The sequence below is a fragment of the Drosophila mojavensis genome, unplaced genomic scaffold (assembly GCF_018153725.1).
Source record: "Drosophila mojavensis isolate 15081-1352.22 unplaced genomic scaffold, ASM1815372v1 contig_74, whole genome shotgun sequence".
In the NCBI taxonomy this organism is placed as follows: domain Eukaryota; kingdom Metazoa; phylum Arthropoda; class Insecta; order Diptera; family Drosophilidae; genus Drosophila; species Drosophila mojavensis.
Genome location: NW_025318899.1, coordinates 26,697,420 through 26,817,261, shown reverse-complemented (window position 1 = coordinate 26,817,261; position 119,842 = coordinate 26,697,420). Strand labels below are relative to the sequence as shown.

General features: G+C 38.3%; 1 protein-coding gene and 3 long non-coding RNA genes across 12 annotated transcripts; 1 reads left to right on the top strand and 3 right to left on the bottom strand.

Annotated features, from left to right (window-relative positions):
- The first annotated feature begins 22,274 nt into the window (after positions 1 to 22,274).
- Positions 22,275 to 115,545, top strand: LOC6583660 (serine/threonine-protein kinase BRSK1). Of its 6 annotated transcripts, none has more exons than XM_044009403.1 (18): positions 22,275 to 22,397; positions 38,486 to 38,616; positions 38,683 to 38,777; positions 52,971 to 53,197; positions 53,265 to 53,415; positions 77,546 to 77,761; positions 88,293 to 88,492; positions 88,547 to 88,771; positions 88,829 to 89,301; positions 90,124 to 90,291; positions 90,351 to 90,517; positions 91,589 to 91,693; positions 91,749 to 91,824; positions 96,928 to 96,975; positions 101,493 to 101,665; positions 101,732 to 101,862; positions 101,917 to 101,984; positions 115,233 to 115,545. In XM_044009403.1, the coding sequence occupies exons 2-18, from the start codon at positions 38,529 to 38,531 to the stop codon at positions 115,508 to 115,510; spliced, it is 2,889 nt and encodes a 962-aa protein (XP_043865338.1). In that variant the 5' UTR covers positions 22,275 to 22,397; positions 38,486 to 38,528; the 3' UTR covers positions 115,511 to 115,545. The 6 variants fall into 6 exon arrangements, with proteins under 6 accessions (XP_043865338.1, XP_043865336.1, XP_043865339.1 ...); XM_044009401.1 differs by having other exon boundaries at positions 38,397 to 38,616; XM_044009405.1 differs by lacking the exon at positions 115,233 to 115,545 and adding an exon at positions 103,937 to 104,009 and having other exon boundaries at positions 22,281 to 22,397; positions 38,397 to 38,616.
- LOC122757435 lies at positions 54,944 to 59,822 on the bottom strand. Of its 3 annotated transcripts, none has more exons than XR_006357463.1 (3): positions 59,602 to 59,822; positions 59,339 to 59,536; positions 54,944 to 55,031 (listed from the first exon to the last, which is right to left on the bottom strand). It is a non-coding gene; the product is annotated as an uncharacterized LOC122757435 (long non-coding RNA). The 3 variants fall into 3 exon arrangements; XR_006357462.1 differs by lacking the exon at positions 54,944 to 55,031 and adding an exon at positions 59,183 to 59,222; XR_006357461.1 differs by lacking the exon at positions 54,944 to 55,031 and having other exon boundaries at positions 59,285 to 59,536.
- Positions 60,887 to 61,210, bottom strand: LOC122757436. Its single transcript, XR_006357464.1, has 2 exons — positions 61,096 to 61,210; positions 60,887 to 60,946 (listed from the first exon to the last, which is right to left on the bottom strand). It is a non-coding gene; the product is annotated as an uncharacterized LOC122757436 (long non-coding RNA).
- LOC26527705 lies at positions 104,041 to 112,607 on the bottom strand. Of its 2 annotated transcripts, XR_004364278.2 has the most exons (3): positions 112,105 to 112,432; positions 110,010 to 110,071; positions 104,041 to 104,650 (listed from the first exon to the last, which is right to left on the bottom strand). It is a non-coding gene; the product is annotated as an uncharacterized LOC26527705 (long non-coding RNA). The 2 variants fall into 2 exon arrangements; XR_006357465.1 differs by lacking the exon at positions 110,010 to 110,071 and having other exon boundaries at positions 112,105 to 112,607.
- Positions 115,546 to 119,842: the final 4,297 nt, after the last annotated feature.

The window sequence follows — 119,842 nt, the reverse complement described above, 5'->3', positions numbered from 1 at the left end:
GCCATTAGGACATTGAAATCATCTTTCTCTCCTGGTGCTGATAATATTCCTAGTTGTGTGATTAAAGAGTGCAGTGTTTCTCTTCAGTCACAATTACTAAAATTGTTTAACTTGTCCTTGGATACTTCTGTGTTCCCTTCAATTTGGAAAGAATCTTTCATCATTCCCTTATATAAAAAAAGGTGGAAGATCTGATATTTCCAATTATAGAGGCATCGCGAAATTATCTGCTATTCTGAAGTTATTTGAGAAAATCATAACATCGGCCTTGCAGCATTTTTGCAAATCGATTATTCAACCATCTCAACATGGTTTTGTTCAAAATCGATCAACGTCCTCTAACTTACTTGAGTTCACTTCGCTTGTTAATGACAGCTTTTCCAAAAAAAATGCAAACCGATGTTATTTATACGGACTTCAGTAAAGCATTTGATTCAGTACATCATCACATTCTAATTCTTAAGCTTGAACGGTTAGGATTTTCACCCAGTCTTGTCTCTTGGATTTCATCCTATTTAACGGGTAGAACCCAAAGAGTCTTGCTGAGAACAGCTATGTCTAAACGTATCTTTGTTTCGTCTGGTGTACCTCAGGGTAGAGATTTGGGTCCATTGCTTTTTTCCCTTTTTATAAATGACCTTCCTAGTTGTATCTCGTATTCCACTATATTTATGTATGCTGATGATGTACAACTTTGCCTTCCATACTCCAGTGCAATGGACATCTTCACCTTCAAGATGACCTAAATGCATTTCAACTTTGGTGTGTGGCAAACCAGCTATACTTAAATTGCTCAAAGTGTATGACAATGACCTTCAGTCGTACCGTTCCTCTAATTGTTGATTATAAAATTAGCAATATTTCCTTACGACGCATCTTTACAGTCAAAGATCTTGGTGTGTTCTTTGACTGTAAACTTAACTTTAATCTTCATATTTCTACCATCATTAATGAAGCCAAAAGTGTGCTTGGCTTTATTAAACGTTGGTCTAAGGAATTTAAAGATCCTTTTATTACCAAGCGCTTATTTACTTCGCTTGTGCGTCCTATCCTAGAGTATTGCTCTGTCGTATGGTCTCCGCAACATAAACTGTATCAGGATCGTATCGAATCGGTCCAAAAACAGTTTCTTCTCTTTGCCTTAAGAGACCTTAGATGGGACAGTAATTTACGATTACCGTCTTATCATAGTAGGCTCCAGCTAATTGATCTTCCATCGCTAACCAATCGCAGAACAATTTTAGGAATTGTTTTTCTGCATAAATTGATTAGTGGTGATATTGATTCGTCCTCTTTGTTGGGTCGTCTAAATTTTTCGGTTCCGTCCCGAGCAACTAGACACTATCGTCCGCTTCATTTACCTGTGTGCACTAGGGATTATTCTTTGCATAGTGCGTTTCATGTTCTTTGTGTTAATTTTAATAAATATTATCACGTTTTTTCCTTAGAGCTCTGTCCTCCTAAAATAAAAAGTTTACTATCAGCTTATCTTAGGGAAATCACTCACAATGCCCAGGCATAAGCATTGGCATACGTTTTTGCTGCTAATGTTGTGTTAGTGATTTCTCAATTCTATTCTTATGCTCTATTTTTGGCTCTTCCCTTACTCTTTTCTTTTTATTAACTTTTCTTGCAACTTCTTTTATTACCGTCCTTTTTCTTTTTCTATACTTTATCTCTTCTTATTTTATTCTTTTTTTTTCTTTTTTTCATTATTGTTTTTTTTTAACTCCTTTTATTATTTATTTATTTTTTTTTTTTATTATTATTATTATTATTTTTATTTTTTTATTTTAAGAAATATTTTAATTATGTTAGATATAGTTAATAACCTACATTTTAATATTTTATTTTTTTAAGTTTTCTAACTAACACTTTCTTTTCATAGCTTCAATAGTATCACTGACCATATTTGGCTGTGAGACGTGGGCATAGCCGGCCGGACTGGCAAATAAAATACCCCCATCGGGTTGGTGTTACTATTGAAATTATATCCTGTACTTTGTATAGGCTTTTTTAAATTAAAATTGACTCTCGTTTTTGTCAATAGCTTTAACAAAGAAATAAATAAGAAATAAATAAGAAGTCAATCGACGTTAAAAAATAATAAATTGTTTGACCAATTAACAAACACACGTGCAGCAGCTACAAAAGTTTTCGTATACGTGTGCACACATTCATTCAAACTTCTTCTAGCGCATTCTTAAAATCACATCAGCAGTTAGTTTGGTTTAGTTCTGCTAGATGGCGCTGCAGCAGTGAATCTATTTCAGTTTTGCCAACACAGTTTCGAAAAGTGAGGTGGCGTAGTGAATAGCGGCGTGACGCTCGATCGAGAAGTCTAGGGATATAATGATATTATCCTCAAGGTAGTCTAATCCTCAAGCCCTTCGATAGTTCCGGAGTCCAAGATAATAATTAGGGCCATCGGTCCACCTTCAAGTTATTCATAGCATTCCATTCCATTTAGTATTCCTTTATTGTTATGACAATTCATACAACGTTGCAAGCGCATTTATTTCATTTCCTCTGGAATCTCGGAAATCCCTATTACCATGAATGTTCGGAAGACTTTAGGATGGTTATGCCACGTGAAAAATGCTGTGGAGAAGCTAAAAAGGTATCTGGATTATTTTTATTACGATATAGCTGTGTAGAAATATGCTTTAATGACCATTTTTTCTAGATATCTGGATTATTATACCCTGAACCCATTTTCAATGGGAAATCAGGGTATAATGGTTTTGTTGAAATACATGTAACAGGCAGAAGAGGAGGCATGGCAGACCCCACAATGTATATTAGTTAACACACGCACACATACTCAACTGTTGGCAGCACATGTTTTGACTGTTTTGCTTGCTGTAGAAAATTTCACATGCGCGCGAACAATAATTCTATAACGGTTCTGATTCTGCCGTATTGGAGTGGCTGTTCCAAAAGGGAGAAAAGCAGTCTTACATGGCGTAGAAGTTAACCGAGGTTACGAGCGAGGCTCGGTCACTAGGCTCGGTCGTTAAATTTTCGGCTGAGTTGACCTTTGCGATTGTTCCTAACGAATGCTCACACCAGCTAACAAAAAGATTGTGATAATAAAGATTAATAAGTGAATAAAGTGTCTTTGCATAATAACCCGTCTTATTATAATTGGCGCCCAACGGTAACATTTGTGATCTGTGCAACTCCTCGGTGAAAGCCAGGAATCATAGTGAATAAAACAATAAAGAACAACAACAACGAGAACATAAAAACCACAGCAGCACTAGCTAGCTGAGCAAAAGTCAAGAAGTGTAAAACAAAAAAACAAGTAAGAAGACTCTAGTCGAGACTGCTCGACTAGGAGATACCCTGAACCCTCTAATTTGATATTCTAATCCCTCTGCACTGCATTTCGGCACACATACATACAAACGAACGTATTAGAACGCGATCTGCTAACTGCGCAGTAAGCAGCGACTGCGCTTGGGCTGCGCTGCAGTGTGGGCAACATTTTAAGAATTTATTCGTTGAATAATTTAATTTCTAGACGTACAATCTTAATGAAACTTTCAGGGCGTAATCATATGGTTAAAATGTGTGCACATTCCAAAGCACAAGTCTCTAGTACCTGAAATACGCTTTTTACAAAGGTGATGGTGAGGGGGTGGATATAAGTGGATATACAAAAAAAAATCGAAATTATGTAAAATACATATAAGTCTACATTTAGAATTTGCTAGCTGCAAAGGTGTGGGAGATATAATTTAATAACTAACTTTCGATAAGGTTTTTGATCGATAATAAAATATCGGGAGTAGTTATCGATATAAAAAGAAAAACTTGATATGCGCGTGATATACACGGACCTAGGGAAAAAATGTTCAAGTCTCTAGCTCTTATATCTTCTGAGATCGACGCGTTCATACATACGGACGGACGGACGGACGGAGAGACAGACGGACAGGGCCAAATCAACTCAGTTCGTCTCCCTGATCAAGAATATATATACTTTGTGGGGTCTGCCACGCCTCCTTCTGCCTGTTACATACTTTTAACAAAACCATTATACCCCGATTTCCCATTTTCAATGGGTTCAGGGTATAAAAACCCCAGCGGACCGCTGAGCGAGTAAAAAATAAACAAGTAAGAAGACTCTAGTCGAGGCTGCTCGACTAGGAGATACCCTGAACCCTCTAATCTGATATTCTAATCACTGTGCACTTCTTTTCAGCACACATACATACACACGCATTAGAACGTACTCTGCTAACTGCGCAGTAAGTAAGCAGCGACTGCGTTTGGGCTGCGCTTTAGTGTGGGCAACAATATAAGAATTTATTTGTTGAATAATTTAATTTCTAGACGTACAATCTTAATGAAACTTTCAAAGCGTATTTATGGTGAAAATGTATGTACATTCCAAAGCACAAGTCTCTAGTACTTGAAATACGCCTTTTACAAAGGTGATGGTGAGAGGGTGGATATAGGGGTGGGGTATAAATTTGAACAAAAACCGAAATTGTATAAATTGTATACAAGCATACATTAAAAATTTAAAGACTCTAGCAATAAAGGTGTAGAAGATATAATTTTATAACTGGTTTTCGATAAGGTTTTTATCGATAAAAATATCAGGATGAGTTATCGATATTTAATGATAAACTCGATATCCGCGCTGTAAATACGGACATTTCAAAAAAAATTTGATGTCTCTAGCTCTCGTATCTTCTGAAATCGACGCGTTAATACATACGGACAGACAGACGGACAGGGTCAACTCAGCTCGTCGCCCTGATCAGGAATATATATACTTTATGGGGTCTGCCACGTCTCCTTCTGCCTGTTACATACATTTCAACAAAACCATTATACCCTGATTTCCCATTGAAAATTGGTTCAGGGTATAAAAATGACTGATGAGCAAATAGCGCAACTCGAGGCTCAAATGCAAAGTGCACTCGAGCAGCAAACGGCTACTTTGGAAAATAAAATGAAATCCCTTATACAACAATTCAACAGATTTGTAGGACCGACCGTTCAGGTCGAGGTTTACGAAGAGATACAAATTATCGCGGGTAATAAATGCGACGAGCCCTTAGATATCATTAAGTCAATTCCAGAGTTTGACGGCAAACAAGAAAATTATGTTTCTTGGCGACAAGCAGCCTGCGCAGCCTATAAGGTTTTTGAACCTTACGATGGCAGCTCTAGGCACTATCAAGCTGTTGCAATAATTCGCAACAAAGTCAGAGGACCAGTAGACGCTGTGCTTGCCTCGTTCAATACTGTACTAAACTTCAAGGCTATTATTGCCAGGTTAGACTTCACATTCTGGGACAAAACGCCTGTGCATGTGATTCAGCAACAGTTAAGTACGCTTAGGCAAGGCGATCTATCGTTGCTCAAATACTACGATGAGATCGAAAAAAAGTTGACACTATTAACAAACAAAACGATTATGGCACATGACCCTGCTGCAGCGGCTATCCTGAATAGCAAATTCAGGAATGACGCCCTACACACCTTCATTTCGGGACTCAGAAAATCATTGAGGTGGGCCGTTTTTCCAGCACAACCCAAAGACCTTCCTTTGGTCCTAGCTTTAGCTCAAGAAGCTGAATCGAGTAATGAGAGAGGCATTTTTGCAGCTAACTTCGCAAAATACTTGGAAGAAAAGCCTCAAATGTCAAATAGCCAAAAGACCCAGAACTGGCGGCAAGGTGGTCAGCAAGAGAATGATGGTTCATATCAAAAGAAGAACCCTCATTTTCAGACAAACACAAATTCAAATCAACTGAGGCCAAGTAGTTCTAAGCAGCGCTTCAACTCTCAAAAAGCACAGAACCGCGGACGGAACCAATGGAAGTTGATTCTTCCTCGCGTTTTAAGCAACCCACTCAAAACGTTAATCATTTGCCCCAACAAAACAATACTGACGACTATGAGTCCTATTCATAACAAGAGGCAGAGGCAGTGGAGGACGACTTATCAGGAGCAGGAAGCTGCAATTTTTTAGGGGAAACTGCCTGCTCCCGTACATAGAGCGTACGATAGCAGGACGCACTATTAGGCTCTTAATCGACACAGGAGCGTCCAAAAATTATATTAAACCCCTTCCTGAACATGCACATTGGGTGCCAGTCAACAACCCATTCCAGGTTAGGTCAATCCATGGACACACGAAAATCCAGAATAAGTGTCTCATTCACCTTTTCAAAGTCAAATCATTTTTCTTCATGCTCGAATCACTAAAAGATTTCGATGGCATCATTGACCTTGATCTGTTAAAGCAGGTAAACGCCCAAATCGACCTAACAAATAATAAAATAATATATGATCAAGGTATCGAAGAGATCAAATTCACTAACTGTCAACAAGTAAATCATTTTGAAATCCACGATGCGGACGTCCCTGCCGCGATCAGACCTAACTTTAATCGTATGATTGACAGGATGATTAACGCCTTCGCCGACGTTAATGAATCCTTACCAAACAATATTAACACAGTTGCCACTATCCCAACGGACGGCGAACCGGTGTATTCTAAACTATACCCATACCCAATGGGTGTGTCTGAATTTGTCAACGCAGAGGTTAAACAACTTCTGGCGAATGGCATAATTAGACCATCCAAGTCACCCTACAACAATCCAATATGGGTAGTCGACGAAAAAGGTGTCGACGCGGCAGGTCATAAAAATGATTTTAGGACACTAAATCAAAAGACAACCGACGACAAATACCCTATCCCAACTATTTCCAACATATTATCGAATATGGGTGATGCTCAGTATTTCACAACACTAGACCTCAAATCGGGCTTCCACCAGATAGAATTAGCGGAAAGGGACAGAGAAAAGACTGCATTCTCTGTAAACAATGAAAAATACGAGTTCTGTAGACCACATCAAACACATTGAATGGGTCTTGAAAAACCTTAGGGATGCTGGCATGAGAGTTTCTCAAGAGAAATCCAAGTTCTTCAAAAAGAGCGTGGAATACCTGGGATTCACAGTATGCAGAGGCGGGATCCAAACATCGGCAAAGTAAGAGCCATAAAAGACTTTCAACCGCCAAAAACTTTATTCAATCTTCGATCATTTTTAGGATTAGCAAGCTATTATAGATGCTTCATAGCTGGATTCGCCAACATTGCAAGACCCCTAACGGAAATCTTAAAAAGCGAAAATGGCAAGATAAGCGCTAACCAGGCGAGGAGGGTAAAAATTGAATTAAATCAAACACAGTTAGACGCCTTTAATAAGTTAAAAGAGCTGTTAGCTTCGGAGGATATGCTGTTAGCATATCCCGACTTTAAAAAACCATTCGCCTTGACAACAGACGCGTCAGGCCAAGGGCTCGGTGCTGTGCTATCTCAGGGTGGACGCCCTATAACCATGATCTCGCGCACATTGTGGGACAACGAGATTAACTTCGCCACAAATGAGAGAGAGCTCTTAGCCATTGTGTGGGCACTGAAAAACCTCAGAAATTACTTGTACGGTGTTAAAAACCTCAACATCTACACAGACCACAAGCCGCTAACATGCGCGGTTTCAGATAAAAATCCGAATGCCAAGATAAAGCGCTGGAAGGCTTTTATTGATAAGCACAATGCAAACATCATTTATAAGCCAGGCGAGGAAAACGCTCTGTCTCGCCAGAATATCAACGCTCTGGAAGATTCGGCAGAATCCGATGCCGCTACAATCCACGGCGAAGAGTCTCTGACTTACACAATTGAGACAACAGATAAACCAGTAAACTGCTTCCGTAACCAGATTATACTGGAAGAAAGCACTGTTCCACAACAAAAGACATATATTTTCTTTAAAACAAAGACCCGACATGTCATACAGTTTTCCGATCGCAACACACTTACACAGACTCTACGAGAGGTTGTAAACCCCGAAGTGACCAATGCAATGCATTGTGAACTTCTTATCCTAGCCTTCATTCATAATCTAGTGAAGGAATTCCCCTCAACAACTTTTCGACACTGTAAAAACCACGTGATAGACATTACAGAACAAAGGGAAATAGCTATAGCGGAGCACAATCGCGCTCATCGCGCAGCTCAGGAGAATGCCCAGCAAATACTTAGGGACTACTTTTTCCCAAAAATGGGCCGTTTAACAACCGAAATAGCAGCAAATTGTCGAATATGCGCTATGAACAAACATGACCGACATCCGATCAGGCAAGAATTAGGGAAAACTCCGAAACCTTCATATGCTGGAGAAATGCTACATATAGACATTTACTCCACAGACGGGCAATACTTTTTAACCTGCATTGACAAATTCTCTAAATTCGCTGTCGTTCAACCGATACGATCACGCACAATTGTGGACGTAAAAGCTCCACTCTTCAAATTCTTAATTTTTTCCCAAAAACAACGACTATCTATTGTGACAACGAGAGATCGCTAAACTCAGAGACCATCCGGACAATGTTAGCAAACAACTTTGACTTTTCAATCGCAAACGATACATAAGTCCCTGCTTGAAAAACGTAAACCACATTGAAGATACCATTGGCAGCATTCTCCTTGCGACAATCAAGTACAATAGGTCGATCCATTCGGTGACAAAAAAGAAACCGATAGAAATTATTCATAATATCCCTGTGAACGCTGCGGTGCAGATAAGAAACAATATCACGTTAGCACCAGAAAAGTCTCTAGAGCGACATAACAAGAACAGGGCTCAAAAAACGTACGAGATAGGTGAGAAAGTATGGGTAAAGTCCAATAAGAGACTAGGAAATAAACTTTCACCTTTATTCACCGAAGCAGTGGTTGAAGCAGACCTTGGAACAACGGTCCTTATAAAAGGGAGGGTGGTCCATAAGGACAGCTTTAAGTAGACCATTATTATAACTTCTTACTTTTTGTATCTTTTACCTTAGGATAACGATTCCCTGCACCTCTACGGTAAGCACCATCTTCTGCAACCAAATGCAGAAAACAACGTGTGCTCAGCAACTGGTCTCAGGTGGCACTGCACAATGCGCTACACGCATCTAAAATCCTTTACCTTAGTCGATGAAGGCGTAAAATTTATCAACAGCGCCACAATTCATGTAGTGGACAGCACCGGAACTAGCCAACAGGTCACGGGGACCTACTTGGTCACCTTTGATGACCACAGTTTCGACGTCAGGAATAGTCAACATCACACTATTCCGAGAACACCGGAGCCTCTTTTGGTTGCATCATGATTCGCTCATTTTTGGTACAACGTTTGATGAAGATTGCACCGAAGGTAAATTTACTGAAATAGGCATCGATCTGTTACGATTTTTGGGTTTAAATTCATGAACAACTACATGAGGTGGCCAGAAATTAGGGTCACAAAGGGTTTTAAAGTATTCTACAGGCACATTGATTTTGAACGAAGCAATTTCACGCGGTGTCGCAAAACTAAACTTCGATATAAAAACATTAGCCGGAATCTTATTTGAGATAAAAGCCGATACTGCCTCAATGGTAGTGTCAGATGAAAGCCTAGATAAGAAAACTTGCTTTCTAGGAGAGACAACAGATAAGGTAATGCTAGGAGAGGCTGACTTATTGTCACTCTTTGTTTGAGCAACAATAGAAGTAGCATCCAAATTTGGGACAGGGGCTTGAGATTCAATAGAAGCCTCAATAGGAGAAACAGATATGGGACAAGGTGAAGGAGGATCTAGAGAATTGGGAGCCGATGACAAAACAGAAGCGCAAGGTGAGGGAGGAGCAAGCGAATTAGGTGACGGTACTATTACAGAAGGAGTTACCGACAACAAAGGAGTCTCCAATTGAGAGAGAGGAGTTTCAAAGCCATACTGATTTAATATTTCTTCAGCAGCAGCCATGTCACTGGTCAACTGCATAGAAATCTTCTTCAGTTTTAAAAATTGGGCCCTCACAGCACTATACATTTTAGAAAAGTTTATCTGCTTTTCCAAGCGAATCAGACAAGACCAGCGTATGCCTCCACAACCAGCTTTAGTAGTAGACATAATCTTGTCATATTCACGCCCAGTAAGACCTGCACACTTAGTATGCATCATGTTATCACACAGCCAGCAACTTATAAATTGCGCTTGTGCAGAATCAACTGTTTGCCTGAAAGTGCAAGCTTTTTTGCAGCAACTCATATTGGCAATTGGGATAGATCACAAAATTACTGAAATGTAAACAGAAATGTAAAAACCAAGAGAGGTATAAATGTGTTGAGAGCGAGTCCAACAACAAACAGCCGTTACAGAGCAGATCAAAAGTCCACAGCGAGAGAGTATACTTGCACAGCACAAAAATCAAAAATTAAGAGAGGCAAATACAACAACCGTAGATAGTGAGAGCAACTTATGCACACACTCACACAAACTTAGAAAGAGTGAACTGGGGAGAGCGCCAACAAATAGAAACACTAAAGCAAAAATGCAAATAATGAAACTAATGAACCGACACTGCACACAAAGCTTCACAAATTAAAAAAGCAAATTATTAAAAACACAGTGAACAACGGATCAAACCTTGCACAGGAAATTATAGATATTTGCTATATACAACCGAACCGCAATTATGTGAAATTTAATAAGAATAATTAACTAAGAAAACAAGAATAATTGAAGAGCACAATAGTAAACACGTCTGTTAAGTCTCACTGAGAACTCTCTTTTATGATGTAAATGATGTAGTGTGCAGTCTTCAAATAAGGACACGTGGTGGTGATTTTAAAAACTATTTTATTCGGCACGCGCAAAATGGCGATGTTGGATATTCAAGTAGTTGCACAAGGAATCAGTGTAAACAAGTAAGAAAGCTCTAGTCGAGACTGCTCGACTACGAGATCCCCTGAACCCTTGGAGCAATAGATATTTCAATAATTTTTCGCGTCTTTCAGCTTACACAAGAAACACGCACACACACACACACGCACGCACGCACACACAAACATACATACACACACACATACACACACGCATACACACACACACACATACACACACACACATATACACACACAACAGCACGCATAAACACGCATGGGCTGCAGTGTGCGCTTACTATGAGAACTTAATTGTTTAATAACTTTTTTTTATGGACGTACGATCTTCATGAAACTTTCAGATTATGATTATAACATGAATATGCATGTAATTGCCAATGCACAAGTCTCTAGTATTTGAAATACGCTTTTTACAAAAGTGATGGTGAGGGGGTGAATTTAGAGGTGGGGGGTAAATTTTAACAAAAACCGAAATTGTATAAATTGCATATAGGCATACATTAAAAATTTGGAGACTCTAGCAATAAAGGTGTAGAAGATATAATTTTATAACTGGTTTTCGATAAGGTTTTTTATCGATAAAAAAGATCGGGATGAGTTATCGATTTTTAATGATAAACTTGATATGCGCGCTGTAATTACGAACATTTTAAAAAAAATTTGAAGTCTCTAGCTCTTATATCTTCTGAAATCGACGCGTTCATACATACGGACAGACGGACAGACGGACGGACGGACAGACGGACAGACAGACGGACAGGGCCAAATCAACTCAGCTCGTCGCCCTGATCAGGAATATATATACTTTGTGGGGTCTGCCACGCCTCCTTCTGCCTGTTACATACATTTCAACAAAACCATTATACCCTGATTTCCCATTGAAAATGGAAGCTTCAAATTTGGATAGTTGAGTTACTGGTAGCCTCCTCAATCGATTCCCCAAAAATAATTTTTACGCCTCTTTAGGGGCGTGGCATATCGAAAAATACCCTGTAATTTTCACATTTTTTGAGGGTAAGCATTCAAAATTTGCATTGTATTTTTTTTTTTTTAAAATTTAACAAAAAAGGGGTTTTTTACGCCCAGATTGGGCGTGGCAAATCGAAAAACCTGTATTTTCTACAGTATTAGAGCGAAACTTCATCTATTCACAACATTCATATTTCATTTTTTTGGCTTTTATGCAAAGCTATCTTTAATCAAGAAATAATTCACCACAATCAAATGTAATTGGAAAGATCTCACCTCGGAACAGCTTTTTTTCCACACATATTTCATTTTTTTTTTTTACACCATTATTTATTATTAACTCCACACAATTCAGATGTTGATTCTCCATTAGTGCCCGTACTTCCGATGTCGGATATCTCTGCAGATTAGATAATTTTGTGCAGCGTGTTCCTGCACTGTTGCCCTTCTTCCTCTGGCTAATTAACTGTCTGATTTTCACTACCACCACTAACCAGAGAACACATAGACTAGACAACTAGTGGAAAGCTTTTTGCAGACAGCTTTGGACTCGCTCGGCTCCTTTCTTTTAGGTTCGAGCTACGAAAAAATACGAACGCACAATCATTTCGCTTCATGCGCTCGACCGAGATGGTCAAATGTTGAATAAAAGATGCCTTTATGCTCAATTTTTGTTCTTGTGAATTATAGATTCTATGTTTCGAGGGTATTTTTAAATAACTGAAATTTCAGAAAACGAGAGATATATGTCGATAAACCTAAAGAATAAGAGGCGGTATAACAGAATGCGATTCGACAAATATAAGTAAAAAATTTAAGGTTGGCGATTATGCACTGCTCAAGAATGAGGAAAGACACCAAACTATATTAGATTCCAAATTTAAAGGTCCGTTCTTAGTGACAAGTTCTCGATAGAGACCGTTATGTTTTGAAGTCTTTAGTCAACAAGCGAATTTATAAGTATTCGCACGAGTTGTTAAGACGTGTGCCGGCAAAGGGAATTCCCATTGAGTTGGAAATGTGCAGAGACGGCGTTGAAAGAGACGTCAGTGACATGTTAGCGGAGCCTAACATATGAGATATCAGACACTATACCGGGAAATCTTGCTGATATGTGATTGAACTACTAAAGCTATTAGGGACACGAGTTAATGTGTTATCCTATTGAGTCGCTGGTAGGCACGTATAGTAAGATTTTGTGTGGGTTCTTGTCCTGATGATCGAAGTAAACCTCACATAACTAATGGAAATCCTTTTGCTACCGGACACATCACGAAAATAATTGTTCTATCTTAGAAACACTGTCAATTGAATGACCTACTTGAGAAAATTGAAATTAACTGGATTTTTATTCAAAGTAATATTGAGGCTTCTATTGAATCTCAGGCCCCTGTCCCAAATTTGGATGCTACTTCTATTGTCTATTGTCAGCCTCTCCTAGCATTACCTTATCTGTTGTCTCTCCTAGAAAGCAAGTTTTCTTATCTAGGCTTTCATCTGACACTACCATTGAGGCAGTATCGGCTTTTATTTTAAATAAGATTCCGGCTAATGTTTTTATATCGAAGTTTAGTTTTGCGACACCGCGTGAAATTGCTGCGTTCAAAATCAATGTGCCTGTAGAATACTTTAAAACCCTTTGTGACCCTAATTTCTGGCCACCTCATGTAGTTGTTCATGAATTTAAACCCAAAAATCGTAACAGATCAATGCCTATTTCAGTAAATTTACCTTCGGTGCAATCTTCATCAAACGTTGTACCAAAAAACTAAATTACTTACAAACCTCTTCTCAGCTGTCCCTGATTTATCAAAATGTACGTGGCTTAAACTCAAAACTTAAAAGTCTTTTCTTGCATAGTTTCAGTGTACAATATGATATTATCGCTTTCACTGAAACATGGCTAAGTAATAATATTCATAATAGTGAAATTCATTCAAGTAATTTCACTATTTATAGACTCGACCGTTCGTCGCACAGAGGTGGTGGGGTGTTAATTGCGGTTAAGTCCATTATACACTCTGAATTGTTTACCTTTTCGTCCCTTCATGATGTGGAGATTATAGCGGTTAAATTAACTCTCCCATCGTGCTCATTGTACATCACATGTTCTTATATCCCTCCCTCTTCTGATGTACAAGTTTATGCTCACCACATAAATTGTATTAAACAAGTTAATGAACATGTAAATGATAGAGATTGTCTTCTTGTGTTGGGTGATTTTAATATTCCGAACACTTCTTGGTCTTCAACTTGTAATGCAAATTACTGTATTCCGACAATTGATCACTATCTTTTTGATGAATTGTTTAACCTGTCTATGTTTCAGATGAACTCTATTTCAAACCATCTTAATCGTACTCTTGATCTAGTGTTTGTTAATCATGATTCGCTCATTAATGTCGCGAGATCAACTCCTTTCTCCTTACCTGAGGATATATATCACCCCCCTTTAGAGGTCTTATTAACTATCTATAATCCTCCCTCTACTACTCCAATGCCTTCTAAACTTAGTCGCTGTTATCGTAAATGCAATTTCGTTTTGCTTAACGAACTAATTAATTCAACAGACTGGTCTATTTTATATGAGTCGGTTGATATTAATTTAGCAGCATCGTTTTTTTATTCTACCTTAAACTCTATTCTGGATGTTTGTGTCCCTCTCCGCCGTATTTCGGCAGTTTCAAATAAGCCACCTTGGTTCACAAAAACTCTTTCGAACTTGAGAAACATTAAAACTAAATGTTTTAAAAATTACAAAAAGTCTGGTTCAAGTATTGACTGGTCCAAATATTCCATTGCCAAGTCAAACTTCAATCTTTTAAATTCTAGCTGTTATGAGAATTATCTTACACGTTGCAAACGTCAGTTTACTCGAGATCCCAAACAATTTTTCTCATTTGTAAACTCGAAGCGTAAATCCTCTGGTTTGCCGTCCTCATTTGTCCTTGGAGGTGAAAAAAACATGCAATGATCAGGATTCCTCTGATCTATTTGCTGATTTTTTTCAATCCACTTATTCTTCTGCTGATCTCTACAGCAACTCATATCCATATTCTCTTCCTGAATATGGATCTATAAATACTACCAAAGTTACTGCATCCTCTCTGGCTGCAGCCATTAGGACATTGAAATCATCTTTCTCTCCTGGTGCTGATAATATTCCTAGTTGTGTGATTAAAGAGTGCAGTGTTTCTCTTCAGTCACAATTACTAAAATTGTTTAACTTGTCCTTGGATACTTCTGTGTTCCCTTCAATTTGGAAAGAATCTTTCATCATTCCCTTATATAAACAAGTAAGAAAGCTCTAGTCGAGACTACTCGACTACGAGATCCCCTGAACCCTTGGAGTAATAGCTATTTCAATAATTTTTCGCGTCTTTCAGCTTACACAAGAAACACGCACACACACACACACGCACGCACGCACGCACACATAGGCATACATACACACACATAAATACACACATACACACATACACAATCAATTACATACATATACACACACACAAGCATAAACACGCATGGGCGGCAGTGAGCGCTTACTATGAGAACTTAATTGCTTAATAACTTTTTTGTGGACGTACGATCTTCATGAAACTTTCAGATTATGATTATGACATGGATATGCATGTAATTGCCAAAGCACAAGTCTCTAGTATTTGAAGTACGCTTTTTACAAAAGTGAGGGTGAGGGGGTGAATTTAAGGGTGGGGGGTAAATTTTAACAAAAACCGAAATTGTATAAATTGCATATAGGCATACATAAAAATTTTGGAGACTCTAGCAATAAAGGTGTAGAAGATATAATTTTATAACTGGTTTTCGATAAGGTTTTTTATCGATAAAAAAAGATCGGATGAGTTATCGATTTTTAATGATAAACTTGATATGCGCGCTGTAATTACGAACATTTAAAAAAAAATTTGAAGTCTCTAGCTCTTATATCTTCTGAAATCGACGCGTTCATACATACGGACAGACGGACAGACGGACAGACAGACGGACAGGGCCAAATCAACTCAGCTCGTCGCCCTGATCAAGAATATATATACTTTGTGGGGTCTGCCACGCCTCCTTCTGCCTGTTACATACATTTCAACAAAACCATTATACCCTGATTTCCCATTGAAAATGGGTTCAGGGTATAAAAAGGTGGAAGATCTGATATTTCCAATTATAGAGGCATCGCGAAATTATCTGCTATTCTGAAGTTATTTGAGAAAATCATAACATCGGCCTTGCAGCATTTTTGCAAATCGATTATTCAACCATCTCAACATGGTTTTGTTCAAAATCGATCAACGTCCTCTAACTTACTTGAGTTCACTTCGCTTGTTAATGACAGCTTTTCCAAAAAAAATGCAAACCGATGTTATTTATACGGACTTCAGTAAAGCATTTGATTCAGTACATCATCACATTCTAATTCTTAAGCTTGAACGGTTAGGATTTTCACCCAGTCTTGTCTCTTGGATTTCATCCTATTTAACGGGTAGAACCCAAAGAGTCTTGCTGAGAACAGCTATGTCTAAACGTATCTTTGTTTCGTCTGGTGTACCTCAGGGTAGAGATTTGGGTCCATTGCTTTTTTCCCTTTTCATAAATGACCTTCCTAGTTGTATCTCGTATTCCACTATATTTATGTATGCTGATGATGTACAACTTTGCCTTCCATACTCCAGTGCAATGGACATCTTCACCTTCAAGATGACCTAAATGCATTTCAACTTTGGTGTGTGGCAAACCAGCTGGACTTAAACTGCTCAAAGTGTATGACAATGACCTTCAGTCGTACCGTTCCTCTAATTGTTGATTATAAAATTAGCAATATTTCCTTACGACGCATCTTTACAGTCAAAGGTCTTGGTGTGTTTTTTGACTTTGAACTTAACTTTAATCTTCATATTTCTACCATCATTAATGAGGCCAAAAGTGTGCTTGGCTTTATTAAACGTTGGTCTAAGGAATTTAAAGATCCTTTTACTACCAAGCGATTATTCACTTCGCTTGTGCGTCCTATCTTAGAGTATTGCTCAGTTGTATGGTCTCCGCATCATAAACTGTATCAGGATCGTATCGAATCGGTTCAAAAACAGTTTCTTCTCTTTGCCTTAAGAGACCTTAAATGGGACAGTAATTTACGATTACCGTCTTATCATAGTAGGCACCAGCTTGTTGATCTTCCATCGCTAACCAATCGCAGAACAATTTTAGGAATTGTTTTTCTGCATAAATTGATTAGTGGTTGATTGATTCGTCCTCTTTGTTGGGTCGTCTAAATTTTTCGGTTCCGTCCCGAGCAACTAGACATTATCGTCCGCTTCATTTACCTGTGTGTACTAGGGATTATTCTTTGCACAGTGTGTTTCATGTTCTTTGTGTTGATTTTAATAAATATTATCACGTTTTTTCCTTAGAGCTCTCTCTTTCTAAAATAAAAAGTTTACTTCTAGCTTATCTTAGGGAAATCACTCACAATGCCCAGGCATAATCATTGGTATACATTTTAGTTGCCAATGTTGTGTAGTGATTTCTCAATTCTATCATATACTCTATTTTGGCTTTTCCCTTACTCTTTTCTTTTTATTATTTCTTATTCTTTGTATTAACTTTTCTTGCAACTTCTTTTAATACCTTCCTTTTTCTTTTTATACCCTGAGCCCATTTTCAATGGGAAATCAGGGTATAATGGTTTTGTTGAAATGTATGTAACAGGCAGAAGGAGGCGTGGCAGACCCCACAAAGTATATATATTCTTGATCAAAGCGACGAGCTGAGTTGATTTGGCCCTGTCCGTCTGTCTGTCCGTCTGTCCGTGCGTCCGTCTGTCCGTATGTATGAACGCGTCGATTTCAGAAGATATAAGAGCTAGATACTTCAAATTTTTTTTATAATGTCCGTAATTACAGCGCGCATATCAAGTTGATCATTAAAAACCGATAACTCATCCCGATCTATTTTTATCGATAAAAAAAATTATCGAAAACCAGTTATAAAATTATATCTCCTACACCTTTATTGCTAGAGTCTCCAAATTTTTAATGTATGCTTATATGCAATTTATACAATTTCGGTTTTTGTTAAAATTTACCCCCCACCTCTAAATTCACCCCCTCACCCTCACTTTTGTAAAAAGCGTATTTCAAATACTGCTTTGGCAAATACATGCATATCTATGTTGTTATCATAATCTAAAGGTTCCATGAAGATCGTACGTCCACAAAAAAAGTTATTAAGCAATTAATTTCTCATAGTAAGCGCTCACTGCCGCCCATGCGTGTTTATGCTTGTGTGTGTGTATATGTATGTAATTGTTTGTGTATGTGTGTGTGTGTGTATGTGTGTATGTATGTGTGTGTATGTATGCCTGTGTGTGCGTGCGTGCGTGCGTGTGTGTGTGTGTGTGTGTGTGCGTGTTTCTTGTGTAAGCTGAAAGACGCGAAAAATTATTGAAATAGCTATTACTCCAAGGGTTCAGGGGATCTCTTAGTCGAGTAGTCTCGACTAGAGCTTTCTTACTTGTTTTTTATTGTTTTTTTAACTCCTTTCATTTTATTTATTTATTTTTTTTTATACCTTGAACCCATTGAAAATGGGAAATCAGGGTATAATGGTTTTGTTAAAAGTATGTAACAGGCAGAAGGAGGCGTGGCAGACCCCACAAAGTATATATATTCTTGATCAGGGCGACGAGCTAAGTCGATTTGGCCCTGTCCGTCTGTCTGTCCGTCCGTCCGTCCGTCCGTCCGTATGTATGAACGCGTCGATTTCAGAAGATATAAGAGCTAGAGACTTCAATTTTTTTTTTAAATGTCCGTAATTACAGCGCGCATATCAAGCTTATCATTAAAAATCGATAACTCATCCCGATCTTTTTTTATCGATAAAAAACCTTATCGAAAACCAGTTATAAAATTATATCTCCTACACCTTTATTGCTAGAGTCTCCAAATTTTTAATGTATGCTTATATGCAATTTATAAAATTTCGGTTTTTGTTAAAATTTACCCCCCACCTCTAAATTCACCCCCTCACCCTCACTTTTGCAAAAAGCGTATTTCAAATACTGCTTTGGCAAATACATGCATATCTATGTTGTTATCATAATCTAAAGGTTCCATGAAGATCGTACGTCCACAAAAAAAGTTATTAAGCAATTAATTTCTCATAGTAAGCGCTCACTGCCGCCCATGCGTGTTTATGCTTGTGTGTGTGTATATGTATGTAATTGTTTGTGTATGTGTGTGTCTGTGCGTGCGTGCGTGTGTGTGTGTGTGTGTGTGTGTGTGTGTGTGTGTGTGTGTGTGTGTGTGTGTGTGTGTGTGTGTGTGTGTGCGTGTTTCTTGTGTAAGCTGAAAGACGCGAAAAATTATTGAAATAGCTATTACTCCAAGGGTTCAGGGGATCTCGTAGTCGAGTAGTCTCGACTAGAGCTTTCTTACTTGTTTAAATTAAAATTGACTCTCGTTTTTATACCCTGAACCCATTTTCAATGGGAAATCAGGGTATAATGGGTTTGTTGAAATGTATGTAACAGGGAGAAAGAGGCGTGGCAGACCCCACAAAGTATATATATTCTTGATCAGGGTGACGAGCTGAGTTGATTTGGCCCTGTCCGTCTGTCTGTCCGTCTGTCCGTTATACAATTTCGGTTTTTGTTAAAATTTACCCCCACCTCTAAATTCACCCCCTCACCGTCACTTTTGTAAAAAGCGTATTTCAAATACTAGAGAGTTGTGCTTTGGCAATTACATGCATATTCATGTTATAATCATAATCTAAAAGTTTCATGAAGATCGTACGTCCATAAAAAAAGCGCACACTGCAGCCCATGCGTGTTTATGCGTGGTTGCTTGTATGTGTATGTGTGTGTGTGTATGCGTTTGTGTATGTATGCGTGTGTGTGTGTATGTGTGTCTGTATGCGTGTGTGTGTATGTATGCCTGTGTGTGCGTACGTGCGTGTGTGTGTGTGTGTGTGCGTGTTTCTTGTGTAAGCTGAAAGTCGCGAAAAAGTATTGAAATATCTATTGCTCCAAGGGTTCAGGGGATCTCGTAGTCGAGCAGTCTCGACTAGAGCTTTCTTACTTGTTGTCAATAGCTTTAAGAAATAAATAAATAAATAAATAATAGGTTTGGATTTATTTGTTTTTTAAGTTGAGCTATGCATATTGCTGTTTAGTTTATCTTATTAGTCTTTAGTTTGTAACACACGAGGACGTGTGAACATCAGAATGGCCGCATAGTATGGGTAATATTGATAGAGTGAGATGTTAATTAACACTAATATCGAGTGTGGTCCCGACGAGGTGGGCAGTTGGTTACGATGTATGTAATCGAACGTGCTAGTGAAATTCAGACAGTTGATTAGCAAGAGGAAGGAGGGCAACAGTGCAGGAACACGCTGCACTCCACAAAATTATCTAATCTGCTGAAATATCCGACATATCTATATTCTTGATAAGGGCGACGAGCTGAGTTGATTTGGCCCTGTCCGTCGGTCTGTCTGTCCGACTGTCCGTATGTTTGAACGCGTCGATTTCCGAAGATATACGAGCTAGAGACTTCAATTTAAAACATTTAAATGACCGTATATACAGCGCGGATGTCGAGTTAGCTTTTAAAATTCGATAAAGCATCCCGTTATGTTTTTATCGAATAAAAACATTCAAGTTCAAGTCAAATGCCACTATAGTTAATTGTGAATGATTTTTCATTTTTTGAAATTTCTCAAATATTCAATATAATATGTAGATCATATGCTGAAAGTTTCATTAAATTCCATTAAGTCAAAAATTAATTAAAAATCATCAAAGCATCGTATACGTGTGCACACATACATTCAAACTTCTTCTAGAACATTCTTTGAATCACATCAGCTGTTAGTTTGGTTTAGTTTTGGTAGATGGCGCTGCAGCAGTGAATCTATTTTAATTTTGGCAGCGCAGCTTCCTAAAGTGAGGTGGCGTAGTGTGTTAGAGGCGAAACGCTCGATCGAGAAGTCGCGGTTCGAATTCAGATCAGTGCAACTGATGTTAATTTTTTTAATTGTTTCAAAATATTTTTATATTTTCATGAATGAGTTTTCTATTTAATTTATATTTTTTAATACACCGAAATTTAAATTTTAACCATACTAAATGTGCGTTTTGGTATTTTCTAGTTTGGTTATTCTAGCAGATTCTTAGAATCACATCAGCAGTTAGTTTGGTTTTGTTTTGCTAGATGGCGCTGCAGCAGTGAATCTATTTGAGTTTTGCCAGCGCCACTTTCAGAAGTGAGGTGGCGTAGTGTGTTAGCTGCATAACGCTCGATTGAGAAGTCGCGGTTCGAATCTCGATCGGTGCAACTAATGTTAATTTTTTTAATTGTTTCAAAATATTTTTATATTTTCATAAATGAGTTTTCTATTTAATTTATATTTTTAAATACATCGAAATTGAAATTTTAGACATAGTAAATGGGCATTTTTATTAGTTGGGTTCAGGGTAGTATCTAGTCGAGCACTCTCGACTAGAGTTTTCTTACTTGTTTTTATAATCCTTGCTGAAGATTAAATATCATCTATGTAAACGTAACAGATTTTACAAATATATAGCCTTAACACGTCGTCAATCATCTTTTGGAAAATTGCGGGGACGTTTTTTAATCCAAAAGGAAGGCGAAGGAATTCGTATTTTCCATTCAGTGTTGAAAACGCCGTCTTGGCCGTATCCGACTCTTTCAGAAGTATCTGGTGAAAGCCCGAAGTTAAGTCGAGAGCTGTAAAAAATTTGGATGTTCCTAGGCTAGCCAAGGTACATCCTTCTGCCTGTTACATACAATTGAACAAAACCATTATACTCTGATTTCCCATTTTTAATATACTTAATTAATCTCCCAAAAGCTGTTTTTCTACAAACCGTAGACACAAAATATTTTTTCCGATGTTAGAACGAGCTGAAGGTAACGTAACTGCAAAATTTTGATGCTTCCGCTCAAAATATGTGTAAATTACAGGTTATTTTTCGATATGCATTTGAATTTTGAGGTTAAGAATTTAAAACTGGAAATATCGTTACTTATATATGCATACCTATACTATTCGAAGTTTCTCACAGATTTGATTCTTCCGTCAATAAGGCTTTAATAGAAACTGAAGTATTACATTTAAATTTTTTCTTCAAAAGCATTGAAATGTTTTGAAAAGACGGACAGATGGACGGACAGCAAGACGGACATTGAATAAAAGCCTTACACTCATTTCAGTTTGTTAATGATTATAATATGCACTAATGTATGGCTTAATTTATCTTTTTTTTGTTTCTTTATTGGATCAACGCATGCGTAGTAAAACTAGTCACAGATTGATTCAAATATATGTGCACCCTGTAAACAACCCTCAATTTTTTATAAACGATAAACAAGAAATTCAACCACTACTTTAATACGTATATACATACGAAGAGAAGACATCTTTAGTACCTTCTCTTCTACTTAAATGACTCCATGTTTTCTCTCTTTCTGTTTTTCAAATACAACTTTAAGGCATTACTGTTACAAATATTTAAAAGTGTCTTTTTCACAATGAACGCTGACCGTCCTGTCAGTTAGTTAGTCGACGTAGTTTGGCTCAGCCGTATGTGTGTTTCAATTAATAAATGGACGGTAAACAGGAAGAAGTACAACGGTAACTTTATATATATATATATATATATATAAATGACAGTTCATTGTGTGTTTGCATGTTAGTGCGTTTTTGCGATAGAAAATTTGTAAAAATAGAAAAGAAATTTGCGCTAAATGTAACGGAATTACAAACAAAATCGTAAGGAATTACATAATAACGTTGCAAGTATAACAAGTGAAATAATAAAATGAATATAATATCTAATACTTCCCCAACTTTAAATAAATAAATAATTTATTTTGCTCAGCATTATGTATATGTATACAACAGAGTATAGGTTCCGAAAATGATTTGTTGGTAGCAAGAGTTTTTAAAATTTTGCACACACACGATAGCAAAGAATTTTAATGATACTACATTAAGCATGAATGTGAGTAGTGAAGTTGTTGTTATAAAATGTTTATAGCAAGCACCCTTTGTAATCTAAAACCTTTGTTATACCCTGAACCGTTGAAAATGGGAAATCAGGGTATAAGGTTTTTGTTAAAAGTATGTAACAGGCAGGAGACCCACCATAAAGTATATATATATTCTTGATCACGGCGACGAGCTGAGTTGATTTAACCCTGTTCTTCTGCCTGTCCGTCCGTCCGTATGTATGAACGCGTCGATCTCAGAAGATATATGAGCTAAGGACTTGAAATTTTTTTCCTAGGGTCATGTATATCACGCGCATATCGAAATTTGCTTTAAAAATCAATAACTGGCCTCGTTATTTTGTTATCGATTAAAAACATGATCGAAAACCAGTAATAAATTTAATGTGCTACATCTTCAAAGCTAGAGTCGCCAAATTTTAAATATAGATTCATATGTACTTTATGGAATTTCGATTTTGTCAAAATTTACTCCCCACCCCTCTATTCACCCCCTCACCTACATATTTGTAAATGGCGAATTTCAAATAGTAGAGACTTGTGCTTTGGCATGTCTATGTAATCATAATCTGAAAGTTTCATGAAGATCGTCCATCGACAAGAAAAGTTATTGATCAATTAATTTCCCATACTAAGTCACCATTGCAGCCAATGCGTGTTTATGTGTGCGTGCATATGTCTGTGTGTGTGCATGTGCGAATAATTATTGAAATATCAGTTGTTCGAAGGGTTCAGGGGATCTCGAAGTCGAGCAGTCTCGACTAGAGCTTTCTTACTTGTTTCTATTATATGCTTATTGATTTTCAATTGTTGCGGTGCACAACATTAAATTTATCCAAAATCTGATACCATGGAAACTTTTTAATTATCATCTATCTTTCAACTTTTTTATTTGTTTACTACATCATAAATAATATTTAAAAACAAGTAAGAAAGCTCTAGTCGAGACTACTCGACTACGAGATCCCCTGAACCCTTGGAGTAATAGCTATTTCAATAATTTTTCGCGTCTTTCAGCTTACACAAGAAACACGCACACACACACACACACACACGCACACACACACACACAGGCATACATACACACACATACATACACACATACACACACACACACACACACACACACACATACACAAACAATTACATACATATACACACACAAGCATAAAGACGCATGGGCGACAGTGAGCGCTTACTCTGAGAACTTAATTGCTTAATAACTTTTTTGTGGACGTACGATCTTCATGAAACTTTCAGATTATGATTATGACATGGATATGCATGTAATTGCTAAAGCACAAGTCTCTAGTATTTGAAATACGCTTTTTACAAAAGTGAGGGTGAGGGGGTGAATTTAAAGGTGGGGGGTAAATTTTAACAAAAACCGAAATTGTATAAATTGCATATAAACATACATTAAAAATTTGGAGACTCTAGCAATAAAGGTGTAGAAGATATAATTTTATAACTGGTTTTCGATAAGGTTTTTTATCGATAAAAAAATATCGGGATGAGTTATCGATTTTTAATGATAAACTTGATATGCGCGCTGTAATTACGAACATTTAAAAAAAATTTGAAGTCTCTAGCTCTTATATCTTCTGAAATCGACGCGTTCATACATACGGACAGACGGACAGACGGACGGACGTACAGACGGACAGACGGACAGACGGACAGACAGACGGACAGGGCCAAATCAACTCATCTCGTCGCCCTGATCAAGAATATATATACTTTGTGGGGTCTGCCACGCCTCCTTCTGCCTGTTACATACATTTCAACAAAACCATTATACCCTGATTTCCCATTGAAAATGGGTTCAGGGTATAAAAAAAAACTAGTTTGCCACATATAAAACGAAAGTTGCGCTTTAAAATAATTAATTTCTGAAAGGAAGAATTTCTAAGGAAGACCTTACGTCTACGAATCAGCTAAAAGTGTAGAAGCGTGAAAATCGATACTTATACATAGATTGTACATATACAAGCATTGAAGAAAATCATAAAGCTTCTGTCCGCATTTTAATGTAAACAATAAGAAGAAAATCATATTTGTTATACCCTGAACCCATTGAAAATGGGAAATCAGGGTATAATGGTTTTGTTAAAAGTATGTAACAGACAGAAGGAGGCGTGGCAGACCCCACAAAGTATATATATTCTTGATCAGGGCGACGAGCTAAGTCGATTTGGCCCTGTCCGTCTGTCTGTCCGTCCGTCCGTCCGTCCATCCGTCCGTCCGTCCGTCCGTATGTATGAACGCGTCGATTTCCGAAGATATAAGAGCTAGAGACTTGAAATTTTTTTTCCTAGGTCCGTGTATATCACGCGCATATCAAGTTTTTCTTTTTATATCGATAACTACTCCCGATAATTTATTATCGATCAAAAACCTTATCGAATGCTAGTTATTTAATTATACCTCCTACACCTTTAGAGCTAGAGCTTCCAAATTTTATATGTAGACTTATATGCATTTTATATAATTTCGATTTTTGTTGTAATTTACCCCCCACCCCTATATCCACCCCCTCACCCTCACCTTCGTAAAAGGCGTATTTCAAGTACTAGAGACTTGTGCTTTGGAATGTACATACATTTAAATATTATGATTATGTTCTGAAAGTTTCATTAAGATTGTACGTCTAGAAATTAAAATATTCAACAAATAAATCCTTATAATGTTGGCCACACTGCAGCGCAGCACAAGCGCAGTTAGCAGAGCGCGTTCTAATACGTGGATGTGTATGTACGTGTGCCGAAAAGAAGTGCAGAGTGATTAGAATATCAGATTAGAGGGTTCAGGGTATCTCTTAGTCGAGCAGTCTCGACTATAGTCTTCTTACTTGTTTTGTATATATTTTTGTAACTTCATATAAAAAAACTAAATTTTTCACTGTGCATCAACAGAAAGTTAATTTGTTAGCATTCGGGTTTCAAAGAAAATATATGCTAAGAATAGCAAATACTATCATTTTTGAACTCATTGTAGTGAAGCGCGTATATTGATTTTGTTCAATTTTTGCTGTCCATCCGTCCGTCTGACCGACCGTCTGTATGAACGAAATTTTGTTCAACTCTATACGCTTGGTTTGAAATTTGGATTATATTCTCGTCTATACCGTCTTAAATTTTAGAGGCGTGGAAAATGCATTTTCCGTTATTCCATAAATACATTAGTTGAAAAGCTAGAAAGCTGCAATTTGGAATGTACACGTTGATCACCTGAAATAAAACAGATAGGGCTTCTATATCTACGTCCGTTAGGGGTGTGGCAAAACTGCATCTTCTGTTTTAGAGCTAGAAAGCTAATTCTATCTTAATTTTTTTTTCATCAGGTTATAATGTTTTTGTTAAATGTATGTAAAGGGCAGGAGGAGGCGTTGCCGACCCCACAAAGTATATATATTCTTCATCAGGGCGACGAACTGAGACGAATTATCCATGAACACGTCGATCTAAGGTGTGGCGGATATATCTATTGGGGGCGTGGCAAAACGGGTAATACTTAATTTGCTATAAAGCAAGATAGCAAAAATTTCGTAAACTTAATTTTCTTTAAATATCTATGAAAAAACTATATATGGTAAATCGGATCTAAATATCAAGCTTCTATTTAATTTCTGCTTTATTGATGTTAGAGACCTGAATCTACGCATATGTATTGGGAAAATGGATAATTTTCGACTAGAGTTTTTTGCTTCTCGAGTTTTTATCTGTATTCTAGAAGATACAGTTTGTTGTTGATTTGTCAGGACTCTAATGAGCAAATATATCCATTCTATCTTTTCGATATTGGGTAGTACTTCCACTACCAAGTAGCTAAAGCATATTGACAAATTCGTTACATGGAAAAAACTCGTTCTGCGGGTCTATAATATGGACCAAGAATCAAAATGTAATTTTATGAAAATGTTTGATTCAGGTTTTAGCCATGACACTAATTTACTGTGTAGGTGAAATGAGCACGGACAGCAAGGAGGACATTGCACAAACCCATATACTCATTTTGCTTTCGTTAATAAGGTTACAAATTTTTATACCCTGAACCCATTTTCAATGGGAAATCAGGGTATAATGGTTTTGTTAAATGTATGTAACAGGCAGAAGGAGGCGTGGCAGACCCCATACAGTATATATATTCTTGATCAGGGCGACGAGCTGAGTTGATTTAGCCCTGTCCGTCTGTCCACCCGTCCGTCTGTCCGTATGTTTGAACGCGTCGTTCTCAAAAGATATAAGAGCTAGAGACTTCAAATTTTTTTTTCCCAGGTCCGTGTGTAGCACGCGCATATCGAGTTTTACTTTAAATATCGATAAATTGCCCCGTTATTTTGTTATCGATCAAAAACATTATCGAAAACCAGTAATAAATTTATATCTCCTACATCTTTAAAGCTAGGATCTCCAAATTTGTTATGTATACTTATATGCATTTTATACAATTTCGGTTTTTGTCAAAATTCACCCCCCACCCCTAATTCACCCCCTCACCATCCCATTTGTAAAAGGCGTATTTCAAATACTTGCTTTGGCAAGTACATACATATCCATGATATAATCATAATCTGAAAGTTTCATGAAGAAACTACATTCACAAAAAAAGTTATTGAACAATTAAGTTCCCTTAGTCAGCCACCACTGCAGCCAATGCGTGTTTATGCGTGCGTCCGTATCTCTGTGTGTGTGCGTGTACGTATGTGTTTGTGTGTGTGTGTGTGCGTATGATGTGTGTGTATATGCCAGTGTGTGTGTGTGTGTGTCTTGTGTAAGCAGAAAGACGCGACAAATGATTGAAACAGCTATTGCTCGAAGGGTTCAGGGTAGTCGGGCACTCTCGACTAGAGCTTTCTTACTTGTTAATTCTAAAGATATGCTTTAGGTAGTACACAAATGCAAATGTTTGGCTAATTTTTTTACTTTTTGATTCTATCCAACTTAGCTTGGGCTTTATTGTTGTTAAAAAAAATAAATAAAAATTCAGTATTCCAGGACAAAACAGTTTACCGGCAGGTTGGGCAGTCGAACAAATGTCATTAAAAACATTAAAAACAACCCCAAATAAACTCTGTCACACCAAACTCTGCGCTCTTGCGAGTGTGTGACTCTCTTTTCTTCTCGGTTTCCTCGTTTTCGCTATTTTATCCTTGAGTCTGCGTGGATTGAGTAATCTCTTAAATTGAAACACGGGGCTGTCAACACTTTACTGCTAGCGCCTATTTAGACTTTTTTCATTTCTTACATTCAGTCATAGTATCTTTGTACATTTTTATACTCTTAAAAGTTGTAATATTTTTCCAAATTATAGAATTTACCTAATGTATGAATTTACTTTTCTGTATGTGTAGGAATTAGAGCGTGGGAGGCAGAGAATTATAAATATTAGAGAAACTTAATTTATACAAATGATGGTTGTAATCAACATATACATATACAACAAGTAAGAACGTTGCAGTCGGGCGTTACCGACTGCGGAATACTCATTCACATCCCATCAACAATTTAGTAGTTAAGTTTCGTTCTAATACTGTAGAATATACATGTTTTTCCGATTTGCCACGCCCCAACTGGGCGTAGACACCTCATTTTTGGTCAGTTTTTAGAAAGAGATAACGGTACCCTAACTGCAAAGTTTGAATGCTTACCCTAAAAAAATGTGAAAATTACAGGGTATTTTTCGATATGCCACGCCCCTAAAGAGGCGTAAAAATTATTTTTGCGGAATCGATAGAGGAGGCTACCAGTAACTCAATTATCCAAATTTGAAGCTTCTAGCTATTATACTTTAGGAGATATAAACTTTTGCGGTTTGCCACGCCCCCTGTGGGCGGACATATATCCGACAAAACTTTTTGGTCTTGGGTCATCAGTCCGAGTATATATACAAAATTTGAGGTCTCTGCCATCAATAGTGTCCAAAATATAGGAGAATTTAAAAAATCACTATATCAATCACTATATAGGTTCCGATTTGCCACGCCCCCAAAGGGCGTAGACTTATAATTTATCTTTAGACTTTATAGAATCATACCATTAGCTGACGTGCAAAATTTCAGCATTCTAGGTTTACAACTTTAGGAGATACAGTTTTATCCGATTTGCCACGCCCCCAATGGGCGTAGATATATCCGCCATAGCTCGTGATCTTGGGTGGTCAACGCGGACCTACATACCAAATTTCAGCTTTCTAGCTCTTCAACAAACATGATTTCTGGTATATCGGAAAATGCATTTTCCGATTTGCCACGCCCCTAGTGGGCGGATCGGGAAAATTTTAACACTTTATAAATCGGAGATATACACGAGTATGTGTTCCAAATTTCAAGTCTCTAGCTTCAATAGCGCCGAAATAGATTGCGTTCATACGGACAGACGGACAGACGGACGGACGGACAGACGGACAGACGGACAGACGGACGGACAGCAAGACGGACATTGCACAAAACCAATATACTGATTCACTTTCGTGAATGAGTATAAAAAACTCTAGTCGAGATTGCTCGACTAGATACTACCCTGAACCCAACTAATAAAAATGCCCATTTACTATGGCTAAAATTTCAATTTCAATGTATTTAAAAATATAAATGAAATAGAAAACTCACTTAAAAAAATATAATAATATTTTGAGCCAATTAAAAAAATTAACATAAGTTGCACCGCTCGGGATTCGAACCCGCGACTTTTCGATCGAGTGTCACGCAGCTACTCACTACGCCACCTCACTTTAGGAAGCCGTTTTGGCAAAAGTGAAATAGATTCACTGCTGCAAAACTAAACCAAACTAACTGCTGATGTGATTCTAAGAATCTGCTAGAATAACCAAACTAGAAAATACCAAAACGCACATTTTGTATGGTTAAAATTTAAATTTCGGTGTATTTAAAAATATAAATTAAATAGAAAACTCATTCATGAAAACAAAAAAATAATTTGGAACAATTAAAAAAATTAACATCAGTTGCACTGATCCGAATTCGAACCGCGACTTCTCGATCGAGCGTTATGCCTCTAACACACTACGCCACCTCACTTTAGGAAGCTGCGCTGCCAAAATTAAAATAGATTCACTGCTGCAGCGCCATCTACCAAAACTAAACCAAACTAACAGCTGATGTGATTCAAAGAATGTTCTAGAAGAAGTTTGAATGTATGTGTGCACACGTATACGATGCTGTTGTAGCTGCTGCACGTGCGTTTGTTAAGTGGCCAAATATTTGATGATTTTTAATTAATTTTTGACTTAATGGAATTTAATGAAACTTTCAGCATATGATCTACATATTATATTGAATATTTAAGAAATTTCAACAAATGAAAAATCATTCAGAATTAGCTGTAGTGGCATCTGACTTGAACTTGAATGTTTTTATTCGATAAAAACATAACGGGATGATTTATCGAATTTTAAAAGCAAACTCGACATCCGCGCTGTATATATGGTCATTTAAAAAAAAATTGAAGTCTAGCTCTTATATCTTCGGAAATCGACGCGTTCAAAGATACGGACAGATGGACGACCGGAAAGACGAACAGACGGACAGACAGACAGGGACAAATCAACTCAGCTCGTCGCCCTGATCAAGAATATATATACTTTGTGGGGTCTGCCATGCCTCCTTCTCCCTGTTACATACAATTTTTTATGTATGCTTATATGCAATTTATGCAATTTCGGTTTTTGTTAAAATTTACCCCTTACCCTTATATCCACCCCCTCACCATCACTTTTGTAAAAAGCGTATTTCAAATACTAGAGACTTGTGCTTTAACAAATACATGCATATCCGTGCTGTAATCATAATCTGATAGTTTCATGAAGATCGTATGTCCACAAAAAAAGTTATTAAACAACAAGTAAGAAGACTCTAGTCGAGACTGCTCGACTAGGAGATACCCTGAACCCTCTAATTTGATATACTAATCACTCTGCACTTCTTTTCGGCATACATACATTCACACGCACGTATTAGAATATCAGATTGGAGGGTTCAGGGTATCTCCTAGTCGAGCAGTCTCGACTAGACTCTTCTTACTTGTTATAAATGACCTTCCTAGTTGTATCTCGTATTCTACTATATTTATGTATGCAGATGATGTAAAACTTTGCCTTCCATACTCCAGTGCAAATGGACATCACCATCAAGATGACCTAAATGCATTTCAACTTTGGTGTGCGGCAAACCAGCTTGACCTAAATTGCTCAAAGTGTATGACAATGACCTTCAGTCGTACCGTTCCTCTAATTGTTGATTATAAAATTAGCAATATTTCCTTACGACGCATCTTTACAGTCAAAGATCTTGGTGTGTTCTTTGACTGTAAACTTAACTTTAATCTTCATATTTCTACCATCATTAATGAAGCCCAAAGTGTGCTTGGCTTTATTAAACGTTGGGGTAAGGAATTTAAAGATCCTTTTACTACCAAGCGCTTATTCACTTCGCTTGTGCGTCCTATCTTAGAGTATTGCTCTGTTGTATGGTCTCCGCAGCATAAACTGTATCAGGATCGTATCGAACCGGTCCAAAAACAGTAATTTACGATTACCTTCTTATCATAGTAGGCTCCAGCTTGTTGATCTTCCATCGCTAACCAATCGCAGAAAAATTTAAGGAATCGTTTTTATACCCTGAACCCATTTTCAATGGGAAATCAAGGTATAATGGTTTTGTTGAAATGTATGTAACAGGCAGAAGGAGGCGTGGCAGACCCCACAAAGTATATATATTCTTGATCAGGGCGACGAGCTGAGTTGATTTGGCCCTGTCCGTCTGTCTGTCCGTCTGTCCGTCCGTCCGTCTGTCCGTATGTATGAACGCGTCGATTTCAGAAGATATAAGAGCTAGAGACTTCAAATTTTTTTTTAAATGTTCGTAATTACAGCGCGCATATCAAGTTTATCATTATAAATCGATAACTCATCCCGATCTTTTTTATCGATAAAAAACCTTATCGAAAACCAGTTATAAAATTATATCTTCTACACCTTTATTGCTAGAGTCTCCAAATTTTTAGTGCATGCTTATATGCAATTTATACAATTTCGGTTTTTTTTAAATTTACCCCCCACCCTTAAATTCACCCCCTCACCCTCACTTTTGTAAAAAGCGTACTTCAAATACTAGAGACTTGTGCTTTGGCAATTACATGCATATCCATGTTATAATCATAATCTGAAAGTTTCATGAAGATCTTTCGTCCACAAAAAAGTTATTAAGCAATTAAGTTCTCATAGTAAGCGCTCACTGCCGCCCATGCGTGTTTATGCTTGTGTGTGTATATGTATGTAATTGTTTGTGTATGTGTGTGTGTGTGTGTGTGTGCGTGCGTGTGTGTGTGTATGTGTGTATGTGTGCGTGTTTCTTGTGTAAGCTGAAAGACGCGAAAAATTATTAAAATAGCTATTACTCCAAGGGTTCAGGGGATCTCGTAGTCGAGCAGTCTCGACTATAACTTTCTTACTTGTTTTTTTTTTTATTAATTATACTCATTCACGAATGTGAATCAGTATATTGGTTTTGTGCAATGTCCGTCTTTCTGTCCGTCCGTCTGTCCGTATGAACGCAATCTATTTCGGCGCTATTAAAGCTAGAGACTTGAAATTTGGAACACATACTCGTGTATATCTCCGATTTAAGGTGTTTTCCCGATCCGCCCACTAGGGGCGTGGCAAATCGGAAAATGCATTTTCCGATATACCAGAAATCATATTTGTTGAAGAGCTAGAAAGCTGAAATTCGGTATGTAGGTCCGACCACCCAAGATCACAAGCTTTGGCGGATATATCCTATATATCTACGCCCACTAGGGGCGTGGCAAATCGGACCTGAATATATAGTGATTTTTCGAATTCTGCTATATTTTAGGCACTATTGATGCTACAGTTCTGAAATTTGGTATATATATACGCGGGTTGATCACCCAAGTCCATAAGGGGCGTGGCAAACCGCAAAAGTTTATATCTACTACAGTTTAAGAGCTAGAAGCTTCAAATTTGGATAGTTAAGTTACTGGTAGCCTCCTCTATCGATGCTCAAAAAATAATTTTTAAGCCTCTTTAGGGGCGTGGCATATCGAAAAATACCATGTAATTTTCACATTTTTTTGAGCGTAAGAATTCAAATTTTCGTTTAGGTTACCGGTTGCTCGATCTAAGAAAAAATTAGGAGTCTACGGCCACTAGGGGCGTGGCAATCGGCATTTACAGTGCCCGAATTGCGACATTTATATGCGTCAGCCATCTATTTATGCATTTGTACATATAAATAAGCTTAATAGATATTCATAATACGAAAAGAAACATTTTTATGAATTAAAAAAAATATATAAGAAGCTAAAATAACAAAAATTTGCAATTTACAAAAATTGTTTTCCGCGGGATTTGAACTCGCACAAAACAACCCAAACAGCATGTTTGTCAAAATAGCTAAAATAAAGATCGTCGGCGCTTGAGCCTACAGAACCAGCGCGTCGTTTCGATCAACAGTAGTTAAAACGAAATCACATTATTGTTATGACGCCACATAGCAAAGAAAAGCCAGTGTAGCGGCTGGAAATTCAAAAACAATGCAAAGACAAATCAATCGCAGCGATATTCTTAGAATATGCTAGAGTACGCATTTATGTGTACATACATACACACATACAAATGAGCGCGTGTATAAGGCTGGAATGCTTGATGCTATGCGTGCAGACTTACATATATACAGATATACATACATATGTATGTATTTGCGTATATGTATTTGAGGGCTATTTAAGAAGAAACAAATTTAAACTTATAAAATTATTCGACTAAGAAAATGAAAAGTATTAAGTGCCATTCATTCAAGCTCGCATCTTCCCAATAAAATATCTATTTTATAAAAAACGAAATATGTATGAAAAAAAAAATAAATAAATAACACAGTAGAGGTTCGAACCTCCCCTACTCTAACATTACTTGCGTCGCCTTTATCACTCGCACCACTGCTTTGCTTGACCAGCTAAAATAGAATAGCTTAATAAGAGAGCGTCATCAGACAAAATTACAGTAACGGCTAGAAAGTCCAGAAATCAATCGAAATTCTAAGAATGTAAGAAAAGGCGCGCTTCTGTCTGTACGGATAGAATAGACGATGAGTGTGTGCACATGCATAGGAAAATCGCGCTGATCTGCTGTTAGCTTGAAGCCGGTATCCAATATATGGATATATCAAAATTGTATATATTATATATGTATGTAATTTGAATGCAAAAGCTATCGATGATTTTCCAATTTTAATGGCATCAAGCCGTGTTTTTTGTTGCGCACTAGACTTGAAAATTTCACTATATACTCTGGTTGATAGCGTTTGGGCTGTGAATGAGTCTTCTGAAATCGGTATCGCCCGACTGCAACGTTCTTACTTGTTATACCCTGAACCCATTGAAAATGGGAAATCAGGGTATAATGGTTTTGTTAAAAGTATGTAACAGGCAGAAGGAGGCGTGGCAGACCCCACAAAGTATATATATTCTTGATCAGGGCGACGAGCTGGGTTGATTTGGCCCTGTCCGTCTGTCTGTCCGTCTGTCCGTCCGTCCGTCCGTATGTATGAACGCGTCGATTTCCGAAGATATAAGAACTAGAGACTTGAATTTTTTTTTTAAATGACCGTATATACAGCGCGGACGTCGAGTTTGCTTTTAAAATTCGATAAATCATCCCGTTATGTTTTTATCGAGTAAAAACATTCAAGTTCAAGTCATATGCCACTATAGCTAATTGTGAATGATTTTTCATTTTTTTAATCTCTGAAATATTCAATATAATATGTAGATCATATGCTGAAAGTTTCATTAAATTCCGTTCAGTCAAAAATTAATTAAAAATCATCAAATATTTGGCCAATTAACAAACGCACGTGCAGCAGCTACAACAGCATCGTATGCGTGTGCACACATACATTCAAACTTCTTTCGTTTAGTTTTGGTAGATGGCGCAGCAGCAGTGAATCTATTTGAGTTTTGCCAGCGCCACTAGCAGGAGTGGGGTGGCCTAGTGTGTTAGCTGCATGACGCGTGATCGAGAAGTCGCGGTTCGAATCCCGATCGGAGCGGTTGGTGTTAATTTTTTTTTTAATTGTTTCAAAATATTTTTATATTTTCATAAATGAGTTTTATATTTAATTTATATTTTTAAATACACCGAAATTGAAATTTCAGACATACATACATACTTAATGTACGTTTTTAATAGGTTAATTTAATTTAATTTGGTTATTCTAGCAGATTCTTAGAATCACATTAGCAGTTAGTTTGGTTTAGTTTTGCTAGATGGCGCTGCAGCAGTGAATCTATTTGAGTTTTGCCAGCACCACTTGGCGAAGTGAGGTGGCGTAGTGTGTTAGCTGCATGACGATCGATCGAGAAGTCGTGCTTCGAATTCCGATCGGTGCAACTGATGTTAACTTTTTTAATTGTTTCAAAATATTTTTATATTTTATTAAATGAGTTTGGTATTTTATTTATATTTTTAAATACATCGAAATTGAAATTTCAGACATACTATATGGGCATTTTTATACCCTGAACCCATTGAAAATGGGAAATCAGTTTATAATGGTTTTGTGAAACGTATGTAACAGGCAGAACATCGCAGACCCCACAAAATATATATATTCTTGATCAGGACGACGAGCTGAGTCGATATAGCCCTGTCCGTCTGTCCGTCCGTCCGTCCGTCCATCCGTATGTATGAACGCGTCGATCTCATAAGATATAAGAAACTTGAAATTTTTTCCTAGGTCCGTGTATATCACGCGCATATCAAGTTTTTCTTTAAATATCGATAACTCCTCACGATATTTTCTTATCAATCAAAAACCTTATCGAAAGCTAGTTATTTAATTATATCTCCCACACTTTTAGAGCTAGAGCTTGCAAATTTTAAATGTAGATGTATTTTATACATATAATTTCGATTTTTGTTGTAATTTACCTCCCACCCCTATATCCACCCCCTGACCCACACCTTTGTAAAAGGCGTATTTCAAGTACTAGAGACGTGTGCTTTGGAACGTACATATAATTACGCCCTCGTCTCGAAAATTAAATTATTCAACAAATAAATTCTTATAATGTTGCCCACATTACAGCGCAGTCGCTGCTAACTGCAAGTTAGCAGAGCGTGTTCTAATACGTACGTGTGTATGTATTTGTGCCGAAATGAAGTGCAGACTGGTAAGAATATCAGATTAGAGGGTTCAGGGTATCTCCTAGTCGAGCAATCTTACTTGTTAGTGATATACTCGTTATCCGCGCTTTATATACGGACATTTAAAAAACAAGTAAGAGCTTTGCAGTCGGGCGTTACCTAGTGCGGAATACTCATTCACATCCCATCAACAATTTAGTAGCCAAGTTTCACTCTAATACTGTAGAAAATACAATTTTTCGCGATTTGCCACGGTCAGTTCTTAGAACGTAATAACGGTACCCTAACTGCAAAGTTTGAATGCTTACCCTCGAAAAATGTGAAAATTACAGGGTATTTTTCGATATGCTAAGCCAATAAAGAGGCGTACAAATTATTTTTGGGTCGTAGAAAGAGGAGGTTACTGGTAACTTAACTATCTAAATTTGAAGCTTCTAGTTATTTTACTTTAGGAGATATCAATTTTTGCGGTTTGCCACGCCCCCAATGGGCGGAGATATACCCGCTATAGCTTGTGATCTTGGGTGGCCGACGCGGGCCTAGATACCAAATTTCAGCTTTCTAGCTCTTCAACTAATATGATTTCTGGCATATCGGAAAATGCATTTTCCGATTTGCCACGTCCCTATTGGGCGGATCGGGAAAATTTTAATACGTTATAAATCGGAGATATACACGAGTATGTGTTCCAAAGTCAAGTCTCTAGCTTCAATAGCACCGAAATAGATTGCGTTCATACGGACGGACGGACAAACGGACAGCAGGACGGACATTGCACAAAACCAATATACTAATTCACTTTCGTGAATGAGTTTATTAATATTGAAGTCTCTTATATCTTCTGAAATCGAGTCTGCCACACCTCCTTCTGCCTGTTACATACATTTCAACAAAACCATTATATCCTGATTTCCCATTTTCATGAAATGGCCATTATTGAAATTTTGACATCCAAATGCTCCAAAGCCCCATTAATTCAATGCCAACAAGTCTAATGAAAGTATTGAACATCAAGGGGAGCTCTATTTAAAGTAATGTATAGTTCAATAAAAATTCTATTGATCTATTTTGATTTTTTAATGTATTAAGATACAAAGTATGAATTAAAAAAAAACGCAAAGCACATAAATATGACAGTTTATGTGAGTGAGGGCGTGTAAAGGCCTCCCCTTTAGATTTTCTAGTATCTAGCTTTATAAATTTAGGATATAATAATTTTTCCCCATACCTTTTTATCTTGGATAGAAAACACAAAAAATAAAACGCATTTCACATTCGTAAATTTATTAAAGCCCATTAAGTTATTGATTATATTTAAAGTTGGCTTTCAATTTTATGAAGACCGACGCACTCATCGCCCTGATTAAAAAAAACAAGTAAGAAGACTCTAGTCGAGACTGCTCGACTAGGATATACCCTGAACCCTCTAATCTGATATTCTAATCAGTCTGCACTTCTTTTCGACACACATACATACACACGCACGTATTAGAACGCGCTCTGCTAACTGCGCAGTAAGCAGCGACTGCGCTTGGGCTGCGCTGTAGTGTGGGCAACATTATAAGAATTTAATTGTTGAATAATTTAATTTTTAGACGTACAATCTTAATGAAACTTTCAGGGCGTAATCATATAGTGAAAATGTATGTACATTCAAAAGCACAAGTCTCTAGTACTTGAAATACGTTTTGTACAAAGGTGACGGTGAGGGGGTGGATACAGGGGTGGGGGGTAAATAACAATAAAAATCGAAATTATATAAAATACATATAAGTCTACATTTAAAATTTGCAAGCTCTAGCTCTAAAGGTGTAGGAGATATAATTAAATAACTAGCTTTCGATAAGGTTTTTAATCGATAATAAAATATCGGGAGTAGTTATCGATATAAAAAGAAAAACTTGATATGCGCGTGATATACACGGACCTAGGAAAAAAAATTTCAAGTCTTTAGCTCATATATCTTCTGAGATCGACGCGTTCATACATACGGACGGACGGACGGACAGACAGACGGACAGGGCCAAATCGACTCAGCTCGTCACCCTGATCAAGAATATATATACTTTGTGGGGTCTGCCACGCCCCCTTCTGCCTGTTACATACTTTTAACAAAACCATTATACCCTGATTTCCCATATTCAATGGGTTCAGGGTATAAAAATGTATATATATGGACATAGATCTCCGAAATTGCAGAAGAATGAGTTTGGATATAAAGTTTGCTTAAAATATTGGGTAATAAGTCAATATTATTACCATAATAATACAAGGAAGAAGAAAGAAGAGAACATTTTTTAATATGTCAAAATTACTAATCATATATATTGATTACAATTTTTATTTTTTATGACCGACACACACACACACATATATATATATATATATATATATATATATATATATATATATATATATATATATGTATACATTACAGCACTAAAGCTCGAAACTGTATTTAAGAACTAAATAAAAAATAGAAGCAGGAGTTTGAATGGCCAGACGTCGCCTTACAATTATTTTTAGAGGCAGATAGCAGCTCACAATCTGGAACTAGTTAAGCTAAAAAATGCAAAAGGAAAACAATATGACGACAGAGAACTGTCAGTTTGTCGGTCCATATCGCTTGGAGAAGACACTTGGTAAGGGTCAAACAGGTAAGCAACTGCAAAAGAATATTTTTGGCATATAGTAAAATATTATATTTACCACAATTTTTATAGGTCTTGTAAAATTGGGCGTACATTGTGTGATTGGGAAAAAAGTAGCAATTAAAATAATAAATCGAGAAAAACTTAGTGAATCAGTACTTATGAAGGTAAGTAGATCAGCCGACACCTCCTTGATAAAAGCTATCAGATATATGTATTTACTGATTACATCTTGGCATTGAAAATGGGAATTTATGGCATTATGTGAAATTCATTTGTTTCCGTCTATATTCCCTAATATACACAGAGTCCACTATAAATGGGATATAACGGTAAAATATTCTTGTTCAAATTAATGTTTCAGACAGAAATATCCTATACTGTATATATGTCTTCACCATCTTCTCGTATATATGTTTCTCCATCCGTCCGTATGACTGCATTAGTCACTATATAGCACGCGAAGATCAAGAGATCAATAACAATTTCATACAAATGTTATTAAATTCTATTCAAAAACAAGTAAGAAAGCTCTAGTCGAGACTGCTCGACTACGAGATCCCCTGGACTGATATTTCAATAATTATTCTCATACGCACACATACACACACACACACACAGGCATACGCATGCACGCATAAACACGCATTGGCTGTAGTGTTGGCTTACTACGAGTATGAATATTTAATTGTTTAATAACTTTTCTTGTGGATGGACTTTATTATAAATATAACATAGATATACATGTTTTTGCTAAAGCACAAGTCCCTAGCATTTGAAATACGCCTTTTACAAATGTGAGGGTGAGGGGGTGAATTAGGGGTGGGGGGTAAATGTTGACAAAAACAGAAATTGTATAAATTGCATATAAGTATACATTAAAATTTTGGAGACTCTAGCTTCAAAGATGTAGGAGATATAAATTTATTACAGGTTTTCGATCATGTTTTTAATCGATAACAAATAACAAAGGACCAATGAAAAAATTCAGGTCTCTAACTCTGAGATCGACGCGTTCAAACATACGGACAGACGGACGGACAGACAGACGGACGGACAGACAGACGGACAGGGCCAAATCAACTCAGCTCGTCGCCCTGATCAAGAATATATACTTGTGCTTTGGAATGTACATACATTTTCACCATATGATTACGCCGTGAAAGTTTTACACTCATTCACCAAAGTGAATCAGTATATTGGTTTTGTGCAATGTCCGTCCGTCTGTCCGTCTGTCCGTATGAACGCAATCTATTTCGGCGCCATTGAAGCTAGAGACTTGAAATCTCCGATTTATAAAGTGTTAAAATTTTTCCGATCCGCCCACTATAGGCGTGGCAAATCGGAAAATGCATTTTCCGATGTACCAGAAATCATGTTTGTTGAAGACCTAGAAAGCTGAAATTTGGTATGTAGGTCCGCGTCGACCACCCAAGATTACGAGCTATGGCGGATATATCTGCGCCCATTGGGGGCGTGGAAAATCGCCCGAAACTGTATCCCCCAAAGTTATAAACCTAGAATTCTGATATTTTGCACGTAAGCTGATGTTTTAATTCTATAAAGATAAGTGAAAAAATTATATATATACGCCTACTAGTGGCGTGGAAAATCGGACCTGAAGATATAGTGATTTTTCGAATTCGGCTATATTTTGGACACTATTGATGCCAGAGAAATTTGGTATATATACGCGGGTTGACCACCCAAGGCCAACGAGCTATGGTATATATATGTCCGCCCATAGGGAGCGTAGCAAACCGCAAAAGTTTATATCTCCTACAGTTTAAGAGCAAGAAGCTTCAAATTAGTTTAGTTACTGGTAGCCTTCTCTATCGATGCCCCAAAAAAATTTTTACTCCTCTTTAGGGGCGTGGCACATCGAAAAATATCCTGTAATTTTCACATTTTTTCTCGTTTTTCTCGTTCAAAGAACTGGCCAAAAATGAGGAGTCTACAGCCACTAGGGGCGGCATTTATATGCGTCAGCCATCTACTTATGTATTTGTACACATAAATAGGCTTAATAGGATTGATGGCACGGAAGGAAACATTTTTTTTTTAAATTAACAATATATAAAAAAGCTAAAATAACAAAAAAATTTGCAATTTACAAAAACGAGTTTTCCGCGGGATTTGATCTCGCACCCAAGCCGAATAGCATGTTCATGTCAAAATATCTAAAAAAAAAAGATCGCCGGCGCTTCTGCCTACAGCACCACCGCGTCGTTTCGATCAACAGTAGTTAAAACAAAACCACATTATTGTTATGACGCCACATAGCAAAGAAAAGCCAGTGTAGCGGCTGGAAATTCAAAAACAATTCAATGACAAATCAATCGCAACGAGATTCTTAGAATATGCTAGAGTACGCATTTATGTGTACATACATACACACAATGGAATGCTTGATGCTATGCGTGCAGATTTACATATATACATATATACATATGTATGTATTTGCGTATATGTATTTGAGGGCTATTTAAGAAGAAACAAATTTAAACTTATAAAATTATTCGACTAAGAAAATGAAAAGTATTAAGTGCCATTCATTCAAGCTCGCATCTTCCCAATAAAATATCTATTTTATAAAAAACGAAATATGTATGAAAAAAAAATAAATAAATAACACAGTAGAGGTTCGAACCTCCCCTACTCTAACATTACTTGCGTCGCCTTTATCACCCGCACCACTGCTTTGCTTGACCAGCTAAAATAGAATAGCTTAATAAGAGAGCGTCATCAGACAAAATTACAGTAACGGCTAGAAAGTCCAGAAATCAATCGAAATTCTAAGAATGTAAGAAAAGGCGCGCTTCTGTCTGTACGGATAGAATAGACGATGAGTGTGTGCACATGCATAGGAAAATCGCGCTGATCTGCTGTTAGCTTGAAGCCGGTATCCAATATATGGATATATCAAAATTGTATATATTATATATGTATGTAATTTGAATGCAAAAGCTATCGATGATTTTCCGATTTTAATGGCATCAAGCCGTGTTTTTTGTTGCGCACTAGACTTGAAAATTTCACTATATACTCTGGTTGATAGCGTTTGGGCTGTGAATGAGTCTTCTGAAATCGGTATCGCCCGACTGCAACGTTCTTACTTGTTATACCCTGAACCCATTGAAAATGGGAAATCAGGGTATAATGGTTTTGTTAAAAGTATGTAACAGGCATGAACGCGTCGATTTCCGAAGATATAAGAACTAGAGACTTGAATTTTTTTTTTAAATGACCGTATATACAGCGCGGACGTCGAGTTTGCTTTTAAAATTCGATAAATCATCCCGTTATGTTTTTATCGAGTAAAAACATTCAAGTTCAAGTCATATGCCACTATAGCTAATTGTGAATGATTTTTCATTTTTTTAATCTCTCAAATATTCAATATAATATGTAGATCATATGCTGAAAGTTTCATTAAATTCCGTTGTCAAAAATTAATAAAAAATAATCAAATATTTGGCCAATTAACAAACGCACGTGCAGCAGCTACAACAGCATCGTATGCGTGTGCACACATACATTCAAACTTCTTCTAGAAACATTCGTTGAATCACATCACCTGTTAGTTTCGTTTAGTTTTGGTAGTGGCGCTGCAGCAGTGAATCTATTTCAGTTTTGCCAGCGCAGCTTCTAAAAGTGAGGTGGCGTAGTGAGTAGCGGCGTGACGGTCGATCGAGAGGTCGCGAGTTCGAGTCTAGAGTAGAGTATGTATGTAACAGGCAGAAGGAGGCGTGGCAGACCCCACAAAGTATATATATTCATGAACAGAGCGACGAGGTGAGTCGATTTGGCCCTGTCCGTCTGTCCGTCCGTATGTATGTCCGTATTTACATCGCGGATATCGAGGTTTTCACTAAAAATCGAGAACTCATCCCGATCTTTTTTTATCGATAAAAACCTTATCGGAAACCAGTTATAAAATTATATCTCCTACATCTTTAGAGCTACAGTCTCCAAATTGTGAATGTATATGTATATGCATTTAATACAATTTCCCACCCCTATATCCACCCCATCACCCTTACCTTTGTGAGACTTGTGCTTTGGCAAGTGCACGCATATTATGTTTATAATTACGATCTGAAGTATCATGAAGATCGTATGTCCATAAAAAAAGTTATTAAACAATTATCTTGTGTAAGCAGAAAGATGCGAAAAATGATTGAAATAGCTATTGATCGAAGGGTTCAGGGGATCTCGTAGACGAGCAGTCGGGACTAGAGCTTTCTTACTTCTTGGTAATAAACTCGATATCCGCGCTGTATACACGGACATTTTTTATTAAAAATTTGAAACTTGAAGTCTCTAGCTCTTATACCTTCTGAAATCGACGCGTTCAAACATACGGACAGACGGACAGGACTCAATCGACTCAGCTCGTCGCCCTGATCAATAATATGTATATTTTATGGGGTCTTCCATGTCTCCTGCGTCGATCTTGAAAGACTTGAAATTTTTTTCCCAGATTCGTGTATAGCACGCGCATATCGAGTTTTGCTTTAAAAATCTATAACTTGCCCCGTTATTTTCTTATCGATTAAAAACATAATCGGAAACAAGTAGTAAATTTATATCTGTTACACCATTAAAGCTATTGTCGCCAAATTTTAAATATAGACTCATATGTACTTATTAGAATTTCGATTTTTGTCGCACCACCCTTATATTCAACCCCTCACCCTCACCTCACTCATCTTTGTGTCAATTACTACAGACTTGCGCCTTGGCAAGTACATGAATTATCTATGATATATTCATAATCTGAAAGTTTCATGAAGATAATCCGTTCACACTAAAAGTTTTTAAGCAATGAAATTCCCATAGCAAGCCGCCACTGCAACAATGCGTGAGTTGTCTGTGAGTGTGTGTGTGTATTTCTTGAGTAAGCAGAAAGACGCAAAGAATTATTGAAATATCATTTGCTCGAAGGGTTCAGGGGATCTCGTAGTCGGGCAGTCTCGACTACAGCTTTCTTACTTGTTTGGTCTGTGAATGTTTTTGTGCAGCGTCGGTTTAATATTTACAATAATTGCATTTTGCTTTAGTGTTTCTTTTTTTTTTTTGGCGCTCTATCCATTTCACTCTTTATATGTTGGTTAGTGTGAGTGTTGGCATACTTGCTCTCTCGAATTTCGATCGTCGTGCTGTGAAAATATTCTCTCTCGCTGTGTTCTTTCGTTCCGGTCTGTAACGGCTGTTTGTTGTTGGACTCGCGCTGTCAACATATTTGAGACTCTGTTCCAAATTTCAAGTCTCTAGCTTCAATAGCGCCGAAATAGATTACGTTCATACGGATTCATAATAGTGAAATCATTTTAAGTAATTTCACTACTTATAGACTCGACAGTTCGATGCGCTAAGAGGTGGGGTGTTAATTGCTGTTAAATCCAATATCCTCTCCGAATTTACCCTTTCGTCCCTTCATGATGCGGAGATCATAGGGGTCAAATTAAACTCTCCCATCGTGCTCATTATTTATCACATGTTCTTATATCTCTCTCTCTTCTGATGTACAAGTTTATGCTTAGTTTATGCAATTTTGTTTTGCTTAACGAATTAATTTATTCAGCAGACTGGTCTCTTTTATATGAGGCGGTTGATATTCATTTGGCCATCTTTTTTTTATACTACCTTAAACTCTATTCTGGATGTTTGTGTACCTCTCTGTTTCAAATAAGCCAGCTTGGTTCATGAAGACTCTTTCGAACTTAAGAAACATTAAAACTAAATGTTTTAAAAATTATAACAAGTCTGGTTTAAGTGTTGACTGGTCTAAATATTCCATAGCCAAGTCAAATTTCAATATTTTAAATTCTAGTAGCTATTGTAACGAACCTTCGGTTTATCCCGAGTCTAAGCTGGGCTAGTTTCAGCTGACGGTGGATTCGTGCCAACAAATTTATTTGTTGAAGCCCCTGGGATATTAATTAGTCACTTGTGATTTTGTTTATAGCGTAAAGTATATTTTCTTGAATATAATTGTTAAATTTACACGCCACTTATTTTATGCTGGTTCGCTTTAGCAAGGCACAACGGCTGAGTGCTGGTTCAACGCACTCCGGCTGGGAGAGTGTTTGGAAAACGACAGGATTAGGGTCTGTGAACTCCGGCGGTTCGCTCGGCTATACAGATCTCTCCTACGGCTACGTTTCAATGGGAAATCAAGAAATCCCATTTTCAATGGGAAATCTGGGTATAATGTTTTTGTTGAAATGTATGTAACAGGCAGAAGGAGGCGTGGCAGACCCCATAAAGTATATATATTCTTGATCAGGGCGACGAGCTGTCGTCTGTCCGTATGTATGAACGCGTCGATTTCAGAAGATATAAGTTTATCATTAAAAATCGATGACTCATCCCGATCGTTTTCTATCGAAAACAAGTTATTAAATTATATCTCCTACACCTTTATTGCTAGAGTCTCCAAATTTTTATATGTATGCCTATATGCAATTTATACAATTTCGGTTTTTGTTAAAATTTACCCCCCACCCTTAAATTCACCCCCTCACCCTCACTTTTGTAGAAAGCGTATTTCAAATACTAGAGACTTGGGCTTTAGCAAATACATGCATATCCATGTTGTAATCATAATCTGAAAGTTTCATGAAGATCGTATGTCCACAAAAAAAGTTATTAAACAATTAAATTCTCATAGTAACCCAACACTGCAGCCCATGCGTGTTTTTGCGTGGGTGCTTGTGTGTGTATGATTTTGCGTATGTGTGTGTGCGTGCATGTGTGTGTGTGTGCGTGTTTCTTGTGTAAGCTGAAAGACGCGAAAAATTATTGAAATAGCTATTGCTCCAAGGGTTCAGGGGATCTCGTAGTCGAGCAGTCTCGACTATAGCTTTCTTACTTGTTTACTCTCTTCGACTGTCTCGTATGGAGCTTCCGGTGGCCTTTTTATAGCCCAGCCACAGGCCCGGCTTCGGGTGGTAACGGGGCCTGTTCGGCTCTGGAGCGGGGCATTTCTGCCGTTCGTGCCCATAAAAACGGTAAAGTGGCGTGGTCTGGGTGACGCCACTTTCCCGCTAAATTGCGTGGCAGTCTCCCATTTGTCCTTGATGGTGAAAAAACTTGCAATGATCAGGATTCCTCTGATCTATTTACAAATTTTTTTCAATCTACTTATTCTTCTGCTGATCTCTACAGCAACTCATATCCATATTCACTTCCTGAATATGTCTGTCAATTCTCCTAAGATCACTGTATCCTCTCTGGCTGCAGCCATTGCGTCGTTGAAATCATCTTTCTTTCCTGGTGCCGATAATATTCCAAGTTGTGTGATTAAAGAGTGCAGTGTTTTTCTTCAGTCACAATTACTAAAATTGTTTAACTTGTCCTTGTATACTTCTGTGTTCCCTTCATTTGGAAAGAATCTTTCATTATTCCCCTTTATATAAAAAAGTGGTAGATCTGATATCTCAAATTATAGAGGTAATGCGAAATTATCAGCTATTCCAAAGTTATTTGAAAAAATTGTAACATCGGCCTTGCAACATTTTTGCAAATCGATCATTCAACCATCTCAGCATGGTTTTGTTCAAAATCAATCAATGTCCTCTAATTTACTAGAATTTACTTCTCTTTTCAGTGACAGTTAAAAAGAAGTAAGAAAGCTCTAGTCGAGACTGCTCGACTACGAGATCCCCTGAACCCTTGGAGTAATAGCTATTTCAATCATTTTTCGCGTCCTTCAACTTACACAAGAAACACGCACACACACACACATACACAAACATTTATACACACATACACAAACACATACACACACAAGCATAAACACGCATGGGCGCAGTGTGCGCTTACTATGAGAACTTAATTGTTTAATAACTCTCCGAATTTACCCTTTCGTCCCTTCATGATGCGGAGATCATAGGGGTCAAATTAAACTCTCCCATCGTGCTCATTATTTATCACATGTTCTTATATCTCTCTCTCTTCTGATGTACAAGTTTATGCTTAGTTTATGCAATTTTGTTTTGCTTAACGAATTAATTTATTCAGCAGACTGGTCTCTTTTATATGAGGCGGTTGATATTCATTTGGCCATCTTTTTTTTATACTACCTTAAACTCTATTCTGGATGTTTGTGTACCTCTCTGTTTCAAATAAGCCAGCTTGGTTCATGAAGACTCTTTCGAACTTAAGAAACATTAAAACTAAATGTTTTAAAAATTATAACAAGTCTGGTTTAAGTGTTGACTGGTCTAAATATTCCATAGCCAAGTCAAATTTCAATATTTTAAATTCTAGTAGCTATTGTAACGAACCTTCGGTTTATCCCGAGTCTAAGCTGGGCTAGTTTCAGCTGACGGTGGATTCGTGCCAACAAATTTATTTGTTGAAGCCCCTGGGATATTAATTAGTCACTTGTGATTTAGTTTATAGCGTAAAGTATATTTTCTTGAATATAATTGTTAAATTTACACGCCACTTATTTTATGCTGGTTCGCTTTAGCAAGGCACAACGGCTGAGTGCTGGTTCAACGCACTCCGGCTGGGAGAGTGTTTGGAAAACGACAGGATTAGGGTCTGTGAACTCCGGCGGTTCGCTCGGCTATACAGATCTCTCCTACGGCTACGTTTCAATGGGAAATCAAGAAATCCCATTTTCAATGGGAAATCTGGGTATAATGTTTTTGTTGAAATGTATGTAACAGGCAGAAGGAGGCGTGGCAGACCCCATAAAGTATATATATTCTTGATCAGGGCGACGAGCTGTCGTCTGTCCGTATGTATGAACGCGTCGATTTCAGAAGATATAAGTTTATCATTAAAAATCGATGACTCATCCCGATCGTTTTCTATCGAAAACAAGTTATTAAATTATATCTCCTACACCTTTATTGCTAGAGTCTCCAAATTTTTTATGTATGCCTATATGCAATTTATACAATTTCGGTTTTTGTTAAAATTTACCCCCCACCCTTAAATTCACCCCCTCACCCTCACTTTTGTAGAAAGCGTATTTCAAATACTAGAGACTTGGGCTTTAGCAAATACATGCATATCCATGTTGTAATCATAATCTGAAAGTTTCATGAAGATCGTATGTCCACAAAAAAAGTTATTAAACAATTAAATTCTCATAGTAACCCAACACTGCAGCCCATGCGTGTTTTTGCGTGGGTGCTTGTGTGTGTATGATTTTGCGTATGTGTGTGTGCGTGCATGTGTGTGTGTGTGCGTGTTTCTTGTGTAAGCTGAAAGACGCGAAAAATTATTGAAATAGCTATTGCTCCAAGGGTTCAGGGGATCTCGTAGTCGAGCAGTCTCGACTATAGCTTTCTTACTTGTTTACTCTCTTCGACTGTCTCGTATGGAGCTTCCGGTGGCCTTTTATAGCCCAGCCACAGGCCCGGCTTCGGGTGGTAACGGGGCCTGTTCGGCTCTGGAGCGGGGCATTTCTGCCGTTCGTGCCCATAAAAACGGTAAAGTGGCGTGGTCTGGGTGACGCCACTTTCCCGCTAAATTGCGTGGCAGTCTCCCATTTGTCCTTGATGGTGAAAAAACTTGCAATGATCAGGATTCCTCTGATCTATTTACAAATTTTTTTCAATCTACTTATTCTTCTGCTGATCTCTACAGCAACTCATATCCATATTCACTTCCTGAATATGTCTGTCAATTCTCCTAAGATCACTGTATCCTCTCTGGCTGCAGCCATTGCGTCGTTGAAATCATCTTTCTTTCCTGGTGCCGATAATATTCCAAGTTGTGTGATTAAAGAGTGCAGTGTTTTTCTTCAGTCACAATTACTAAAATTGTTTAACTTGTCCTTGTATACTTCTGTGTTCCCTTCATTTGGAAAGAATCTTTCATTATTCCCCTTTATATAAAAAAGTGGTAGATCTGATATCTCAAATTATAGAGGTAATGCGAAATTATCAGCTATTCCAAAGTTATTTGGAAAAATTGTAACATCGGCCTTGCAACATTTTTGCAAATCGATCATTCAACCATCTCAGCATGGTTTTGTTCAAAATCAATCAATGTCCTCTAATTTACTAGAATTTACTTCTCTTTTCAGTGACAGTTAAAAAGAAGTAAGAAAGCTCTAGTCGAGACTGCTCGACTACGAGATCCCCTGAACCCTTGGAGTAATAGCTATTTCAATCATTTTTCGCGTCCTTCAACTTACACAAGAAACACGCACACACACACACATACACAAACACATACACACACAAGCATAAACACGCATGGGCGCAGTGTGCGCTTACTATGAGAACTTAATTGTTTAATAACTTTTTTTGTGGACATACGATCTTCATGAAACTTTCAGATTATGATTATAACATGAATATGCATGTATTTGCCAAAGCACAAGTCTCTAGTATTTGAAATACGCTTTCTACAAAATGGTGGGTGAGGGGGTGAATTTAAGGGTGGGGGTAAATTTTAACAAAAACCGAAATTGTATAAATTGCATATAGGCATACATTAAAAATTTGGAGACTCTAGCAATAAAGGTGTAGAAGATATAATTTTATAACTGGTTTTCGATAAGTTTTTTTTATCGATAAAAAAGATCTGGATGAGTTATCGATTTTTAATGATAAACTCGATATCCGCGCTGTAATTACGGACATTTAAAAAAAAATTTGAAGTCTCTAGCTCTTATATCTTCGGAAATCGAGGCGTTCAAGCATACGGACAGACGGACGGACGGACAGGCGGACAGGCAGACAGACGGACAGGGCCAAATCAACTCAGCTCGTCGCCCTGATCAAGAATATATATACTTTGTGGGGTCTGCCACGCCTCCTTCTGCCTGTTACATACATTTCAACAAAACCATTATACCCTGATTTCCCATTGAAAATGGGTTCAGGGTATAAAAAAAATGCAAACTGATGTTCTTTACACTGACTTCAGTAAAGCATTTGACTCAGTACATCATCAGATATTAATTCTAAAGCTGGAACGGTTAGGATTTTCCCCTAGACTCGTGTCCTGGATTTCATCCTATTTAAAGGGAAGAACCCAAAGGTCTTGATGAGAACAGCTATTTCTAAACTTATCTTTGTTTCGTCTGGTGTACCTCAGAGTAGCCATTTGGGTCCATTAGTCTTCTCCCTTTTTATTATACTCTGAACCCATTGAAAATGGGAAATCAGGGTATAATGGTTTTGTTAAAAGTATGTAACAGGCAGAAGAAGGCATGGCAGACCCCACAAAGTATATATATTCTCTATCAGGGCGATGAGCTGAGTCGATTTGGCCCTGTCCGTCTGTCTGTCCGTCCGTCCGTCCGTCCGTCCGTCCGTATGTATGAACGCGTCGATCTCAGAAGATATAAGAGCTAGAGACTTGAAATTTTTTTTCCTAGGTCCGTGTATATCACGCGCATATCAAGTTTTTCTCTAAATATCGATAACTACTCTCGATATTTTATTATCGATGAAAACCTTATCGAAAGCTAGTTATTTAAATATATCTCCTACACCTTTAGAGCTAGAGCTTCCAAATTTTAAATGTAGACTTATATGTATTTTATATAATTTAGATTTTTGTTGTAATTTACCCCCCACCCCTATATCCACCCCCTCGCCCTCACCTTTGTAAAAATCGTATTTCAATTACATACATTTTCACCATATGATTACGCCCTGAAAGTTTCGTTCGCTGCTTACTGCGCAGTAAGCAGAGCGCGTTCTAATAAGTACGTGTGTATGTATGTGTGCCGAAAAAAAATGCAGAGTGATTAGAATATCAGATTAGAGGGTTCAGGGTATCTCCTAGTCGAGCAGTCTCGACTAGAGTCTTCTTACTTGTTTTAATGTATGTAACAGGCAGAAGGAGGCGGGCCAGACCCCACAAAGAATATATATTATTGGTTAAGGTGACGAGCTGAGTAGATTTGTCCCTGTCTGTCGACTGTCTGTCTGTCCGTCCGTCCGTCAGTTCGTAAAATTGTTTTTCCTAGGTCCGTGTATATCACGCGCATATCGTTTTTCTCTAAATTTTGATAACTACTCCTGATATTTTATTATCGGGCTTTACCTTATCGAAAGCTAATTATTTAATTTAGACTTATATGTATTTGATATAATTTCGATTTTTGTTGTAAAATATCCTCACCTCTATATTCACCCCCTCACCCACAAGTTTGTAAAAAGCGTATTTCAACCACTAGAGACTTGTGCTTTGGCATATACACGCACTTTAATTTCCATAGTAAGCCTCAAAGAATTATTGTTAAATATCAATTCTTCGAAGGGTTCAGGGGTTTCCTAGTCGACCAGTCTCGACTAGAGCTTTCTTACTTGTTATAAATGACCTTCCTAGCTGTATGTCTTATTCTACGATATTTATGTATGCGGATGATGTAAAACTTTTCCTTCCATACTCCATGACCTTAATGCATTTCAACTTTGGTGTGTGGCAAACCAGTTGCACCTAAATTGCTCAAGGTGTATGACAATGACCTTGAGTCGTACAGCGCCTCATATTGTTGACTATAAAATTAGAAACATTTCCTTAAAACGCATCTTTACAGTCAAAGATCTTGGTGTTTTCTTTGACTATAAACTTAATTTTAATCATCATATCTCTACCATCATAAATGAAGTCAGAAGTGTGCTTGGCTTTATTAAACGTTGGTCTATGGAATTTAATGATCATTTTATTACCAAGCAATTATTTATTTCGCTTGTGCGTCCTATCTTAGAGTATTGCTCAGTAGTATCAGGATCGTATCGAATCGGTCCAAAAACAGTTTCATCTCTTTGCCTTAAGGGATCTTAGATGGGACAGTAATTTACGATTACCGTCTACCATAGTAGGCTTCAGCTAATTGATCTTCCATCGTTAATTAATCGTAGAACAATTTTAGGAATTGTTTTTCTGCATAAATTGATTAGCGGTGATATTGATTCGTCCTCTTTATTGATGCGCCATAATTTTTCGGTTCCGTCCCGAACAACTAGACAGTATCGTCCGCTTCATTTACCTGTGTGCACTACGGATTATTCTTTACATAGTGCGTTTCATGTTTTATGTGTCAATTTTAAAAGATATTATCACGTATTTTCCTTAGAGCTCTCTCTTCCTAAAATAAAATCTATTCTACTAGCTTACCTTAGGGAAGTCAATCGCAGTGCCCAGGCATAAGCACTGGTAAACATTTCGTTGCCAATGCTGTGTAGTGATTTCTCAATCCTATCCTATATTACTTTTTATACCCTGAACCCATTTTCAATGGGAAATCAGGATATAATGGTTTTGTTGAAATATATGTAACAGGCAGAAGGAGGCGTGGCAGACCCCACAAAGTATATATATTCTTGATCAGGGCGACGAGCTGAGTCGATTTGGGCCTGTCCGTCTGTCTGTCTGTCCGTCCGTCCGTCTGTCCGTATGTTTGAATTTTTTCTTTAAAATTACAGTATATACAGCGCGAACGTCGAGTTTGCTTTTAAAATTCGATAAATCATCCCGTTATGTTTTTATCAAGTAAAAACATTCAAGTTCAAGTCAGATGCCACTATAGCTAATTGTGAATGATTTTTCATTTTTTGTTTGTTTTGTTGGTTAATTTAATTTAATTTGGTTATTCTAGCAGATTCTTAGAATCACATCAGCAGTTAGTTTGGCTTAGTTTTGCTAGATGGCGCTGCAGCAGTGAATATTTCAGTTTTGCCACCGCAGCTCCCGAAAGTGAGGTGGCGTAGTGAGTAGTTGCGTGACGCTCGATCGAGAAGTCGCGGGTTCAAATTCCGAGAGGTGCGAGTTATATTAATTTTTTCAATTATTTCAAAATATTTTTATATTTTATTAAATCAGTTTTGTACTTCATTTATATATTTAAATACATCGAAATTGAAATTTTAGCCATACTAAATGGACATTTTTATTAGTTGGGTTCAGGGTAGTATCTAGTCGAGCACTCTCGACTAGAGTTTTCTTACTTGTTATTTCTTATTCTTTGTTCTGTTCACTATTTCTTGCAATATTTGTAATTTTCATTTTTCTGTACTCATTTTATTTTTTATCTTAGCATTTATTATAATTTTAATTATAATACTTATGTATATTTAAGCTCTGTTAATATCTAATTTTTAAGTTTTCCATTTTAACACTTTCTTTTCATAGTTTTAATAGTATCACTGACCACATTTGGCATAGCTGGCCGGACTGACAAATAAAATACCCTCATCGGGTTGATGATATTATTGTTATAATTTGCTGTACTTTTTGTAAGCTAGTTTAATTTTAGTTGACTCCAGTGTTTTCAACATTCTTTTTAAATAAATAAATATTAAATATTTAAATTTATGAACTTTTGTTTGCTTTACTAGTACATAGTACAATTATCATTGTCTTTATTAAAGGTTGAACGTGAAATTGCCATTATGAAATTAATCGACCATCCGCACGTTCTTGGCTTAAGCGATGTGTACGAAAATAAGAAATATTTATACCTGATACTGGAGCATGTTTCTGGCGGCGAGCTTTTCGATTACCTAGTTAAAAAGGGACGACTAACACCAAAGGAGGCGCGAAAGTTTTTTAGGCAAATTATATCGGCACTGGACTTCTGCCACTCACATTCTATATGGTAACCAACTTAATAACAAATTATTAATATATTTTTCAGTTTTTCTTATATATACCCAAACTTACAGCCATCGCGACTTAAAGCCCGAGAATCTGTTGCTGGATGAGAAGAACAATATTAAAATAGCAGATTTTGGCATGGCCTCTCTTCAACCAGCCGGCAGCATGTTGGAAACATCTTGCGGATCTCCACACTACGCTTGCCCTGAAGTTATACGCGTAAGTTTGCTTACACAAGAGACAAAACAGGAACCAGGGCCAGATTAACAAGTAGGCAGGCATATTGTAAGATGGTAAATTTTTCATTGAAATGAAACATTTCCATAGGTACAGGAACACCAAATACAGGCGTAGTATCAGGTGATAGTCATAGTAATTTGTACTCTTTGTTGATGCGTCTTAATTTTTCGGTTCCGTCCCGAACTACTAGAGACTATCGTCCGCTTAATTTACCTTTGTGCTCTACGGACGTTTCATGTTCTAGGTGTTATTATACCCTGAACCTATTGAAAAGGCAGAACGAGGCGTGGCAGACCCCATAAAATATATATATTCTTGATCAGGGCGACGAACTGAGTCGATTTGGCCCTGTCGGTCTGTCTGTCCCTCCGTCTGTCCGTATGTATGAACGAGTCAATTTCCGTACGTGTGTACGAAATATCGCGAATATCGAGTTTATCATAAAAAAAAACCGATAACTCGTCCCGTTATTTTTATCGATAAAAAACCTTATCGAAAATCAGTTATAAAATTATATCTCCTACATCTTTATAGCTAGAGTCTTCAAATTTTAAATGTATACTTATGTGCATTTATGCATTTTATACAATTTCGGTTTTTGTTAAAATTTACCCCTCACCACTAAGTTTGTAAAAGGCGTATTTCAAATAATAGAGACTTGTGCTTTGCCAAATACATGCATATTTATGTTATATTCATAATCTAAAAGTTTCATGAAAATATCACATCCACAAGAAAATTAAGTTATGATAGTAAGCGCACACTGCAGCCCATGCGTGTTTATGCGTGTGTGTATGTGTATATATATATATAAGTTAAGCGCTCCCATACTAGAGTACTAGTGATAGCTCTATCTCTATATGATTCTATTAATGCGGACAATACTACGACTCGTTGTTTGCTTGCCTTTAAGGCCTGTAAAATTAAAGAAAACTGACTGACTGAACTTGCTTATAGTAGGTTTCCAAGTCGTTGTTGCCTTGAATCATTTGATTCAATTCGTATTCCAAGGTTCGAACATCCCTTTTATCAGCATAATGCAATCGCCAAACTCGCTTAATTTCAGGCCAATCATCATTTTGTACACCGTAAGATTACAGTGAAACATCGGCAATTCCAATTACTTTTCCTCGTATATGTAAAATTATTGAGCGATATAGAGGTCTTTCCTTGAAAATAGAATAATCTTCAAGTACGGACTCGATCCAACACTTTAACACAGTCCGGCAATGACGAAATTTCATTTAATTCAAGCTCCGAACGTGGACGGGCCAGTGAGGGTTGTTCCTCTATGAGAGACTGATTAGTATCCTCCTTTTCCAAACGTTCCACTTTCCTATTCAATTGCTTCAAATCTTCCTTAAGACTCGAAAATTGATCGGCTAACACAGTTATTGCCGCGCTCAGCCCTTGCAACGTTCCGAACTAAATTATTTCAATGTCGGAAAACTTACTTACTATTCAATTCGATGCCTACTATGTAATCGATCTAATTTTCTACATTAAATCAGCTTTTCATTGTTTCCAAGCTGCTGCTATTTACCGTTTCCAGTGGAGATAAGAAAATATTAATAATCGTCTCGTAGAATTGCTTCCTGTGGAGATAAATATATTAGTAATGCTCTCACATGGTCGTAACACCTTTTTATACCCTGAACCCATTTTCAATGGGAAATCAGGGTATAATGGTTTTGTGAAAAGTATGTAACTGGCAGAAGGAGGCGTGGCAGACCCCACAAAGTATATATATTCTTGATCAGGGCGACGAGCTGAGTTGATTTAGCCCTGTCCGTCTGTCTGTCCGTCTGTCCGTCCGTCCGTCTGTCCGTCTGTCCGTTTGTCCGTATGTATGAACGTGTCGATTTCAGAAGATATAAGAGCTAGAGACTTCAAATTTTTTTTTTATGTTTTTTTTTAAATGTTCGTAATTACAGCGCGCATATCAAGTTTATCATTAAAAATCGATAACTCATCCCGATCTTCTTTTATCGGTAAAAAACCTTATCGAAAACCAGTTATAAAATTATATCTTCTACACCTTTATTGCTAGAGTCTCCAAATTTTTAATGTATGCCTATATGCAATTTATACAATTTCGGTTTTTGTTAAAATTTACCCCCACCCTTAAATTCACCCCCTCACCCTCACTTTTGTAAAAAGCGTATTTCAAATACTAGAGACTTGTGCTTTGGCAATTACATGCATATCCATGTCATAAGCATAATCTGAAAGTTTCATGAAGATCGTACGTTCACAAAAAAGTTATTAAGCAATTAAGTTCTCATAGTATTTTATTATCGATCAAAAACCTTATCGAAAGCTAGTTATTTAATTATATATCCTACACCTTTAGAGCTAGAGCTTGCAAATTTTAAATGTAGACTTATATGTATTTTATATAATTTCGATTTTTGTTGTAATTTACCCCCCACCTCTATATCGACCCCCTCATCCTCACCTTTGTAAAAGGCGTATCAAGCACTAGAGACGTGTGCTTTGGAATGTAAATACATGTTCACCATATAATTATGCCCTGAAAGTTTCATTAAAATTGTAGGTCTAGAAATTAAATTATTCAACAAATAAATTCTTATATTGTTGCCCACACTACAGCGCAGCCCAAGCGCAGTCGTTGCTTACTGTGCAGTTAGCAGAGCGCGTTTTAATACGTGCATGTGCATGTATGTGTGTCGAAAAGAAGTGCAGATGATTAGAATATCAGATTAGAGGGTTCAGGGTATATCCTAGTCGAGCAGCCTCGACTAGAGTCTTCTTACTTGTTTAAATAGTTGACGTGAATATTATTTCTTTTATATTATTTCATTGAATTACTAATTGTATTGAATTACGTGTGTGTATTACCACGTGTGTTATTGCGTTGTCTGTTATAGAATTACTGAATTACCAATTACTAGTTATATTATCGTTTGTTACCGAACCGGCAAACAGTTTTTATTATTTTATCACGTCGATGGCCCTCGTAGCTAGCACGTTTAATAATTTTTAGATTTATATATTTTATATTATCTAATAAATAAATAATAATAATTATTTTATATGGCTTGGGAAGCCCTCAGGTGTAAGACCTACTTAGGTGAGGGTGGTTCCACAATCATCTGGTCTCTCTCTTGCTCTCGTTTCATTTATTTATTATACCCTGAACCCATTGAAAATGGGAAATCAGGGTATAATGGTTTTGTTAAAAGTATGTAACAGGCAGAAGAAGGCATGGCAGACCCCACAAAGTATATATATTCTCTATCAGGGCGACGAGCTGAGTCGATTTGGCTCTGTCCGTCTGTCTGTCCGTCCGTCCGTCCGTATGTATGAACGCGTCGATCTCAGAAGATATAAGAGCTAGAGACTTGAAATTTGTTATCCTAGGTCCGTGTATATCACGCGCATATCAAGTTTTTCTTTATATATCGATAACTACTCCCGATATTTTATTATCGATTAAAAACCTTATCGAAAGCTAGTTATTTAATTATATCTCCTATACCTTTAAAGCTAGAGCTTCCAAATTTTAAATGTGGACTTATATGTATTTTATATAATTTAGATTTTTGTTGTAATTTACCCCCCACCCCTATATTCACCCCCTCACCACCACCTTTGTAAAAGGCGTATTTCAAGTACTAGAGACGTGTGCTTTAGAATGTGCACACAGGCAGAAGGAGGCGTGGCAGACCCCACAAAGTATATGTATTCTTGATCAGGGCGAGTCGATTTGGCCCTGTCCGCCTGTCTGTCTGTCCGTCCGTCCGTATGTTTGAACGCGTCGATTTCCGAAGATATAAGAGCTAGAGACTTGAATTTTTTTTTAAATGACCGTATATACAGCGCGGACGTCGAGTTTGTTTTTAAAATTCGATAAATCATCTCGTTATGTTTTTATCGAGTAAAAACATTCAAGTTCAAATCAGATGTCACTATAGCTAATTGTGAATGATTTTTCATTTTTTTAAATTTCTCAAATATTCAATATAATATGTAAATCATATGCTGAAAGTTTCATTAAATTCCGTTCAGTCAAAAATTAATAAAAAATAATCAAATATTTGGTCAATTAACAAACGCACGTGCAGCAGCTACAACAGCATCGTATGCGTGTGCACACATACATTCAAACTTCTTCTAGAAACATTCGTTGAATCACATCAGCTGTTAGTTTGGTTTAGTTTTGGTAGATGGCGCAGCAGCAGTGAATCTATTTGAGTTTTGCCAGCGCAACCAGCAGAAGTGAAGTGGCCTAGTGTGTTAGCTGCATGACGCTCGATCGAGAAGTCGCGGTTCGAATCCCAATCGGTGCAGCTGATGTTAATTTTTTTAAATTGTTTCAAAATATTTTTATATTTTCATAAATGAGTTAATGATCAAATGAGTTAATTTATATTTTTAAATACACCGAAATTTAAATTTTAACCATACTTAATGTGCGTTTTTAATAGGTTAATTTAATTTAATTTGGTTATTCTAGCAGATTCTTAGAATCACATCAGCAGTTAGTTTCGTTTAGTTTTGGTAGATGGCGCTGCAGCAGTGAATCTATTTGAGTTTTGCCAACACCACTAGCAGGAGTGAAGTGGCCTAGTGTGTCAGCTGCATGACGCTCGATCGAGAAGTTGTGGTTCGAATCCCGATAGGTGCAACTGATGTTAACTTTTTTAATTGTTTCAAAATATTTTTATATTTTATTAAATGAGTTTGGTATTTTATTTATATTTTTAAATACATCGAAATTGAAATTTCAGCCATACTAAATGGGCATTTTTATATGTTGGGTTCAGGGTAGTATCTAGTCGAGCACTCTCGACTAGAGTTTTCTTACTTGTTTCTTTTATATATTGTTGCCAGACTTATTCTCATCCGAAAGGGAAGCTCAAAGTATTCCTCTTTGGTTCTAAGACCTACTAGGGTAAGGGTTATTCCACGATCGAATAGAAGGTCTCTGCAATTCATGTTTTTATTTTTCATATTTATGCTTTGCTTGTTGATTAGAGATTTCCAGACAACCGCCTTTTAATTTTGTTATATAGTTAGTGCTTTAAACTTAACTTTGACCACTAGGTTTCTTTTAATTTATATGGAAACCCAACATTCAACACAGGTGGAAATTGTGACGTTTATTATACCCTGAACCCATTGAAAATGGGAAATCAGGGTATAATGGTTTTGTTAAAAGTATGTAACAGACAGAAGGAGGCGTGGCAGACCCCACAAAGTATATATTCTTGATCAGGGCGACGAGCTAAGTCGATTTGGCCCTGTCCGTTTGTCTGTCCGTCCGTCCGTCCGTCCGTCCGTATATATGAACGCGTCGATTTCCGAAGATATAAGAGCTAGAGACTTGAAATTTTTTTTCCTAGGTCCGTGTATATCACGCGCATATCAAGTTTTTCTTTTTATATCGATAACTACTCCCGATAATTTATTATCGATCAAAAACCTTATCGAAAGCTAGTTATTTAATCATACCTCCTACACCTTTAGAGCTAGAGCTTCCAAATTTTATATGTAGACTTATATGCATTTTATATAATTTCGATTTTTGTTGTAATTTACCCCCCACCCCTATATCCACCCCCTCACCCTCACCTTCGTAAAAGGCGTATTTCAAGTACTAGAGACGTGTGCTTTGGAATGTACATACATTTAAATATTATGATTATGTTCTGAAAGTTTCATTAAGATTGTACGTCTAGAAATTAAAATATTCAACAAATAAATCCTTATAATGTTGGCCACACTGCAGCGCAGCACAAGCGCAGTTAGCAGAGCGCGTTCTAATACGTGGATGTGTATGTACGTGTGCCGAAAAGAAGTGCAGAGTGATTAGAATATCAGATTAGAGGGTTCAGGGTATCTCTTAGTCGAGCAGTCTCGACTATAGTCTTCTTACTTGTTTTTTATTACATTTGTCTTACGGCAAGGATTTGAGCCTCGATACGAGAATCAATCTCGTACCACCATTATGCCTGCAAATTTCTCGTATTTTCGTTTTAAGACTCGTCTCGGCACGGATTTGAACCTAGGTATTGCCAACCATTTAGCCACGATTTCTTTTATGTTATAGAATTATCTAGTGCACCAACACTTGCTAGAAATAGAAATAATAACATTATTTATTGTATTATGTTATGGCAAGGACTTTCACCCCATTACTTTGCAAATCGCAGAAGTACTTCGTAATTTTGCCATCAATTGCCCAATTGGATTGGAACAATTTATTTGTACTTGCTTTTTTAATAAGTTATTTTTATAGAATTATTGACACGTCACCATTTCCCTTTACTTCCGTGAAGAATGTGGGTCCCTGCTCGGGCGCCAGTTAAGCGCTCCCATACTAGAGTACTAGTGATTGGGGGACGCTGTGTTGGGTTCTTGTGAATATATAACAACTTTGTGTTCAATGAAATAATATATTTTATACAATTTGGAACAATAGGTCTAAACTCTCTCTAGTCCGAATATAAACTGAACTAAATCTGTTCAACTGGTTAGGTTCTCCCCTTGAATGTCTGACTGGACTCTCCAGCCTCCTTAGATTGTCGAAAGTCTTAACTTATATACTAGCTGGCCCGGCAAACGTTGCATTGCCCTTCCATTATTTCTAGGTAAAAAATTGTTGAAAGCTATGTTGTTCAGGTTGGGATACACTCTGAATAATTTATTAATCGGATTTTCATTCAAGCACCTTGAGGTAAACGACATTCTTCGTTTTTTGGTCAGGTGCAAGAACAAATAATGCGGATGGCTTGCCAACACGTGAGCATGCCACGTACAATTGACCATGAGAAAAACACGCATTTTCTAGATTGAGGCCACAAATAGTCAAAGATTGGCCCTGTGATTTGTTGATCGTAAAAATTGTATTTTAGAACCCCTAATAGGTTTACGACTTTTACAGCTACTCTCTCCTAAATTAAGAGTGATAACTTTTTTTGTGTACCAAAAGCAAACAAAATGAAATTTATATAAAGTTAAAATGAAAACAATGATTGATTTTACCATTCAATGGATTAATCATTTTGATATTAAAGTGATATCCATCATTTCCTTGCCATAACATCAGCGGGTATTGTAAAGCGTCATATGAACGGTGCGTTTCAGATATTCTTTGTAGTTGCCCAGTACTTCGTCGTGTAAGCACAATATCTCGTGCTTCCAAGCTTTCACCAACAATCACGATTGCCACTTCATCGATTGTTGGAGCATTAAATGTGCGTTCATGTGTTCCAGCTGGTCTTTTATCTGCTCTGATTACTGCTTTATAGTCATCTCTTGGCATGCACTCTAAAGCAGTCTTGAACAGATTGACCAATGCATTATGTTCGTGAAGCATTTGCTGCAAATCTTGGAGAATTGGTCTTTTCATAGCTGTGTTGATTTCTTGACGCCGGTCAAGTTGTTCTACTATATTGCCCATGAAGTATATTTGCAAGAATTAGTGCTGTGCATCTTCAATAAGTTGCAATGAACCAATGCGATGGCAAATCTGGCCTTGAATCTTAAAATTCAAAGCCATAGTTATAGTTAGATTTACAAACACTTTTTACAGAAATCTAACAAACTACATCATTCCAATTTTTTAAAATTTTCTTTTTTTCTTTTTTTTTTTTTACAATCATAGAAAATAAAATTTTTAACGTAAATTACCTTAAATGTCGGATTATATCCGTCTCCAATAATTTCCTCCCCAAATGTCATTTGGAAACAGGCATTGTATTTTTGAGTGTTCGCTAGAAAATGTCGTGATCCTAGTGTTTCGCCATAAAGCAGGGAATGGCTCTGGTGGCAGGACCACTAATGGCAATGTCACTTTACCACTAAGGCAGCACAAACCGGGCGTTTCACCAGCAAACTTCAATGCGCCACAATGCTGGCAAACAACGTCCATTGGACCAATGCAAACTAAACGATTCAAGCTATAATCAATAGTGCAATCATATCGAAACGCTGCTCGATTCAAATCAATCCTTGAACCATTTATTATTGCCGTTTCACGGCCTGCCTCTCTTTGAGAAGCACGAATTAAGGCCCTTCTTTGCTGGGTACTAACGCGGCGCTCTTCTCGGGCGATTTCTCGCTCTTCGTCAGATAATTGACTCGCGATATTCCGTTTCCTAATTGCATTATGGGTCCGCCGGTATGTGTGTGTGTGTATGCGTTTGAGTGTGTGTATGCGAGTGTGTGTGTGCGTGTGTGTGCGTGTTTCTTGTGTATGTATGTATGTAACAGTCAGAAGAAGGCGTGGCAGACTCCGCAAAGTATATATATTCTTGATCAGGGCGACGAGCTGAGTCGATTTAGCTCTGTCTGTCTGTCAGTTTGTCCGTCTGTCCGTATGTTTGAACGCGTCGATCTCAGAAGATATAAGAGTTAGAGACTTGAAATTTTTTCCTAGGTCCGTGTATACAACGCGCATATCGAGCTTCGATTTAAATATCGATAACTTGTCCCGTTATTTTGTTATCAATAAAAATTTGTATCGAAACCCAGTAATAAATTTATATCTCCTACATCTTTGAAGCTAGAGTTTTTTGTCCAAATTTACCCCCATTAGTAATTCACCCCCTCACCAACGCATTTGTATAAGGCGTATTTCAAATACTAGGGATTTGTCCTTTGGCAAATACATGCTTTTCTATTTTCTATTTTTAATCTAAAAGTTCAATTAAGATAGTCCATCTACAAGAAAAGTTATTAAGCAATTAAGTTTCCATAGTAAGCCAACACTGCAGCCAATGCGTGTTTATGCGTGCGTCTGTCTGTGTGCGTATATGTTGGCATATGCGAAAAATTATTGAAATGTCAGTTGCTCGAAGGGTTCAGGGGATCTCGTAGTCGGGCAGACTCGACTAGAGCTTTGTTACTTGTTAGACTCATTCACGAAAGTGAATCAGTATATTGGTTTTGTGCAATGTCCGTCTTGCTGTCCGTCTGTCCGTATGAACGCAATCTATTTCGGACCTATTGAAACTATAGACTTGAAATTTGGAACACATACATAAGTTATAAACCTAGAATGCTGAACTTTTGAACGTAAGCTAATGCTTTAATTCTATAAAGATGGGTGAAAAATTATATATCTACGCCTATTAGGGGCGTGGCAAATCGGACCTGAAGTTATAGTGATTTTTCGAATTCGGCTAAATTTTGGACACTATTGATGCTAGAGACCTGAAATTTGGTATATATACGCGGGTTTACCCCCCAAGTCCAACGAGCTATGGTAGATATATGTCCGCCCATAGAGGGCGTGGCAAACCGCAAAATTTATATCTCCTACAGTTTAAGAGCAAGAAGCTTCAAATTAGTTTACTTACTGGTAGCCTTCTCTATCGATGCCCCAAAAATAATTTTTACGCCTCTTTAGGGGCGCGGCATATCGAAAAATAGCCTGTATTTTTCACATTTTTTGAGCGTAAGAATTCAAATTTTGCATTTAGGTTATCGGTTGCTCGTTCGAAGAACTGGCCAAAACTAGCCCTACGGCCACTAGGGGCGTGGCAATCGGCACTTATACTGCCCATATTGCGGCATTTATATGCGTCAGCCATCTATTTATGTATTACATTATTGTTATGACGCCACATAGCAAAGAAAAGCCAGTGTAGCGGCTGGAAATTTAAAAACAATGCAAAGACAAATCAATCGCAGCGAGATTCTTAGAATATACTAGAGTACGCATTTATGTGTACATATGTACATACACACATACAAATGAGCGCGTGTATAAGGCTGGAATGCTTGATGCTATGCGTGCAGACTTACATATATACATATATATGTATTTGCGTATATGTATTTTAGGGCTATTTAGGGCTATAAACAAATTTAAACATATAAAATTATTCGACTAAGAAAAAGGAAAGTATTCATATTCATTCAAGCTCGCACCTTCCCAATAAAATATCTATTTTATACAAAACGAAATATGTATGAAAAAAAAAAAAAATGACATCGAAGAGGTTCGAACCTCCCCTACTCTAACATAATTTGCGTCGCCCTTATCACCCGCGCCACTGCTTTGCTTGAGCGTCATCAGACAAAATTACAGTAACGGCTAGAAAATCCAGAAATCAATCGAAATTCTAAGAATGTGAGAAAAGGCGCGCTTCTGTCTGTACGCATAGAATAGACGATGAGTGTGTGCACATGTATAGGAAAATCGCGCTGATCTGCTGTTAGCTTGAAGCCGGTATCCAATATATGGATAAAAATATATAATAAAAATCAAAATTGTATAAATTATATGTCGGAATGATATTATGATACAATAATTATACAGAGACGTGTAAGGGTCAGTATGGCCGTGTCGGAATGATATTATGAGAAATGAATTACACAGGGACGTGTAACTGTCAGTATGGCCGTGTCGTGTCTGTGCGATATTACACTGTTGAAATTGCAATTAGATATCTTGATATCGTGTTAATCGATTGATTTAGTATTATGGTGCAATTAAAGGATGCACTGTCACTAAGAGAGAGACAACAATAACTGTTGCTGAACGTAGTCCCGGGTGTCGCTGGGTGAGAGCGAGACGACTAGTCATGTCGTTCGCAGCAGGGTCGCTGTGCTTTCGATGAATGAATGAATGATTAGAACTTTCGAGAGTAGAAGAGAAGTCACACTTGGTCAATGACTATTGAACGAGAAAGAGCATTAAAAAGAGTTTAGCGACACACCGGGAATTCGTTATTACGCGCAGCTATGATGGAAAAGCAGAATGAGAAACGCAACGCCCCGACATCAGAAGTAGGATCGGCACCACCTCCTACGTTCTTGGAGGAGCAGTGGCGTACGATTTTGGGCCTACAAAACCGAATTTGTCAGGACTATCAATACGTGAAGTGAGCAGCAGAAACGCGACGTCATTCTACGAAAATTTAACGCTGACGTGGCAGACGTTGATGCTGAAAATTGATGTCCGACTGTAGCTGAAATATGTGTGGTAGATGAATCGAAGATAAGTATACTGATCCGAGGTGAGAGCTTTCCAATTATCTTTGATTCTGGTGTATTATTTCTTGGCTAAAGATAGCTTTGCACGAAAGGCTATATGAAACAAGTGAGAGTACTCGGTCGACTCTGCTCGACTGGTTAATGCCCTTGGCTCCTTGGGCTGCTGTTCTGGTTATTCTGCGCATTTTTGTGTACGCATACGGTGACGCATGCACGCGTTTGCTGGCTGCGCGGTGGGCGGCGGCTGCGCTGCGGTGAGGCCGGTGTTGTGAGAGTTTGTTTGTTGGATGGTTTCTCTTGTGGTGGGACTGTCTTTGTGGGACTTTCGGAGCGTGATCGTGGTGCTCAGATGTGTGTGTTCCGAGGTGCGGATCTCTAGTACATTTTTGGTGGTAGGAGTTTTAGATGGTGACAGATATTTGATAAAGTCGCTTAAAGATCAAATGTATAAGTATTGCCATGAAAATGTTCGAAAAATGCCAAATGGTTTATGTAGATTTTCTGTTCCGAAATTCTTTGCCCCCAGAAGTCAAAATTATAAGAAAAGTAGAAGAAGTTCGTGTTGATTTAGCAGAAATGACAGATAATTGGCTATTGGCGGAGCAGCAATGCGATTCTGATATAATGCAAATAATGAACCAATTAAATGCTGGGAAAACTCAAAATGATCTTTTAAAAACATATGAAATTAGAACCGGGTTGTATCGCAATATTCAACGAAATGGCAAAACACGTTGTCTGCCTGTGATTCCGAATGCCGTAATTAATCATGTGCATGAAGCAATAATGCACTTGGGTTGGCAGAAAACTCTAGACAAGGTTTTTGAGCAATACTGGTTTAAAAATATGACGAAATATGTAAGGAAATTCGTAGAAAATTGTATAACGTGCAAATTGGCTAAACCTTCGTCCGGAAAAATGCAAATGGAAATTCATCCCATTCCTAAAGTTGAAATACCTCTACCGTATAGTAACACATAGATATTAGCGGCAAGTTGAGTGGCAAAAATGATTTAAAAGATTATGTCGTTGTTCAGGTAGATGCATTTACTAAGTTTGTCCATTTACATTACACGTTAAACCTAGACACAAATAATTGCATTGCAGCCATAAAGTCGACTGTAGCACTTTTTGGAGCACCTTATCGTATTATTGCAGATCAGGGCAGAAGCTTTGCAAGTAGTGGCTTTAAAGATTTTTGCTCTAGTAATAAAATAGATTTGCATTTGATAGCAACAAGCGCTTGTAGAGCTAATGGACAAGTGGAGCACGTGATGAATACTATGAAAAGTATGTTGACAGCTGTAGAAACAGGTTCATGATTATGGCAAGAAGCTTTAAAAGAAGTACAGTTAGCCATGAATTGTACAACCAATAGTGTAACTAACTTTAATCCATTAGAGTTATTAATTGGTAGGGCAGCAAGGCCTCTGGTCATGCTACCTATCGGTGGAGAAACGAAAATTGATCGTAGTGAAGCGAGAGTTCTAGCTAAGGAAAATATGGTCAGGAATGCCGAGTATGACAAAAATAGAGTAGATAAAAATAAGGCAAAAATTAAGAAATACAAAATTGGTGATTACATCAGCATCAGACAAAACTCGATCCCAAATTAAAGGGACCATTTGTAGTTACTGAATTGCTAAAAGGTGACCGTTACATGTTGAAATCAATAACAAACAAGAGAAAATATAAGTATTCGCATGAGTTTTTACGAGCATTACCAGATAAGCAAATCGAAACAGAAATATTTGACGACATTGACCACGGTGAAAAAGACGCTGGTTAAGAGGTTACCTCTGCCACCTAGAAGTTGTGGAGGACATCATACACAGGGGCTAGGTTCAGTTGTCAATGGTCACGCCGGTGAAGGCTGACATTGTTCAGGGCGGACAGTTAATCTAGTGAAAGATCTTGGTATATATCGTCGCAGAGTGGCGGCAGGAGCCTGTTTAACTGTGGTATGATGAAATGGAAAGCCAAATGATCGGGTTTGTGCAGAAGAATACGAGCTACTGAATTTGAGCGATATCCTGCCAAACTGACGTTCGATGGAGAGCCAAATGGTTGCGGAAAAGTACGTTGTACTTTGAGAATGTAGATGAGATATCCCGTAACACTGCTATTTGATGGTGTAACATGGGCGTGAGATAAAAGTGAAATCCAAATGGTTGAGTTTATTTGCATTAACCAACATTTGAAGACATTAGGAAATGTGTAATGAGATAAAGTAATGATTATGTGGGCAATGAACAGAAAGATTTATTTTGATAATATTGATTTTTTTTTTTTTTTTTTTTTTTTTTTTTTATTAGGAAGCGCCAGAGCATCTTTTTGCCCTATAATCTCCCTTGAAACAAAATTTACATCACAGGTTTAACATTTACTACTAAATTTAAACATATATATCTAAGTAAATTAATTACTATTAGCGATGAGGTTTTCGAACTGTCGTCTTTTTAATCGACGAATGGGTTTCGAATTTGGCAGCTTTCTTGCCAGCCGGTTGGCGTGGGACTTGAGGCGGTCATTATACCGGCTTGAATGAAATGAGATCTGCTCTTCCACTGAATCCATTTTGAGATCTCTATGCAAGGAAGAGTTTCTTACGAACCAGGGGCATCCAGTGATTTGGCGCAAGGCCTTGTTCTGCATTATCTGGATCTTTTGTCGGTTACTCTTTGCGGCGACTCCCCAAACTTGTACACCGTACCTCCATATTGGCGTGATTATGTGCGTTATTAACATGCGCTTGTTGGCAAGGGACAGCTTGCTTTTGTTGTGTAGCAGCCAGGTCATCTGCTTGAGGCGGGCGCGACAGGTGCCAACAGTCGCCAGAATGTGGGGCTTGAAAGTGAGCCGACTGACCAAGTGGATGCCCAAGTATTTCACCGTCCGGGCTTTTTCCAAGGGGGTACCATTGATGAATACGGTGGCGGGCGCCTCCTTTCTTAAAGAAAAGCATAAGCTCTTGCTTTTAGTGGCGCTAATTTTAATATTCCACCTGTTCGCCCATTGTGCATCAATAAAATCTTGGAGAATTTCCGCCGCTGCGGAGCTGGATTTTGTTGACACCATTACGCAGATATCGTCCGCATAGGTTGCCACCAAGGTTGAATTTGGGGAGACTCCAAAGTCTGAAGCATCAGGAAGAGGAGCATCACCTATGAAGATGCAAAAAAGAAGAGGAGCGAGGATACTGCCCTGTGGTACGCCAGCGGCAATCGAGTATGTGGAGGACTGACTCGATTTAACTTTCACTCTGAAAGAACGACCCTCCAAGTAGGATCGGATCAGAGCGAAGTAGTGCGAGGGCAGCTGTTCCTTGATCTTCTGCAGTAGTCCTGGGTGCCATACCCTATCGAAGGCCTGTTCGATGTCCAGAAAAATGGCATTACAGTGTTTTTTTTTGTCGAAAGCCCTGAGGATGTGATCCGTCACTCTGTGCAGTTGCTCGGTAGTACCGTGTCCAGCGCGGAAACCAAACTGCTGAGCCGGGATGAGTTTTCTATCCTCCGCTACTGCTACCAGCCGACGAATGACCAGTCTTTCCCAAACCTTCGATAAAGAAGGAAGGAGACTGATAGGTCGGTATGAAGCAGGGTCTTCCTCAGGCTTGCCAGTCTTGTGGATCATTACGACAATCGCAGTCTTCCACACTGCTGGAAAATACTGAAGCCTCGTTATGGCATTAAAAATTAATACCATAACGAGGATAGCACTCTCCGGCAGTGCTCTAAGAGTGCGGTTGCAGATGTTGTCGTGTCCCGGGGCCTTATTTGGGTTTAAATGTTTAATTATTGATGCCACCTCATCAAAATCGTACGGCTCCTCCGGTGGATCGAGCTGTAGTGGAGTCAAAAGGGCTTGCTCGGTATATTGTGTGTCTTCTTGCGATGCTAGGGTAAAAGGCAGGAAGCGGGCCTCCAAATGAGACGCAAGAGCCTCCGCTTGCTCTTCATCTGAGCGACACCAACTGTCCGGTCCATTTTTAATGGGAACTTGCCGCATGACTTGTCGTCTACAATTTCTGCTGGCTTTCCAAAGGTTGAATTTGGCGTCCTCTGCTGTGGACATGTTTTCCAACATGTCGTCAAACATCTGCGCCCACTGACGGGCCAACTCAGATCTGAGTGTGTTTGCTGCTCTGCACCAGTTGGATTTGTCTACCGGGTGTAGAGTGCGCTGGTAGATTTTCCGCAGACGACGCTTTTGCTGCAATAAATAACGTAGCTCCGAAGTGAGCACCAACGATCCGGCTTGGCGAGGTGCATGTCTTGGACGTGTCTTTTCGGCTTCCTTGGCTGCGCAACGAATATTCTCATTGAAGAGTTTCAGAGCGTCATCAATATCATGTTCCGAGTGCAATTCTAATTCAGGATGGAACTTATTGTTTAAGATCAGCTTAAATAAGTTTATGTCAACATTCCTGTTGATCAGTCTTTCGGCCTGGGGATAGCATTTTACGGTAGCATCCAGCGAGACTACCAGGGGCATGTGATCTGAGCCAAGATCGTTATGAGTGGCGATTCTCAGCTTCCATTGAGGTATACCCTTATAAAGACCAAAGTCCAGACAGGAAGGCCTTTGTCTATTATGGTCTGGGAACCGAGTGGGACTGCCCGTGGCAATGATCTGTGTGGATGTTGCAGACTGAGGTTGAAAAGGTCTCTACCCCTAGAATTACTTCTCGCTGAGCCCCAAGATTGGTGATGAGCGTTCCAATCGCCACAGATTAGGAATTTCCGGTCTAAGGATGGCCATATAGCAAGCAGGTCTGCCATGGACAGTTGATTGTTAGGAGGGCAGTAGATTGCGCCAAACTCTACATATCCCAACCCCGTGGCTACTCTTGCCCTGGCCAGTTGAATAGAGTCAGATCGAACTGGGATGGTTACAAAGTGTTCAATGTCCTCCCGAACGAAAATGGCGGAGCCACCTCTCCTATGCCTGGTTGAGGGATAGTTTGCTGTGTGACAGCCAAAGCGGAAGAGTTTAGGCACAAAGCCGTCAAGTAATTGGGTTTCGCTGATAAGCAGAATGTGAATGTCGTGTAGCTGAACGAAGAGTTCCAGCTCACGCATTTTGTTGGCAACCCCCCTGGCATTCCAACACATTATGTTTGTTGTATTAAACATTATTGGCACGCGCGACAAGAAGGTCCAGTATTTTGGACTGCATGCTCAACATTTGTTCCTGCATTTTAACTAGTCTAGCGACTGTCTCTTTCAAGGTATTGAGAGAGGCGATAAGTGCCGGGAACTCGGGGCTTGGCTGTGCAGTGGATGATGTGGGCATGTAGGTGGTGCGGGCTTCCTGTCTGGATGAGTGGCCGGGATCTATGAAGTGCCCTACTGTCGGCCATTCGCTTTCGCCATGGTGATTACCTCTAATCATCTGGGCATAAGTAGGACGAGAGTGGTGATGAGGAGCATTTAATGAACTGTTGGGTAAGGCGGGAGTCTTGGGTTGCCAGGGGGCCTGGCTGGAAGCAGGCTGATTTGCAGATGAGAGAGGGTTGCGAGGCTTGCGCAGGTTACGGGCTGCGTAAGCCGCGTACGCTTGACATCCCTTATAGTTTGCAGTGTGATCCTGACCGCAGTTCGCGCAGGTGGCGGGTGCGGATTCTGGAAGAAGACATTCAGAAGTTTTGTGATGCTCGGCGCACTTGACGCACACAAAAGTCTGTCTGCAATATCTTGCTGTGTGTCCGAAATTTTGGCATCTAGAGCACTGGATCCACTGTTGCTTCTTGCGCGCTTCTTCAATAGTGATCCGTTGACCATCCAGATGATTGATATTCTTGAGGTCTGTTTTGTTGCAGCCTGGGGCAATACTTATGAAGAATAAATCGATGGGATTGTCCGGTCTCTTTGTGTTGTCTGGACAATGAATATTGGTGACATTAAACCCTAGACTACCAAGTTCATTTTTAATGGCAGAGTGCAATGTAGAATGATGCAAACACTTAATGACGAACTTATATGGCCTTTCCTGCTTCAGCTGGTAGGTGTAGAGCTCGAGCTTGACGTTCTCAAAAAGGTTTTGAATAGATCTGAACGTTTCAATGTCCTGGGCGTAGAGCCGCGTGAGACCTCAGGCAGAGGTGCGTATTGCCACTTTATTGGGACCATAAAGCTTGTTATTTTTCAAGAGGTCCTCCAGCATCGGAAGATTTGTCAGCCTCGGAATGGTGATGGGTGGAATATTCGACTTTGGGGACGATTGGGGTTGTTTGACGTTAGCTTGAGATTGAGCAGATGCGTTGAGTTTATCCTGCTGTTTGCGGTGATTAGCAGTACACTGCTCAAGGACTTTAGTCAAAGAAACTGATGAGTTGATGGGCTCAGTCGACAATGTCGGCATTGCATCTTCATCTTCGTCATCGGAATCGCTGGTTAGCGCCTCAAATCTGTTCCGGTAAGGATTTTCCTGGAAGGGCTTCAGAGAAGTAGATTGGGTGCTTCTCTTAGGATTGCTGCTTGTCGGGCTATCGTGAGGAGAGGACGCAATGCCTTTACGTTTGCGGGGGAGCGGCTTGCGTTGAGATTTCACAAGCGAGAAACTACCTACTGCAAAGCTGGGAGTTTTGTTTTCTGTGTTTCTTGCCAGGCCACTGGAGCTGTTGCTGGTGTTAATGCTAATTGCATCATTCGATTGCTCGGCATTGTTTTCTATTGCAGCAATTTCGTGCATGATTTGGGATCTGAGTTCGGCATGTGTTGCACCTCTCAGATTCTTAATTTCATTAATTTTTTGCATTTCACAGATTGACTAAATGTTATAAGCTGTGTTTCACAGAGAAAGCGCTTGCCCACAGGGCAAACGCACGGATTTGTTCTCGAGATTCGAAGCTGTTATTGTTTCTTTTTGCACTGTTTGCACTGACACCGTGCGCGACGATGTCTAAAAATAGATATCTGCTGATAAGAGCAGCGGTGTATTTCGCTACGAAGAGCAATAAACAACGGTAAGTCGCAGAATCAAAACAAAGGGCTTGGATTTCAAGCGCAACACAACCGTTCACAACGAGAGCTTGTCGCGAACTTTTGATAATATTGATGAGAGCAAATGTAAATGTTTAAATGGAGGGCATATGTTATATTGGATGATGAAAGTATGTAATCGAGTTAACTTATTTTGATTAAAAATGAGATGAGTTTTTAACTGTATACACGAGGACGTGTAATCGTCAGGAAGGCCGTGTTAGAGATTTATGTAATTAGCATGAGAATTTGACATAACAGGAGTATGTTATGGTAACAACATGAAAGTGAAATGTTGATGATGTAGCAATGTATTGGTGCACTGTTGCGTCAGTCAGTCTGACACAATGTTGCGATGCTTGTTTGCGATGTTGTAAAACTTATAGTGACGAGACTGTGCAAAGCAAATGACAAAAGAGGAATAACGGTTAGACAATGAGTTATCCGTCTATGAGAGACGATGAGTTATCCGTCAGGTGCGAGAGACGATGTGGTAGCCGTCTAAGAGAGACGATGTGGTAGCCGTCAGGTGTGACGATGAGTTATCCGTCTAAGAGAGACGATGTGGTATCCGTCAGGTGTGACGATGAGTTATCCGTCTTAGAATAATTATCGAGAATAACAGAAGAGTAATGTTAATGATAATATTGATAGATACCGAAATCTAAGAAAATGCGAATGTAAAATCGAACTGTAATAACTATTAATAGTAAAGAATAAAAATAAAAATAAATAAGTAAAAATTAAATTAAATTAAAATAATAAAAATATCTTCAACAGTAAAAGCTGTACTCTTTTCAAATGAGTACATTTTTTGTCTCTTTCCCACATGTTGTACACCAAACTTCCATATGAGTATAGTAAATGTGATTGAGAACAACTGTAAAGATATTTTGAACTGCTCTGCTAACTTACTGTACAGTAAGTATACTGCACACCAAAGTAGTGTACAGTGAAAGCACTGTACAGTATTTTTTACTGTACTCCTTTATTACTGTACAGCTTGAAATTGAGTGATAACATAAACTGTTCATATACAATGCTGTACAACTTTTACTAGTACTCATTTAATGCTGTACAGGAAAAAAAGTGTGCTCATTTAAAAATGAATGATTCAATAGGCCTTTTGAATGCATCCATGCAGATGTCTAGTGCGTACAGAAGCTAAATATCTCGAAAGTTCAGGTATTTGTTTGTCTCACGCATAAATTTGTGTAAATTATTTATATTTATATTTCTCGATTGTTTTATGTGGTTTTGTGCAAGGGCGTATTCAGTGTTATTATTGATAAAAATGCCGCATCCTAGAAGATCTAATCTTTCCCGGCGGACCCATACGGAATATCGCGAGTCAATTATCTGACGAAGAACGAGAAATCGCCCGAGAAAGGCGCCGCGTTAGTACCCAGTAAAGAAGGGCCTTAATTCGTGCTCTCAAAGAGAGGCAGCCCGTGAAACGGCAACAAGAAATGGTTCAAGGATTGATTTGAATCGAGCAGCGTTTCGATATGATTTGCATTGGTCCAATGGACGTTGTTTGCCAGCATTGTGGCCCATTGAAGTTTGCTGGTGAAACGTGCTGCCCTAGTGGTAAAGTGACATTGCCATTAGTGGTCCCGCCACCAGAGCCAATGCGTTCCCTGCTTTATGGAAAAACACTAGAATCACTAGCGAACACTCAAAACAAAACAAAAATGCCTGTTTCCAAATGACTTCATTTGGGCGGAAATTATTGGAGACGGATATAATCCGACATTTAAGGTAATTTACGTTAAAAATTTTATTTTCTATGATTGTAAAATCAAAAAAAAAAAAAAAAAAAAAAAATTGGAATAATGTAGTTTGTTAGATTTCTGTAAAAAGTGTTTGTAAATCTAACTATAACTAATGCTTTGAATTTAAAGATTCAAGGCCGGATTTGCCATCGCATTGGATCATTGCAACCTATTGAAGATGCACAGCACTAATTCTTGCAAATATTCTTCATGGGCAATATGGAAGAACAACTTGACCGGCGTCAAGAAATCAACACAGCTATGAAAAGACCAATTCCCCTAGATTTGCAGCAAATGCTTCACGCACATGATGCATTGGTCAAGCTGTTCAAGACTGCTTTAGAGCGCATTCCAAGATATGACTAAAAAGTAGTAATCAGAGCAAATAAAAGACCAGCTGGCACACATGAACGCACATTTAATGCTCCAACAATCGATGAAGTGGCAATCGTGATTGTTGGTGAAAGCTTGGAAGCACGCGATATTGTGCTTACACGACGAAGTACTGGGCAACTACAAAGAATATCTGAAACGCACTGTTCATATGACGCTTTACAATACCCTCTGATGTTTTGGCAAGGAAACGATGGATATCACTTTAATATCAAAATGATTAATCCATTGAATGGTAAAATCAATCATTGTTTTCATTTTAACTTTATATAAATTTCATTCTGTTTGCTTTTGGTACACAAAAAAGTTATCACTCTTAATTTAGGAGAGAGTAGCTGTAAAAGTCGTAAACCTACTAGGGGTTCTAAAATACAATTTTTACGATCAACAAATCACAGGGCCAATCTTTGACTATTTGTGGCCTCAATCTAGAAAATGCGTGTTTTTCTCATGGTCAATTGTACGTGGCATGCTCACGTGTTGGCAAACCATCCGCATTATTTGTTCTTGCACCTGACCAAAAAACGAAGAATGTTTACCTCAAGGTGCTTGAATGAAAATCCGATTAATAAATTATTCAGAGTGTATCCCAACCTGAACAACATAGCTTTCAACAATTTTTTACCTAGAAATAATGGAAGGGCAATGCAACGTTTGCCGGGCCAGCTAGTAAATGAATAAATAAAATAAATGTAACTAAGAATAAATAAAATAGAATAAATAATAAAGCATAGAAGGTAATGTAGAATGATGCCCTATATAGCACAGGGACGTGTAAGGGTCAGTATGGCCGTGTCGGAATGATATTATGATACAATAATTACACATAGGCGTGTAAGGGTCAGTATGGCCGTGTCGGAATGATATTATGAGAAATGAATTACACAGGGACGTGTAACTGTCAGTATGGCCGTGTCGTGTCTGTGCGATATTACACTGTTGAAATTGCAATTAGATATCTTGATATCGTGTTAATCGATTGATTTAGTATTATGGTGCAATTAAAGGATGCACTGTCACTAAGAGAGAGACAACAATAGCTGTTGCTGAACGTAGTCCCGGGTGTCGCTGGGTGAGAGCGAGACGGCTAGTCATGTCGTTCGCAGCAGGGTCGCTGTGCTTTCGATGAACAATGATTAGAACTTTCGAGAGTAGAAGAGAAGTCACACTTGGTCAATGACTATTGAACGAGAAAGAGCATTAAAAAGAGTTTAGCGACACACCGGGAATTCGTTATTACGCGCAGCTATGATGGAAAATCAGAATGAGAAACGCAACGCCCCGACATATATATGTAATTTGAATGCAATGATGCAAAGATGATGATCTATCGATGATTTTCCAATTTTAATGGGATCATGCCCTGATTGAAAATTGCACTATATACTCTGGTTGACAGCGTTTTGGCGTGAATGAGTATTCTGCAATCGGTATCGCCCGACTGCAACGTTCTTACTTGTTTACTTTGTGGGGTCGGCCACGCCTTCTTCTGCATGCTCCATACATTTTAACAAAATCATTGATTTCCCATTTTCAATGGGTTCAGGGTATAAAAGCATGGGTCAGTCGAATATGGACAACCCTTTTCGTGCAAATTTATAAAGGAGGCTAAGAGCAATTCAATCAATACGTTTCTAGCCTTAATATTGATTAAATTTTGTATAAAATTTATAAAGTATACATTTAAAATTCGGCGACTCCAGCTTTAAAGATGTGGGATATATAATGATAAAACTGATTTTCGATAAGGTTTTTTATCGATAAAAATAAGCTCGATATCCGCGCTATATATACGGAAATTTAAGTTTCAAGTCTCTAGCTCTTATATCTTCTGAAATCGAGCTGCTCATACATATGGACAGATGGACGGACAGACAGGGCAAAATCGACTCAGCTCGTCACACTGATCAAGAATATATATACTTTGGGGAGTCTGCCACGCCTTCTTCTGACTATTACATGCATTTCAACAAAACCATTATACCCTGACTTCCCATTGGAAATGGGTTCAGGGTATAACAAGTAAGAAAGCTCTAGTCAAGACTCGACTACGAGATCCCCTGAACCCATTGAGCATTAACTATTGCAATAATTTTTCGCGTCTTTCAGCTTACACAAGAAACACGTACACACACTCACACACACACGTACGAACGCAGACACACGCATACATACACACACACGCATACACACACACACACACAGACATACACAAACATTTACACAAACACATACACAAACACATACACACACAAGCATAAACACGCATGGGCTGCAGTGTGCGCTTACTATGAGAACTTAATTGCTTAATAACTTTTTATGTGGTCATACGATCTTCATGAAACTTTCAGATTATGATTATAACATGGATATGCATGTAATTGCCAAAGCACAAGTCTCTAGTATTTGAAATATGCTTTTTACAAAAGTGTGGGTAACTGGCTGGATAAATTTTTAACAAAAGCCGAAATTGCATTAATTGCATATAAGCATACATTAAAAATTTGGAGACTCTAGCAATAAAGGTGTAGAAGATATAATTTTATAACTGGTTTTCGATAAGGTTTTTTATCGATAAAAAAAGATCGGGATGAGTTATCGATTTTTATACCCTGAACCCATTTTCAATGGGAAATCAGGGTATAATGGTTTTGTTGAAATGTATGTAACAGGCAGAAGGAGGCGTGGCAGACCCCACAAAGTATATATATTCTTGATCAGGGCGACGAGCTGAGTTTATTTGGCCCTGTCCGTCTGTCCGTCCGTCCGTCTGTCCGTCTGTCCGTATGTATGAACGCGTCGATTTCAGAAGATATAAGAGCTAGAGACTTCAAATTTTTTTTAAAATGTCCGTAATTACAGCGCGCATATCAAGTTTATCATTAAAAATCGATAACTCGTCCCGATAATTTTTTATCGATAAAAAACCTTATGGAAAACCAGTTATAAAATTATATCTTCTACACCCTTATTGCTAGAGTCTCCAAATTTTTAATGTATGCTTATATGCAATTTATACAATTTCGGTTTTTGTTAAAATTTACCCCCCACCCTAAATTCACCCCCTCACCCTCACTTTTGTAAAAAGCGTATTTCAAATACTAGAGACTTGTGATTTGGCAATTACATGCATATCCATGTTATAATCATAATCTGAAAGTTTCATGAAGATCGTACGTCCACAAAAAGTTATTAAGCAATTAAGTTCTCATAGTAAGCGCTCACTGTCGCCCATGCGTGTGTGTGTGTGTGTGTGTGTATCTGTATGTATGTGTGTGTATGTATGCCTGTGTGTGCGTGCGTGCTTGCGTGTGTGTGTGTGTGTGTGTGTGTGTGTGTGTGTGTGTGTGCGTGTTTCTTGTGTAAGCTGAAAGACGCGAAAAATTATTGAAATAGCTATTACTCCAAGGGTTCAGGGGATCTCGTAGTCGAGTAGTCTCGACTGGAGCTTTCTTACTTGTTAATGATAAACTTGATATTCGCGCTGTAATTACGGACATTTAAAAAAAAAATTGAAGTCTCTAGCTCTTATACCTTCTGAAATCGACGCGTTCATACAGACGGACAGGGCCAAATCGACTCAGCTCGTCGCCCTGATCAAGAATATATATACTTTGTGGGGTCTGCCACGCCTCCTTCTGCCTGTTACATACATTTCAACAAAACCATTATACCCTGATTTCCCATTGAAAATGGGTTCAGGGTATAAAAACAATGAAGTTCGCATAGTAAGCCCACGCTGCAATCAATACGTGTTTGTGCGTACATCTGTGAGGGAGTGCGCTAGTTTGGTCTCTTCTGTGAGCAGAATACAAGCAATTAATTATTAAATAAGTTCCTCGAAGGATTCAGGGGATCGTAAACGAGTAATCTCAACTAGAAGTTTCTTATTTGATATTATAGACATTGCTATATGTTTCTCTTTTGAGTTATAAATAATGTAACTAACAATTATTTTATTTTTCATTCCATTGCTGCAACAAGGGAGAGAAGTATGATGGACGCAAGGCGGATGTTTGGTCATGCGGTGTTATTCTGTATGCTCTGTTGGTGGGAGCATTACCCTTCGACGATGACAACTTGCGTCAGTTGCTTGAAAAAGTAAAACGAGGAGTGTTTCATATTCCGCACTTTGTTCCACCCGATTGCCAAAGTTTACTTCGTGGTATGATTGAGGTTAATCCAGATAGACGATTAACGGTAAGCTATAAGATACAAATGCAGAATATCATATTTTGAATTTGTTCTGTTAACAGGAAGGGTTAAATACAGTTTGACAAGAAACACTTTACACACTAAGAAATTACAATTTTTAACTTTAGATGCAAATATAAATTTATATAATCTAACACATCAAATATAACTGGTACCTCAGTGCTTTCGGAGCAAATTGCCTCGGCAATAAAATGTGTTGTCAGCCACTCACGAAGTTGGATGACGGATAATCATATAAGAGGTTTTTTATAACCTGAACCCATTTTCAATGGGATATCAGGGTATAATGGTTTTATTGAAATGTAGGTAACAGGCAGATGGAAGCGTGGCAGACCCCATAAAGTATATATAATCTTGATCAGGGCGACGAACTGAGTCGAATTGGCCCTGTCTGTCCGTCCGTCCTTCCGTCCGTCCGTATGTATGAACGCGTCGATCTCAGAAGATATAAGAGCTAGGACTTCAAATTTTTTTTCCTAGGTCCATGTATATCACGCGTATATCGAGTTTTTCTATAAATATCGACAACTACTCCCGATATTTTATTATCGATTAAAAACCTTATCGAAAGCTAGTTATTTAACTATGTCTCCTACACCTTTAGACCTAGAGCTTCCAAATTTTAAATGCAGATTTATATGTATTTTATACAATTTCGGTTTTTATTAAAAATTACGCCCCACCCCAATATTCACCTCCTCACCATCACCTTTGTAAAAGGTGTATTTCAAATATACGAGAGGTGTGCTTTAGCAAATACATGTATATTCATGTTCTTATCATAATCTGAAGTTTTCATGAAGATCGTATGTCCACAAAAAAGTTATTAAACAATTAAATTCTCATAATAAGCGCAAACTGCAGCCCATGCGTGTTTATGCGTAGGTGCTTGTGTGTATGTGCGTTTGTATGTGTTTTTTTTTTTATATTTGTTTATTGACAATCTTATTATATTACAAGTTGCAAGTTGAGTGGTGGCCCGTTTAGCGCGCGATGCTTGTGGGACGGCCGTAAAGCATTGCTTCGCATTCACTATGCGCTACCTTAGCCTGGTACAGCTCGTCTTCTTATTCGCTCGACTCTGCGCAGATCCATCATCACTGTGGCCGCGAAGGTGCTTGTTAGTTCCCAAGCTTCCTCCGATTCCAGCATGGCGTTGACTATGTTGTCCGCTCTGATAGAGTGGCCCAGTGCCTCTTCTAGACGACGCCTCTCCTCCAGGAACCGTCCACATAAGAAAAGGATGTGGTTGGCGTCTTCCCCATGCCCTCGCCCGCACCAGGGGCACTCTTCAGTTTTCTCGTGACCAAAGCGCTTCAAATAGCTCCGAAAGCATCCATGGCCCAAGAGGATCTGCGAAAGATAGAAGTTAACCTCGCCGTGTTTGCGGTTAACTCCTGGTTCGAGCTCCGGGATGAGCTTGTGCGTCCACCGCTCTTTATTTGAGCTATTCCACTTCCCTTGCCATCGTGCAATGCTGTTCGCCCTGATAGTGTTGTGTCGCACAGGCACGTGCGAATTCCGCTCCACGGCTTCGGCGACCAGGTACTCCAGTGGCACCATACAAGCTATGACAAGCGCTGCATCATCGGAGATAGTCCTGAAAGCGCAGCTGACTCTGACTGCGCTCAGCCTGTAGATCGCGCAAATGTCCCGGCTGTAGCTCGGCATTGCCATCGCTCTTGACCATATTGGCGCAGCATAGAGGATGACAGACCTAATGCTGTTTAAGTCCCCGCGTGTTAAGTATAATTCTTGAGAGAGCTCTACAAGAATCAGCTGCCTTTTTATGCACATATTCTAGGTGCTCGCGGAGAGTTAATCTTTTGTCTATCATGACACCAAGATATTTTATCGCCCTTTTTTGATGCAATGGGACGCTGCCGATCTTTATATTGGCAGTTTCCACTCTTTTGCGACTGCTAACTAGGACGACTTCGGTTTTGTGTGCCGCAAGCTCGAGCCCAGCTCGTGTCAGCCAGCTTCGTATGCGATTGATACTTTCGCTGCACATATCCTCTGTATCTTAAAGCTCCTTGCCTATGGCGACGACAGCCACATCATCAGCGAAGACAATGGTGTGCGCACCTGCTGGTACTTCCAAGCGTAGTACGCCGTCGTACATGATATTCCATAGGAGAGGCCCCAGTACTTAGCCTTGGGGTACTCCAGGTGACACTGTATGAGTTTGGGGACCCTCTCTCGTATTGTATACCAGTGTTCTTCCTCTGAAGTAGCTCTTTATTATCTCTTTTAGATATTTAGGGATATTATATTGTGACAGCGCACTCAGTATCATATCCCAACTAGCTGTGTTGAAGGCGTTCTTAACGTCCAGGGTCGCGATGATGCAGTATTGCTTCGTCCCGTGCCTCCATCTGGTGCCTTGGATGGCGAAAGTTGCCAGGCCGACAACTTTTTCTAGAGCATCCGTTGTTGACCGGGCCTTCCGGAATCCAAATTGATTTGGTGATAGGCCTCTGGCGCTAGCAATAGAAGTCTCCAGTCTAGAGCAAATCAGTTTCTTGTTTGTCTACCTTTCCCATTGTGTCTAAGAGGCAGATTGGTCTATACGAAGATGGCTCTCTGGTGGTTTGCCAGCCTTGGGTAGCAATACCAGGTTCTGGGTTTTCCATTTTGCATGGAACGTCTCCTGAATTAAACATTCATTGTATAATTCGGCAAACGTACTAGGGTGCAAGGCGAGGGCTAGCTTTAACGCACGATTTGGGATCCCGTCCGGCCCTGGAGCTGTGTTAGTTCTAAGACCTCTGAGAGCTACTAAGATTTCCTCGTCTGTACTAAAACAATTTGAGTGCTCGTTGAGCTCTGATCAACAGCCTTGGACACAGGGGTATGAATGGAGCTTAATCGTTCTGGAAAGAGCGTTTCCACAATTGATTTAGGCTGCACCTGTCTACCTGAGTATAGTCTTTTAACTACTATCTTATATGCCCTGCCCCAAGCGTCATATTCGGCTGAGTCGCACAACTCTAGAAAGCATTCTCATTTGCTTGCCCGAATGGCCTTCTTCAACTGTCTTCTATCTGGTTGGTAAGCTAATTGTTTTTCGAAAAATGTAGACCTACCCCGAGCCCGTTGATAGCTTCTTCTCGCCTGGGTGCATTTGCGTCGAATGTCACCTATTTGTGCATTCAAACAATACGTTGGCTCTTGTTGTCGCGTGAACTGCTTGCGGCGTAACATGCTGCTATTGCAGGCACTCTGTATTTGAGATACCAGTTGGCATGCTCTGGTATCAACATTAACAACTGTTGCCAACGACTGAATGACCGCTGAAAAGGCCGCGGGATCCAAAGTATCCAACTGATACGATTCCCTCCACACGGTTGGCATCCTGGCAGTTGGCTCACCAATTGTGAACAGAAGTGCCGTATGATCGCTGCTCGTATAGCTATCACAGTGGCTCCATGTTGCTTTCCGAGAAAGGGATGAGGTGACAAAATGTCAAACAGATCCGTATCCAGCCCGATTGAAGGTGAACTCGTGGCCAATGTTGAGCAGTGCAACATCCAGTGTCGCGAAAATCTCCAGTAAGATACGGCCTCTGGCATTTGTTGTGTGGCTACCGCATTCTAACGCCCATTAGTTAAAATCTCCTGCTATATTGGCCTTCCGACCCCTTCCATCCTCGGCAAGCTCGTCAAGCAACGTTGTGAATTTACTGAGCTGCATACTGGAGGCCAGGTAGCAGCTGTAGAGCCATAAGTTGACATATCGGCCACGTATGAATGACTTAACATCCGAAAGCACATTCGTTGAGTTGCCGCATACCCACAACACAGCTTTGCCATTGGCGTCTTTTAACCATGTCCTATGGCAGCTGGTCCTACAGTGATGAGGCTCACTGAGAAAAGCTACGTCAATGCATTTTTCTCTTATTTATTTATTTTCTTAAAGCTATTGACAAAAATGAGAGTCAATTTTAATTTAAAAAAGCCTATACAAAGTACACGATATAATTTCAATAGTAACACCAACCCGATGGGGGTATTTTATTTGCCAGTCCGGCCGGCTATGCCCACGTCTCACAGCCAAATATGGTCAGTGATACTATTGAAGCTATGAAAAGAAAGTGTTAGTAAGAAAACTTAAAAAAATAAAATATTAAAATGTAGGTTATTAAACAATATTTAGCATACTTAAAATAATTCTTAAAATAATAATAAAAAATAAAAAAATAATAATAATAATAAAAAAAAATAAAATAAAATAAATAAATAAATAAAAGGAGTTAAAAAAAAAAACAATAATAAAAAAAAGAAAAAAAAGAATAAAATAAGAAGAGATAAAGTATAGAAAAAGAAAATGGCCGGTAATAAGAGAAGTTGCAAGAAAAGTTAATAAAAAGAATAAGAAATAATAAAAAGAAAAGAGTAATGGAAGAGCCAAAAATAGAGTATAAGAATAGAATTGAGAAATCACTAACACAACATTAGCAGCAAAAACGTATGCCAATGCTTATGCCTGGGCATTGTGAGTGATTTCCCTAAGATAAGCTGATAGTACACTTTTTATTTTAGGAGGAGAGAGCTCTAAGGAAAAAACGTGATAATATTTATTAAAATTAACACAAAGAACATGAAACGCACTGTGCAAAGAATAATCCCTAGTGCACACAGGTAAATGAAGCGGACGATAGTGTCTAGTTGATCGGGACGGAACCAAAAAATTTAGACGACCCAACAAAGAGGACGAATCAATATCACCACTAATCAATTTATGCAGAAAAACAATTCCTAAAATTGTTTTGCGATTGTTTAGCGATGGAAGATCAATTAGCTGGAGCCTACTATGATAAGACGGTAATCGTAAATTACTGTCCCATCTAAGGTCTCTTAAGGCAAAGAGAAGAAACTGTTTTTGGACCGATTCGATACGATCCTGATACAGTTTATGTTGCGGAGACCATACGACAGAACAATACTCTAGGATAGGACGCACAAGCGAAGTAAATAAGCGCTTGGTAATAAAAGGATCTTTAAATTCCTTAGACCAACGTTTAATAAAGCCAAGCACACTTTTGGCTTCATTAATTATGGTAGAAATATGAAGATTAAAGTTAAGTTTACAGTCAAAGAATACACCAAGATCTTTGACTGTAAAGATGCGTCGTAAGGAATTATTGCTAATTTTATAACCAACAATTAGAGGAACGGTACGACTGAAGGTCATTGTCATACACTTTGAGCAATTTAGGTCAAGCTGGTTTGCCACACACCAAAGTTGAAATGCATTTAGGTCATCTTGAAGGTGAAGATGTCCATTTGCCCTGGAGTATGGAAGGCAAAGTTTTACATCATCAGCATACATAAATATAGTGGAATACGAGATACAACTAGGAAGGTCATTTATAAAAAGGGAAAAGAGCAATGGGCCCAAATGGCTACCCTGAGGTACACCAGACGAAACAAAGATAAGTTTAGACATAGCTGTTCTCAGCAAGACTCTTTGGGTTCTACCCGTTAAATAGGATGAAATCCAAGAGACAAGACTGGGTGAAAATCCTAAGCGTTCAAGCTTAAGAATTAGTATGTAATGATGTACTGAGTCAAATGCTTTACTGAAGTCCGTATAAATAACATCGGTTTGCATTTTTTTGGAAAAGCTGTCATTAACAAGCGACGTGAACTCAAGTAAATTAGAGGACGTAGATCGATTTTGAACAAAACCATGTTGAGATGGTTGAATAATCGATTTGCAAAAATGCTGCAAGGCCGATGTTATGATTTTCTCAAATAACTTCGGAATAGCAGATAATTTCGCGATGCCTCTATAATTGGAAATATCAGATCTTCCACCTTTTTTATATAAGGGAATGATGAAAGATTCTTTCCAAATTGAAGGGAACACAGAAGTATCCAAGGACAAGTTAAACAATTTTAGTAATTGTGACTGAAGAGAAACACTGCACTCTTTAATCACACAACTAGGAATATTATCAGCACCAGGAGAGAAAGATGATTTCAATGTCTTAATGGCTGCAGCCAGAGAGGATGCAGTAACTTTGGGAGTATTTACAGATCCATATTCAGGAAGAGAATAAGGATATGAGTTGCTGTAGAGATCAGCAGAAGAATAAGTGGATTGAAAAAAATCAGCAAATAGATCAGAGGAATCCTGATCATTGCATGTTTTTTCACCTCCAAGGACAAATGAGGACGGCAAACCAGAGGATTTACGCTTCGAGTTTACAAATGAGAAAAATTGTTTGGGATCACGTGTAAACTGACGTTTGCAACGTGTAAGATAATTCTCATAACAGCTAGAATTTAAAAGATTGAAGTTTGACTTGGCAATGGAATATTTGGACCAGTCAATACTTGAACCAGACTTTTTGTAATTTTTAAAACATTTAGTTTTAATGTTTCTCAAGTTCGAAAGAGTTTTGGTGAACCAAGGTGGCTTTTTTGAAACTGGCGAAATACGGCGGAGAGGGACACAAACATCCAGAATAGAGTTTAAGGTAGAATAAAAAAACGATGCTGCTAAATTAATATCAACCGACTCATATAAAATAGACCAGTCTGTTGAATTAATTAGTTCGTTAAGCAAAACGAAATTGCATTTACGATAACAGCGACTAAGTTTAGAAGGCATTGGAGTATTAGAGGGAGGATTGTCGATAGTTAATAAAACCTCTAAAGTGGGATGATATATATCCTCAGGTAAGGAGAAAGGAGTTGATCTCGCGACATTAATGAGCGAATCATGATTAACAAACACTAGATCAAGAGTGCGATTAAGATGGTTTGAAATAGAGTTCATCTGAAACATAGACAGGTTAAACAATTCATCAAAAAGATAGTGATCAATTGTCGGAATACAGTAATTTGCATTACAAGTTGAAGACCAAGAAGTGTTCGGAATATTAAAATCACCCAACACAAGAAGACAATCTCTATCATTTACATGTTCATTAACTTGTTTAATACAATTTATGTGGTGAGCATAAACTTGTACATCAGAAGAGGGAGGGATATAAGAACATGTGATGTATAATGAGCACGATGGCAGAGTTAATTTAACCGCTATAATCTCCACATCATAAAGGGACGAAAAGGTAAACAATTCAGAGTGGATAATGGACTTAACCGCAATTAACACCCCACCACCTCTGCGCGACGAACGGTCGAGTCTATAAATAGTGAAATTACTTGAAAGAATTTCACTATTATGAATATTACTACTTAGCCATGTTTCAGTGAAAGCGATAATATCATATTGTACACTGAAACTATGCAAGAAAAGACTTTTAAGTTTTGAGTTTAAGCCACGTACATTTTGATAAATCAGGGACAGCTGAGAAGAGGTTTGTAAGTAATTTAGTTTTTTGGTACAACGTTTGATGAAGATTGCACCGAAGGTAAATTTACTGAAATAGGCATCGATCTGTTACGATTTTTGGGTTTAAATTCATGAACAACTACATGAGGTGGCCAGAAATTAGGGTCACAAAGGGTTTTAAAGTGTTCTACAGGCACATTGATTTTGAACGAAGCAATTTCACGCGGTGTCGCAAAACTAAACTTCGATATAAAAACATTAGCCGGAATCTTATTTGAGATAAAAGCCGATACTGCCTCAATGGTAGTGTCAGATGAAAGCCTAGATAAGAAAACTTGCTTTCTAGGAGAGACAACAGATAAGGTAATGCTATGAGAGGCTGACTTATTGTCACTCTTTGTTTGAGCAACAATAGAAGTAGCATCCAAATTTGGGACAGGGGCTTGAGTTTCAATAGAAGCCTCAATAGGAGAAATAGATATGGGACAAGGTGAAGGAGGATCTAGAGAATTGGGAGCCGACGACAAAACAGAAGCGCAAGGTGAGGGAGGAGCAAGCGAATTAGGTGACGGTACTATTACAGAAGGAGTTACCGACAACAAAGGAGTATCCAATTGAGAGAGAGGACTTTCAAAGCCGTACTGATTTAAGATTACCTCAGCAGCAGCCATGTCACTGGTCAACTGCATAGAAATCTTCTTCAGTTTTAAAAACTGACACCTCACAGCACTATGCATTTTAGAAAAGTTTATTTGTTTTTCCAAACAAATCGGACAAGACCAGCGTATGCCTCCACTACCAGCTTTAGTAGTAGACATAATCTTGTCATATTCACGCCCAGTAAGACCTGCACACTTAGTATGCATCATGTTATCACACAGCCAGCAACTTATAAATTGCGCTTGTGCAGAATCAACTGTTTGCCTGAAAGTGCAAGCTTTTTTGCAGCAACTCATATTGGCAATCGGGATAGATCACAAAATTACTGAATGTAAACAGAAATGTCACAACAAAGAGAGGTATAAATGTGTTGAGAGCGAGTCCAACAACAAACAGCCGTTACAGAGCGCAACGAAAATATATGTTGAGAGAGCGAGTCAACAACAAAAACAGCCGTTACGGAGCAGATCAAAAGTCCTCAGCGAGAGAGTATACTTGCACACCACAAAAATCAAAGATTCAAGAGAGGCAAATACAACAACCGTAGATAGTGAGAGCAACTTATGCACACACTCACACAAACTTAGAAAGAGTGAACTGGGGAGAGCGCCAACAAATAGAAACACTAAAGCAAAAATGCAAATAATGAAACTAATGAACCGACACTGCACACAAAGCTTCACAAATTAAAAAAGCAAATTATTAAAAACGCAGTGAACAACGGATCAAACCTTGCACAGGATAATATAGATATTTGCTGTATACAACCGAACCGCAATTATGTGAAATTTAATAAAAATAATTAACTAAGAAAACAAGAATAATTGAAGAGCACAATAGTAAACACGTCTGTTAACTCTCACTGAGAACTCTCTTGATCTTATGGTCTGCTCTAGTAGATCTTGGGCAGCAACACAGTGATTTAAGTTAAGCTGGAGGAACCTTAACATTTCATTTTATGAGCAGCTTCACGGTAGGATGGACACTTAAAGCTGCCTTCTGAGTGGTCCGTCTGCTTTTCATCTTTTCGGACGCAGAGGCCACATTTAGGTGGCGTGGTGCATGCTTTTGCACTGTGACCCATCTCTCCACACCTGAAACCGGCACCCTTTAGGTTACAGTCGCTGCCGCAGTTGGCTGCAATATGTCCGTAGTCGAGGCACTTGAAACAGCGTTTAGGCTGGTCCACGGCTCGGTTATGGCATACTACCCATCCTATTCTAATTTTGGACAGCTCGAGCAGAGTTTTGGCTTTTCCAATTGGGAGAGCAACCGTAGCTCTTTGCTGTCCACCAAAGGCTGGTCGAAGCGATTTGATAACCTCAATGGGGAGTGAGCTATTTTTCAACACCACCCTAATGGCCTCCAAGATTTCCTGTTTGCTCGCTAGCTCATCTATGTCGCGAATCTCAATTTGAGCCGATTCGGTAAGTGTTTTAACTACCGCTCGGTCGCCTAAGGCTTGCTTACAGCATCGCTATGCTCCGGCTTCCTACTCAGTTGCAACAAAACATCCCCCCTAGCTGTCTTCCTAATGCCTTGAACGTCGCAGCTCAGATGCTTTAAGTCTGCGTCGCTCTTGACTACACGAAGCATGTCTGAATAGCTGCAAGGTGGTCCGCTCCATGGGTGGCACGCCTGAAATCGCGATTACGTCACTTCTGGGTCGTTTTTGCATAGGCTTGCGTCCTTTAACGACAGTCCAGCTGTTCGGGTTTGTCTTTTTACCTGCCTGATTTGAATTTTCAGCCTGGGCTTTTTTGAGGGTGTTTTCCTCTGATCGGTGACAACTTCCCTCGACCGCTTGGGCGTATTGCTACCTGAGATCGCACTAGCGCTCGCTGTCTCAACTACTTTCTTGAGCGGCATGGTCTGTACCTCGCAGTTTTTAACCGGTCGGTTGCAGAGCTTTTCGGCCGTCTTATGGAGATTGACCAGCTCCTCTCTCATTAGGGCATGAATATGCCGCTGACCTCCAAATAAGGCAGTCAAGCCCTCTAGAGTAACTCCTATTTGGGCTAACGCTTCATTTACTGAGTTGAGTGCTGGCACTCAGCAACTGGGGACTGATTAAAGGTCGACGGCTGCGGCAGCGCCCTCTGTTGTTGCTGCGGTGATCGCTGCAACGAGGAACGACGCGCGAAAGCTTGCAACTCGTCCTCCACCCTGGCATCCATTTTTTGCTCCGACTACAACTACGTGAAGCCTGTAGTGGGCAATGGCTACTAATATAATTTGAGTTTACAGACCGCAGTATCTTAAACTCAGCTTAACTACAGCAAGAGCCCGAAAGTATGCACTACTTTTAGTAACTGCGTCTTCACTCTAGATGTTAGGTTGCTGTCATTACTAAGACTTAACAACTCACCAAATTTAGTGAGCAGCTGATTGTCCGCTGCAATTGCCAGCACTACTAACAGCTGTTAGAGTGAATGCACCTGATTTTTATTATTTGCGCAAGTGTGACGCCTACTTTACTACTACTATAATTAATATTTATATATAATGTACAACTTATTTATTATTTCAAAATATATATGCAATTTAGCTAACCGAAATTAATCGTCATGCCTGGGTTACGGCTGGTGGTAAAGGTGAGTTGGAACTGGAATTGCCCATGATGGAGGTGGTGCAAACACATGTTATACCTACTGCCACTGCTGTAGATCCTGATGTTTTAAATGCTATATGCTCCCTGGGATGCTTTAAGGAAAAGGAAAAACTTTTACAAGAGCTGTTGAGTGCCAGGTGCTGAATAATTCATAATACACGAGAATCCGATTAATATCTCTTTACTTACAGCCATAATACTGAGAAGGTCATTTATTTTCTGCTCCTTGAACGAAAGCGACGTCGGCCGGCCCTTGAAGATGATGAAGAAATAAATCATAAATTACGCAATGAACTGGATGCAGTGGATCCACCCCGGAAACGATTAGATAAATGTCGTATTAATGGTACAAATGCGCCGAGCTACGGTCAGATTTCTGAAGGCTCTCCACTTACGCCTCGACGACAGGCCTTTAAGTAATTTTCCTTTAACTCGTTTATTACTGTTCACTGACTTTTATAGTTATTAAATAGTTTTAGATCGTACAGTAGTACACGTAATCACCAAAGACGCTCTCCTACAACGGTGTCTACGTCAGTACGCAGCTCATCATACCACAGTCCAACTCGTTGTAATTCACCAATAAGCTTAACGCAGCAACAAGCTAATGCTATATCGCGGCCTACCTCTCCTGCCGCTGGTTCACGTCATTCAACTTATAGTGATAGAGATCGTCCTGGATCGGGGCATCATACGGCGGTTAGCCGAACGCCGTCCCATAATTCACAGAAAAGCATTGAAGGAGATGTCGTAATCGTCAGAGAGCCGCACTTGGAGCGCCGTGATTCAACACGTCATGCTCAAGATCGCAGTGGTAATGGTAGCGGTTCTCCCTGGGACCGTAGCGAATTGTCTAGCAATCCGGGTGGTGATTCGTGCGGGAATTCCGCTGCAGCTTTACCTACCGTGCATAATCGAACAAATTCTGGTCCAACAATTTCTATTGGTATGATTAAAATCAAATTTTCTCCGTATTTTTATACTCATTCACGAAGGTGGATTAGGATATTGGTTTTGTGCAATGTCCGTCTTGCTGTCCGTCCGTCTGTCCGTGTAAACTCAATCTATTTCGGCGCTCGTGTGTATCTCCGATTAATAAAGTGCTAAAATTTTCCCGATCCGACCACTAGGGACGTGGCAAATCAAAAAATGCATTTTTCGATATGCCAGAAATCATGTTAATTCAAGAGCTAGAAACCTGAAATTTGGAATATAGATCCGCATCGAACACCCAATATCATGAGCTATGGCGGATATATCTACGCCCATTGGGGCGTGGCAAATCGGATAAAACTGTATCTCCAAGAGTTTTACAGCTAGAGCGCTGAAATTTTGCACGTCAGCAAATGTTATGATTCTATAAAGTCTACAGACAAAGTTATAAGTCTACGCCCATTAGGGGCGTGGCTAATCGGACCTGAAGATATAGTTATTTTTCGAATTCTGCTATATTTTGGACACTATTGATGCCAGAGATCTAAAATTTTGTATATATACTCGGGCTGATCACCCAAGACCAAAAAGCTTTATCGGTTGCAGTTAGGGTACCGTTATCTTGTTCTAGGAACTGGCCAAAATGAGGTGTCTAAGCCTAGTAGGCGCGTGGCAAATCGGGAAAACCATTTTCTACAGTACTAGAGCGAAACTTAACTACTAAATTGCTGATAGGATGTGAATGAGTATTCCGCAGTCGGTAACGCGCGACTCCAACGTTCTTACTTGTTTTGATTTGTAGAATGCAAATCAATTTTATTCATTTATTATACAGTTGTGAATCAAAATGTTCCACCGCTGACCAATAATAGCAATCCAGGCAATCAAGGCAACCCTGGCCCACCCTGCAATACGCCTGGAGGACAATTGTGGAAAACGAGACTTACTAATATAAAAAACAGCTTTCTCGGTAGTCCGCGTTTTCATCGAAGGAAAATGCAGGGTATTTTTAATTTATATACAGGCTTAGCTTTTCTACTGATCGATCTGTCCATTTTTCAGTCTCCGCTGACGAGGTACACTTAACACCGGAGTCTTCACCAGAACTTACTAAACGTTCTTGGTTTGGAAACCTAATAACTACTGAGAAAGATGAGACATTTACCATATTGGTAAAAGGCAAACCTATTGCCACAGTCAAGGCACATTTGATACATGCATTTTTATCCGTAAGATTCCAATGAATTAAATACCTAAAAACGTTCTAAATTTTAACTATTAATAAGAATAAAGTAAAGAAAATTTAAAGGGTTCAGGGGATCTCGTAATCGAGCAGATTGGCCTAGTGCTTAATTACTTCTTTTTAAGTTGGAAAATAATATTTCTAAGCTTGCACTTTCTCAGTTTTAAACACACATAACTGCGTATACATAAAAACGCATATCATTTGGTATCAAGGGTATTTGATTGATAATATGTATTTTTTTTTATACCCTGATCCCATTGAAAATGCGAAATCAGGCTATAATGGTTTTGTTAAAAGTATGTAATAGGCAGAAGGCGTGGCAGACCCCACAAAGTATATATATATTCTTGATAAGGGCGACGAGCTGAGTCGATTTGGCCCTGTCCGTCTGGGTGTCCGTCCGTCCGTATGTATGAACGCGTCGAGCTAGAGAAATTTTTTTCCTAGGTCCGTGTATATCACGTGCTTATCGAGTTTTTCTCTAAATATCGATAACTACTCCATATATTTTATTATCGATTAAAAACCTTATCGAGAGCTAGTTATTTAATTATATCTCTTACACCTTTAGTGCTAAAGTTTCAAAAGTTAATAATAATAATATAAATGTAGACTTGAATGTATTTTATACAATTTCGGTTTTTGTTAAAATTTACCCCCCACCCCAATATTCACTTCCTCACCCTCAGCTTTGTAAAAAGCGTATTGCAAATACTAGAGACTTATGCTTTGGCAAAAACATGTATATCCATGTTATAATGATAATCTGATTTCATGAATAAAGTACATCCACAAGAAAAGTTATTGAACAATTAAGTTCCCATAGTAAGCAACAACTGCAGCCAATGCGTGTTTATGCGTGCTTGCCTATGGCTGTGTGTGTGCGTGTGTGTTTGCATGTGCGAATATTTATTGAATTATCAGTTGCTCGAAGGGTTCAGGGGATCTCGTAGTCGAGCAGTCTCTACTAGAGCTTTCTTACTTATTTCAATTAAAAACGTCTTAATTGGGTTTTGTTTATATATTTTATTCTACTTATATTTTAATTTTACAGATGGCAGAGTTATCTCATAGTGTAGTATCACCCACATCATTCCGTGTGGAGTACAAGCGCAACGGCAATGGCTCTGTTATGTTTCAAAGGCATGTTAAATTTCAGGTATATATTCCCTAATTAAAAATCGCCTACGCTTAATAAATTTGCTTTGCAATAGGTTGACATCAGTCCCATATGCAAGCAAGGCGACATAGCGGATATGCTATTCGCCTTAACATTCACACTGCTATCAGGTAAGTAATAAAAGTTTATAAACGCCTAAGGACAAGAAGAATGCACATCTGCCAATGAAGGAAGAAAATAAATATTGAAATATTTTTCCTTGCCTTTCCGTAGACTATATTGATCATATTGTAAACAGATTTCATTAAATTCCGTTAAATTTAAATTCCCTAAAATTTGTTGGCTGCGGACGCGCAAAGAGTGTTGTGTTCCCCGTGTTATAATGTTCTCGATAAATATTTTTGTTTTATCGAAAATTAGTTTTAACATAATAGCTGCAGCATATACATATCTAGTTAGCGTCTTCAAATTTGTAAAAAATCGTATTTAATATATTGAATTAAAGATTTGACTTTGGCCATCTGAAAAAATTTTTTCAACGACGAAAAAATGCGCTGAAGAGACCAGACAACTTCATATTTGCTCGGCTAGGTCTTTTGAGGCTCAAGCAGTGAAAATAAGGCACGAAAAAATCAGTGCGCTGCGACCGCTGCCATGAAATGCACACGTTCCCAAATGAAGTACGGTTATGCGTTCTTTTCCCCTTACTCGCCTCTCCCTCTCTTTATGCTCTCTCTCTATGGTCTCTCAAATAGCAGCAGCGCACAGAAATTGAAAATTGTTCGCGACGATCCCAGCTCATTCCTTTTGAGTGAAGGGTATATCGAAATCATAAAAGCGTTTGTCACGCTCATGCAATCAAAATGTAAACGTTACGATGGTTATGCGTGGGAAGGGTATGAAAGCGTTAATACGCATAAAGAATATGATTTCGAGACGGGCAAACACACTTGCAGTCTCTGGAAACATGTGTGAGCATTTATGGCCTGTGTGCGTAACTCTTGCTGCCAGAGCAAATTGTATGCCCAAAATGTACCGCTCATTGGCCTTTGAGTGAGCACATACATTTGCATACATATGTACATGTATGTATGAGATGGGATGATAATTGTCTGTCGATTCAGTAGTTTGTCAATTTTTTATGGTTTGAATTGTAGAGTAACTGTCAAATGAGTCTTTATGACTTAATCAGTAATTTTGGCAATAAATATATAGTGCACCAATATATTGCAAAGCATTTAATAAACTTATGTATTAGTGTACCCCGATCAAATTTGTTCGGTTGAACTTTGAATAAGTTTGTAAATAGCGTGTTTCAAATACTAGAGAGTTGTGCTTTGGCAAGTGCACGCATATTATTGTTATAATTACAATCTGAAAGTTTCATGAAAAATAAATGATATTAAACAATTAAGTTCTCATAGTAAGCGCACACTGCAGACCATGCGTGTTTATGGGTGAGGTCTTGTGTGTGTATGTGTTTGTGTGTGTGCGTGTATAAATAGCTATTCCTCGAAGGGTTCAGGGGATCTCGTAGTCGAGCAGTCTCGACTAGAGCTTTCTTACTTGTTTTCCTTATTATAATTATTATTATATTTACGTACTAGTATAAACTGTATTATTTCAGGTTAAACTTTCCAGCGGTTTGTCGGAGACCTTTGAGAGTCAAGGGCAATGATAGAGGATGATGAAGAGCAGACTGTCTGTAGCGGATTTGCCGTATTTTAAGCCTGTTTGGTTGGGATGGATGTAGTTGTTTTTCGATACCAACCACCAGAGGCGCTTGGCTATAATTATACCCCGAACCCATTGAAAATGGGAAATCAGGGTATAATGGTTTTGTTAACAGTATGTAACAGGCAGAAGGAAGCGTGGCAGACTCCACAAAGTATATATATTCTTGATCAGGGCGACGAGCTGAGTCGATTTGGCCCTGTCCGTCTGTCTGTCCGTCCGTATGTATGAACGCGTCGATCTCAGAAGATATAAGAGTTAGAGACTTGAAAATACTTTAAGACTTCAAATACTAGAGACTAATGCTTTGGCAAATTCATGCATATTCATGTTATAACCATAATCTGAATGTTTCATGAAGAAAGTACATCCACAAGAAAAGTTATTGAGCCAATGCGTGTTTATGCGTGCGTGCGTATGTCTGTGTGTGTGTGCATGTGCGAATAATTATTGAAATATCAGTAGCTTGAAGGGTTCAGGGGATCTCGTAGTCAAGCTGTCTCGACTAGAGCTTTCTTACTTGTTTATCATAGGGTAGGAGATTTTGCTTAGTCCGGAAGTTGTACCTTTGAGGGTGTGTAACGCTGCCAGCACTTCAATTAGTGTGATGTCAGATTCTATTGCTTGTGTTCATGGACTGGGTGAGTAGTGTATAGTTTTGTCTGCATATTTGTTGGTAATGAAGCTATTGACAAAATTTCTGTCATTGGAGCAGTCCGACTAATTTTGGGCAAACAAGAGGGCTATGTGGCTTGTATCTGTTGATAGCGAGTTGTTAGCTGTATATGAAAGGTTGTTTGGGGTGTACTATGGTGAGCGGATTGTAGGATTATTTTATTAATTAATGCAGCTTCTTTATTGATGTTAGGGGTTCTAGGTATAAGTTAATTTAGGTCGTTGGTTAGTTTAGTGAATAATGGCCAGTTGGCTTCATTTATTTTGAAGAGGGGACGGGAAAAGTTGTCTGATTGGGGCTGTGGGAACAAGGATAATAAGATTGGAAAATGATCGCTGCCATGAAAGTGATTGATTATTTTTCAATTGGTGAAAGGAGTTAATTGGGGGGAACATAATGAGATGCCAATATGTGTGAAGGAGTTGTGAGTGGAGAAGTGTGTTGGTGATCCGTCATTCAGAGGTTGGCGTTTTGTAGGAACTTTGATAGGGTACGTCTTCTCCGGTTATCTATCTGATCCCCAGCTGTGATGTTTGCTGTTGATAATTTGGTTGATGTTGTTGGTGTGTGGTATAAAGTGGTCGGTTAAGTCATTAAGTAAAAATGTTTTGGTGGGAGGGATATAATGTTAATATAATGTTAATTTTCTATTTAGACATACACATAAGTGTGTGTTCTATGGATTTGTGGACCAATATGGCGACACCACCAAATCGGTTGGAAGCTGTATTGGTGTAAATTTCAAAGATACTGGGACAGGGGTGGGGGTATATGTGTTATAAAAGTAAGTTTCTTGGAGACATACTACAGTGAACCAATAATGTCTTCGTACAGCAGCAACTTTTTTCTTTGGGAACGAAAAAAACATATAAATAGCATAGCTCGCAAATAACTGTTAACACTTTTTCGTTGTCTGCAAAAAAGTGTCTTTCACTGACACGGTAAAAAAAGCTCAGACAGAAACTGTTTTTGTCGCGTCTGGCTTAGCACTGATCGTTTGCTTGAGTTAAATGAAGTAACGGTAAGTTGCGTTTGTATGGGTAATCACGCGCGATTGCTGCGTTCTTTTTGTATGTATGTATGCGTGTATTTACATGCACACGAAGGCAAAAACATTTTCTGCTGAGTTTTTTAGTCAAAGTGTTTTTTGCTTAGAGGCTTTGTGTGAGGGAAAATCGTGTTAGTTTTACGCGACACTCATGTGAGAGCGTCACACGAATGAGTGATCGCATTGCGTCTGAGCGAAACAGATGCTAAAGAAAACAGAGAGTGACGCTCAGAGATAGACGTGTCTGCACAATTTTTTTTGGTTATGATGCGAGGAAGAGAATAAACGAAAAACGCTCAACTCTCATTTGCAAGCTCTGATAAATAGTAAAAAACTAATAAAAATTTTGATGCAGTCTTATTATCTTATATATTAATCTTAATTTACAAAAAGAATTATGTCAATATGTTGCTTAGTTTAGTAGTTATAACTAAAAGTACATAAAAAGACACGATTTTGGCTCCATAAAGTCTTCGTACAGTAAAACTTAATACTTAAAAAATAGTCTTAAAAACTAACAAAAATTTAATTTTTTGTATATTTAATATTTTGTTGGGTAACCTTTATTTTTTATAACATCTTTTAGTCGGTTTGGCATTGAAAGGACTAACTTCTCTGTATAATTTTTATCTATTTTTTCCCATTCCTCTTTTAAAACCTCTATAAGCTTGGGTTTTGATGAAATATGATGCTTCCTGATATTTTTTTTCAACATATGCCAACAATTCTCTATTGGATTTAAATCAGGACTTTGGGGAGGTGTTTTTAATAGATGTGGCGTATTATAGGCTAAGTACATTTTGGTATTATGAGCCATGTGTTTAGGGTCATTGTCTTGTTGGAAAAAGTAAGACCTCGATAATCCAAGCTTAGTAACACTTGGCACCAAATTTTTTTTTTTTAATTTCAATATATTTAAGGTGGTTCATCACCCCATCAATTATTTCAAAATTTCCGACACCAGCCGCAGCCATACAGCCCCACACCATAACGCCACCACCGCCATGCTTCACTGTCTTCAGTGTGTATTTTGGTTGGAGTGCCTCTCCGGTTCTTCTCCACACGCGAAGTCGCCCATCCGATCCAAATATATTATATTTGGATTCGTCAGAAAAAAGTACATTACGCCAAAACTCGACTGGCGCATTTTCGTACTGTTTTGCGAACTCTAAACGTTTTTTGCGATTAGCGCTGCTTACAAAAGGTTTTCGTCTAGGTGTGCGCGACTTATACCCATTAGCTACTATGGCCTTCCTTATAGTTTCTGGGTGGACGACTTTATTTTGAGATTGTAAAATCTGTGTAGATATCATATTTGCGCTAACAAATGGATCCGACGCCACTATTCTCTTAATATTAATCTGATCTCCGTTTGTTAGCTTGCTCGGCCTTCCGGATTTTCGCTTGTTTTCTACTCGCCCTTCGTATTTAAATCGCCCAATTACGGATTGGATCGTTGACCGACTGCGAATCTTTCCGAATATGATTTCTACTGCCGCTTAGCGATTCAAATTGAAGAAAATTTCTTGCAAAATGTGGCGACATTATGCCCGAGCATGCAAATACATACATTGGAAAACAACCGTTATCATTTTCGGTTTCTGTCCGCAGTTAAAGTTCTAGGAAAGTACGGTGTACGAAGACTTTATTGGAGCCAAAATCGTGTCTTTTTATGTACTTTTAGTTATAACTACTAAACTAAGCAACATATTGACATAATTCTTTTTGTAAATTAAGATTAATATATAAGATAAGACTGCATCAAAATTTTTATTAGTTTTTTTACTATTTATATTTTTTTTTTCGTTCCCAAAGAAAAAAGTTGCTGCTGTACGAAGACATTATTGGTTCACTGTATATGTGGTGAGTATTTTTATACTCATTCACGAAAGTGAAATGAGTATATTGGTTTTGTGCAATGTCCGTCTTGCTGTCCGTCTGTCCGTATGAACGCAATTGAAATTTGGAACACGTACTTGTGTATATCTCCGATTTATAAAGTGTTAAAATTTTCCCGATCCGCCCACTAAGGGCGTGGCAAATCGGAAAACGTATTTTCCGATATACCAGAAATCATGTTAGTTTAAGAGCTAGAAAGCTGAAATTTGGTATGAAGGTCCGCGTTGACCACCCAAGATCACAAGCTATGGCCGATATATCTCCGCCCATTGAGGGCGTGGCAAATCGGACAAAACTGTATCTTCTAAAGTTATAAACCTAGATTACTGAAATTTCGCACGTAAGCTGATGTTTCGATTCTATAAAGATGGGTGAAAAAATTTATATCTCCGTCTACTAGGGGCGTGGCAAATTGTACGTGAAGATATAGTGATTTTTCTAATTCTGCTATACTTTAGGCACTATTGAGTTAGCCTTCTCTATCGATGCTCCAAAAATAATTTTTACGCTTCTTTAGGGCCGAGGCATATCCAAAAATACCCTGTAATTTTAAAATTTTTTGAGCGTAAGAATTCAAATTTTACATTTAGGTTACCGGTTGCTCGTTCAAAAAATTGACCAAAAATAAGGAGTCTACGGCCACTAGGGGCGTGGCAATCGGCCATTATAGTGCCCGAATCGCGTCAACTTTATGCGTCAGCCAACTATTTATGTATTTGTACCTATGAATAAGCTTAATAGATATTCATAATACGAAAAGAAGAAACATATGAAATTTAAAAAATATAAAAGAAGCTAAAATAACAAAAATTTGCAACTTACAAAAAGGAGTTTTCCGCGGGATTTCAGCTCGCATCCAAGCCTAATAGCATGTTCATATCCTAGAACATGCTAGAGTATGCATTTATGTGTACATACATACACACATACAAATGAACGCGTGTATAAGGCTGGAATATTTGGTGCTATGCGTGCAGACTTACATATATATAATTAAGTGTGTGTTACGAGTCGAATAAATGCCGCGACATACGCTAATAGCAACGCTAATTTAAACAAGTAAGAAAGCTATAGTCGAGACTGCTCGACTACGAGATCCCCTGAACCCTTGGAGCAATAGCTATTTCAATAATTTTTCGCGTCTTTCAGCTTACACAAGAAACACACACACAAACTCACACACACGCACGCACGCACACACAGGCATACATACACACACACGCATACACACACACATACACACACAAGCATCCACGCATAAACACGCATGGGCTGCAGTGTGCGCTTACTATGAGAACTTAATTGTTTAATAATTTTTTTTGTGGACATACGATTTTCATGAAACTTCAGATTATGATTACAACATGAATATGCATGTATTTGCCAAAGCACAAGTCTCTAGTATTTGAAATACACCTTTTACAAAAATTTGGAGACTAGCAATAAAGGTGTAGGAGATATAATTTTATAACTGGTTTTCGATAGGGTTTTTATCGATAAAAAAAGATCGGGACGAGTTATCGATTTTTAATGATAAACTTGATATCCGCGCTGTAATTACGGACATTTAAAAACACTTGAAGTCTCTAGCTCTTATATCTTCTGAAATCGACGCGTTCATACATACGCACAGACGGACGGACAGACAGACGGACAGGGCCAACTTAGTTCGTCGCCCTGATCAAGAATATATATACTTTGTGGGGTCTGCCACGCCTCCTTCTGCCTGTTACATACATTTCAACAAAACCATTATACCCTGATTTCCCATTGAAAATGTGTTCCGGGTACAAAAAGACGAAGTCAGCGTTCGATTATGACAACTTGCTTTATTGAATAATAGCTTAAGACTAAAGACAATTTTTGTTAAAGGCTATTTTATAGGCTGCTGAATTTACGCAGCAGACAAAGAATGTCGGCGTCAGTTAGACGCGTCGTTCTCACATTTTCGGTTTGCAACATTATTGCTAAGCAACTATTCTGTCAAGCCGGCGCCAGGATTTATGATCGAAGACGCGTCGTTCTATGAATTTCGGCTCGCAACATTATTGCTATGCAATAGCAAAATGCAACGGCATTCAGGCCATTCATTCAGTCAGGCCGGCGCCACTATTTATGATTTGGCTATTTTTGAATCGCTTTATCCTGGATTTTCGTGATCTAAGAAAATCCAGTATGAACTAGTTTTGAATATTCTGTGTTGTGGACATTATCAGTATGAATATGTCACTATATACATATTTACATATATAAATATGTATGTATTTGCGATATGTATTTGAGGGCTATTTAAGAAGAAACAAATTTAAACTTATAAAATAATTCGACTAAGAAAAAGGAAAATATTAAGTGCCATTCATTCCAGTTCGCACCTTCCTAATAAAATATCTATTCTATAAAAAACGAAATATGTAGGAAAAACAAATTACCATCGAAGAGGTTAGAACCTCCCCTACTCTAACATAACTTCCGTCGCTACTGATTCCTTTGATCAGCCAGTTGCTAAAATAGAATTGCTTAATAAGAGAGCGTCCTCTGAAAAAGCTACAGTAACGGCTAGAAAATCCAGAAATCAATAGAAATTCTAAGAATGTGCGAAAAGGCGCGCTTTTGTCTGTACGCATAGAATAAACGATGAGCGTGAGCACATGTATAGGAAAGTCGCGTTGATCTGCTACTAGCTGGATAGAAATAGATAATAAAAATCTAAATTGTATGAATTATATATGTAATATGAATGCAAAGGTGTCAATGATGATAGCAATAGCTATTTCCCAATTTTAATGGGATCATGCCCTGTTTTTTGTTGCGCACTAGACTTGAAAATTGCAATATATACTCTGGTTGACAGCGTTGGGGCTGTGAATGAGAATTCTGCAATCGGTATTGTCCGACTGCAACGTTCTCACTTGTTTTTATTATAATTAACAGTTCATTGTAGTTGTTTCTGTATCCTTTCATATTCCGTTGTCTTATTTTAAGCATTTCTATATTTTTTGTGACTTGGGGTTTTGGGTTGAGTATTTGGGTTTGTTTTGAGTTAAAAGCAAGTATAGAGTGTGAGTTAATCGTAGATGGAGTGATCTCTGCTTGCTGCGTTGTGCTGATTTGTGTATGTGAGTATTGCGTTTTGGTTTTGGTATGTATGCAAATGTATATGCTCACTCAAATGCCAATCAACGGTAAATTTTGGGCATTACAATTTGCTCAGGCAGCAAGAGTTACGCACACAGGCCATAAATGCTCATACATGTTTCCAGAGACTGCAAGTGTGTGTGTGCTTGCCCGTCGCGAAATCATATTCTTTATGCGTATCAACGCTTTCATACCCTTCCCAAGAATAACCATCGAAGCGCTTACATTTTCTTGCATGAGCGTGACAAACGCTTTTATGATTTCGGTATAGATAGAGTGAGAGAGAGTAGGACAAATAGCGCATAGCCGTGCTTCATATAAAAATGGCACCATTTCGTTTGAGCGCTTGCAGCATACTGATTTTCTCGTGCAATATTTTCACTGCTTGAGCCTCAAGAGACTGAGCCGAGCAAATACGAAGTTGTGTAGTCTCCTCAGCGCATTTTTTCGGTGTTGAAAAAGTTTGTTCTACATGTCTAGTCTATGTGTTCTCTGGTCAGTGGTAATATTGATTGAGTGAGATGTTAGTTAGCTCTAATATCGAGTGTGGTCCTGACGAGATTGCCAGTTGGTTACATGGACGTAATCGAATGTGCTAGTGAAAATCAGACAGTTGATTAACAAGAGGAAAGGGAAACAGTGCAGGAACACGCTGCACTCCACAAAATTATCAAATCTGCAGAGATATCCGACATATGTATGCTTGTATGCAATTTATACAATTCCGGTGTTTGTTAAAATTTACCCCCACTCCTATATCCACCCCCTCACCATCACCTTTGTAAGAGGCGTATTTCAAATACTAGGGACTTGTGCTTTACAAATACATGCATATCTATGTTTTAATCCTAATCTAAAATTTTCATGAAGATCGTATTTCCACAACAAAAGTTATTAAACATTTAAGTTCTCATAGTAAGCGCATACGGTGTGTATGTATGCGTTTATGTGTGAATGCGTGTGTGTGCGTGCGTGTGGATGTTTCTTGTGTAAGCTGAAAGACGCGAAATTATTGAAATAGCTAATGCTCCAAGGGTTCAGGGGATCTCGTAGTCGACCAGTCTCCACTAGAGCTTTCTTACTTGTTATACCCTGAACCCATTGAAAATGGGAAATATAAATCGTAATTATATATATTGATTTTCATATTATAAGGTTCATCTTTTTCTATGTACATATATGCAAATTTTGGCGACAATCTTTAAAAATGTACGAGATGTAATTTTGGTTGATACGGTTTTTAATCGAAACGGGATAAGTTTCTTTTATATTGTAATTTCTCATTTTCAATGGGGTTAGAGCATAAAATCACGTCGAACAGAATATTCACTCCAGTTTTCATATAGGTAACATACGGCGATTTCGACGTATTTGCGAACACATACAATCCCAGGTCTGCTCAAAACGTTTTCCGGGCCCAAACAGTCCACCAACAGTAGCTTCAGTCACTCAAGCAGTTTCAGAAAGCTCATCATGTGGGTCAGTGTCGAGCGAACGGTTGTCCTATAAGCGGCAGGTGGTAAGCTTATTTAAAAAAAAGGATTTCAAAACAGTAATAGTTATATTTATAAATTGTTTATTGCAGATTGAAAATGACATGGAAAACGATTCCATATTTTCATACAAATCTGGAAGTGGACGCCGGGCATCCACGACGAATAATAACAATCCCAATCAAGTGGATATAACAGGCAGTCCCATTGCAGTTCGATCAAAGTAAAAAGTTGAAAATTTTGAATGAACAAATCAAGTATCATTGATTTTCCACAGTTCTGAAACAGCCGAGCATGACCGCAACCGTAAAATGCAGACTGATCAACAGCCAACAACGATGTCCGGTAGTGCAATTGCATGAGAATTATTTCTTTGATTTAGTTTTTTATTTACAAATGATCACTTTTATTTATTCTTCTTTAAATTATAATTGCATTTAGTTTTGATTTATGAATTTAGCAATAATATCAAGTGACTAAAAATGTACTTATATAAAAATACAGCTCATTTTAATTAAATAGATTATGTTAATTTAATTTTTTAATTAAAAATGTTTTATATAAGGTATATTTATTTATTATAAAGACAAATATAACAAAGAATACAAATTATTATCAGAAAATATTGAAAATGTTACCAACTGCTAACTAATAAGCCCCAGCTTAAGTCCCAATGTAAAACTATAGAATAATTTAGTATAGAAATGCTATCAAATTTGATATTAGTTATGCAAATTTAATACTTCTTAAAAAAAGCCTAACATTTTTAAGAATATACAAAAAAATAAATGCATTGTAAACGCTGCTCTTATATGATATGCTTAATATAATTTAGTATATACATTCATATATGATCGATTATAAAAATATATCTGTATATGTATAAATATTGAATATTGAATATATATATACATATATACACTCATGATGAAAATAATAGGTACGCCCCTTCAAATTAAAGTTTTTCGAGTTTAGTTTAGCAAAACAAAACAAGTAAATTTAGAAAAAAAAATTTTTTCAAATAACAATAACAACCCCTTATTTGGAGTTTGTTGTCACACTTTTTCTTTACCATCTGCTTTTTCAATTCACTCCACATGTTTTCGATTGGATTCAAATCAGAATGACTGGACCAAGCGAGGGTGTCCACATTATTAAACTCAAACCAAGTTTTTATACCCTGAACCCATTGAAAACGGGAAATCAGGGTATAATGCTTTTGTTAAACAGGCAGAAGGAGGCGTGGTAGAGTTGATTTGGCCCTGCCCGTCTGTCTGTCTGTCCGTATGTTTGAACGCGTCGATTGCAGAAGATATAAGAGCTAGAGACTTGCATTTTTTTTTAAGTGACCGTATATTCAGCGCGGATGTCGAGTTTGCTTTTAAAATTCGATAAATCATCCCGTTATGTTTTTATCGAATAAAAAATTCAAGTTCAATTCAGATTCCAGTACAGCTAATTGTGAATGATTTTTCATTTTTTAAATTAATCAAATATTCAATAAAATATGTAGATCATATATTAGAAGATTCATTAAATTCCGTTAAGTCAATCGACGTTAAAAAATAATAAAATGTTTGACCAATAAACAAACTCACGTGCAGCAGCTACAACAGTTTTCGTATACGAGTGCACACATACATTCAAACTACTTTAGTTTAGTTAAGTTTAGCTAGATGGCGCTACAGCAGTGAACCTATTTCAGTTTTGTCAGCGCAGCTTCGAAAAGTTAGGTGGCATTTTTAGTAGAGGTGTGGCGCTCGATCGTGGAGTCTAGGGTTCGAGTCCATTTTTTTTTTTTTCAATATATATGTAATTTAATTTAGTTTTCTATTTCATTTATATTTTTAAATACATCGAAATTGAAATTTTAGCCATACTAAATGGTCATTTTTATTAGTTTGGTTCAGGGTGGTATCAAGTCCAGCACTCTCGACTAGAGTTTTCTTACCTGTTTTTACTTTCAGATCCTTACCAATGTTGCATCATCATAAAATTTTTGGTGAGCATCAAAGGAACCATTTTTTCGATACGACCTGGTAGTTTAGCCATATGTAGTCGTCTATTAAATCAAGAAGCTTTAATATTATTATCGCATGCAAAGATTTGCTACTCCTTCTAAGGTTTTTATCAATTCTACATATGATATTGATATTTCTTTTTACTTTTAACATCTTTAGGAAGGATACTTACTATTTCATAACATTAAAAGAAACATTCGTATTCTAAATTACATTATTATTATTATTATTATTACATTGTTTTATAACATTCGTATTCTAAATTTTTTTTTCCAGGCTGAAGAAATGGAGTGTACCTACTATCTTCAACAAGCCCTTTTCAATTAATTGTGAGTTTAGGGGGAAATAATACATAGACATTTTTTTTGGCATGCATTATATTGCCAGATTGTTTTCTTAAGGTTACCATCCAGTTTTTTTTTTAAATACCAATAATGTATTAGTTATGACAGAATCTCCAAAATTATGTTGGCGTTATTATTTTCATCATGAGTGTATAATGTGCACTTTATGCGTTTTACTTTTGACTAACAAGTTTACATTTACATTTATAATCCGATAGATGCAACAATATTAAATTGCCATTAATTGACGGGTTTCGATATGTAAGATTTCGTCTGACTTAGGGTTTTTATTTTGATGCGGTTAGTTGCAAATATTAACTTACAACACTTAAAATAGGCTTACAAATATAGAATATCATTATGTGTCTAATATGAATTTTGAAAAAAAGAAAATATTTCAAACTTTTTGACATTTTATTATAATTGTAAATTTATTATTATTATTATAATTATTATTTATCAAATATACAAAGCAAAAACCTTGCATTCGGGTGTACAGCCTGCAAAATATTCATTTGTGGTCCAAATGCTGCTGGGATAAAACCATTACCAAATATAGAATTTCCATTTTGCTACTTTCCTATTTAGTATTTATATCAATTGAGAAAATCAACCGTAAGTAGTTCATCAATCTTAAGTTTTTTGGCTGAAAGAATCAGTATTAATGGGCGTAAATAAATATGTTTATCTACCATATAATTATATTTTGTGTTACCACATAATGGATTGCGTTAATAAACCAGTACAGAAGAATAGATTTTGCAAAAATCCAATGTACTTACAGTAGGAGAACGCTATAATCGTATAAGTTTGCTCATATAAGTTTGGGACCAGCAATTTCAACACACTATTGTAAAACAATATCTACTATAGAAAAGAAAAGAACCGTTCAATTTCAGTGTCGGGCAGCGAATGCTCTCCGTATTTTATTCAAATAAAGTCTTAGCCTAAAGTACATAAAGTTTACATAAAGAATTCTGTCGCTTATAGCAGCGGCAGAATGGGAGTATATAACATGCTGTATGTGTGTGTATATATGTTTGTATGCATATGCAGAAGGCATATACATTTAGCGTTTAAGCTGCGGCGTGGACAAGAGCGTAACAATGCTTACGTTGCAGATCCCACGCTGCAGGCCAGTCTATACATAAGTGACCGATCATATTACGGCGCTTATGTATAGCTGTTATAATATAAGTAAAGCAACAAAGTGTTGCTATGTTGTGAGCATGATACTCTTACTTATATTTTGGGCATATGTCAACTTCATATATTGTATACACTACAATACTGTGAGCATATGCTTATATGACATACAACATACTACACTATAGACGGAGTCGTTATAATGGGATTCTACTCTATATTGCTTCGTGAATGAGTATATAATTAATCTGGTAAAACTAGAAAAATCTTGATTATTTGCTTTATTCAAATACTCCTCTTTTCCAAAAAGAGAGATAAAGCCTATTCTCTTATATCAATTGAAAATACATTGCCCTAAATCTGTCGAACACAAATAAAATATTTTTAGCGATTTGTTTATTATTTTAAGTTAAAACTTATGCATGCATTAAAACAAATTATTAATTGACATAAGAGACCAATGCTACTCTTAAGTTTTGACCTCTTATGTTAATTAATACATGTATACCTTATTGAAGTTGCACCTAAGTTAACTTTTGTGTATACATGGGATCTGAACCACTTCCGATGTAGGGCCTTAACTTTTCTCCATACTTTGTACTCTATTTAATTTCTGAGTTTAAATTAAAAAGCATGTTAGTCAACAAAAACGTTGCAGTCGGGCGCCAATGATTGTATTTAGGTAGTAATTTAGTCATTAAATTTTGATCCTAAGATTTCAGCAGATTTATTAACCTCGTATTGAAATGAATAGCGGAGTCATTGTGGTTGTTATATATAGATGTAAAGCGAACGTCATCTAGAGGTGGTGGATTTAGGTAATTCATTTTCGCACAGGGACTAAGTTTTTATACCTGAACCCATTGAAAATGGGAAATCAGGGTATACTAGTTTTGTTTCTATCTAACAGGTAGAGGGAGGGGTGGCAGATCCCATAAAGTATATATATTCTTTATCAGGGCGACGATCAGAGTCGATTTGGCCCTATCCGTTTGTCTGTACCACTAACCAGAGAACACATAGACCGGACAAGTAGTGTAAAGCGTTTTGCACACTTTTTTTCGGGAGTTATCTCCCAGACACTTCGTATTTGCTCGGCTCTTCACTTTTTGGGTTCGGGCTACGAAAATATACGAAAGCACAATCATTTCGCTTCATGCGCTCGACCGAGATGGTCGACTGTTGAACAAAAGATCCCTCTGCGCTGAATGTTTCCCTTGCTCTCTCTCTCTCTCTCACGATGCTCTCTGCTCTCTCAAATATGTATATGTATGTATGCATGTGAGCACAAGCAGCGCTCACAAATTGAAATTTCTTCGCAGCGAGAGCCCATGCCTACCCTTATGTGTGAAGAGTTTACCGAACTTTTCAAACCGTTTGCCATGCGTTTTCGTTATTATTTGTGGGAAGGGTATGAAAGCGTTGGTGCGCATACTGAAAATGTTTTCGCGACGAGCATGCACACACACACTGTCCCTTGCTACATGTACTATGTACTGCATGTGAGCACAAGTAGGCTAACGAAAATTGAAATTTCTTCGCAGCGAGAACCCATGCCTTCCCTTCTGTGTGAAGAGTATACCGAACTTTTCAAACCGTTTGCCATGCGTTTTCGATATTATTTGTGGGAAGGGTATGAAAGCGTTGGTGCGCATAATGAAAATGTTTTCGCGACGAGCATGCACACACACACTTACAGTATGCTGCATGTACTATGAACATTTGTATGCCTGTGTGCGAAGCTCTTTCTGCCTGTAGCAATTTTAAATCCCAGCATTTGCATTTGGTCGATCTTGTGAAGTGCTCACATACATATGTATGTATGTATGTATGTATGTATATACAATTGATTGTGTGTACGCATGGGAGGCGCTGCTCACAATTTTGGGATATAACTTGTAGAAGCACTTGAATGCCTGTGTGCCTTTACATGTGCGTGTGTGTATGTGTTTGTATGTATGCATGGGAGATGAACATTGGCGTGTGCCTCCCTCAACTTAGAATGGTGTGAACGATTTTGGGCTTTGATTGAAGAGGCGCGCTTTTGTTTAAGTAGCTGTTTTGATTCAATGATCGTGGGTTTACCTATCAGAATGAATGTTTTTTAAAAATGTGGTACCTGATTATTCCCAGTGGGCAATTGGGAGACTCTAGTTCCAAAGATGTAGGAGATACAATTTTAAAACAGATTTTCGATAAATTTTTTTATCAATAAAAAATAACGGGATGAGTTATGGATTTTTATACCTTGAACCCATTTTCAATGGGAAATCAGGGTATAATAATTTTGTTAAATGTATGTAAGAGACAGAAGGAGACGTGGCAGACTCCATAAAGTATATATATTCTTGATCAGGGCGACGAGCTAAGTCGCTGAGTCCGTCCGTCAGTCCGTATTTTTAAACGCGTCGATCTCAGAAGATATAAGAGCTAGATTTTTTTCCTAGCTCCGTGTATAGCACGCGCATATCGAGTTTTGCTTTAAATTTCGATAACTTGCCCCGTTATTTTGTTATCGATTAAAAATTATCGAAAACCATTAAAAAATTTATATCTCCTACATCTTTAAAGGTAGAGTCTCCAAATGTTTATATATATACTTTTTAATGCCAGATCCCATTAACAAGAATTGCTCCTCCCGCACCACACAATGTTATGTTATTAACAGCACTCTGTTACTTAGCGCTCCGCTGAGGACTTCGTCTCCCCAGCACTAGGCGCTTGCCTCTTCTGGCATATATGTTACACACTTTTATACGAGCTGAACAGCTACCATCCTACAAATAAAGACGAGGAAACTACAACCCGGTCTTTTTACTTATCGGCGACGCCATCACTTCAACATTTGGTCCTTCAAGCCGGATCTTCATCCACATCAATCAAATCAGCATTCCAACGCACAGTGGTTGCGCCCATAGGCCAAAAATAAAAAAATAGAAATTGGAAAATTTACAAAGAAATTTATCAAAGCGACACAAAAATGTCTAAACTTTTCAAGTACATCTCGCTTTTGTCGCAAATTTAACGGCAAGTTCTCAAAAATAGCTCTGGAACGCAGAGCATGGGTTCACATTTGACAAGCTGAACGAACGCAACCAAAACAGAGACTCACGCAAAAAAAAAAAAATTCATATTTTTGTTTCTAAACTAATTGTTTATACGATTAATGGAATTTAAAGTTAATAGTATGTAAATTTGGTATAATTTATTTATTTTGGTATAATTTAATTTATTAGAACGCGCTCTGCTAACTGCGCAGTAAGCAGCGACTGCGCTTGGGCTGCGCTGTAGTGTGGGCAACATTATAAGAATTTCTTTGTTGAATAATTTAATTTCTAGACGTACAATCTTAATGGAACTTTCAGAACATAATCCTAATGTTTAAATGTATGTACATTCCAAAGCACAAGTCTCTAGTACTTGAAATACGTCTTTTACAAAGGTGAGGGTGAGGGGGTAGATATAAGGGTGGGGGGAAAATTACAACAAAAATCGAAATTATATAAAATATATATAAGTCTACATTTAAAATTTGGAAGCTCTAGCTCTAAAGGTGTAGGAGATATAATTAAATAACTAGCATTCGATAAGGTTTTTAATCGATAATAAAATATCGGGAGTAGTTATCGATATTTAAAGAAAAACTTGATATGCGCGTGATATACACGGACCTAGGAAAAAAAATTTCAAGTCTCTAGCTCTTATATCTTCTGAAATCGACGCGTTCATACATACGGACGGACGGACGGACGGACAGACAGACGGACAGGGCCAAATCAACTCAGCTCGTCGCCCTGATCAAGAATATATATACTTTGTGGGGTCTGCCACGCCTCCTTCTGCCTGTTACATACATTTCAACAAAACCATTATACCCTGATTTCCCATTGAAAATGGGTTCAGGGTATAAAAATGGGATATGTACAGTGACGAACTAAATTATTGGCACCGCAAGCTTTTTAAGCTTTAAAGCAATTTTGTAATTGTTTTTTAGTGAAACAAAAATTTACTAAATAGTATTGGGTATTTATTAAATTAAACAGTAAAAATATTGCGAAAAACTTTAACGTACTTTTTTTTATACCCTGAACCCATTGAAAATGGGAAATCAGGGTATAATGGTTTTGTTAAAAGTATGTAACAGGCAGAAGGAGGCGTGGCAGACCCCACAAAGTATATATATTCTTGATCAGGGCGACGAGCTAAGTCGATTTGGCCCTGTCCGTCTGTCTGTCCGTCCGTCCGTCCGTCCGTATGTATGAACGCGTCGATTTCAGAAGATATAAGAGCTAGAGACTTCAAAATTTTTTTAAAATGTTCGTAATTACAGCGCGCATATCAAGTTTATCATTAAAAATCGATAACTCATCCCGATCTTTTTTATCGATAAAAAACCTTATCGAAAACCAGTTATAAAATTATATCTTCTACACCTTTATTGCTAGAGTCTCCAAATTTTTAATGTATGCCTATATGCAATTTATACAATTTCGGTTTTTGTTAAAATTTACCCCCCACCCCTAAATTCACCCCCTCACCCTCACTTTTGTAAAAAGCGTATTTCAAATACTAGAGACTTGTGCTTTAGAATGTGCACACATTTTTACCATATGATTAGGCTCTGAAAGTTTTATTAAGATTGTACGTCTAGAAATTAAATTATTCAACAAATAAATTCTTATAATATTGCCCACACTGCAACGCAGCCCAAGCGCAGTCGCTGCTTACTGCGCAGTTAGCAGGCGCGTTCTAATACGTGCGTGTGTATGTTTCGAAAAGAAGTGCAGACTGATTAGAATATCAGCTTAGAGGGTTCAGGGTATCTCCTAGTCGAGCAGTCTCGACTAGAGCTTTCTTACTTGTTTTATATACAGTGGCGATCACGTATGGATACATGTTGGCCAAGTCAACTTTACAATGCCTGTAAAAACATAAAAAATTCATGAATCTGTCTGAAATTTTGGAATTAGATTAATTTGATATATTTAAATAAGATGGTAAAATCATTTGTTTCGCTTTTTGATTATAAATTCAAGTTTTTCAGAATGATACATAAAGAGAGCTACGTATACACTTTTGCTCGTTTTAAACTTTTTAAAAATATTTACTATTTTTAATATTTTGTCCAAAGATCTTTAGCTTTAATCACACTAGCAATGCGCTTGGGCATACTCTCCACCACTTTTCCAAAAGAGGCATGCGAAATTTCGCTCAACTTCGCCTGGATCCGACACTAAAACCCCTTCATCCCAGTCGGTGGTGTATCTTACATTGAGAGCCTTTTATTAACCAATGTCCCTAAATTTTTAATGGGGTTCAGGTCTGTACTTTGAGTAGGCCACTTTATTATACAAAATTTTTGATAATCGAGTTAATTCTTGACGATTTTCGCTTTGTACTGGCGGTCATTGTCCTGCTGAAACACGACTTCTTCCTCGGGAGACGCACTATTATCCACAAAGTCTGGAAGGTCGGCCTTCATAATATTCAGACAGTCTTCCTTAATCATAAGTCCATAGATCTCAACCAGCGGGTAGAGGTTCCACCATGTGAAACAGCCTCATACCATCAGGCACACTCCACTACGCTTTATGGCATAATGCTTATTCAGCTTTCCCTGTTGCCGGTGCTAATAATACTCCTTTCCGTCAGACTGGTAGCGATTTATTTTGGTATCATCTGACCAAATAAACCTCTTCCAATCGTATTTGGTTCGATTTCTATGGTCTTTGTAGAATTTGAGGCAAAGGCATTAGCTCAAAATGACCATGGCTCAGTACAGTCAAAGCCACGGTCTGGGAGGCCCTCAAAGCTGACCAAGAGAGAGAAGAGCGACGTGCTGAAGACGGTGCGGCTAAGCCCCACATTAACTGCAGCCAAGATTAATCAGGAAGTTAAAGGGAAATAGAAAAAAGAGCTCCACGAAGAAAATGAATTAAATGCCCGTGTTGCTCGAAGGAAGCCACTTATCTCTGAAACAAATAAAATCAAACGGATGAATTTCGCCAGAAAATACTTGGAAGCCAGTCCAGAGTATTGGAACCAAGTGATATTTAGTGATGAGAGCAAATTCTGCATATTTGGTATCAAGGGGAGAAAGCTTGTGTGGCGAAAGAGAGGCACTGCGTTCGACGTACAAAATCTAACTCCAACCGTTAAGCACAGCGGAGGTGGCGTAATGGTGTGAGTGGGCAATTCGGCTTTTATTGAGTCCACAATGAACCATATGGATTACCTCCATATCTTAAAAAACAATTTACACCAAAGCGCCAGACAATTGGGTCTTGGGGAGGACTTTGTCCTCCAACATAACAATGACCCCAAACACACAGCTCACAATGTCAAGCTCTGGTTGCTCTATAATACCAGACACCAGCTTCATTCGCCTCCCCAGTCACCCGACCTTAATCCCATAGAGCATTTATGGGATTTTTTGGAGCGCAGGATCAGAGAGCGAATAATTACTTCAAAGGACATGCTCAAATCGGTTCTGATGGAGTAGTGGCTCAAAATTCCGGCTTATTTCACCCGGAAATTGGTGGCATCGATGCCAAAATGGTTGGAAGAGAAGCGAAAGGTTGGATACTATTTTTCAATATTAATTTTCAAATTTTCATTGAAAAGTTATTTTTGGTTTTGTTTTTTAGTTTGTACGCATACTTTTTACAAGTGAATTTTCGTTGTTTTTTTCTTATTTAAAATAAAAAAAAAGAAAAAACTGTTTAATATTTTTTTTTTTTAATTGTTGATAAATGTGTGTTATTAAATAGTTTTTCACTAAAAAATATAATATTGATAATAATACTCTTATTTATCATATTTATTCTCTATCAAAGTCGCCCATTAGGCCTGTACGCATAGTTTTTCTGGCAATATGTGCATACATATGTGCAAAAATATATTCCATATCAAAACAAAAATATAGTATAAAGAAATATAAATACCAAAAATAACCTCTTTGTTTTTCTTCCGTCCATTTATTTTTCAATTTTTCAATTATATTTATATATCTACTTATTTTACTTGTTTATGTGCTAATTGTGTCTCCGCTTGCCTCTGTCCAAACGAACATACAAGCATCCGCATGTACGCATACGTAGGCACATATATCCATATGAATGTTCAAACAGAGCAGCGCCATAATTGACACATAATCTCACAATAAAATATTTCACATATATATATATATACATATATCTCACAGCACTTATAAATCAATAAAATTATTTAATTTTCTACTCCGTGTCCAACCAGCAGTGATCGCACTTCGAGTAAAATTAATAGAACTATCGATATCGGCATTTGTCGACAGCCGCCACTATTCCGTTGCGATTGTTCACTAAAGATCAGAGCGCGCAACTATCGTACATTCAAAATAATACTGATAGTCGAACAAACTAAATAAAACTTTCCATTACAATTCAAAATTAAATAATTTGAAAATTCAATTTTAATTTTAATGTATATTTCATTTAATATTTGGCTGTAAATAGTTTATCTTATTATCATTTATTTTTTTCTATTCGTGCACTTTTTTAAACTTTTAGTCCAATTATTTTTAGTTTCCTTTATTGTCTTGTTCGATTTCTTTCATTTGTTTAATATTCCCCTACTTTATTATTATTATTTTTTTTTTTTAAATTACTTTTATTATGTCTATCGACTTTCGGTTAGGTTATCAAGCCCGGCCTTCGCTGTCAACATTCCAAGATTTTCATAACGCTCTATCTTAGCAGAACTCCATGTCTGATCGTTCTGGTCGAGCGCAACTTAAAGTACCCGCTTCGCGTTTGATTAAACGCAGTGCTTCCGCATCTCCAATTCCGTCCGGGAAACCACAGACCATCAGCACTTTCAAGCGCAGTCCGGTTGTTACCTGGTGCAGTTCGAAGCCCGCAAGTCCAGTCAATATGTCTTTGTCCGATTTCATCGCGGCTGCGGATAGGCTTATTAAATTTGAAGCCCGCATTGACGGTCACGGAGATTCTAACGCCACCCAGGCGGCTCAGCTCCGGGCCTTCGAGATCCGCCGAGATCGGGTTAGGGCCCTATGGGATGATGCTTAGCAGCAATATAAGGTCTGTGTCAAAGCGTTGAACCAAGGGGCGAGCAGTGGCGAAGTTAAAGCCGTGGAGGCCAAATTCGACAACTGCTACACTGTGTATGAGCGGTGTACGACGCACCTGGGGGTGCAAATCGACGCACTTTCCGCATCGAGTTCACCGCCCGCTCCTATGTCCGCTACTTTCGCCTCGTCTGGAGGCTGTCGCCTTCCACTCGTTGATACGGAAGTGTTCCACGGCGACTACTTGCGCTGGCCAACATTCCGCGACCATTTTTACTGCGATTTATATTCAGAATCCGCGCTTGACTCCGGTGGAAAAGATACGGAAGTGTTCCACGGCGATTACTTGCGCTGGCCAACATTCCACGACCATTTTTACTGCGATTTATATTCAGAATCCGCGCTTGACTCCGGTGGAAAAGTTAATCCTAATTCAAAGACAGCAGGCGATGCAAATGCCTTAGTCGCAGAGTATCCTCTCACAAACGACGGCTTTGCATCGGCTTGGGGCTCATTGTGTGATCGGTTCGAGAATAAGCGGCTGTTAGTCAACAGCTCTCCAAAGTCACCAAGGAATCAGGCTCGGCTTTTAGAGAGTTGCATGGCACAATTCATAGATGCGTCACTGCAATCGAGCATGCTCAAATCTCTACGGAGAATTGGGACTGTATCCTTGTGTTCGTGTGCACCTCCAAATTGCCAGATCACACTCGATCTATCTGAGAGCATTCACTGACACAAAATTCCAGCCTGGCTGGACGGTAGTCACTTTCTTAGCGAGCGTGCTCTTGCTCTCGACGCTATGGAAGGTGATCGCTCTGCACCAATAGTTCCAATCTCAGTTCCGAGATGCGCGAACTCTGCCCCTCCCAAACGAGTCAACTCCTTCACAACGTAAGTGAATTCGAAGAGCACAATGTGCGATCTGTGTTCAAAACAGAACCATCCAATCCGATTTTGCCCTCGGTTTATCCAGCTGTCTATCCATGAACGAGAGGCATACATCAAAGCAAAGAATATTTGCCTGAACTGCTTCGCTAAGGGTCACCAGTTACGAGAGTGTACCAGTACGCACAACTGTTTCAAGTGTAATGGTCGACATAGCACCCTACTCTATAGGGACAATACTCCTCGGACTGCTGCTGCATCCGCAACAGCTATAGCCCCAATTCGTACGCAAGTTATGTCCAACGTCCAAACGTATCTGGCTGCCAACACACGAGGTGGCCTCCTTGACATGGCGGTGATCAACATATGCCATTCCGGAGCACCTCCTCGGCACAACGGTGATCAACATATGCCATTCCGGAGCAATCTATACCGCCCGTGCTTTAGTCGACTCAGGATCATTTCCGAGCGACTATTCCGCAAAATCAAGTTGCCCTTCAAGTCCGCGCAGACTTAAGTTTCCAACTTGAATCAAGCAGTTACAGATCATGCACAAAAGCTATGCAGCTTTGACATTGGTTCTCCTTCGAAACCGAGACTACGAATCGAAGCTTCTGCTCTCGTCCTTCCAAAACTTGCCGGTAAACTCCCTTCATCTCCAATTCCTCAACTCTTACTGAACCAGCTTCCGAATATTCAGCTAACTGATCCCGAGTTCTACAAGAGTTCAGAAATGTATGTCCCTATAGGTGCGGATATCCTTCCGACTATTATTCAGGGAGGTTACCATCTGAATATCTGTGGATCTGTTTTCGGTTGGGTACTCACTGGCCTACTTTCACGAGCTTCACCGTAAATGGTCTCCTCCTTCACAACTCAAGTCTCCGTTACGGGTGGGACGAAACTTGAGATTCCGACAACCTTGTCATCTCCTGTAACTCTTCCATCCCGAGTTCCCGACAACACCACTACAAAAGTGAGGGTCGGTTTCAATGAGAGCCTGAATGATATTCTTTATTCAGGGCCATCATTCCAACCCGATCATCGTACTCCTTGTGCTGTCGAATTAACCTCCATGTTATGTTTTAACGAGCAAGCAATTCAACCTCCAACTCATTCGTTCTTCCAGATAAAGACGCCGTCATTAGAAAGCAACAAGCCACGCGGTACCAATTCCTTCCAGTGCCGCGTGTACCCAGGAGCCCACGGTCTCCGAAACTGCCAGCGTTTTCTGGGCCTTTCAGGGGAGAAACGGATGGGTGCGGTACTTATACATATGAGCTGCACGAGCTGCTTGGCTCACGAGCACTCCGGGCAATCCTGCCGCAACAAGGGACGTTGCAAAACATGTGGCCACACGCTCCTGGATCTCCAGGGATCAGCACGTCACTCCGCCTCGACTCCTAAAAAGGCGATCACAGCTCCGCTTACGGCCTTGATCCGCACACCAAGAGGTCTCCAGCTTCGAACGCGATGTCTTAATTTGCAATCCTTGCAAAGGGGGGGAGTATGTTAATGCCAGATCCCATTAACAAGAATTGCTCCTCCCGTACCACACAATGTTATGTTATTAACAGCACTCTGTTAATAACATAACCCAGTTCTCCTACTGGTTCGCTGTACTTAGCGCCCCGCTGAGGACTTCGTCTCCCCAGCACTAGGCGCTTGCCTTTTCTGGCATATATGTTACACACTTTTATACGAGCTGAACAGCTACCATCCTACAAATAAAGACGAGGAAACTACAATCCGGTCTTTTCACTTATCGGCGACGCCATCACTTCAACATACTTATATGCATTTTATACAATTACGATTTTTGTCAAAATTTACCCCCCATCCCTAATTCACCCCCTCACCATTACATTTGTAAAAGGCGTATTTCAAATACTAGAGACTTGTGCGTTGACAAATACATGCATATCTATGCTATATTCATAATCTGAAGATAGTCCATCCACAAGAAAAGTTATTATTCTTGATCTTAGGGCGACGAGCTGAGTTGATTTGGCCCTGTCCGTTTGTCTGTCCGTCCGTCCGTCTGTCCGTCCGTATGTATGAACGCGTCGATTTCAGAAGATACAAGAGCTAAAGACATCAGTTTTTTTGTAAAATGTCCGCGTATACCACGCGGATATCTAGTTTTTCTTTAAAAATCGATAACTTCTCTCGATATTTTTTATCGATAAAAAACCTTACCGAAAATAAATTATAAAATTATATCTCCTACAACTTTAAAGATAAAGTCTCCAAATTTTTAATGTGGATTTATATGCAATTTATACAATTTCGGATTTTGTTAAAATTTACCCCACACCTCACCCACCCCCTCACCCACATATTTGAAAAAGGCGACTTGTCTTTGGCAAATACATGTATATCCGTGTTATGATCATAATCTTATGATAAACAATTAAATTCTCATAGTAAGCGCACACCGCAGCCCAGGCGTGGGTGCTTGTGTGCGGGTATGTGCGTTTGTGTGTGTGTGTATGTGTGTGCCTATGTGTGTGTGTGTATGTATGCGTGTGTATGTGCGTGTGTCTTGTGTAAGTAAAAATACGCGAAAAATGAATTAAATAGCTCTTGCTCGAAGGGCTCAGGGGATCTCGTAGTCGAGCAGTCTCGACTAGAGTTTTCTTACTTATATACTAAATCGGGATTTCCCATTGAAAATGGGTTCAGGGTATAATTTCTGATAGATCTCTGGGTATTTAGGAACTTAATTTTGGATATTCTTAATTTAATTGATTAAATTTAATTTGGATATTCTTAACATATTATTATAATGTTTAAATTTTGTTTTGTTTCTCTTGTTGAAACATAAGTCTAGTTAATATTTCCCGCACATTACTTGTGAGAATCCTGTATATGTTGGGTAGTTGCACCCTATTCTTTTCTCATCCCAGAAAGGCCAATATCCAGATTCATCCTGCCGTACCAGTTCGGTCAATCAATCTCTACGTATTCCTTTTTGGCTTTGTTGAATTGACGTGCTTTGTCTTTGGTAAGTATTCCAGCATAGTTGAATGCCAATGATCCGATTTTATTATCCACCCATGAGTTTACTGATATGTCAACATCGTCAAAATCAGCGACATACTCTACATATTTTACAATAGAATTCCAACAAATTGACGAATCTCCAACAATGTGAAATTTAAGCATACATTGGGGTCTTTTTGGCAAATGTACAAATTGGTTTCATTTGAAATATGCTCAAAAAGGTGTTTTGAAAACAGATATGAAAAGAATTGTATGGGCTCCGAAAGCTCCATTATTTCAGGAGTCAAGGCAGATCTCGCGAGAAGCCGCAGTTGACACCCCTTCGAAAGTAAATTGGGATGCTTCCATAGCAGCGATCTTTTTAGGTTGCTATTGGACGAAGCAGTGCTATTTGAAGCAATCAACGCCAGCACGTTCATCTTGATCATCAATGTCTTCATCGTCCGTACCATCGAAACCTTCTCTGTCTGGATCGAAACTCCAAACTATTAAAAAAATCTTGCGATTTCCGAAAGTGTCAATACCTTTGTGAGCATTATAAATACTGTCGGCCTCAAAGAGGAACAAAACACACATGAGACAATCCAAAACAGGTAAGAAAACTGTAGTCGACACTGCCCGACTACGAAATCCCCGGAACCCTTTGAGCAATAGCTATTTCAATAATTTTTCGCGTCTCTGTGCTTACACAAGACACACGCACACATAGGTATACACACACACACGCATACATCCACATACACACTCACCTGTTGCAGGTGTGGAGAGATGGGTCACAGTGCAAAAGCATGCACCAAGCCACCAAAATGTAGCCTCTGCGTCCGGAAAGGTGAAAGGCAGACAGACCACTCAGCAGGCAGCTTAAAGTGCCCATCCAACCCTGAAGCTGCGCGTAAAATGAAATGTTAAGGTTTCTTCAGCTTAACTTAAATCACTGTGTTGCTGCCCAGAGCGAACCTTAAAGGAAAAATTGATAGACGTAGCCTTTCTCAGTGAGCCTCATCACTGTAGGATCGCCTGCCATAGAACTTGGTCAACATACACTAATGACAAAGCACTAATTCTAAGTCATTCTATGGGTTCGTACATGGCCGATATGGCAACTTAGGGCTATACAGTTGCTACCTGGCTCGCAGCATGCAGCTCAGTTAATTCACAACGGTGCTTGCCGAGGATGCTAGGTGTCGGAAAGCCATTACAGCAGGAGATTTTAACTCATAGGCGTTAGAATAGGGTAGCCACACAACAAACGCCAGATGCCGTATCCTGGAGATCTTCGCGACACTAGATGTTGCACTGCTCAACACTGGCCGCGAGCTCACCTTCAGTCGGGCTGGATACGAATCTGTAATTGACATTACTTTTGTCACCTCATCCCTTTCTTGGAAAGCAACATGGAGCCACTGTGATAGCTATACGAGCAGCGATCATTTGGCACTTCCGTTCACAATTGGTGAGCCAACTGCCAGGATGCCAACCGTGTGGAGGGAATCGTATCAGTTGGATACTTTGGATCCCGCGGCCTTTTCAGCGGTCATTCAGTCTCTGGTTAAAATTGGTAATGCTGAGGCCAGAGCATGCCAAATGGTGGCCCAAATACAGAGTGCCTGCAATAGCAGCATGTTACGCCGCAAGCAGTTCACGCGACAGCAAGAGCCTACGTATTGGTGGAATGCATAAATATGTGACATTCGACGCCAATGCATTCAGGCGAGAAGAAGCTAACAACGGGCTCGCGGTAAGTCTACTTTTCTCGAAAAACAATAAGCTTACCAGGCAGCTAGAAGACAGTTGAAGAAGGCCATTCGGGCAAGCTAAAGAGAATGCTTCCTAGAGTTGTGTGACTCAGCCGAATATGACCCTTGGGGCAGCGCATATAAGATGTATATATATATTATACTAGCTGGCCTGGCAAACGTTGCATTGCCCTATCCATTATTTCTAGGTAAAAAATTGTTGAAAGCTATGTTGTTCAGGTTGGGATACACTCTGATTAATTTATTAATCGGATTTTCATTCAAGCACCTTGAGGTAAACGACATTCTTCGTTTTTTGGTCGGGTGCAAGAACAAATAATGCGGATGGTTTGTCAACACGTGAGCATGCCACCTACAATTGACCATGAGAAAAACACGCATTTTCTAGATGGAGGCCACAAATAGTCAAAGATTGAGCTATGTCATTGCATCTTGCGCATATTCATCCATATGACGCGGGCTACCTGTGTATGTCGCTGGTGAAATAGTCAATCGACCAACATTTTCAAAATCTCCTTCTGTGATTATTGCATCGCGTAAATGAATATACTCTTCCAAACGCAATTTAGGTTGATTTAAACGGATAAAAGTCAGGCGCTCCGTTTCGATTTTCACGTACATGTCAACGCAGTATAGTTGAAACAGTCGACGAAATCGCAACAAAGAGTTGTCAGAATTGTCACGAATCATCAAGCGATATGCGTAATAATTCATCTAACTAACCTTCTTGGCAGTTTCCTCACCTGTAACAAATACAGTAAAAATTGTATTTTATAACCCCTAATAGGTTTACGACTCTTACAACTACTCTCTACTAAATTAAGAGTGATAACTTTTTTTGTGTACCAAAAGCAAACAGAATGAAATGTATATAAAGTTAAAATGAAAACTATGATTTTATCATTCAATGGATTAATCATTTTGATATTGATATTAGCAAGTATTGTAAAGCGCCATATGAACGGTGCGTTTCAGA

Excerpts from the sequence above, each read along its gene's own strand:
- LOC6583660 (XM_044009403.1), top strand. The coding sequence starts at position 38,529 with ATGCAAAAGGAAAACAATATGACGACAGAGAACTGTCAGTTTGTCGGT. Across the intron at positions 77,762-88,292 it reads ATCCAGATAGACGATTAACG|CTAACCGAAATTAATCGTCA; the intron begins GTAAGCTATAAG and ends TATGCAATTTAG. Across the intron at positions 88,493-88,546 it reads CAAGAGCTGTTGAGTGCCAG|CCATAATACTGAGAAGGTCA; the intron begins GTGCTGAATAAT and ends CTTTACTTACAG.